The sequence below is a fragment of the Chelonia mydas genome, chromosome 11 (genome assembly GCF_015237465.2).
Source record: "Chelonia mydas isolate rCheMyd1 chromosome 11, rCheMyd1.pri.v2, whole genome shotgun sequence".
Lineage (NCBI taxonomy): Eukaryota > Metazoa > Chordata > Testudines > Cheloniidae > Chelonia > Chelonia mydas.
Genome location: NC_051251.2, coordinates 4929509 through 5046072, shown reverse-complemented (window position 1 = coordinate 5046072; position 116564 = coordinate 4929509). Strand labels below are relative to the sequence as shown.

The 116564-nt window shown below is 41.3% G+C and overlaps 1 protein-coding gene across 7 annotated transcripts; it reads right to left on the bottom strand.

The window, feature by feature from the left end:
* Window positions 1–4042: 4042 nt before the first annotated feature.
* On the bottom strand, window positions 4043–93924 carry MAP3K2 (mitogen-activated protein kinase kinase kinase 2). 7 transcript variants are annotated; one of them, XM_043524987.1, is made up of 19 exons: window positions 93450–93901; window positions 50867–50936; window positions 43094–43238; window positions 42248–42337; window positions 41210–41349; window positions 37877–37917; window positions 34098–34197; window positions 31756–31869; window positions 30742–30841; window positions 27934–28064; window positions 26352–26431; window positions 21195–21262; window positions 16649–16741; window positions 14406–14612; window positions 13557–13705; window positions 11682–11813; window positions 9710–9839; window positions 7555–7732; window positions 4043–5025 (listed from the first exon to the last, which is right to left on the bottom strand). In XM_043524987.1, exons 4-19 carry the CDS (start codon window positions 42252–42254, stop codon window positions 4800–4802), a joined length of 1896 nt encoding a protein of 631 aa, XP_043380922.1. In that variant the 5' UTR covers window positions 42255–42337; window positions 43094–43238; window positions 50867–50936; window positions 93450–93901; the 3' UTR covers window positions 4043–4799. The 7 variants fall into 7 exon arrangements, with proteins under 7 accessions (XP_043380922.1, XP_043380924.1, XP_043380926.1 ...); XM_043524989.1 differs by having other exon boundaries at window positions 42248–42332; XM_043524991.1 differs by lacking the exon at window positions 42248–42337.
* Between the last annotated feature and the right edge of the window lie 22640 nt (window positions 93925–116564).

The window sequence follows — 116564 nt, the reverse complement described above, 5'->3', positions numbered from 1 at the left end:
AATTATTTTTCAATATTATAACCAAAAGGACAGTTTAACTCAATTCGAAACGTACCCTGAACTATTACACAAAAATTTTGCCTAAAAAAATTGGAAGGAATTATGTATGTATAAAGTATAGTTTGTGGTTTAGATTTAACTGAAATTCTACTCACAATTCTTTTTTTGTAAAGTAAGCATTTTCTTAAAATCATCACTGCACATCATTCTCCCCTTAGACAGGACTGAACTTGTACCAAAGCACATTGTTTGTTTTTACAAACAGAGTCTGTGCCAGCCAGCAGTTATTCATATTTTTCTCCACTTCAATCAGATAGAAACCAGCTTATTAAAAAATACACAGAAAACTGTAGTTTAATTAATAAGCTTATTTCTGACTGGCTGAAGTACAAACCTACTGGTTATATAAGCCAATAAGAATGCAGCATATCAGAATTATGCAGCGACTAGCTCACTATTAAAACCAATTTACAGACAAGTGGTTAAATATTTATTACTAAACAGATGTAACAGAAATAAAGTCAGTGTAATAAAAAATAGTTGCCAGATCAACAGCTCCTGATTTGAAAATAAGCATTTCTCCTCTCCCAATAAATCTTGACACTTCTGTAAGTCCAGTTCTGCTTTGGTATTGACATAGGAGGAGACCAAAACCCTGTGACAACATTCTGTCCCACTGACATTTTCTCATAATTGGACGTAGTACTCACAAGTTAACGATTCTAAAATACTCTAATGTTAGTTGGTAGGTTATTCAAAGTGGCGCAGAGAAATCTTGCTTCATGACCCTCATCTTCAATGGGATTTTAATCATGCAGCTCCATGCACCTTCAGAATTATAGACATAAATTGTATTGGTTATAGTGCCAGTGATGTGCTAGATGCCTTATGGACATGTAGGGATCTGCTGCACCATCATTAAAAGCAGATAACGCAAAAACCATTTTACCTCAACATGATCTTACCAAGTTTCCAAAAATGCAACAGGCAAGGGAATGAATGTACTGCCTGTTTCTCAAAAGGCAGAATTTGACTAGCTTCAATAGTTCCTATTTCTAGCTCAAAATATAGTTTTATTTTATACAGTAATTGTTTAAAGGGTTATACATAAGTAGCTTAGATCGGTTGGGAGGTTCTCCCAAGGGTAAAAAAAATAGTTCAGTCCTTCTTGTGATTCATATGACAAGATCTTAATCATGAACAACAAAACTGGTGAAATTAGTCATAATTAAAGAAGTACTATATTGCCTCAGTAGCTTTCTGATATGTCCAACAATTTACAATCCAGATGGAATTATATTTTAAGGGGAAACTATGCCTAAAAGTTTTTAAAACTTTGTATTATTCTGCATGTTCTCTCTTTTCCCAATCTCAAACAAGTTTACCATTGTCAAGACAGAAAGCAATCTTTTAAAAAGGCACAAAAGCAGCCATCTTGGTTTTTTTTGTTTTGTTTTCCAGTCACAGCTAAGAAATGACACTGCAGCATAGAGAAGCCAACTCTGCCTTGCAAACAGGGTATATTTTTAAAAAAACTTCAAGCTTCAGAGAGTAGTTTCTTTTATTGATCCAAGAGTATCTTTAAAATTTCTGAGTGCTGCAGTTAAACCTGGTTACATTTTCCCTTTAAAGTTCATTTTTTTGTACTTTTTGGTAATATAAATAACTTTCTTACCCTTTCAGATACCACTGTCTATATATGTACATTTTCAGCTTGGCTTTTGATACCTTCTTAATTCGTTTGAAATCAATTTCAGATATATGGTTTGTACATTATGTAAACTATTAGTCTACAGTAGAACCTCAGAGTTTCAAACATCTCAGGAAAGGAGGTTGTTCATAAGTCTGAACAAAATGTTACGGTGATTCTTTCAAAAGTTTACAATTGAACATTGACTTAATACAGCTTTGAACCTTTATTGTGCAGAAGAAAAATGCGGCTTTAACCATCTTAATTTAAATGAAATAAGCACAGACAGTTTCCTTACCCTGTCAAACCTTTTTTTAAAACTTTCCCTTTACTTTTTTAGTAGTTTACATTTAACACTGTACTGTGCTGTATAGTCTTTGCTGCCTTTTTGTCCTTGCTGCCTGATTACGTACTTCTGGTTACAAATGAGGTGTGTAGTTGACCAGTCAGTTCGTAACTCTAGTGTTCATAACTCTGAGGTTCTACTGTATTTTAAAGACAGTCTCTACATAACTCTCCATACTGTCCCCACTGCCACTAAATTTTGCTTATGAAGCAAAGGTCCTTTACAGCACAAAGGTTCATGCAGATTCTTTTCATAGACTGCTTCCATAGAGTGACAAAGAAGCCAAAGAAAGTGAACACAAGTTTACTTTAATTTTGGCTCATGGGTTTTCCCTGACTGAACTCTCATCTCATGCATGTAAACCCTGCACTGCTGCTTACCATGACCAACAAAATGACCAACCAGATAAAAGTCACAATAATCACAGAAAACAGACAACTAGAATAGGCCACCTGTCCAAAATATTGTGATCGTGGCCCCAGTAGAAGAATAATTGTTCACCTACTACAGGTAAATGGATTAGGATAGATCCAGACTCCTAGTTATGCTGCTGATACACAATTTAGCAGCTAAATTAGCAAAATAAAAATTCAGAAACCTCAAGAGTCTCTGTCTCGTGAGCCAACACTTCAATTTCTCATTGTAGCCCCAATACATTCATTTCTTAATTTTCATGTACCTCAAGCTTTTGATAGTCCTAATAAGGACATAAAGCACAGTGGACTCTTGGAACCATTACACAAAGTCTTGCCAGAATGGTTTGATGTCCAAAGCATCAGCACATTCTGTCTTTACATAACTGTGAGGGTAAGATAGTACGATTGATTCACTGGTTGCCTATCAAGAATCAAACTTAAGTTATATAGGTCAAAGAACTTATTTCCAAACTCTCTCTCAAATTCTGTATATTGTATACTTTTATAAAGATGGGAGGGTTTGACTTCTCTCTCTAAAGTGAAATCAGTTAGTAAATGCTTCTCATCAGTATTTTTCAGTGGAGCTGTTCAAGGACTGTGAGATTGTGTCTCAGAATTTTACTCTTTTACTGCCCTGTTCTAGAGATGGAAAAGATAAATAAACAGTTTATGACTGTCTGAGATCTAGCACAGTTTGATCCTTCTGGATTGCGAAATTGCAGACTCATACTATTTAGTTTCTTTGTTCCTTTTACATCTTTGGTCATTTTTAATGCAAAACTCAGCAGGACATATTGTGCTGCTGCTCTTTGTTTAGTTAGACTTCATTTTCAAAATTTATGTACAATTGCTACGTCACACAAGCAGCTTTAAAAATATTCCACTTTTTCTGTATGGTCTGTCCCTGATGTTTCTATTTTGACTGCTTTTAATGCTTTCCCTAGGAAAGAGGCATTTTAAAGTTTTTTTTATCATCATTGCTGCTTGAAAAATATGACATAAGAAGTCTTGAAGTGCCTTGTTGTCATTTGACACTAATGGAATTAGACACAAGGAATTAGAATTCATTTTATTTCAGGGACTTTTTCTAACATCCTAATAACTGGATTGTGTTATTAAAACAATCGCATTTAAAACAATTTGAGAAGGATTATTATATTCAGAAAAAAGAAAAGGAGTACTTGTGGCACCATAGAGACTAACAAAGCCACAAGTACTCCTTTTCTTTTTGCGAATACAGACTAACACGGCTGCTACCCTAAAACCTGTTGTTATATTCAGGTGCATGACCTTCAAAATACATTCCTTCTCAGTCTCTGACAATTGTTCTGAATGTCTTATTCCTTGCTGTTCATTTGGATAGTCAGATAATGCATACAGTAAATAAGGATTAATTTTTTTCTTTGACATTCATTGGATGGTGAAGGACTTTATCTCACACCGTTTTGTGTCTTACAATCACCTAAGGGAAGTGACTCCTCCCACCCCCTTAACTTATATAGTAAGTGTATCTTTGGCAGCTGCAGGGCGTAGGGATTCTCCTGACTTATTTCTATTTATCTGTTGATCTTTTTGGTTATTTTTTGTTTCTTCATTATGGAGACTACCCCCTGAGCTTTGCAGTCTCTAGGAGTTTGGATCTATAATAATTGATTTACCTGTAATTCTTGATCTATGAAGGTAATAGAATAACTTTATACCAGCTCCCACCAACTACTTATTTAGGGTTATGCTCCTGCCTTATTTTCTTTTGGTCACAAAGGAAGTGTCAGGCAGGTGCTCTATTATGCAGAGCATTCTCTACTGAGGGTTCTAAGTTCTTTAAGCTTTCTAATTAATTTCCAGAACTGTGGGTTCATGCCTCAAGTGTGATATTCAGAAACTGATTAACAAGCTAAAATATAACTTAAAACCCTCAGCAGCAACTACCTACAGTACAAAGAACAAATCACAGATAATGATTTTATTCTCCCTGCATGCTAGCTGCTTATGTATTTTTCCCTGCATCCTGAGACAGTCAGCGGTGTTAGAAAATGTTACAGTTCTTGACAGTCCAAGTCACATGTCTGTTTTCCCCTTAGTTAAGGAATGAATATGTACTAAAGTGCTTTATCTGTGAACCACATCAGTACATTACAGAAACAAAAGGTTCTAGGTCGGGAGGGGGGACCCTCATTCTAAATACAAAAATTTAGATTCTTGCTTATAATCTAAGTGAAACAAAGAATCAAGAGAAATATGTTTTCTCTCTTGTCTTTTTTCTCCTTTTTTTGTACAAAAATAAAAATAAAAGTGCAGTCAAATAGAAAATAAATGCAGTAGATGCAAGCTGAGTTGAGGCAGGCTGTTAGTGATAATGTGCAAATGTGTGTCTTAGCAGTTCATCTGCAGATGGTCGCAACTTGGCCTCGATAAAAATCCGCTTGAGGAAATCCCGACCATGGTCCGAGACATGAGGTGGCAGCTGTGGATTGGTTGGCTGCGTGGCAATTTTAAAGATGGCAGCCATTGCTTCATACTCTGCCCAAGGGGGTTTCTCAGTGAGCATTTCTACAACCGTACAACCTACGCTCCTGAAACAGAGGTGAAAGTAAAAGAGCAGGTTACAAACAGAATGATGTTCTCCCCCGTGGAACCAAAAACTACAACATGGAAGCTTACTGAAATGCCACAAATGGAAGACTGTTGCCCACACAACATTGCAACTCAATTCAATTGAAAAAACAGACTTTTATCACGTTTATAATTACGCACTTGATTTGAAGGTCATGCTAGCTACTGCAAATCACAACTTATGTCCTGCTCCACATGTCAGCTAACCTGAATGCAATTATTTCAGTGGCAGATGTTTATGTGACTTGCTCATGTGACCCTGGAATCCACCTTGTGCCTATAATTTTCCACAAACTGAGACTGAGAACTTTGTTTGGACAGTAACATTCCACCCACATGGGAGAAGGTATAAAAGACCCTTGGAAACATCTCCATTTTGTCTTCATGTCCTGCTTCATTTTTCTGGACTGAATTTCTAACAAGGAAGCTCTAAACAAGGACTCAATCCCCAAGCTATTTGGGTAACTTCCAGATAGACTTTTTCAAACTAGCAGTTTATTCCATCATTGTTTATTCCATCACTGATATAAGAATTTATGCATATAATCATTGCAATGAATTCCTCAACCATTTTAAACTACTTTTCTCTTAAAAATAAATCTTTAGATTTTAGCCACTAAAGGACTGGCAACAGCGTGATTAGTAGGTAAGATCTGAGTTATATATTGATCTGGCAATATGGCTGATCTTGAGAGACCAGAAGAACCCTGTTTGATGAAATTGGTTTTCAATAACCACTCATCATAAAGTATAGTGTCTAAGTGGTAAAATAAGTGCTGGAATGCCTAAAGAGACTGCATTTTTTACTTCCTGTCAACCAGTGTGGTGAGACAGAAGTTTACTTTTGTTGCTGGCTTGGTATATTTTATGATAGAATAACCATCAGTTCAGGGGTAAGTCTGCCCTATTTCTCAGCAGTTTGTCCTGAATCTGGCATCCTCAGCTGTGACCCACTGACACATGGTGAGTTTATCTAGACAGCACGTTAATTTCTTACTTGAAAAATAAGATATACAAATGCTAGAGCCAGCAATCTGAATTTCTGGGCCAACTCCACAGTTTAGTGGCAGTGCTATCAGACAGTGGTGTTAAAATTATTCTTATGGAGAAATCCCTGTCCCTCCTCGCTCTGGCTTTAAGGCTGCTGCAATGGGAACATTTTAGAGAAATGTGCTCCTTCCATAAGCAGCAGACACACTGAGTATCCATCAGAGACAGGCATTGTGTCCTTACACGAAGTGCATCTTTTAAATTCAGGAGAGCTTGGCATTTTCAGAGTCCAACTTAAGTCACAGGACAATAAAAGAAAAAGGGGGAAAGGGAACTCCCGAGTGGGTTTTGTTTTTTTTTTAAAAGGGAAAGTCTAAATGGTTAAAAAGGAAACCTAAGACTAACAATGAACTAACTACTGGGGACTAAACTGAACTAATAACTATTTCGAATTCTTTTCTAGGTAATTTTGTGACACTGCCGTTGGAGCTCTGTCTGCAGCCGAGGACGGCTGAGAAGGAACTGAGGGGGGTTGGGACATGCGAGCACTAAATGAAGTGCCAACGACATCGCGAAACAGCTACTGTGCACGGGCATCCCGACCAGGCACTGCTATCAAAAAATCTCTGATCGGCGGCACCAGGATGCACTGGCACCTGAAGTGGGGCACCCACAGGGACAGCACTCAAAGAAGAATTATTCTCATTCTTGTAAGACGGTGATATTTCACTGTGTGTCCTGCGTCCCGAGCATTTTGATGGGGAATGGGACACTATATAAATAAAATTATTAATTTTGAGACCTTTTGAGTATCAACCATCCAGAGTACAATGCACTTGCAAATAGCTGTGTCCTTTCACTCAAAGAGCTCTTCAAATCACAACGCTCCCTTAGTTCTACTGCTCTGAATGTTGCAGTTTTTTTTTTTAAATAAAATCTTCAGGATAAAATATGTTGGTGTTATATTTTGCGTGATAGCTAAGTAAACTCAACACGTAATCCATCCTCTTAACATATGGTAGAGACCTTCAGGTATATAAGGGAGCAGAAGGAAGAAATAAAACTAAAACAAATTAGCCTCTTCCCCTCTCAACATGGTAGTACTCATGATATGGTTTGGGCAAATGCTACTTAGGTAACTTTCATTAATCACTGAACTGAATTAATGGTGACATTTTCCTATGTTAGTGCCCCTCTAGTATTTACAAGTATGCCAGATGGGCCTAACTGCATGTGAGCTTGGTCCACAGTGTTCTCTTGTGGTCCTAAGTCAGTCAGCACAGTCGCTGATATACAAAAACCAATCTGTTCAGTGTTAACTGATCTCCTGCCCCAATATATTCTTCATTGTCTACATAGCTTGTTTTCACCTTGGGCAACCAGAAACACATAATGAGTGCGCTCATGCTTCAAATAATGAAAATTTATATTTTGCAGTGAAACCATCTCCTCTGGGGTAGTATGTAGCTGTCTTTCATTAGAATAGCTCTTTGACCTACCAGATATCTGCTTTTCTCCCATACCCTTCTCCACTGATAACTTCAGGACTCATCCAGTATGGAGTCCCCATGACAGACTTCATTCCCGTGCCAGAGAGACAGATAGTCTGAAGTCGCTTGCTGGCACCAAAATCACCTAGCTTCACATTGCCTGCTGAATCCCGCAGAATATTTGCTCCTGGAAGAAAAAGAAAAATCTCTGCTTTATATTCAGTAAAAGCCAAACAACTGCATGAGAGTGAATCAACACACATTTGGTTTAACTGATGCATTATAACAACAGCCCAGTATATTACATGGCACAGAACTTGCCCCTTGCTCAGAACTGTTCTCTAGAATCTGAGCTTTCATTTTAAAAATTATTTCTAGCCCCTATGGTTGGAGAAAAAAACCTCTGAAATGTGAACCAAGTGTAACTGATGCAGTGTCATCTACCTGCATCTGCAGAGTCTGAAAATTATAGTCCTGAGGCATAACCTGCCCTATTTGTCTCACTCAGGTCTCTGTGGATGCCACAATTCCACAGCTGCATAATTTGGCATATTTCCAAAATGCCATGGAATTCATCATTTTGCTGCAGCCCGGCAACCAACATTTTTGTGTGTCCCCCTGGGCTGCCTGCACTACCTCTTGCTCTGCAGCTTTGCTCATAAGGGGAAGTTAATTGAATTACAGTGCATGATCCCTGCAGAGTTCGCTGGAGCCAGGTAACAGGAAGTTGGGGAGCCAGAGCTAGAATCCAGCTTGCATCTAAGGACCAGAGGAGATGGACGCATAGTTTGATAAGCTAGGAAGCAAGAGACTAGGTCAGCTAAGGAGGTAAACTGCTAAAGCTAGCTGCTTTCAACTTTCCTGACTCTTATGAGAAAAAGGAAGATCTGAGCTGAGTTCTCTGGGCAAGACCCTGGGAGCTGAGGCCCAGGTAGCGGAACTGGGCCACCCGGAGAACATAATAAAATCCCACCACTGACAATCATGAATGAATTTTACATTAATGACTATTTTCCACTCTGAGCCATAGCTGTGTGTGTACTGGCGGTCGTGATGGGGATGGGGGCAAGAGACTATTTCATGGCCTTAGAATAAAGTGATGTTGCTGCAGAATTTAAGAGTTCTTGCTGTGGAATATATGGGGCCTGATTCTAATCTTAAATGAAGTTATATTTGAATTAATTTAATAAACAAAAATAAAGTCAAAATCCGGAGGGCAGAATATTAGGGGCACCTCTGTCATCTAAGAGTTTGCAGGTTGTTTCTATATCCTTCAAAAATTGACCAATTTGGAAAAAAAAAGTGCTGGATTAACTCAGAGCTTCTCAACCTTTTCCATTATCAGAGTGCTCTAGGGGTCTCCATTCCCCTAACCAGGACTACCTATCCCCCCCGATTTAGCAATGTAAAAATGGCAGGGTGGCCACAACTCCCTGACACTGATTTGCAACCCCCTGGGAATTATGGAGGTCCTTTTTATGAACTTTCTGAGAAAGTTATTGACTTGCCAAATCTATCTTATATTAAGAATAAATAAAAGGGAACTGGGTGGGTAAGAAAGAAGTGAAGTAAGGAAGGAAAGTGCCTAGAGCACTCAGAAAATCTGCATCTTCATATCATGTTCAAAGTGAATGACATACTTTTAGGTTTACAAATTTATTTAACTTGGTATAAGCATGATAGACTAAATCTGTCACCTTGAAATTTACAAAAAAATTATATTGACACATAAACAGGAAAATAATGTAGCAATTTTAGCAGCTATGATATGGTTATGTCCACCAGATTTAATCACGCTCGCTAAGGGTTTCAACATTGTGTTCGCTGGATTGTTGTTCATAAATAAATGTTTTGAAAAGTCCTGATATTAAAACAGTCATATATACCCCTATTAGTATCCCATTACTCACTAAAACATTTTTTTTCTCAGTTTGCAACACTGGCAATTTTCAAGTTTGAAAAACATTACAAAGACTGGACTATTGAAGTAAATCCTGATGGAATTACTTGAAGTTAAGCCAATATTCTGGCATCACAAATTTAGCAGTGACCCTTTAATTTTATTGCAATCATTTCCCTTTGGTTTATGAAGCTTCAAATGTTTCAAGGTCATGTTGCTTATTTGGAGTAGAGAAAGCAGAACTCACATCTCTTCTTTAATTACCTTTAATATCTCTATGTACAATCATATTACTGTGCAAATAGTAAACTCCCTCCAAAATCTGCCGTGTGTATTTTCGGGTCACATTCTCTGTGAGTGCTCCATATGCTTTTAACTGGTCCTTAATGGAACCCTGTGGCCAAAAAGAAAAAGTATTAATAATTACAGCACTTTTAAGAATGATAGAATAATTTATCTTTTAACCATTATTAAAAAATAACTGGATTGTATGAAGTTTGTACCAGAAATTTAGAGATGCAAGGCTCTACGACTTCTCTGGATCAGCTTAATTCACATTAGCAGTTATATCTCCAGCTAAACTAAATAATTCAGCCTTTAACAGGAGCATAATGATACACAGAAATGTTATCAAGACAATGAATTTTAAAAATACCAAATAGTTTAAATGTTGCTGAGCTGCTGTACAGGTAATACAGTAGAGTATTTTCCTTCTAAGCATGATTTTTCAGAGATTTACTAGTTACAGGATGATGCTGTGTTTGGCACTGTACATGACACAGCCATTGACCGTACCCAATCCATCTTACACTCTGAGAGACAACAAACGGAGAAAACGATCTGGACAACCCAGAGCATGACATTTAAAAAATGTTATTTAATAAGTTTTAGGTCTCAATAAAACAACAGGCAGAAACTTGGCATAAAAAAAAAAGTCTCAGCCTACATCTGATGTTTTTCTAAATATCTTAATACAATTTGGGTTGGCCATTTTAAATTACACACGTTTAATGGTTTAAAAGGAACAGTATCAAGACAAAAACCCAAAACTATACAGGTCTTTAAAACTGCATATTTTGATACTCTGTCCTCCAGATCTCAGAAAATCTTACAAGTCTCTAAAATGAGATCCTCATCTCATCTAAAATCCTAATTTTTCTTCTGTGCAGCCTTATAACAACAAACTAGTATGCAGCAATTACTTATGAACATTTAGGGATACATGAAACAACTGCATCTTACTATACTCAGGTCTGCTTGTTCTATTTTGTGAATAAGTGAAAATCTGCAGTTTTCAGAAAGCAAAATATTTCCATAAAGGAGTAGGCAGACAGGAGGGACAGTACAACACATGCCTCTGTGCCAACAAAAAGACAGCTGCAAGATCTAATTTTCAACTTACCTCTGGCTATTATTAACTAGTTTTTGCCCTCACAACATCTTTGATTGGCTGACGCAGTGACCTAGTAATAGTGCCCAATGCACTAAGAGAGAGACCTAAATCTTAGAACTCGAGCTTGATCTCTCTCTCTCCCCCCAAGTCAACAGGAGTCCTATGTATGGCTACTGTGATACTCCCTTCATAGGCTTGCTAATTGGTTCAAGAGGCAGCTGTGTATATTCCTCATCTGTTAGAAGCATCTCTAGAACACAGTCAAGCTGGAGGTGGATGCAAACTTAAAAAGGAATGTTAAACTTGAGATACATGATTAAAAGTTGTTAAAAAAAAGCTCACAAAACTGTTTTTAAAAGACATTTGTTGCAAGTAGTCAGCCAGAAGCACACAAATATTGTGCTCTCTAAATTAATTCTAATTCTGAATTAATAAGCAATTAATACAGTAGGCAAAACTCAAATATAATGTTATAATGCAGTTGTGTCTGTTTTTGGTTAACCATTTATCATCAGACATTTCCTTAACATCTGTGTGTGCTCCTGCAAATCTTATCCATTTAGATCATTGGTTCTCAAACTTTTGCACTGGTGACCCCTTTCACACAGTAAGCCTCTGAGGGCGACCCCCCCTTATAAATTAAAAACACATTTAACACTATTATAAATGCTGAAGGTGAAGCGGGGGTTGGGGGTGGAGGCTGACAGCTCGCAACCCTCCCTCTCCCCGTAATAACCTTGTGACCCCCTGAGGGGTCATGACCGTCTGTTTGAGAACCCCTGATTTAGATTGTCGGCACACATTCTGTAGAAATGATTGCCTGCAATGAGCTCTCTTGCTTACCCCTGGCATGTATTCCATGAATATAGAGAGTGTTCTTTCGGGGGGATCCCTCAAGCAGCCATAATACTGAACAATTCTTTCATGCAGCAGGTTTTTCAACAGCTGAATCTCACATTCAAGTGCATTTACCTCCTGAAAAGAAAATATTCAGTAAAACTTACTATAGTTGGGACAAATGATCTCACACAACTTTTAGATTTCTGTTAATAAGACTGACTTTATGAGGGTTTACTCTGCAGTTTGTGTAAAGTTAACACATTTTCTTGTTAGAAAACATCAGCAGTAGAAGAGGGAGAGCAGATCTACAGCATAATCTGAGAAATGTTTGACTTCTATAAATTCTTTAGGGATATTTTCCCGTTATTTCAGTTTCTTTTGATTTCAAGAATCATTCTCAATCTCATATACTCAGAAACTAGAACCTGTCAGGTACTTTATTTTAAAATGTCAATGAATTCAAGAGCTGTACTGTAATATTATGTTACAAATTTTCAGTTGGATGAAAAATTCTCAAATTAAGTCTTTCTTCGGGTATCACTAGAATTAGTTCATAAAAGCTTATCTCAGGTTAAGCAACACATTTATAAATCTAAACTATAGTTCACAATTAATTAGATATTTTAATTTTGTTTTTCCTCCCAGATATATATTTTATTTTATTATTTATTTTTATAGCATGGAAGTGGTTAAGGGTGGAAAAGCCATTTATTCCCTGCTGTAAATTTCCCTATACAAGTTCATTAAAAAATAGGTATGATTTAGAATTTTAAGCATTCCAGAGATTCCATATGGAAGCCCTTCATCAAAACTTGGTATTTATCCATCACAGACCACTTGATGTTGCCACGGGTGTGTTACAAGAAGTAATGGCAAGTTTGGGTATCTTCTGAAAGGTAACTACTGCAAAAATGGCATCACGTGGTTCCACGTTTACTGTCTCTATGATTTCCAGAGCAAATTGGTTATTTTTACAATAATTTGTTTTTAAAGCACCAGCACTAAAAACTACAGCTGCAAGTCAATCTTTGTTCTGTCTAGCTCCTATGCCACCAGCAGTAACACAGTCTACAGCTGGAAGTCAGCCAGTTAATTCTGCAGATGATGCATGAGCCGGAATGGAATCCAGCCCACTCTCCCCACAACTGTACTGACTATGGAATCCTAATGAATGAAAAGAAGAATTTATTTTTGTCAGTAAAATTGGCAGCTACAACTTGGAATACAAACAAGGAGCAGATCTGGGCAGTAACATGGTGCCGTTTTTACATTTCTGACTGTAACTGTATTTAAAGAAGGACAAGTTGAGATTAGACATATGGAAATACTACTTGTCAACAAAAACACTAAAACAATGCTCTTGGGAGAGCAATATAGGGGACCAATTACAGTAGGTTCATTGGCATTGGACTTTACCTATAATGTCAATTTGTACATAACTGCAGTCGTATCCATTAAACAGTGTTCTTCATCAAAACATTCTCTATTGGTTTCATTATCAAATAAAGCTAATGTATGCTAGGTTCCTATATTTTTCACTTTATTACTTAAAGTAATATTTCTGTAGAACGTACCTTCCATGTTAGATTATGGTTTAGCTTTATAGCCTCAGGCTGTGTTGAATTTGATAATACATGTTAGTTTCAGAGAGATATATCTGAAGATGAAATCATGTGTTACATACCACTATAATCATTCAACCGAGTTATGAAGATTTTAATGAAACGGGATGTCTCTCTGTCGTACAGACTCATAGAAGTATATGTCCTCAAACATTCATAAAATTACGTGAAAGCAAAAAGCAACATCAGTTTAGACCACACAGAAAACCACTCTTAAAGTGATCCCTTTACAAATATTTCTTTCAGGGTCTCTTACCTTGCTTGTCTCTGGACTGTCAGGGTCAAATTGAACCTGTTTAACAGCCAATTCTCTTCCGGTGTCAGCATCATAACATAGATATACTCTGCCAAAAGCACCCTGACCCAGCAGCTTGCCAAGTCTCCAGTTAGTTGGCGCTCGTGGTGCTGAAAATAGAAGTATGTTTTGTTTTTAGAATGAGTTTGTTATTCAGTTGTTCAAGAAAAACTGGAACACAAAAATAAAACTCTTGAAAAAATACATTAATTTTAAATCTCCATGTAAAAAGCATGGATTTATAAAATTTCCTCTAAATAGAAAATGTGATCCTGTCAGCTACCTAATAATCTATATTTTATCCATAAAAATACATCCAAACACATAAGTACAAGATACGCACATCTGAGGTACTTACTAAAGTACCTGAAAAGGAGACTAAAATACATTTCATCACCGAAGTATTTTAAGAGTACCCTTTAAAAACAAGACACGATCTACAGCAACTACAAAGCATACATAGCTAGTATAAACACACACACCCAACCACCATACTAATTAAGTCCCCTGTTTATCAAAACAAAAAAATTAAGCCCATAGCAGCAGGAGCAAATAAAGTTATCATTTGACTGGTAAGCATCTTACTACTTCAGGTCCAGATGTATAACAACATTATTAAATGTTAAGAAAATTAGTGATTAGTTATAATATAATGTAAGTTATAATTATAATGTAATACTGTAATAATATTATGGATATGCCTTTAATAACATGTATTTTAGTAATTTTGTCGGTTCTGATGTATTATATATTTAACGAGATTTTTTTTAAATTTTCCTTTGAAGACTGTAATGTGCCTTTTTAACTTACAGCGGCTAGGTGGGCTGATGTCCATTACTGACAGGGTAGGATTGTCTATGTCACTTCCCCTTCTTCTCATTCGGTTCTCCTCATACTCTGGAGTAAAGGTGCTGCTCCCACTGCTTGTACTCAGGGAGTGATCGGTGGGGCTGAAACTGACTGGAGACCGGAAGCTGTTCCCCTGGGTCCTTCTAGCCCTTGGAAAGGTTTTACGACCTGTAATGATGCACAAAGACTACCTAGAATACTGTACCATGAAGAATAAGTACTAAACAATACATGTCTGTATACTGCATGAAGTGTGCACTGAAAACATAACAATTCAAATCTTCCATAGAATATGATGAAATGATAATGAAAGTTACTGGTTTAGCCTGCTGAGAGGGAAAGTATGCAGAATGCCTACATGTAGAGCTCAGACTTAAACTAGCTTAATGACTTAGTCCAAGACTGGCTAGCTGGGAGCAGTGTGTAAGTAACATCTGCAATTCCTGCAAACAGTTTCATAATTAAGTGACTCTTTCTACTGGTGGTTTGAAGAAAATGGAGACAAGTTCCAAAGTCAACAATACTTCTATCTTCACTGCTATGAGAGGCTATATGTATTCCTGGAAAACAGGCCAAAGATACACTAGAGTTCTAATGGCCCATCTAGTGAGGAATCCTCACACAGAGGGTGTTTAAGTTCAGATGAAGATGAAAGATAGTCCATAATGGACACTATGGGAATTACGTGCCTGTAGAAGTTTCTTCCTGTCAACCACTAACTGATGGGAGCTAGGAAGAAACTTCTACAGGCATGGAAGCATGGATTCCCTCCCCTCTTTTTTCTCTATCTAATGTAACTCATTATCCAAATGTCTAATCTTGTTTTGAAATACAATACCTTCCAGCAATTAGTTCCACAGGTTAATTATGCATTAAGTTAACAAGTATTTTTGAGTTTTAAATTTATTGCTTTTCAATTTCATGACCTATCCTTCTCTTTTATTATGAGAATCAGTAAATAGGAGCAACAATTTAGCTACTCTATGCTATTCCAGATTGAGTAACAGCGAAGTCTATTCTGGGTAGTAAAGTATCACAATTACTCATGGCATTCATTATATGTTCTGTATAGTTTGTGCATAGGCTTTTGGCAGAGATGGTTTCCATGTACAGCTGCTCCCATGATTCCCTAATACTCTAATCTACATCTTCACAGGAGCTGGGGTAGCTCAGCATCTTTGAAAAATCAGGCTACTTTAATTTAGGTGCCTTGTGGTAGGGTGGTGCTCTACCCCCAGGCAAGATTGGGCTACAACAGGCCAGAGCGGCTGTGCGGAACGGCAGCCAAACAGAGAGGGCCTGTGGGGGAGCCAATCAGTGCAGAGCAGAGGGCAGCCAAACGGGGCCAGGCTAGACTCCTCTATATAAAGGCTGCCCAGGAGAGGAGCAGGGAGTTTCTCCCAGACCTTCAGAGGGGAAGGTCTGTCTCCTGAGCTAAGGAGACCAGCACCTCGGACAGCGCAGTGCTGGGCAGGCTCGGGGCATGCCCAGAGGAGAGCTCCAGCCCAATACCTGTCAGACTGCAGGCCCTGACCAGAAGGGCCTAGAGGGTGCAAGGGGTCAGAGGGGAAGTGACCCAGGGAGGACGGACAGATGAGGGGAGAGAAGGAGGATGGAGAGGCTGCCACTAGAGGGTCCCTGGGTTGGGACCCAGAGCAGTGGGAGGGCCTGGGTGTCTCTCTCTCCTCCCCCCCCTACTGCACCTGGCTGTGGAGGAGTGGCCATGACAGACTGCAACTGGCCCTTGAGCAGAGGGACTAGACTTTGGGGGTTGTGGTTGGCCACTGCGGCAGAGGCGAGCTGGAAGACTGCTGTTAAACCCCCCCGGCCCGGAAGTGGGTAAGGATGGACTAAGGGGCACTGTCGGAGGGCAGTGACCAGAAGCGGATGTCGCCCATCAGGGAGCAACGTGGCTCTGGATATGAACAGGGGAGCAGATGATGAACGGGACACCACTGGCAGAGGGCGCCCTGCAGAGGACAGAGCTAATTCCCAGACGTGCCAGCGGGAAGCGCTGCAGTGGTGAGTCCCAACCCCGTCACATGCCTAAACACAGATTTGTGACTAACTTTAAGCATGCTTTACATTTATTTCAGAGAGAACACCTGTTTGCTTCTCCAACATTTTCAGATTATATTTGTTAACTCTCAACTTCTTTTTTGAAAAAAGAATAAATATTGAAAATGTTAGTGTCCCATACTCACCATCATTGTAATCTTGGTGATGATATGAAATATGATACCTTCGGGGATAAGTCCCGCCTTTTCCAAATTTCTCAAATATTGGGATATCATAGTCTATGGGGAACAGAGAATATATTACCATACATTGCAAAATTAAACACACGAGGAAAAATTCATAAAACAAACCAAATTTTAATTGGTCTTGCATCACAAGTTTTTTAAAAAGCAACCCTACGCTTAACCCTGAAGTGGACTCTTGTATAAAGAGACTTGTAAACTGGAAGGCTGTGCATATAAAGATCAGCAAATTAACATTCAGCCTACTAATCATGTTTTAGTCCCTATAAATGATAAAACAGCAAAACAATAAAAAAATAAATTTAATTAGATATCACATCCACTCAAACATGCTACCATCTGTTTCTAAGCAGGCACAAGATTACAATACCAATAGAACAAAAAATTATGTTTTAATAGATTTTTTTCCTTCAATTGGCAAGTAAGCTTTTTATATAAAAACCTTAGTTAGTAAACTATCTGGAGCGGCAGCATTGTGTTTGGGAATTTTCTGCCTGAAATGTTAAAAGCAATCTCCTGTTTATGCTGAATGGAAAAAAGATTCATGGCACTTTCTGTAAAAATATCTAAGGCATCTACAGACTTCATGTGTATGGAAACACTGCATCTCTATTCATTTAACGTTCAACACATAAGAAGGGTTTGTCCTAGCATCTGTGGCTAGACCCCTCCCTCACTGGCGTATCCAGTTGTCTGCCACCCACTACCCCATAGGTCACTGCATGATTCCTATCATAAGCAGGGCTGGTTGCACCACCTATTAAGGTTGTCCAACACTTCTCCTTATAAGACCCTGTTTTTCAGTTTTGTACCTTGCCAAACTTTAACTATTTGGGCTGACATTTTCTATGCTGGTTGTCTGCCTCAGGCTCAATTTGTCTGGAAAATTTCTGCCAAAAGGGTTTAGATGTTTCTGAGAATGAGGCTCGGAAAATATATATATTTTGACCATGTTAAAAAATTCTGGTGACTTTCTTTGAAATGCTCGAACACCTGTATGCTTTGGAGCAGGTTCCTGAAATTTGGCAAGAAGTAGGAGTGGCCTTTGTTTCAAGGATGTGTTTTTTGCCATCTGGTAAAAAGGCCACTCAAATCTGGCTAAATTATAAACCTTTACAAAAAATTGTTTTCACATACTCAGTTTAGACTTGCTAGCTAAAATCTCCAAAGATTCCATCCTCCTGAGCATGCTCCAGCCTCTCAGCTCCTAGCACTGGCCAGACTACACATGTATCACCCCCCCCCCCCCCCCCCCCCCCCCCACAGATTGACTGAGCATGCTCCAACCCAGAGCTACAAAGGCTGGGTACGGAAACAGAGAGCAAGTAGCTGGTCTCTCCTGTGCTCTCAACTCTCCTGCTGGCACTCAGGCAGTGTGAAGGAGTAAGCTGTCTCATTCGAATGCAGAAGGGACAAAAACCGGACCATGAGGGAGAGATAGGAGTAGATTGGAACAAGTGGCCTGGTGAGACAGGGATTGGCGGTGGAGAAACTGTGATTGGGAGTTGGGGAGGGGACAGACTGGGAATTGGGAGCTGGGACAGAGTTGGTGAGGGAAACGGGAGAGGGGTAGAAGGAGGAGCTGGTAGCCAGTTACCTGAGTAGGGAACACCGAGATTAGACGAGGAGCTGGGGAGACTGGGACCTGGAGCCAAAGAGGAGGTGGGGGTGGGGATGGAAGGCTGAAATTGGATGAGGAGCCCAGGGAGAGAGACTGAGCCATAGGTGGGGCAGGAGAAAGATATAGGCTGTATGAGGAACCAGGGAAGGACGATGATGAGGGCTGTCTGGGCAATAAGACTGACGACAAGGAGCTGGGACAGGAAAGGAGGAACTGGAGCTGACTGAGCAAGGAGGCTGGAATCAGAAGCCAGGAGTGTGGAAGAGTCAGCACTGGGACAGGTTGGAAGGAATGGGGCAGAAGAGGTCAAGCTTTGAAGTAGGCCAACAGAGGACATTCTCTTCTATAGCCTGAAATGGAACCCAAGATTCTCGAGTTTCTCAGTTTCTGCTGTCAGCAAATACTTGTCAACCCCACTGCCAAAGTATGTGTCATCTTCCATTAGTGCTGCTCCACATAGAGGATGACAACCTAATACTGCAATCATTTACTCTGTTAGCTCAAGTGGCAGAGATGTGGTGATCTGAAGGTTCAATATGATGCCACCTGATGGAATTAGTGTGTAAGTGTAATTTCATAAGTTTTTAAAAAAACAATCTTTAAAAATTCAGATTGCAGAGTCAAGCACACAAGTTAAGAAATGCCAGAATTCAGGTTGCCTGTGCAACCTTAATTAAGCCCCCTTATGTGTATGCATTATGACAGTCTTTAATGATCAGATCCTATTTTTTCCATAGGACGCCTGCCTCATTCACTACACCTGACAGACCTACTCTGGGGACAAATTAGGGATGTGCAATGAAGCAGGCTGTTGGCTATAGGATTACTGCCTCATTTGTTGTAGAAGTTGGAAGGTATGCAGTGACCGAGATAGGAAATAGCAGGAAGAGAAAGGAAGATCCCATGGTTAAACCAGTTGAATGCTGCCCCAGAAAATTTGATTCCATTCTCTGTGGAACTCTACCACAGAGTTCCTGTCTGATGCTAACCAAGTCACTTGAACCAAGCTTTTCACAGGTGGCCACTGATTGTGTCATTTTCCAGGTGTCTGCCTTCAGACTCTGGGGTCTGATTTGCAGAAGTTCCAAACACTCACAACTGCAACTGAAGTCAACTGGAGTTGTGCTTCAATATAAAAACTACTACATAATACTAGCTACTCTGAAAAATCAGGTCCAGGCACCTCAAATTAGGCACCCAAAATTAGAGAATACTTTTAATCTTAATCTGTGCTTCAGCTCCCCATGTGTAAAATGGGGATAATATCTTGTCACCTCACAGCAGTTTTGTGAAGATTAATTAATAGATGTTTGTGAAGCACTTGGATACTATCGTGATCAGTGCCAATGAAAAACCTCTGACAAAATAAATAATCCTGCCTTTACAGAAGGGTTCGAATAGTGTACACTAAGTAAGATCTAGGACCATATACTGAACAAAAAGGATCAAACAAAATATTGAATAGCTGCCCATTAATTGAGCACCGTCTATTCTGTGCATTGAATGAGGCATGGGACATGTGGAAAAAATAGTGAAATAAAGGCTCAGACAGGTTAAATAAATCACCCAAGGTTACACAACTATTCACTGGCAAACCGGAACTATGGTCCTGGTCTGACTCCTAGTCCTGCGCCACCAGACAAAGGTGTGTCTCTTGCTTTTGGATGAGAGGCAAAATTATCTTATCCTGTGACCCAGAAATCCCTTGGTGCCAACTGGCAGACAGTGCAGAGGGTTTCACAGGGATCCCTTGGGTATTTGTAGCATAGTTCACCAAAGGGTGGTATGTGAGGTCTCTATTGAGAGCCAGTAGCCACTGGTCATTATAATCAATGCAAAATGTCTGTACTAATTGGATAATACTTTAGGAGTTCTATCTCTATACTGAAAATTATGTTCTTAAGGTCTTGGAATTAAGGCAGGTCACCAGGTGGTGACACACCACAGAAATGCTCCTTTCAGATAGGAGGTAACAGACACCTATCTCCCCATTTGGCCGTTTGTGTATTATATGCCTGAGATGTATGCCTGTATGTATGTATATGTATACCGAGCCAGGTGCCAGTTAAAAGATTGCAAAATCTACAAGAGAAGAAATCTATAGGAAGGAACAAACAGAAGGGGGATATTCTTGTTTATGAATAAAGACAAAAGATTGGTCTGGCCTATCTTGGAAGTCCAAAGGGACAAACTGAATTCTTCACCTAGGAAACAAACTGACAGCATGCTTGTCTCATGAAAAGAGGGGCATAGCCAGCCAGGCTGTAAAGCTCTGCAAAGATTCTGGGTGAGCAATACTCTACAAGACATGAGTATCTTAAGTTTAGGCTCTACAATGTGTGTTATGATTTTATTTCGTTTGTAATTTGTTTTCAATACTTCTACTTGCTACTACTTGATTCTCTATGCTTTGTTAAATAAACTTATACTTGATTTCACTATAAACAAATCTAAGTGTTATGTGTTAAGCACAGCACTGATCTGAGGTGAAACTGGTAAGCTGAGGTGTTTTGAGTCTTTGGAAGCAGCGAATCTGTGAATACGGAGAGTGTTCAGCGGATGAGAGGATGTACTGTAGAGATGCTTGAAAGGTTGAGGTGTGCCAACCACTGACCTGTAGAGGGACAGCGGGGCCTGTGAAGTTTAGAGGCAAGAGCTTGTATGGCCATGGCTGGTAGAGTTGGGGAGCTGAGCCATGGCAAACACAAACAAGGTTTCCTCACACTAAGGGAAGGTGGTAGTGAGGTGCCTCAAAACCCTGGGTACCCCAAGGAAGCATCACATATACTATGTACATGCATCCTGAGATATGTTACTTACAGCTGGATGTATCTGGTAAGATTAAATAGCCCCAACAGATTTACCTACCTGAAAACTCCTGGTGGTTATCTGGATAGCTCTGGGCTCGTGGCATCCGAGATTTGGGGTAGCTATCACTAGAAGCGTAAGACAACATTTTAGATGCTCTGTTACTGGAGAGTCAGAGTAGTCAGGCAAGCACTTAAGTTTTACTGTTTTATAATTGTTGAATTATACAGTACAGTGTGTGCTATCGTAGACATGAATGGGACTCAACTTTGAAATACCAAAGCAATTACAATGGATGGATCTTGCTTGGGATAGGGAGGAAACGAATGGCACTGCTCACTAGTACAGTCTCTTAGTAGACACAGCAGTGCCAAAGAAGCCACACAGGAGCTCGTGCTTTGCACCTTCATGGATAAACAAACCCAAACATCAGTTACAGGATATTAATTTAGCAAGAATTTTTGTAGCCTTTTTAAATATTTTTTGCCAAAGAAATGCAGAGTCTTGCAACTCTCGGATTTCCTTTTTCCTTCTGTGAAGCTCAAGTGTTTTCATAAAAAACTTTAAAAAGCAATTTTATTGAATTAAGGGGTTTTTCATGGGGTCAAATTTCTTACCTAGAAATTTGTCTTTATGTAACTCCCAGCCACCAAACAGGAATGGATGGGATTCCAGTCAGACAGAACAACCAATTGCAGTAGAACACCTTCATAACCATACCACCCCAGCATCTTCCTTTGCCAGATAAGAATTTCTCTAGTAGGCAACAGAAGCAGAAATGGAGACACAAGCCTAAACCCCTGTTAGGAGTCCTTGAACAAAGTAAGAGGCAAACTAAATGAGGATGACAAGAGAGTCTCTGGATTGGTTGAGGCAAGTCAAAAAATTTCTATGCAAGAAACGTTTTCATAGGATACTTTCAGTCTACCAATCAAGGTTAATTGGTTTTCTTAGAAAAAATCAAAAATTAGGCAAAAAATGAAGGCTGTTAATCAATCGCAGTTAAGTCATGTGATTAACTCAAAAAAATTAATCACACTGTTAAACAGAATACCAACTGAAATTTATTAAATATTTTGGGTGTTTAACTACATTTTCAAATATCTTTCAATTACAACACAGAATACGAAGTGTACAGTGCTCACTTTATTTTTTATTACAAATATTTGCAGTGTAAAATATTTTTTTCAATTAACCTCATACCAGTATTGACGTGCAACCTCTTTATCATGAAACTGCAACTTACAAATGTAGTTTTGTTACATAACTGCACTCAAACAAAAGAATGTAAAATTTTAGCGCCTACAAGTCCACTCAGTCCTACTTCTTATTCAACCAATCGTTAAGAGAAAAGTTTGTTTAAATTTACAGTAGATAATGCTGCCCACTTCTTGTTTACAATATCACCTGAAAGTGAGAACAGACATTCACATGGTACTTTTGTAGCTGGCACTGCATGGTATTTACGTGGTAGATATGCTAAACATTTGTATGCCCCTTCATGCTTCAGCCACCATTCCGGAGGACATGCTTCTGTGCTGATGAGGCTCGTTAAAAAAATAATGCGTTAATTAAATTTGTGACTGAACTCCCTGGGGGAGAATTGTATGTCTCTTGCTCTGTTTTACCCACATTCTGCCATATATTTCTTGTTATAGCAGTCTCGGATGACGACCCCGCACATGTTCGTTTTTAAGAATACTTTCACTGCAAATCTGACAAAATGTAAAGATACCAATGTGAAATTTCTAAAGATAGCTACAGCACTCAATCCAAGAATCTGAAGCGCCTTCCAAAATCAGAGGGATGAGGGGGTGGAGCATGCTTTCAGAAGTCTTAAAAGAACAAACACTCTGATGCGGAAACTACAGAACCCAAACCACCAAAAAAGAAAATCAACCTTCTGCTAGTGGCATCTGGCTCAGATGATGATAATGAACCTGCGTCGCTTCGCACAGCTTTGGATAGTTATTGAGCAGAACCCATCATTAGCATGGATGCATGTCTTCTGGAATGGTGGTTGAAACATGAAGGGACATATGAATCTTTAGCGCATCTGGCATGTAAATATCTTGTGACACTGGCTACCACAGTGCCATGCAAATGCCTGTTCTCACTTTCAGGTGATATTGTAAACAAAAAGCAGGCAGCATCATCTTCTGCAAATGTAAACAAACTTGTTTGTCTGAGTGATTGGCTGACCAAGAAGTAGGACTGATTGGACTTGTAGGCTCTAAAGTTTTACACTGTTTTATTTTTGAATGCAGGGGTTTTTTGTACATAATTCTACATTTGTAAGTTCAACTTTCATGATAAAGCGATTGAAACCTCATACTGATATAACTGAAAAATACTATTTCTTTTGTTTGTTTTCAGTGTAAATATTTGTAATCAAAAGTGAGCACTGTATACTTTGTATTCTGTTGTAATTGAAATCAATATATTTGAAATTTTTTTTAATTGTGCGATTAATCGTGATTTTTTTAATCACTTGACAGCCCAATAAAAACCCTAACTACCTAAAATCGAGTGCATAACCTTTAACACACCAGCTACAAAGTGGATATTTCAAGCATTGATGCAATCTCTCTGTACCATACATAAGTTTTCTTATCTGTAAAATGGGGATAACAATTATCTCAAAGGGGTATTTGAGAGACTAAAATAATTGTGAAGCACTGATTCTCAAATGAAGAGTTGCTATAGAAGTGCAGATTATTCAGGAGTAGAAAGCTTTCTTTCCTACAGAAATGGAGTACTCTTATTAGAAAACAAATGCTATGAGGGTACGTTTTTGAGGAATGGAGATCTATGATTCAAGTTTTTCTTGAGAAGTCTGTGAAGCTTCTTGAAACAACTTCTTAAACATGGAATAAATAGCTATAGAACAACTAATCTTTCCTTCCACTGGAAAGAATAGTAATTTCTCTCTCCTTCTCTAATTGGATAAGCATAACTAAATGAATTCATCCAGTAAGCAATCTTTTGCCCCTAAGTATTTCCAAGCTTCTGGAAAGTTCAAATCTCAAAAGTTTTCAAAGACCCCTTTGTGATACTTTGTCATGAAATTGTAAGCTAATTGTCTTTCCCAAAAAATGGACATGAAGAGATACATGCCTTAACTCTGAAGGCTATAACTACTTAAAGTTTAAACTATGTGGAGTCCTTGTGGCACCTTAGACTAACCAATTTATTTGGGTATACATGGGCTATAATCCACTTCATCATATGCATCCAATGAAGTAGGTTATAGCCCACGAAAGCTTATGCCCAAATAAATTTGTTAGTCTTTAAGGTGCCACAAGGACTCCTCATTGTTTTTGCTGATACAGGCTAACAAGGCTACCCCTCTGAAACTTAAAGTTTGCAGTCTAAGATGTATCCGACCTTCAACTCCAAGATAACCATATTCAGTATGCCACTGATATCAAGCTAGATTTCAGAGTGACTCACATACCCCATTGCTGTGCTAATATTTTGACTCATGGGACTCCAGTCTAGTTCTGAGTCCACTTAGCATGTGTTCCTGGACACAGCAGTTTTTCCCTACTGGTATAAACATTTGAGAAGCGGAGATAGATCAGAAGCCCCTGTTGTTGTCACTCTGTCCTATGCTCCATAAGCACAAAACAAGCTGGGAGTGAATCTCTCCCCACACTTTTTACCCTCTTCTAGCCCTGCATTGCTAGTACAGGAAAGGAGTGCTGTTGATGTTTTGACAGTAAGAACAGATTAGAGGAAGAAGTTCCTGCGATGCTTTGGACATGGGAGGCTAGTCTTTTGGCTCTTGTCAGAGTGGAACAGGAAGAGAGCAAGATTTTTGAATGGATATTTATAACTCCATGAGCGCTTCAATCATCAACAGTTAATTACTGGCATCATCACAAAATTTTACAGCAAATTAAATTACAAGACAACACAAAGGGAAAGCATGGACATGTTTCAGTTCTGATGACAATGCAGAAATTTTGCACCATGTGCTGGGTTGAAGAATTTTATTTATTTGAGTTATGATGTCTACCCACACCTTTAACCATCACCCAAAATTTAAGTATATTTTAAGGTTTTTTTTCATGTATCATTATAAAGTTTTGATTCAAACTTCCAATTTCAAAGATTAATTTTTACTTTCCCACAAAAGAAAATAAATGCCCTCTCCACAACCACATGGTGAGACCCTCTCAGATCATCCTTCAGTTTCCAGCACCCCGATTATTTTAAATGCTGGAAAAAATGGACTTTGCAGCATGCGTGGAAGATAAATCCTTCCACAATGATGTCTTCATCAAATAAGGAAAGGAGGCACAAGGAATTTACCTCAACTATGACTGGCTGTTCTGCTAGTCTGACTGGTTCAACATGGGAACAACCATCCATTTCAGGTTGGTGGATCTGTCGTTCATAAATGTGTACTAATAATTTTAATTACGTATTTAACTCCACACCTCCAAATATTAGACAAGAGTGGCACAAAATGACAAAACCTAAAGCAAATTTAAAACCAAACCAAGATAAGTTGACTGTATCTGCTTGTTTCTCCTGTACAATGATTTCTTTCAGAACAGAAAATATTCAACTTAGCAAATAAGAAGTCAGTTAGTTCATCTGGGAAATGTTCAAATTTTGTTTTATTTATAATATTTGGGCATGTAGGTGGAACTGAAATGTTCAGTAAAATGTGCCAACAATATAATCTTATGTTTTGAATGGATCTTTATCTGCAATGACTATACACAACTATCACTCACCTTCCCGTTTACGTTTGACTGTTTGCACTGATTTATCATCTGTGCAGTAATATTAAGCACAATGCTGGGTAACCTATTAGTAGAATGGAAGTTTCTTGCAGATTATGCCAAATTCTAAAGTGGATGTTTAATGGAGCTGTTCAGGGCTGTGGAATACACTCAATTTACAAACAAGACAACGATGTCCAGATTTACAATAAATCTCTGTGTGCAACAAAAAGCAGCAAGTCCAGAAACTGATGTATTAAATTTCATGCATCTTCAAAAATAACAGGCTGATATGGCACTCTTCTCTTCTGTGCATCAGTAAGCAGTTAAATCCCAATAAGTTATATTGTTTTTGCTTTTCTGTGTGTGTTTGAAAAAAGTACACCTAGAAATTGTTTCTGAAGGTTGACTTACTGTGTTCTGTGGTCAGTACTTTCAAGCAATCTAGCAGAAAGAAGTGCTGAATGTAAGTAGTTCTTACCCATCTAAAGGACTGTCAAGTGAGGGGCAGCTTCCTGAGCCAGAGTTTTCAGGACTGCTCAAGGACAATGGATCCAGCATCTAGTAAGTAACCATAAGAGAGGGACTGAAATTTTTTTTATTGTTGATGGTTCTTTGCATCACATTTTATAGCTCAAAACCTTAACATACTGATCATAAAAATCAGCAGTTATAACTGATGTGGCCGAAGTCATATTGTATGGAGTCCTGCTTGTTGAAAAGCACTCTGGTGCTCTTCTCCCACCTAATACAAACACAGTGTTTGTATTTAATTTACAGTGTTTAGGAAATAGTAAATTAGAGCAATTATGTTAAAAGAAATGTATGTAGTACACACACAAAGAGAGGAAGTATTTGCAACACCTATATTAGATTAACAAAATTGCTTGGTCTCTATCTCAGGCTGAAATTTTTTGGAAAATATGAGCAAAAAAATTAAGCTACTAAAGGTAGTTAGCTGTGGCAATGTTTCAAAAAATTTTGTTTTTAAAGAAACGGCTCCAGGAGAAGGAACTTGAAATTTGGAAAAGAGATGGTTATGGGGTCAGAGGTGTGTCTTTTGCTGTGTCTGTGACAATCCAGGTTACATGCCCTTTTGAGTGGCTGGTCCAGAGAGGATAACAGTCTACTACTTCTACCAGCTAAGTGAGTTATTCCTATAGATTAAATGGTAGAGGCATATGTTATAGAGCTGAAGGTCCTAGGTTTAAACACTGATGACTCATGCAGGTGGTTGTTACAGTTGCATGTGCTATAAATATTTTACGTTTTGGAGTGTCCATACATGCAATCCTTGGTCTCTAATTCCCTGTGAGCATTTCTGTACTTGAAATGTCTGAGAGGCATCAACTGACTTTATGCAGGCCAATGGTAATGATTATTATGTACAGAAATGGGCTGGATCTGATCAGAGGATTGGTAGGCAGCGTTGTTCAGAGGACAGGGCCTGGCGCTGAGGGTCTGGAGATGTAAGTTCTACTCCCAGTTCAGACACTGACTTGCTGTGCAACTGACAAGTCACTTTCACACTATGCCTCTGTTTTCTCTTCCACCCTCTCTCATCTCATCTCATTGTAAATGCTTCATTGTAAGTACTGACTCTTACTACTTGCGAGTACAAAGTCTTCCTGTAGGGGGTCCTGATCTCAAATGGGGCAATGAGACACCACTGTAATAAGGATAAATAATAATGGCCCAGATGTGAAAAGTACTACATATCCCATTTTCAATCCTCTGAGCTATTCAGACCCCACCACCTTTTCCATCAGTATCCAGATAGGATATGGATATTGAGAGAGAGAGCAGGAATTCTGGTAGATTCTAATAGCTTCATTCTGGTGGAATAGTTGAGTAACAGACAGATCAGAGGAACAGAATGACACGCCCCTGTGCACCTGCTAGAGGAAGGTGGTAATGCTTACTAGGTTTATAGTACTTTACTTTACTTAAACCATTATAGAAACATTAACTGAAAAGCTGATAGGTGGTAATTGGTAGGTCAGTCAGTCATCATGCCCACAGTGACATTTAATCAAGTGGAAATGGAAAAAAAAAATATTTACTTGATCCATGCTTTCTGGAATGAACTCGCCTTCACTATTGATACTAGTGAATGATCCATTTCGTACCACCTGGTGCAGCTCATCTGGAATGTATCCCGGGGGAGGTGAACTCCTATCACGTGTATTAGATCCTTTTAATAAAAAAAAAAAGGCAATATTGGAGAACAGTTTTCTTGGACTGGAGATTAAAAACAATCCTCTCCTGCAAAAAAGCTTACTATGGTATTTTTTCTTTTTGTAAAGCACAAAGTTTGCTTCTACATCTACCATGATTTATTTCATAGTTTTTAAAAGCTGACTGTTGCTCTCATGGAGCCTGATACTGCAAGGTGCTGATTTTCCAATGGCCAAGGATTCAAAAAAACAACCGCTCCCCTCCCCCCCCCACCACTAGGCACCATCAACTAAAACTTTAATGTCATCTCCTAAAATTTAATACTTTAAATGTATTAAGTGACAAAATAAAGCCCCAATCCTGCTCAATGGATGTGGACTCTGCTCATGCGGAGCAGCTTCCAGGATTAGGTCTGAAGACGACAAATTAAGGACTACTACACATCATAGGTAGGATTGCTTAAGAAAGTCAATCTACGTATTGAAGGACTGGAAAAGTGTATTGGGGTACTTGAGTTTTCCAAGATTAAAATTTCCATTGTTTCTTATAGCAGAGAACAAGAACAATTCAGTTTACTAAAGAGGGTTTAAAGGAGACTGCAAAGAATCCACTACCATCACATCACTATGCCCTTTGTATTCTGGAGAGGGTTCCAAAATGATTCTTTGGGATAAACCCCCAAATTATTGACTCATATTATATGAAAGTGTGTGAAAGGAATGAATCTTAAGGTGCGCTTCAGACATCTTCCTTTGTCCCCACAGATTAGTATATATTTGTTTGTTTTCAGTGTTAGCTTTAAAATATATATATATATTCTCCTTTACATTCCTCAATAACCCAAAATTAAGGGCAGTCATAAGCTTCATGGGGCCCAGAGCAAGCTATGATCACTTTCTCCTTTACAAACATTCCTAGACCTGTAGTCAACATTCTGCGTTTCTCCTGGCGTTTTTGGTGCCCTTAACTTCATTAGAAGAGATAATATAATTCTAAACCTATAATCTGGGAATTGTGTCCATCTACATATCCGTCTCTGGATAAAAATTTGCCTCTGCCAACGTGCAAGCTAATCTGGTGCATTCTAAATCTTGCATTTAGAATGCACCAGATTGAATGTACTTTTCCACTGTACAGCACAGGCATATAATTCATTAATTCCCAGCACACCAGACGACTGGATCTAGATTTCATAAGAGAGGAGTATTTACTGATGCCAACTCTCATGATTTTTATTGAGAACCTCATGAAGTTTTACTTAAAACCCCAGCTCCTGGAGTCTTATGAGGATGAGAGAATTTCAGCTTTCACTAAACACACAACAAAAAATGTTTATAACCATCATCAGTGCAGAGAAGAGCTTGAAAACAAACCCTAAAGACTTAAAATCCAGAAGGCAAATAAAAATAATCCAAAATGTAAAAAAACAAGGAGTATTTGTGGCACCTTCGAGACTTACAAATTTATTTGAGGTTCACGAAAGCTTATGCTCACATAAATTTGTTAGTCTCTAAGGTGCCACAAGTACTCCTTTTCTTTTTGCGAATACAGACTAACACGGCTGCTACTCAAACAAATCCAAAATGTATTATTTATTTTAAAAAAACACTCATTTTTTGTGGCCTGACTCATTATTTTAAACCTCGCAGCAGGCACTACTGGGTGTTGTAAATAAAAAGCACATTTCAACTGTATCAAACCAGGTGTGACAAATTGTTACCTAAATACAAAGGTCCTTATATTACATTAACATCTGTATTTAATAGGGTCATATTTAAAATTTTAAAGAAAAGATGTCTGAATATCCAATCCCAAAATAAAGTAAGCAAAATTTAATTAAGCATCCAACTATCTCCTTAACACAGATGAGTTACAGTGCCACACTATTTTCTTTTGTTTGTAACAGTGCAATATATACACTGCAAAAATATGCTTACATGATGTGCAAAATCAGAACGTAATTGACAATTAAACTGACAAACAAATGTTACTTGTTCAATTAATTCTTTAGTCACAGAAGACGTGAAACCAAGGAATCCACATAATTAAATTTCACAAGTTAACCTCACACTTCAAACTGTGCATAGGAGAAAAGGTTAATTAGCCCAATGCTAACACAGCTGCTTCTCTTAGAGGTACTTGAAAAGCAGCCTGAACAATCTAAATCACCAAACATCATTTTTAAGAATGGAATCTTGCAGTCAGGAAAATGCATTGCCATTTAAATAAATATGGCTTTGTTCAGAAGCTCAATCCTGCATGTAATGAAGTCAAAGAGTACTGACACTGAGTTTAATGGACAGAAGGGATGAGTCTGCAAATGAACAATAAAAAAGAAAATCTATAGGCTAACATTGGGGAACAAAGAATTAACCCATTTGCTAATATCCCAAATCTAATTCTATTACAGGGTTCTTTCAACTATGGATCAATTCTTTTTTTTGGTCAGTCTTTTCTGCACTAAACATTTAGGCAAATTAAAAAAAATATTTACCTTTATTTATTTTTTCTTTGATTTTTACAACTAAAAATTATCACCCAACTCATCAGCATGAAGAAACCTCAGTAAAAGAAACATGACATCAACCAGTCAATCAGGATTAACGGAGATACTCTCTCAAAAGTATGAGTTTGCAGACAATTTAAAATGAAAGCTCATACACTTAAAGTCACAGGAATATTAATTGCTTTACCTATTACAGACAGCCTGTTTTTCCTCTCTGCCACTCCAAATACTGTATTATCCAAATCTTCCAGTGATGGCAAGGGTTCCATGTTACTCAGGACAGGAGCCTAAAAATGAAAAAAATATAAAATAACAAATATGTTTAATTCTGTAGTCCCAAAAGGAGAAGAAATAAAGAAAAACACACTACAGATTTCCAAAAGCTCTTTATGTTACGAGAAACGTTTCCATGCGATATCCTTTTTTTGCATAAGGAAAAGAAGCCAATTTGCTTCAAAGTCCATGTATTTCATATCATTTCAGTAGTTTATTCAAGCATTTCTACAACCATGTCTTAAATTTCACTTAAATAGCAAGTTACGTTTTTGTTATAATTAGAATTTTTTTCAAACTTGCAATTTTCAGTTTGTGTCAAGAAAAATACACACTCTCTTTTAGCTCACAGAATCTGATGTTTGGATTTCAGCTTCAAAGAATCACTATACAAAATAATAATAATTACTTATAATGTGGTATAACTCAAATGACCAAAGTATTATTGTGCTAGTAATGTCCACATAAAGTGGTACTGTGGGACATGACAAAAACCTATTATATCTTCACTGTTACCATTTGTTGTGACAGATACATTTGAACACCTCTTTTTATTTAAAGAAAATTTGAAATTATTATTTTAAAAAAGTTAAATGCATTAGCCTCTGAAATTGCATGCCAATGTTGGCAATTTTACACATTTTCCTATTTTAAAAAATATCTTTTGCTGCTGTATGAAAAACCCACACAAAGAGGGTAACTCAAATAATTTAACTCTCCAGGGAAACACAGTGAAAATGACCAAACATGAAATGTTACATGCATAAAGTAAACAAACTCAAAAAACAGAAAAAACATTCTCTCTAATCTCTTAGATGTTACTTGTAACAATAATAGATAAATATTTCACAGAGAAGTGTAATTTTTAAGTAGGCAGTGTCCCGTTGAACTCTTTAATCTAGACATAAATAAATATACTAATTCATACCTGTGAATTTCCATGTATTACAAGCAATATCTTGAGGCTCTTCATGTGAACACTACGATCTAGCAGTTCAACAGCTTTGTCCAAATCATCCTGTGTGGTTAATGGAATCACCAGCTACAGGGAGAGAGAGGAAAAAAGTTGTCTTAGTAAGGGACAAAAAGAGTAGTGTTGGTATAAACCTGATACTGTATGTGACTAAGAACCCCCCAAAAAATGTTTTTAAAATCAATTAATATAAAATACTATAATAATGCAGCATTGAGACACCTCAGTCAGGCACTGAAGAGAATTAGGAAATAATGTTAAATTTGAATCACAACTTTAACTTTGCCTTCTAGTCTGTAAAGCATTATGAAGCAGGCATTCATAACAAAGTAACAACCATTTCAAAATATACAATGTAACATTTTCTGCAACTTTAGATACATGTAGCATCTTATAGTATATTTTCTTCCTTCTCCTACATAGAAGTATCATAATAAATCACTGTACCTTCCCCCCACAGAGCTCATATATAATTTCTTTTCTACATCATTATGTACAGTATTTTGTCACCTCACATTCAAAATACATTTTTTAAAAAGAGTAATGTTGTTTATACACATTCCCCAATGACTTATCTATTAAGTAATTACATTATTCAAGGAAGGTGCTAGACATGAACATTCCTACATGGGATAAATACAGGCCTCACTAGGAAGGCATGAATTGAATTAATTCTTTGCCTAGGCCAGGGTCACAAATTGCCAACTGAAATCCATTTAAATTATAATTAACATTTTTTAAACCATAACCAGATTTTAAATCAAATTAGAATTGAAATATCTCCTGTTTATAAAAAGAAACTGCACAATACTGGTCTATATCAACGGATTTTCCCTGCCCACAAGTAACTATTGTAATGAAATTTGAGGAATGAAACATTTTGCAAATTTGGTTCTCTAGCAATCCATTAACCTCCATGTTACTCAAAGAAAAACACAATCAAACGGGTGAGTGTGGGGGTGCGGGGTGGTGTACGTTTTAGAATAAAACCAGAAACTAAGCTATTAATTAGTATTTGTATTATGTTAGTACCTAAAACCCATAATCAGGGATTGGGACATCACCATAACAGTCACTGTAGAGATATAAAGTACAGTAAAGACTGTCCTATCATACAATTCTAGAAGATTAGGGTTGGAAAAGACCTCAGGAGGTCACCTAGTCCAACCCACTGCTCAAAGCAGGACCAATCCCAACTAAATCATCCCAGCCAGGGCTTTGTCAAGCCGGGCCTTAAAAACCTCTACGGATGGAGATTCCACCACCTCCCTCGGTAACCCATTCCAGTGCTTCACCGCCCTCCTAGTGAAATACCTAGTCCTACCTCAAAGATCTTAATTACAATACAACAAGTGGACAACCCCAAACAAATGGTCAGGGGAGAAAAGAGGGGAGACAAGGTAAACAGTAGTTTCTAATATTTATTAGCTTAACAGTGGCAGGTTGTTTCTAACACACTTCTGACTATACCTTCTCCTTTCTCATTTTAACTCAAAAGGGGACAAGAAGAGCAGAAAATTCATTCACATGCCCAGAGGCAGATTACCCTTTTGTGGGGCCCTGGGCCAGAGCAAGTGGGTGCCCTCCCACCCCTTCCGCCTGCAGTAGCTCCCTCTGCTGCTCCCCCTTCCCTCATGCTCCTACCAACAGGAGAGCCAGGCGGGTAGGCAGAGCGGGTCATGATGCAGGGGCACCCATTTTTCTGGGGCCCCTCAGTTGGCTGTGCTGCCCAGAAGAACTAGGGGGAAGAAAACAATTAAGTCCAGAAATGGGACAGAAGGTCTGGCTCTTTACTCAAATGTCCCAATACTAATAATAGTATTTAACACTTACATAATATTAATCTTTAAATCTCCAAGCACTTTACTGTGAGGGTAAATATCATCCACATTTTACAAAAAGGAAGGGAGGCACAAGGAGAGATTAAATGAGTTGTCCAAAGTCACACAGCAGGTCAGTGGCAAAGCTGGGAATAAAAATCAAATTCACAACCCCCATCCCCAGTCTGGTGTCCCATCCATCAGGGCATGCTGCCTCCCTACAACATTTTGGGCTGCGCCCTCTTCCGTATCCCTGTTTAGACAAATCCCAGTCACCTGAGGGAATGGTGCACTGGAGAACCCTGCAAACTCATGGCAGAAGTGACTAACCTTGGCCATTCTGCAACTTTTTACGCAGGAGGCCATCAGGTGGCCTTCAGTCATTATGAAAATACATTGGATTTCAGTCTTGAAATGTTCAGCTGTCAAAACCATTAATACATTAGAAACTGAGGATTTAGGAAGGCAGAATATTACCTCATTATTGCTGTAATGCAAGTCCATAGGCTGTCCAAAAGCAACTTTAGCTTTAGATGCAAGATCTTCTAGTTTGACAGGCCTGGGAAATTGTAGAATCCTGTAACACAAACAATAATTTTTGGAGAATTTTTTCACTAATCTGAAAGGATCATTGTTTATTAATGAATTACCCATGAATAATCTTATAACAGGAAAAAGAAAAAACAGTTTACAAAATGTTTGCTGCCTTTTTGGAACATTAATATGCAGAATAAATTTAAAAAGCATCTTCTGCAGTAAAAATTAAAGGAACGCTCACAGTTTTTCATATTTTACTAGGCATAAAATTAGGTCCTGCTAGCTGTGCTTTAGTAATTTGCATATTGCTCCATTCTGGTGAGCACTCACAGCATTAAGTATTCCAGAATCCTGCTCCAACTATTCCAGAATGGAGGATTCTTGTAAATTTCAATAACTTCTGTTTAACAGAACTAAGCAGAACACAGGAGGCAGCTATCACTGAGGCTTGATCTGTTCAACATACTTACTTCGGTATAATTACGCCACTTGGGTGTGAAAAATCCACACCCCGAACGAAGTAGTTACACCGACCTTAACACACACACACACACACACACGTACGTAGACAGAGCTACGATGGCGGGAGAACTTCTCCCACTGACATAGCTACCACTTCTCGCAGAGGTGGAGTTAAGCCAATGAGAGAGTTCTCGCCCATTGGCTTTAAGCATCTTCACCAGATGTGCTGCAGCTGTGCCGATGTAAATTTGTAGTGTAGACCTGCCCTAAGAAAAACAGGATGTAGGCTAGTAATGGACTGACCAGCAGAAGAGTTAGAATTACATCAATATTACCGCCTTCATTTTAACTGGCTAACAAATTTTCTAGAATCAGGAGGAGAGTTTAAAAATACGGTCCAGCCACCCTCCTTTTTGAAAGATATGATGTAGTTAAATTGTTGAGACTAACAACATTGACAGTGTTTCTTTAAGTAAAATTCCCTTAAATTTCTAAAATGTGGGTTATAAACTTAAAGATTTCCTATTAGCTGAATGCCACCAAAACGAAAAGATCCTAAATGTGTGTCACTCTCAGAGCTTCCATTACGTACAAATATCTCTCAAAAAGAAGCTATTAAATTATTTCAGCAGAAGGCCATATAACAGACTTTTGCTTCATCGCTATTCTAAGTGACCGAGGCAGATATGAACCACAAATCCTGAAGAGAAATTCCACTTGAATTTTATGGATATTATGCTGGAAAATTAACAATGGCTAATGGTCCCTTTTATCTGTATCTTCATTAACCAACATACCAGTAAGAACGTTGTTTCCTCGGGGAAAGGAGGAGAGAAGCTAGGTCATCGTCTCTTTCCTTTCTCACCTTAGTTAATTGTGCATTCAGCAAGCTTGGAACTTTGCTTACTAGAAGACTTTGGCTATCAGTTTAGAATGCCATATATATTATCTTAGGAACTCATGAATAGCTCTGACTCCTCCTTTCTGCCTCCTATTTTACAACAATGTAGAAGCACCATTCAAAACATTTATTTATTGCATAACCCTATGTCCATTGTGCCACCCCATCCTGGTATCTTTGGAACTGCATGTTCTTACACAGAACAGAGCTCAACCTGCATATTGGACTTGGTTTGTCCAGTATCACCTGTTTGCAGTTGTAGCTATGTTGGTCCCAGGATACTAGAGGCACAAGGTGGGTGAGGTAACATCTTTTATTGTCTCCACTGCTGTTGGCGAAAAAGACATGCTTTTACCAACAGAAGTGGGTCCAATAAAAGAATGTTACCTCACCCACCTTCCTTCTCCAGTATCACCTGGGCATTAGCTCCAAATCACTTCTATCTGGCCTGAATAGTCTTAATTTTAAAGGAAGCTACAAGGATGTCTTTTGCATTACATAAAACATTCTTCCACAAATGATGTGCTAATACATTTCAATTACAATTCTAGACACAGACAGTGAAGTCTGTTAATGGCCAGTAAGAGTACTTCTATTTTTCTAGCCATTTTAAAAGGTGGCCACACTGCATTCTGATTAGCATGGAAGAACTTGCATTGATAGATTTTACAGGCCACTAACAACTGGTGACCAGTAGCACAGGCTTCAGTGTAATCTGGTTTTTTAAAAAGGAAAAGAGAACTGTTGCATTTGCTATTGTTAAAAATGGGGTTCTCTATCATCATTATTACTGGTTACATAGTACTGAGTGTGCTTGGTGTTTCACCAATATAAGGATAAAGGTCCTTGCTCTGAAGAGTTTACAATTTACACAATGAATATGACCAGAATTTTTGAGGTTGTTTTTTTATTTTGAGTTAATTTTCAATAGTTTCATTTGTGACCACTACTCACAGGAAGGTCTAGGGATTTACTGGAAGAAGCATATTGGCAGGAAGTACTTGGAGAAGAGAAATGAGGCATGGCAAACCTGTTCAGGAACAGAGTTCCAAGCAAAGGAGATGCATGAAGGAGGAATGGCAGTGAAGGAGGAGAGTGGGAGACCTCCACAAAGGGGAGATTGAGTCATACATCTTAGCTTTAATTATGCATTTTAAGCTTTTGAATATCTCACTCTTTGCCCACAACATGAAGTTATATTTGAACTGAATTTTCAGTGGAAACCAATCAGAACAGCCCAGTTACAAATCTCAGAAGACTTTCCTATAGAAGAATTGCCAGTTAGGATTTTCCCACAAAATCAGTCAGTACAGAAAGATCAAATCAAAATGTTTCCTTTTCTTACTAATGTAGGGCTTGATCCTGCAACCACTTATTCATATGAGCATAAGTCCCAGTAACTTCACTCGTGAATAAAGTTATTCATGAGAGAGCATTTAAAGAATCAGGTCCATTCTTTGGAATTTACATCTAAGTAAATCATATTTGACAATTCCTTGACTAATCGAAAGGGTATAAAGCTAACTATGCAATGAAAAAAGTTTTCTAAATCCCACTTTTCACTCTTACAAATATATCAACTTAATAAAGCTTAGGGCTGGAAGAAGTTTCCAGATTAGTCTGCCCTTCTGCAGAAGTGCATGAATTGCTCAACTCATTTCTCTGGAAGTTACATTGAGAGTTTGTCTACACATTTCTGGTAATGGTGTCAAAACCGCTCTGGGTCAGGTATTCCTCTGACCTCATGATCAACATTTTTTTTCTTAACATTTAAACTAGACTTTTATAGATCATTTTATAGATCATTGCTGCTAGTGACTACAACACACAGCATCAGACCCCAGCTAGGATGGCAGGCAAATATGGTAGTCTCAGTAATCACTATAAATTCTTTGTACTGATAACAAAATAGCTCTGGTGATCCAGTTTAGATTTTGCATTCTCACTTCATGTACCATGACCATACTGCTTCAACAATTCCTGACCACATATACAAATCTACTTATATTTGAGGTGTACACTCCTGGTTTGTGTAATTAATCTATGCTAGAAAGTTCTATTTTAAAAGCTACCGTATGAAGATTTGGTAAGACATTTGCTAATAAGATACCTTTTTAGTTTTAAGAACAGTTTGGGGTCTACATTTAACAGCTTTTAATTAATTTTGTTTAAATTATACATTTCTATTTTCTGCTTATTTGTGCTGACTGTTCTATTTCTCTTAAGCCATGTGTGTACATCAATTTCTATCAAGCACTTTTAATGGTTTCTTTGGGACACTAGCAGAGAAACAGCAATAAAACCCATAAACTAGCAACAGAAATGCATTAAAAAAGTTTACCTTTTCCTGCCTTACCTTTTTTCACCTCGGTGTTCGAATTTGACTCTAACATCATTCTGTAATGAAAGAGAGAAATTATACATTTTTTTAAAAAGCCATAATAGAAACCACTATAAATTATTAGTTGGTGACAAATTCTTACTCAGAAAACCATAAAAATACATTTAATATTCTCAGACATTTTGTTTAATCTTTAGAGGGGCCATAAGGTTTATTTATACTCTTTTCTGGCTTACTGAACATTTTGGCAGAAACTAACACAGACAAGTGGAAGACTATTTCTTCTGGTAAGGTATCAGATATGATAAGTCCAGAAATCCATGAGGATCAAAAGGATGGTTTTGAAGTAAACTAAACATTTGTGTGAGAAAAAACACACATTGGCCAGGAACGGCGAACCGCGGCCACTGGGAGCTGCAGGGGGCAATACCTGCCAACGTAAACAAAATGTCTCACAGCCCCCCAGCGGATTACTCTGATGGGCCACGTGCCAAAGATTTCCGACCCCTGATTTACCTTTAGCTGTATTAAAACGCATGTAGTTTGCTTGTGCCCACTTTACCAAACGATCCAGATCGCTCTGAATCAGTGACCTTTGCTCTTCATTATTTACTGCTCCCCAATTTTTGTGTCATCTGTAAACTTTATCAGCAATGATTTTTAGGTTGTCTTCCAGATAATTAATAAAAATATTAAAATAACTGAACGGAACCCTGCGGGACCCCACGAAAAACACACCAGTTCAATGATTCTCAATTCACAGTTACTTTTTCAGACTCATCAGTTAGCTAGTTTTTTAATTCATTTAACATGTGCCATTTTTCTTTTAGATCTTTCTAGTTTTTTAATCAAAATGTCATGCGGTACCAAGTCAAACACCTTACAGAACTCTAAGGATATTATACCAACACTATTACCTGTATCAACCATAATTGATTTTTTAAATGAGATTAAAAGTTAGTTTAATGGGATCTATTTTCCCTAAACCCATGCGATTTGCATTAATTATATTATCCTCCTTTAATTATTTATTAATTGAGTCCCATATCAGCCACTCCATTATCTTTCCAAGGATCAATGTCAGTCAGACAAGCCTATAATTTACCTGGGTCATCCCATTTATTCTTTTTAAAATTTGGCACAACATTAGCTTTCTTCCAGTCTTCTGGAACTTCCCCAGTGCTCCAAGACTTATTGAAATTCAGCATTAATGGTCTGGTCAGCTCCTCAGCAAGCTCTTTTAAAATTCTTGGATGGGCAGTTATTTGGGCATGTTGATTTAAAAATGGTCAACTTTCCATTCCACTAATATCTCTGAAGGATGTTAAAGAGTGTTATCACCATATGATGAGACCATATCATCTGTTTTCCCCCAAATACGGAACAGAAATATTTATTGAACCACGTCCACTTTTTCTGCATTATTATTGATAATTCTACCATTTCCATGTAGTAATGGAGCAATACTACTGTCAGGATACTTTTTGTTCCTAATATATTTTTTAAAACTTGCTTTTTATCTTAATATACCCACATGCTTTACAGCTGCCTTCACTTCCCCTCTAAACCAGGTCAGTTTTTTTTAACCAAGACAGCCTTCTTCCTTGATTATGACTCTCTGGGCAGCTAGCAAGGTGTTAAAGTATTCCCAATTATCATTCAATTTTTTCTGATTAAATTCTTCCTCTCATCTGATTTGGCTCACAGTTGTTTTCAGCTTTGTGAAACTGGCCCTGTTAAAGCACCAAGTACACACATTACTGATTTGGACTTTATTCTGCTTGCATATTATGATACAAGCTTGTATCTAAGCTACCATTAATTTTTAGTTTTGTAATCAGTTCCTCTTTATCGGTTAGGTCAAGGTCTAAGAAAGAATTACCCACACATTGGCTGCAACACTTTTTGAGTTAGGAAACTGTCATCTATAATGTCTAGGAATTCTAAGGCTGTTTTAATACTGGCAGCATGAGAACTCCAGCACGTCACTCAAACTGAAGTTCTCCATGATCTCACAGTTCTTTTCCCTACACATTGTAAATAGGTACATAAGGAGGTTGTCATCCTGTTCCCTAATATGATTGGGAGGTCTATAGCAGACACCAACTAGTACCCCATCTTGTGCTTTATTTGTTAGGATATTGATCCATAAACATTCAAGATCATTTTCTTCCACGTTATCACTGACTCAGAAACAGATTATGCGATTTATGACAGAGTGCCACTCCTCCTCCCCTTCTGCCCGCTCAATCCTTCCTAAATCAGTATTGCCATTTTAACATTCTGATTGTGAGAATCAACCCATCAGGTTTCAGTAATACCAACCTCATCAAATTTATGCTCAAACGGAGAATTCCAATCACAATTCCTTGTTTGTCACAAGTGGAATATCTATGACTTTTAAACCACCAATAAGGAACGACCCCCCCCTTCTTCCAAATACTGAAGATAAAATAGATTAATACACAAATACATGTAAAAATTCAAATGTCTTGATAGACCACCAATTCAGGCCCCAATCCAACAAACATCCATTTAATTCTATGGGATTATTCTCATGAGCAATGCTATTCACATGCCCTTATACAGAATGTACAGAATGTGACCTACTGTACAAAAGGCGAAAAACTGTGGCTTTTTGCTTCTTTATGAAGCTCACAGAAGCCCTGAATATTATTTTTCAAAATAAATATAAAATTTGAACATTCTGACTAAAAACTCCTCCCCCCACCCAATTGTTCAGCTTTATCAATTCTCTTTTGCAATACCACAATCTCCACTAGTTCTCCAGCTGCCCATAGTCTCTGGGAAAAACACAGTTCACAAGAACTAGTATTTCTAATGTCAAACAAATGGAAAAAAAAAATTTCATACCTTCTCTATGTATTTCCCCCACTGCAAACCACCTTTAATATGACAGTTTCAATATCTGGATAGTGCAATTCAGTTGTATATGACTAAATTCAGTCTAAAGAAACAATTCAAAGAAGGGACGGCAGCAAATCTTGCTTTTAAAATAAAAATCCTAAAATAAGTCAGCAAAAAAGACTGTGATCCAAACCAAAGTGTGATCTTGACAATTAGTGTAATTCTCTGTCTTTAAATATTCAATTAGGGAGTAGGAAGGGGATGTTTTACCTTTACCAGATACATTTAGTGTGCATGTGTTTAGAATGTGTCCTGAAACATTACTCTTCATTTTTGTAACTAATTTCAAAAATATGCAGGATCCACAAGGGATTAGAATCACCCATTTAACACTGACTTTGGTCTTGCAATTGGAAAATTATAGAAGTCACAGTAGGATATACATTGTTCATTGTGTTAGACAAGAATGCAGAAAATTACCTGTTTTTTGGGTGAAGATGATTTTGGTTTTCCTGTTTCTTGTACTGGCAATGCAGGACGACTAGCCTTATGAAGGACAGCCAAATCCTGCATGATTGAATTCAAAGCTTGCTGCTCGATAGAATTGAAAGACTGATCATCTGTTTAAAAAAAAACAAAAAAACAAACACACCAACAATAGGACACTTAGAAGTTCAAATTGTTTCACTTGAAAGCTGCATTTAAAAATTGACTAGGAAAATAAACATGTTTCCTAAAAACTTAAGAAAGGACACACACATTCATCACAATTAGCTTAAAAAAAAAAAAAAAAAAAAAAAGAGATCCTGTAGCTAGCATGTTGCAATTACAAACATATTCATTTAATTTGTTTCCAGGAAGTAACATCATAAGCAGGACTTAAGGAACTGAACAACTTTTATTGTTAAATACTTAAATTTTTGAAAAAAAGTAAAAGCAGCTTCCCAACAAATTAGGACTGACAATTCAATTCACCTTGATACAACTGCAGACTATAACTAGGAGAAAGGGTTTCAAAGGCTGTTTCATGTAAAACGCTTAGGAAAATGTAGAAAAAAATTAGATCTTCAATTTGTAAAGATGCACTATTATGGCAGTACTTGTTTGTGGCACAGAAAGACCAAAGTTAACAATTTACTGTGGGTATCATTCTTCCCCAACCTAAACCAGTAGAACTCAGACACACCGAAAAAGCAACACATTGGAACTCTAATTAGAAGAGACTTTTGCTACTTGCTGATTGCTCTCAATGTAGGTTTTACATCAGGTTCACTCTTCCAGCACTGCAACTGCAGCATTCTAGGGCAAAGGGGGGCAAGCAAGGGTTCAAAGACAAAAGGGGTAACCTCAGTACGTTTGAGTGAAGGTACAGTTAGAAGCCAGTCTGGCTGGCAATGGGGCAACTACACAAAATTGGAGGTGTCCAAAAGTCAGAATTAGTCCTACGGCCACATTAAGATGAACAAACATTGAACAGTAAAGTGTTTGGAGGTTTTGTGGGGTGGTTGGGAGACGTACCCTTCATTACTCCAACTCCACATCACAGTGGTTGCTCCTATGTACACTGGCCTGTGGTTTACTCCAGATGTGTCCAAGGATAAATCTACACTTGGAGGTGTAAGGAAAGAAAGAATATCCCACTACTCACGCAAAAAAAAATTAAACAGTGACATAATGAAGAATGCCTCTCTGGATTTTCTTGATGCTGGACTAATTAGCTAGCTTCAGGACAAATTCTGCTGCAAAGTTCATGTAGACAGGTGGTGAAGAGCTCCCACTAGAATCTAGAGAACTGCTTAAATGGATTATGCATGCACATGACTTTATATTCCATACAACTAAAGCCGTTTGCACAGCAGGGAAAGCCTGGGAGAGTGGTAGAAGGGAGAGAACAGTTACATATATTAAAACTTAGTTCCTCTTGGAAACTCACATTTTAAATGTGCATAACCCTCCTTTGAGGACAATACAAAGTCAAACAAATATATGAATGATCCCATCAGTCCTTCAAAAGGTGAAACACCAGAGTCTCTAATGTTTTAACAGAATGCCATTCACTGCAGTCAACCCTGTGGAAGAACTCTATTAGGTTATCAAAGTTAAATATTAATGGCTGCATTGGTCCTATGCATAAATGAATGCCAGGTTCAAAGATTCAATTTTATGATCCTTGACAAGCATTCTTGTGAAATGCAATTTTGTTATAATGTTAATTTTGCAGAAGTAGGAAGCAAGCAAGAATAATGTGCTCTCACTTGAAGAGGTGTCAGGGCTAAGTCAGATGTCACTGACAAATATGAATGGTGACTCCTCAACTACAGTATTTGCAACTGATACTGTTCATTTATGCCAACATCACCTTACACAAGGAAAGGAAGAGCTGGGGATAACAGCGATTCCATGTTCATCTAGCTAACTTCTCTCTTCTTTAAAATAACTTGTACTGGGATTTACAGCAACTCAATATTTCACTGTCACGGTCCTTTTAAGCTGTGGTTTATGCTGAACACTAAAAAGTGGTTGAAAAGAATAAAATACAAACTTGTATAATGTATAAACAACTGTTTAATGTAAATAGTAAATATAATCCAGATTTTAATTTTTTTAAATTATCCGAAGACCTTTGGCCATGAATGCCTAAAAATTAGTTAGACCAGGTAGGTAACATAATATCTTTTATTGGATCAATTTCTGTTGGTGGAAGGGACACATTTTTGAGATTCACAGAGCTCTAAATAATAAATATGAATCTAATAAATATGAATCATCTATTATTGCTCATTGATCAAACTGAACTCAAAAATAAAAATCAAGTTACAGTAAATTCATTTATTTAAAGATAACACCGGCAAGTTCAAAAATACCATTTCCTGTCTTTAGTACCGCAAGAATTGTCATAAAATATTGTAACAGTACCATATGAGTGCAGTAACACCACAATTGTAAATGTCTACACACTACTGAAGATGTTAAAAATGTAGCTATCGTTAGCCAATAGCAGTAATGAGCTACCCAAGAGTTTGTGTGGGATGAAGGTTGATGATTCGATACATTCAAATAATTTAAATCTAGTTTACAATCTTTATTCGTGAGCTACAGAGCTGTAGCTCACGAAAGCTTATGCTCAAATAAATTTGTTAGTCTCTAAGGTGCCACAAGTACTCCTTTTCTTTTTGAGGATACAGACTAACACGGCTGCTACTCTGCAACCTGTCAAAATAGGCAGGTCAAAACTTTTACTTGGAACTAACCAATAGTGAAAATCTGCATTCATAATAATGGTATAAAGCCTCTAAAATTTTCCTACCAAGGGAAAAATTAAAAGCAGATCTGCTTCTTACTGCAATGCTCTCAAGCAAGCCAACTGATGCACACTTGCTCTTTACTATGATTTATGGTGGAGTTTATGATGAGAATCCTGGACCTGGATCAAAGGATTTGAAGCATATCACCGATGTGCTTCATCAGTTGCTGAACTACCTGAAGTCATCTGCCATGGAAGGTGGTGGAGGCAGTACAGCTTCATCAGGCAATGACGACAATACAATTGTGTGAGGTGTCACCTCCTTGTCAGCCCTTGCTTCCTGCTCCTTGAAGGTCTCCTCCAGTGGTTCTGGTTGAGACCGTGGAAGTAGAGGTTGGGGAGAATCTGTCTGCATATGTGCCCTATGACAGCGATTCAGGGCCCTAATGAACTGTGGGTGATAAAGGACCCGGGGTCCCAACAAGGTTACTCTAGGAGCCCAGAGAGCACAGGAGGAGGCATCCACCATTGATATCAGGTGCACAGGGGTCAAGGTAGAAAAATGATGTCCTGGAGGATAAACAGGAGAATGCTGTACTGAAATCTGAGAGTCGGAAGAGTCATCCTCAACATAATCTAGAGTTGGTGATAACTGTTCACTTTGGATGGTTCAAGTCTGTAAACAAGGTGGTCTCAATGAAAAAATGTGGAGTGAGTGACCAAGAGCATCTCTGTGCAGACAGCTGTCCGGTACCAGTAAGTAACAAGGATTCTAGATCACTGTAGACAAGCAGGTTTTTGAGTGTCTAAACTCCTGCGGTACTGGTGGTATGTAGGAGGGAGTTAAATGAGGTCTGGTGGAGAACGGCTTTGGTACCAAGGTAGGTACCTGTGTTGAGTGTATGAATGCTATGGATGTCAAACACTTGATATGAGGGACAGACTCCAATAGTATGATACAGATGTATGAGATGATGGTATAGGGACCAGGTGTGACACTGCACCCCATATTCTTCATAGTGATATTAGTATGATATAATTATATCATGATTATGATGTATTTTATGCAATATAAGGCATGTGAGGTGTCATTGGAAAGGCTATGGTTTGCTGAATACGTATTATTTTTGTATCCAAAGTTACGAATATTGACTATGTATCTATTTCACACATAGCTATTCCTGGGCATCCCCCACTAGGCAAAATGCTCTCAGTCTAGATGGTTGGCTGGGAAGGGCCCATTCAGATTAAATGAGCCATTAGGAAGAAACAATAGGCCTTAGGAGAAGCTTATCTCCCATCCGGTGCGCCCTCCTGTGAAGGCTCCCAACAGCCTGTGGGAGATGGCTGCTGTGACTCTACAGGGACACATGACCAGGTAACCTGGTGCTGGATTCCATCTTGGAATGTCAGTATTTTTCCACTGACTGGCATGGGAAGCAAGCTTTGAAACAAAGGGTTCCAACCATATGCAAAAGCTATATAAGGCAGGGGAATGACATCATCTGGGTTCTTCACTCCCCACCCAAGAAGACTCCTGGAAACACCTGAGGAATGAAGACTGAACTGGAGGAAGTGCTGGACCCAGGCTAAAGGGATTTTTAGCCTGTGAATGGAACACCTGGGGGTTCCAAATTGGAAGCAAGTGCAGCTTGCCCCTTAAGAATCTGCAGCCTGCTTATATCATCACTTAGGGTGAGAATCTGTTATTCATATCCAACCTATTTAGTATATTAAACTTAGACTGCATTTTTTATTTGCTAGGTAATCTGCTTTGATCTGCTTGCTTTATAATCACTTAAACTCTATCTTTTGTAGTTAATAAATTTGTTTTTGCATTATCGAAACTAGTGTATGGGAATCCTAACTCGGGGGGGAGGAAGGCTGTTGCATATTCCTCTCCACACTGAGGGAGGGGGTGAATTTTATGAGCTTAGGCTGTAGTCCTCTGTGCAGTGCAAGATGGTATAATTTTGGGTTTATATTCTGGGGGAGGGGTTACGTGCTTAAGGAGCTGGGAGGTACCCTAGTGGAGCCTTTCCATGCAGGGGCTGGTCAGAGAACCTAACTGCATGTAACCGCAGCTTAGTGTGTCCCTACCTGTATGTATGCTGGTGAAAGTGCAGGCTAGAGGGGGTTTTGCAGCTTGTCACAGCAGTACAGTGTAAAGGGAGCCCAGTCTGGTGGGTCAGGGTGGGCTCAGTGGTACCCCAGTTCTAGGTGGCACCCCAGGGGGAACCCATCACACCGGGGATATGGAAAGGTACAATGGTGTAGACCTTTCTGACATAAAATTTCTAGACTGGGTATGGCCATCTGCAGTTGAAGTCCTCAGTACAGAGTCCCATTTCATAGTATGGCTCTTAAGGGACATTTTAGATGTTCTCAGGGTACTGGAGTGACTGGGAGCTTCAATGGAACTGAGGTCTCTGGAGCCTTCTTAAGAACATAAGAACAGCCATACTGGGTCAGACCATCTAGCCCAGTATCCTGTCTTCCGACAGTGGCCAATGCCAGCTGCCCCAGAGGGAACGAACAGAACAGGTAATCATCAAGTGATCCATCCCCTGTCGCTCATTCTCAACTTCTGGTATTGATGGACCTATCCTCCATGAATGTATCTAGTTCTTTTTTGAAGCCTGTTATAGTCTTGGCCTTCACAACATCCTCTGGCAAGGAGTTCCACAGGTTGACTGTGCATTGTGTGGAAAAAATACTTCCTTTTGTTTGTTTTAAACCTGCTGCCTATTAATTTCATTTGGTGGCCCCTAGGTCTTGTGTTATGAGAAGGAGTAAATAACACTTCCCTATTTACTTTCTCCACACCAGTCATGATTTTATAAACCTCTAGCTTATCCCCTCTTAGTCGTCTCTTTTCAAAGCTGAAAAGTCCCAGTCTTATTAATCTTTTCTCATATGGCAGCTGTTCCATACCCCTAATAATTTTTGTTGCCCTTTTCTGAACCTTTTCCAATTCCGATGTATCTTTTTTGAGATTTGGCGATCACGTCTGCATGGAGTATTCAAGATGTGGGAGTACCATGGAATTATATAGAGGCAATATGATATTTGCGGTCTTATTATCTATCCCTTTCTTAATGATGCCCAACGTTCTGTTAGTTTTTTTGACTGCCGCTGCACATTGAGTGGATGTTTTCAGAGAACTATCCACAATGACTCCAAGATCTCCTTCAGTGGTAACAGCCAATTTAGACCCCATCATTTTATATGTATAGTTGGGATTACGTTTTCCAATGTGCATTACTTTGCATTTATCAACACTGGGCAACAATACGGCAGATGAAATTCAATCACCCAGTTTTGAGAGATCCTTTTGTAGCTCTTCACAGTCTGCTTGGGACTTAACTATCTTGAGTAGTTTTGTATCATCTGCAAATTTTGCCACCTCCCTGTTTACCCCTTTTTCCAGATCATTCATGAATATGTTGAAAAGGACTGGGCCTAGAACAGACCCCAGGGGGACACCACTATTTACTTCTCTCCATTCTGAAAACTGACCATTTATTCCTACCCTTTGTTTTCTTTTAATCAGTTACCAATCCATGACAGGACCTTCCCTCTTTATCCCATGACAGCTTACTTTGCTTAAGTGGCTTCGGCGTGGGACCTTGCCAAAGGCTTTCTGAAAATCTAAGTACAATATACCCACCGGATCCCTTCGTTCACATGCTTGTTGACCCCCTCAAAGAATTCTAGTAGACTGGTGAGGCATGACTTCCCATTACAAAAAGCATGTTGACTATTCCCCAACAAACTGTGTTCATCTGTGTCTGACAGTTTTGTTCTTTACTTATCAGGTGATGACCAAGATTTCTTAAGACATCTAGTATTCCTACTTTCCTTGTTGGTACCCTGAGATTTAGAAATGAAGCTCTTTTTACTGCAGACATCAGTACAGGTGCTGCCTCTCCTGAGCTGGTCACCAAGACTCGGAGGCAGACAGGGTAGCAACCCTTGGATCCTTCGAGACTCCTGGTGACAGGGATCCTGAATTCTACGAGGCATAAAGAGTACTCAGAGGCCTGTGTGCAGAAGGGTTCTCAGAGCCTGGGTCAGAAGCTAGTCTTAGGGCTTACTCCCTCATCAATAATTTGATCTCCCTGTTTTCCCAAGATCTGGTTTTGAAGGAGCAGCAGATTTTACACTTCTTGGGGCAGATGGGTGTCTCCCAAATAGCAGAGGAACCAAGAATAGCGGTCATTGATTTGGGATAGCTTGCTGGCAGGAGACACTCTGCTTAAACCCTGGGGATCCTGCCATACCCCAAAGCAGAAGTTCAGAATCAACCCTCAATCGGGGAAATTGAACAAAAGGGGAAAGAAACTATTAAACTAAAACTATACTAGAAATTAAGTCTGAGTAAAGTGGGCATGGTTGATGTTCTGCCTCAAGCCGAAGGTGGTTGAGAAGGAACTGAGGGCAGTTTGCCTGGGCAGCCCTATATGACCTTGGCATGGGACACAAGGATGAGAAGTGTGCATGCATGGGCCGAACAGGCACTGTTCCCAAAAATCTCCCATCAAAAGCACATGGATGGGCACACAGTCAGATGGACACACAATCCTGAAGTGGAGCACTACTCAAAGAAGAATACCAAGTGTGATGCGGTTCCCCCCCAACAAAGCCTGAAAATAGACCAATTAACCTTAGGCTGCACCTGGAGGAAACATAGGGACTGCTAGGGCCTAACTGCAGATGAAGTCCAGGTCGGGGGAGGAGCTCAGCAGGTCTATAGAGAGAGGAAGTTTGTAGGTTGCAGGAGAGGAAACCTGCAGTTGTACTCCCTGATATAAGGGGGAAGAGCAGGAAGCAGTCCAGGGAAGGAGCAGTAAGGGCTGGGAGAGTAAAAGCCCAGAGCTGCTGGGTTGAGGGTCCCTGGACTGGAAAACAGTGGAGAGAGTGCGTCCGGTTCCCCTACCAGCTACTGAGAGAGTAGCGCACACCAGGCATGAGGAGAGGACTGCCTAGGACAGGTGGAAGGTCTGCTGTGGCCCCCAACAGCTGCCTCTTGCTGTGGCCGGGCTGTGGCTCCGAGCCACCGCCCCCCTCCCCCACCTGGAGCCACGTTGGGGAGAGCTGAACTGGCAGCTGTGGGGAACCTAAGTCTCTCCACCTGCCTGGGTCAGAGGCCTGGAGGGCAGGGACACAGGCCTGGGGCTGCTCGGGCCCCCCACCCAGGGCAGGTGGAGGGACACAGGCTCCCCATAGCACATCTCTCCCTGATCCGGCTATGCAGGGGAGAGGGAGGTAGCTTGGAGCTGCAGCCCGGCCATGGTAAGAGCCAGGCAGGCAGCTGTGGGAAGCCAAGGCGGACCCTCCACCTGCCCTGGACAGGGGGCCCAAGCAGCCCCCTGTCTGTGTCCCTGCCCCTCAAGCCCCCAGCCAAGGGCAGGTGGAGGGTCTGCACTGTGGTTCCTCACAGCTGCCCACCCAGCTCTTACCATCAGAGCCCTGCACGGATACATAATTTGTATCTGCATGTACGCTGCTATCTGCAAAAATGGTCCAGGGATATCCACATCTGTGGATACCCGCAGCTATAAAGCGGATACCCACGGATTTTCAGTGCTCCATGGGTACGATCTCCCCTTGAGAGCGGCCGTGCAGAGGAAGAAGTAATCCCATCCCTTGCCAACCCAGAAGACTAGCAGCTGGAGCAAGGTGAATGGTGGGGGCACTCCCAGAAGCACAGGGGAGATCAGACCCACCTCCAGGAATCTCCCCCGGCTGCAGGAAGCTCTGTGGCTGCTGCCTGCAAAGCCCAGTTCTTAAGGCAATGCAGAAGTGAGGGTGGCAATCCCGCAACCACCCTGTATCAGTTTTGCAACCTCCCATAACTCTCTTTTGGATCAGGAACCTCATGGTTACAATACCATGAAATTTCCAGATGTAAATATCTGAAAACATGAAATTGACCAATTTAAAAACCATCTGGCCATGAAATTGATCAAAATGGACTTTGAATTTGGTAGGGGCCCTACTTATAATGAAGAAGCATCCTAGACCACTGTATTTGATAAAAATAAGAAATTAAGTTTTAGCTTGAGGACACTAAATGCAATTTAACATCTAATACATGTTATAATTTGACAAAATCCCTGTACTTAAAAATTTCAGTGTGTGCAGAAACATTAGCAGCATGAAAAGCACTATATTCTTAAACAATCCTGGCTCATTGTTTTTTGTTTTTTTTTAAAGTATCAGATTAGGACCAACACTTGCACAAAAATCAGTTATATCATAATACCCAGACAAAGAATACACTAAAATAGAGTTACGGTTGAGAGTATATATCAGTATTTTAGGTTAAAATTGGGATGGTGTAATCATTCCAAAAACTAATCATCCATCATAAACCCCAAAAATTCAGGTTAAATGTAACAAAAAATCCAAACATTTTAAGGTACAGAAATGCATAGTTAGGACATCTAGACAGCCTTTACGCCATCTTGTAGTGAAACTAGGCATCAAATGTGCTTATGATTAAGGCATTTGAGTGTCTGTAGTCTCAGATTAGATTAAAATCATTTTTAAAGAAAGATTTTGCCCCCCTCATGGTGTCATTAAAGAGTGAGTGTTGTGTATCCTAACAGCACATTTCCATACTTTAACTTATTTCAATTTCTTTTAAATTTATTGTATATCCACAGAGGAAGTGCTGTAATTTTGTCAACAATTTGCAATTTTTTTCATATTCAAACTGGTTGAATGTCTGCTTTAAGTGCAAGCCTCAATTCAAATTTCACTATCAAAGCCATGACATGCACTTCCATCACAAAAAATAATGTTAATTACGTAAGTGGTCTTGTTCTTTTCACTAGGAATTAAGCCAAGGTAACAGTTTAATTGGATTCCACTTATAGGTAACTTACCCATCATGGCAGCCAGCCAGAAAACCTGAACCTCAGGGAAATGGCTGTCCCATTAGCATTCATTTATTTTCTAAAGAGAAAAACAATTAAAAAACATGTAAGCTCTGAAAACTTAAGAGTAAAGGTTTAAAGTGTAAAAAAATTTACATATGAAGTATAACTGTTTTCACTAACTCCTACATTTCTTGAGAGTTTTAAACCACATGTCTGAAATGCTGAAAGTTTTAATCTAACATAACATCTACAACTACAATTTAAAGACCAAATTATGAATCTTCATTTCAGTTGTTATTTCTACCTCAACATATGGATGTGAAAGCTGAAAATCCACTAGAGCAATGGTTCCCAAACTTTTCACGTTGTGACACCCCCCTCACACCCCCCGGTCCACATCCATAGCTGGGAGCAAGGCTGTGATGGGGGGAGAGAAAGAGGCTTAAGCCGCAGACAGGAGTAAGGGGGCCAAGGCTGGGGATGGGAGTGGGGCCATGGCTCAGAGAGAAGCTGCAGCCGGGGGTTGAGGCACGGCCAGGAGTTGAGGCGGGGGGCTGAGTAGGGTTGGGGGCGCTCCCTCCTCATCCCGCATGGGGGCTGGCCCAGGCCCTGCCACACACCCCTGAATCTTCCTCTGTGCCCACCTTGGGGGGCATGCCCTACAGTTTGGGGACCACTGCACTGGAGGTATAGACAGCTGTATAAATGCCTATAACAGCGAATGCCTTAGGAAAATACTAGGTATTAAATGGAGTGAATTGATAACAAATACCAAGATTTGGCAGAAGGTTCAACAACTCATTATCTCCAAGTTTCTCCAAAAAAGAATTCTTCTGCTGCATTTTCTTCCTCCTGGATCCTCTCCCACAAGAGGGAACAATGCGTTCCTCCACACAGTATTATAATCAAGACTTTCGACAAAAAAAGAGTCAGGAAATTCAGATTTATGGTTCACCTTAATTTGGTCCCCACTGAACAAATAAAATATTTTCAGAACTAATTTCTTAGTATATGCAATGTGCTAACTTGCACAGATATTATGTGACTATACAGCCACAAGTTAAAGTCACAGCCATAATAAAGTATTTGTATTTACATTTCTCAATTTCTTTTAAAGATGTTTACACACAATTTATAAAGGAAAAAATGCAAATGATCACTGAATAAAGACACATCAAGTCAAAGCACCCAGACAAATGAAGTATGATGGCACTAGAACTCAGAGCCAAACCCTAATCATTGTCACACATGAAGACGAAATCATCCTAAAAACATAAAGGACTACCTTTGACTCTCAATAGTTGGAAAAGTTCCAGGTCAACTGTTTACATACACTATATGTTCATACATTCAGAATCCCCCAGTCACCTTACAGCCCAAGAGAAAGGCTGTAGAGAAAGCCAAGATAGGATAATAGCAATAATGTAAACAATTCAAAAAAGAGTTGAGGCAAAGTATGCAGCTTCTGTTTAAAAGTATAATTATCACCATATCTTAAACCACGATAGGATCATGAGAAAAATCAGAAAAGCACATTTCCTAATTGATCTGCCAGAGTACCATCTCATGCAACATAGGCAAAGACAGTCTTTTTGATCTGTGGCTGTATATCACTTAGCACAACAGTGTCCCATTCTTAGGTGCTACAGTAGTACAAATAAAAACCAACAACAGACTTCGACCCTGCAAACAGAACTGGCAAGCACAGACACGCTTCCACTAGTGGCCTCCCACTGACTTCAATGATGTCATGCACATGTGCAGTGCTTTATGTTACAGGACCAAGTCCATAAAAACACATCCACACATTTTTCCTTTTAATTTACTAAAGCATCTGGCAACACTGAAGGTACAAAATTTTATTTTCTTTAAACGAAAAGAAAAAGTTGTTTAACTAGGAAGTTTCTACACAAACTGAAAATAGCTTGCTTTCATATAACTGCTTACTTTTAAATCACTCAGCTTGATGGGATCAGAGTTCAGACGCCAAGAAGAGACTTTGAAACATAGAGGGACTGTGTACTTTAGGCAAAGGGGAAAGTAATTACTCTCTAGGTGCCTTTCTGCCTAGCAGCAAAAGACTATGGTCACTGCAAAGAGCCAGAAGAGTTCCCAGAAGTCATCTACTACAGGACAGGCCTAACAAAGAAAATAACAGAACGCCACTAGCCGTCACCTTCAGCCCCCAACTAAAACCCCTCCAAAGCATTATCAAGGATCTACAACCTATCCTGAAGAATGACCCAACACTCTCACAAATCTTGGGAGACAGGCCAGTCCTTGCCTACAGACAGCCCCCCAACCTGAAGCAAATACTCACCAGCAACCACATACCACACAACAGAACCACTAACCCAGGAACCTATCCTTGCAACAAAGCCCGCTGACAACTGTGCCCACATATCTACTCAGGGGACACCATCACAGGGCCTAATAACATCGGCCACATTATCAGAGGCTCGTTCACCCTGCACATCCACCAATGTGATATATGCCATCATGTGCCAGCAATGCCCCTCTGCCATGTACATTGGTCAAACTGGACAGTCTCTACGTAAAAGAGTAAATGGACACAAATCAGATGTCAAGAATTATAACATTCATAAACCAGTTGGAGAACACTTCAATCTCTCTGGTCACACGATTACAGACATGAAAGTCGCTATCTTACAACAAAAAAACTTCAAATCCAGACTCCAGCGAGAAACTGCTGAATTGGAATTCATTTGCAAACTGGATACAATTAACTTAGGCTTGAATAGAGACTGGGAGTGGCTTAGTCATTATGCAAGGTAGCCTATTTCCCCTTGTTTTTTCCTACCCCCCCTTCCCCCCCAGACATTCTTGTTAAACCCTGGATTTGTGCTGGAAATGGCCCACCTTGATTATCATACACAATGTAAGGAGAGTGGTCACTTTGGATAAGCTATTACCAGCAGGAGTGAGTTTGTGTGTGTGTGTGTGGGGGGGGGGGGGGTGAGAAAACCTGCATTCGTGCTGGAAATGGCCCAACTTGATTATCGTACACATTGTAAGGAGAGTGATCACTTTAGATAAGCTATTACCAGCAGGAGAGTGGGGTGGGAGGAGGTATTTTTTCATGCTTTGTGTGTATATAATAAGATCTTCTAAACTTTCCACAGAAAGCATCCGATGAAGTGAGCTGTAGCTCACGAAAGCTTATGCTCAAATAAATTGGTTAGTCTCTAAGGTGCCACAAGCACTCCTTTTCTTTTTACTGCAAAGAGTGGTGTTAAGGAGTTCTGAAGGGAATAGCCCCTTGATCCTTTCTGCTAGAGCAAGTATCACAACAGCATAGGCTCTAGAAGGAGAGTGGGGAGTGTAAGTGAGGATCTTTATGAACTATAGAGCTACTGAAAGGGGGTGGGAAGAAGAGGCTATGATCTTGTAACTATTTATAGCCATTAAAACTTGCCCTCCTAATTTAGAGATTAAAACATGCAGCTCAGCAAAATCTGCTAAAAATCCTTAAAATTATAACAGTAAGCATGTTTGTCTCTTCTTTGAGCATTTGTCCACATATATTACACTTTTGGTACATATGAACTCGAGATCAGAATCATTTGACCAGCAGCATGCATTGGTGTCCACCCTCCCCAAGAGCACAAAGGGCACAGAGAAGGTAACCAACCTCACAGTTCCTTCACCAATACAGAATCCAGATGTTATAAAACTCTGTAGAAGTAGGCATGGACGGTGGGTTGTGGAATATACATATGGAAAACACATCTTTAAAAAAGTGTTATTTAAAGTAAGCAACTTTTCTTCTTTGAATGCTTGCCCATACATATATCACTCTTTATGGCCCACAAGCAGTAAACCTGTAAAACAGCTCTGCCAAAGGAGACATTCAGTCTAGAAGCTCCTATCAGCGAATGGTGTTTTGAGAAAGTATGAACTGATCCCCAAGTACACCTCTACCCCGATATAACATGACCCGATATAACACGAATTCAGATAGAACGCGGTAAACCAGCGCTCCAGGAGGGTGCTGCGCGCTCCAGTGGATCAAAGCAAGTTCGATATAATGCGGTTTCACCTATAACGCGGTATGATCTTTTGGCTCCCGAGGATAGCGTTATATCGGGGTAGAGGTGTAGCTGCTATACATATTTCTGAGACTGAACAATTCTGAAAAACTGCCTGAGCTCAAGTGAAATAAACCCTGACTTGATCTGGTGGATCTAAACTAGCTAACTGATAACATATCTTAATATACCCTGAGACCGACTTACACAACTTTTGAGATGAAATGGCTTGGCCCTTCATTCTCCCCACAAAGGCAACAAACAATATAAGTGAAATACGAAATGACTTTAATTCTATCCAGGTAAAGATAAAGGGGTTTGTGTATATCTGAAGAGTGTAGTCTAGACTGCCCTTGGTTGGAGTGGGGCTTGGGTAATAACACTGGTAGATGAATCATGTGGTTTAGGTGGAAGTCAAAAACCGCTTTGGGTAGAAATTTTGGATGGGGCCTACGCATAGCCTCCCTATATGCACAAAAAAAAGGTTACCATGCGTGCAGGCAATTCCCCGATCCTACCGGCTGGTGACTGCCACTAAGAAGTCCGACAGATAGTGTAAGGAACATGATGCTACAACTCAAAGGGAGGACCCATCAACCCACCTAAGTCCACACTGAGATCCCAGTAGAGTGAAGGCTCCCACACTGGGGGGAATACATGTATTAGTCCCTTAAGAAATCCCCCCAAATTGGGATGAAATCCTGAACAGGAGGATGGTGCCCTGATAGAGCTGCCAGGTGCACCTTATAGAACTGATAAAAAACCCTGATCTTTTTATCAACATTAAATAGTCCAGATATTTAGGAATGTTTGCTGCTGTTGGAGAAATATGATGTTGCTCTGCCAATAAGGAGAACTTTTCCACTTTGCAGCGTATGTGAACCTTGTAACATCCTTTCTATTTTGTAGGATAATGTTTTGGAAATCTCTAGAACAAGCTCTTTTGATGATTGTCAACATCCAGAATGTGAGAAGTAGAGGCCAAATCTGGATACTAGACATTCTCATTGTTCAGGAAGACAATGTTTGGACTCACTGGCAATGTTACTGGAGGCTAAATTGAAAGTCTCATGAAGGCTGGGTACCAGAATTGCCTGGGCCAAGCTGGTGCTATCAAGATCATTAGTCTTGTTTGAGTTTCCAGGAATGGAATCTATATATGGACAACACATTTTAAAGAACCACAATTACAGTACGATAAATAACCATATTTTTTACATGTAACAACTGCACTCAAAATTTGTCACCTTTTTTTGTATTAAGATTCTCAGCACTTACAGCAGATGGTGTTAAACATGGTCTCTGAATGCAGATATAGCAGCATCCAACAAATGCCGCAACAGCAGAACATGCTCATACTCATTTTAAAAGCTTATGCTACAGAAGGGGAAAATATATTCAAAGTTCAACCTGACACTCCTAAAATACAGACCCAGATGAGTCTCTGAGCACATAATCTTGTACTTTATCACACTCCCGCCCACTATGGAGGTGCAAGAAATTAAACCAAAGATAGAGGGGCACCATCAACTTTAAAAACACATTTGTATCTGAACATTTACCTGCCCCCTATCCTCCCAAGCACAACTATGATTATTGTAGCAAAGATTAGAGAAAACACCTTTAATTTCAGTTTAATTGTGCATTTGTTGATATTTAGTTTCATTATTTCCCTTGTGGCCTTAGTTTCCCTTGTTTATGTGGCTGGTGTTTTGTACACCAAAGGAGGAAAAAGACATTTTTACAAACATGAAAATTGTTATAGTAAACCTAAAAAAGTTGGCATGTTGATTTAAGAGTACGTAGACTATTTTAACAAAAATTTAAAGTGGTTTCTAATTGCCAATGTCCCTTTAACAAGAGCCTATCAACCTGAAGCAATGATTAGTTCTATTCTGTTCAGGTTTTGACACCATGCCCATCACCAGGACAAGATTCCCTTTGTTTGACCCTTTGACCACCTTCCTATTCCTGTTATTTTATTAGTTGTCCCCCGGAATTACTTGGCTTCCAGGTCCTGTTGATCCCCCCCATAGGCTGGGGGTGGGGACCCTTTAGCAGTGGGCGGGCGTCCGCCCATTTCCTGGGTCCCAGTAGGAGCAGGACAATATTAAGACATAGCCACTATAGGCCCACACCTAGCATTCCAGTGTTATCAAAATCTCAGCTTTCATTTTCTAAAAAAAATAAGTTTATAGTCCTGATGGTTGTGAAGAAAAGCTTGAAAACATGACTCAAATGTAACAAACACAATCATGTCTTACATCTACTGACAGCCTAAAACAATAGCTCAGAATTGTGTGAACTTCCCCATGCACCTCAATGGGGTGTTACCTCCAAGACCTACTGTTCTGGGGGGCCCAGACAACACCATTCCTGCAGAGGACTGTGTGTGTCTGGCAAGAGGGGGAAAGAGTGCAGCAGGACTGTTCTGATCCACCCACCCAAGCAGATACACCCTAAATACTGGGTGGAGCACCCTGCTGGCACTTTGCCTCTCCATGGTAGGAGAGCATGGTAGGACACCTTCCTCACTCCTTGTTTCCAAGGGGAGGAAGCTCCTGATACTGCTCCTGGAAGGAAAAGGAGTTCATGCTTCTGCCTCTCTGGGAGATTAAATGGACCATCCCCGTCCCCCCCAGTCCACGTGGGGAAAGGAACACAGTGACATAAATACTGGGGCCTCCTGTCGCAGGTTGCCAAGGGGGCCTGGATTGCCTTTATCCAGCTCTAACCATCGGTATCTGATCACCTTCCAGGAGTTCATTAAGTGACATGACTACCATGTATGGTTCTGTCCTTCTCACCACTCAGATGGAAAGTTACATTTGAATGTTTTTCAGAAATAATTTTTATGTCTGATATACAATGTGATGTTTGTAGTAGTGCTCAGATACCACAGGATTTTGTTCCACAGTCTTGGAGGAGTCCCATAAAAGTTTTATTGCTCTATCAATTTGTTATATTGTTCTTAAAAGAAACATTTTATTCGCTATTTGTTTCAACTTCCCTGAAATGGAAACTGGGTCCTTTAATTAAATGTTATCTATTTTAATTAATTGTCTAATTGTATATTAAAGCACCAAAAATATGTTCTATATTCTCTGCTGAAATGCTGTATTTCCCTGACAACTGAGCTGCCAAATTAACCCCTCCATACACTTTTAAAAAAAGATTATATCCCATTTCTTCAAAAATGAAAGCGTCAAAGGCATTAGCAGGATCTGAAATAGGAAAACTGGGAGTAAAGAGTCATAGGACTGGAAGGAGCATAGGGAGCAAGAGAGAAAGAAAGACGACAAAACCACAGATGAAGCTGAGATGAGATTATAGCAAAGACTTGAAGACAAGGACAGGCAGCATGAGTTGAGACAGAGGATACCCAGGAAGGTATTTCAAGGAGAGGACGTTGTGGTAAGAATGGCAGACAAAGAAGAAAACTAACAACTACATTTTGGTTATATTGGAAAACGGTAGAGTATTCATGAGGCCAGAACAGAAGGTTACACTGGCCAAGCAAGAGGTGGATAACTAAGGTTTGGAGAAGGATTGTGGCCAGAGTGGTATAAAACAGCTTTAATTTAAATGAGAATCAGCTGTTTTATCTACAGCCCATTATTAAATATTTGTTCCCAATGCAGATACTTACAGATTGCAATCAAGTCACCCCTTAACTTCCTCTTTGCTAAACTAAATAGCTAGAGCTCCTTGAGTCTATCACTATAAGGCATGTTTTCTAATTCTTTAATCATTCTCAGAGCTCAACTCTGAATCCTCTCCAGTTGATCAACATTCTGCTTGAATTGCGAACAGACTAGAACACAGTATTCCGGCAGCAGTCACACCAGTGACACATCTAGAGGTAAAATAACCTCTCTACTCCTAGTCAAGTCTTCCTTATGTATCCATCCAAAGATTACATTAGCCCTTTTGGCCACATCACCACATTAGGAGCTCATGTTCAGTTGCTTACTCATCATGGCTCCCAACTCTTTTTCAGAATCACTAGTTCCCAGGATAGAGTGGCTCATTAAGTAAGTATGAGCTTCACCAGGGAGGGGCAAATTTTTTGGCCTGAAGGCCATATCTGGGTATGGAAATTGTACGCTGGGCCATGAATGCTCACGAAATTGGGGGTTAAGGTGCGGGAGGGGGTGAGGGCTCCGGCTGGGGGTGTGGGCTCTGGGGTGGGGCCAGAAATGAGGAGTTCAGGGTGCGGATTCCCAGCCAATGGGAGCTGCAGAGCCAGTGCTTAGGGAAAGGGCACCGTGCAGAGCCCCCTGGCTCCCAGGCCCCTACGCGTAGGAGCTGGAGGGGGGGGCATGCTGTTGCTTTTGGGAGCCGCGTGGAGTGGGGCAAGCATCCGACCCCGCTCCCCAGCGGGAGCTCGAGGACTGAATTAAAAGGTCAGACGGTCTGGATGCGGCCCGTGAGCTATAGTCTGCCCACCCCTGGCCTACACTCTTTGTTCCTAGCTGTATATAGTTATATTTGGCCATATTAAAATGCATATTCTTTACCTACGCCCAGTTTACCAGATCACACTGCCTCTGTGATCTGTCCTCTTCATTACTTACAACTCCCCCAATGTGTGTGTTTGACAAACTTTATCAGTTATTTTATGTTTTCTTCCAGGTCATTAATAAAAATGTTAAATAGCAGAGGGCCAAGAACTGATCTATATGGGACCCCACTGGAAATACCCGTTTGATGATGATTTTCCCATTTACAATTATGTTTTGAGACCTATCTGTATGCCAGCTTTTAATCCATTTAATGTGTGCCATGTTAATTTTATACCATTCTAGTTTTTTTAATCAAAGGTATTCAATACCAAGTCAAATGTCTAAGTCTATTACACAAACACTATTGCCTTCATCAACCACACTTGGTATCTGTTTTTGATGACATTACAAGCTAGACAGGATCTATTTTCCGTAAGCATAAGAATATAGGAACATAAGAATGGCCATACTGGGTCAGACCAAAGGTCCATCCAGCCCAGTATCCTGTCTACCAACAGTGGCCAATGCAAGGTGCCCCAGAGGAAGTGAACCTAACAGGTAATGATCAAGTGATCTCTCTCCTGCAATCCATCTCCACCCTCTGACAAACAGAGGCTAGGGACACCATTCCTTACCCATCCTAACAGCCATTAATGGACTTAACCTCTGTGAACTTATCTAGTTCTCTTTTAAACCCTGTTATAGTCCTAGCATTCACAACCTCCTCAGGCAAGGAGTTCCACAGGTTGACTGTGGGCTGAGTGAAGAAGAACCTCCTTTTATTTGTTTTAAACCTGCTGCCCATTAATTTCATTTGGTGGTCCCTAGTTCTTATATTATGGGAACAAGTAAACAACGTTTCCTTATTCACTTTCTCCACATCACTCATGATTTTATATACCAGTCACATCCCCCCTTAGTCTCCTCTTTTCCAAGCTGAAAAGTCCTAGCCTTTTTAATCTCTCCTCATATCCAAACCCCTAATCATTTTAGTTGCCCTTCTCTGAACCTTTTCTAATGCCAGTATATCTTTTTTGAGATGAGGAGACCACATCTATACGCAGTATTCAAGATGTGGGCGTACAATGGATTTATATAAGGGCAATAAGATATTCTCTGTCTTATTCTCTGTCCCTTTTTTAATGATTCCTAACATTCCGTTTGCTTTTTTGAGAGCCGCTGCACACTGTGTGGACGTCTTCAGAGAACTATCCACGATGACTCCAAGATCTCTTTCCTGATTAGTTGTAGTTAAATTAGCCCCAATCATATTGTATGTATCGTTGGCGTTATTTTTTCCAGTGTGCATTACTTCACATTTATCCACATTAAAGTTCATTTGCCATTTTGTGGCCCAATCACTTAGTTTTGTGAGTTTTTTTGAAGTTCTTCACAGTCTGCTTTGGTCTTAACTATCTTGAGCAGTTTAGTATTATCTGCAAACTTTGCCACCTCACTCTTTACCCCTTTCTCCAGATCATTTATGAAAAAGTTGAATAGGATTGGTCCTAGGACTGAGCCTTAGGGAACACCACTAGTTACCCCTCTCCATTCTGAAAATTTACCGTTTATTCCTACCCTTTATTCCCTGTCTTTTAACCAGTTCTCAATCCACGAAAGGATCTTCCCTCTTATCACATGACAACTTAATTTATTAAGAGCCTTTCGTGAGGGACCTTGTCAAAGCCTTTCTGGAAATCTAAGTACATTATGTCCACTGGATCCCCCTTGTCCACATGTTTGTTGACCCCTTCAAAGAACTCCAATAGATTAGTAAGACATGATTTCCCTTTACAGAAACCTTTTTACCCAACAATTTATGTTCTTCTATGTGTCTAACAATTTTATTCTTTATTATTGTTTTGACTAACTTGCCCGGTACTGACATTAGACTTACTGGTCTATAATTGCTGGGATCACCTCTAGAGCCATTTTTAAATATTGGTGTTACATTAGCTATCTTCCAGTCATTGGGTACAGTAGCTGATTTAAAGGACAGGTTACAAACCATAGTTACTACTTCGCAATCTCACATTTGAGTTCTTTCAGAACTCTTGGGTGAATGCCATCTGGTCCCGGTGACTTGTTACTGTTAAGTTTATCAATTAATTCCAAAACCTCCTCTAGCGACACTTCAGTGTGTAACAATTCCTCAGATTTGTCACCTACAAAAGATAGTCTAGGGGCCCCACTGGTTGTTTAGCAGGCTTCCTGCTTCTGATGTACTTAAAAAATATTTTGTTATTACCTTTTGAGGTTTTGGCTAGCTGTTCTTCAAACTCCTTTTTGGCTTTTCTTATTACATTTTTACACTTAATTTGGCAGCGTTTATGCGCTTTTCTATTTACCTCATTAGGGTTTGACTTCCACTTTTTAAAAGATGCCTTTTTATCTCTCTTACTGCTTCTTTTACATGGTTGTAGAGCCACGGTGGCTCTTTTTTAGTTCTTTTATTGTGTTTTTTAATTTGGGGTATACATTTAAGTTGGGCCTCTATTATGGTGTCTTTGAAAAGTGTCCATGCAGCTTGCAGGGATTTCACTCTCGTCACTGTACCTTTTAATTTCTGTTTAACTAACCTCCTCATTTTTGCATAGTTCCCCTTTCTGAAATTAAATGCCACAGTGTTGGGCTGTTGAGGTGATCTTCCCACCACAGGAATATTAAATGTTGTTATATTATGGTCACTATTTCCAAGCAGTCCTGTTATAGTTACCTCTCGGATCAGATCCAGCCACTCCAGACTAAATCGAGAATTGCCTCTCCTCTTGTGGGTTCCTGTACCAGCTGCTCCAAGAAGCAGTCATTTAAAGTATCGAGACATTGTGTCTCTGCATTTCGTCCTGAGGTGACACTTCGTCCTGAGGAGTCAATATGGGGATAACTGAAATCCCGCACTATTATTGAGTTCTTTATTTTGGTAGTCTCCCTAATCTCCCTCGTTACTCTCACTGTCCTGGTCAGGTGGTCAATAATCGATCCCTAATGTTATATTCTTATTAGAGCATGGAATTAGTATCCATCCAGATTCTATGGAACATGTGGCTTCATTTAAGATTTTTACTTCATTTGATTCTACATTTTCTTTCACATATAATGCCACTCTTCTCCCCTCCCGTTCGTCCCCCGCCCCCAACGACCTGTTCTGTCCTTCAGTTATATTTTGTACCCCGGAATGATTATGTCCCATTGATTGTCCTCACTCCACCAGGTTTCTGTGATGCCTATTATATCAATATCCTCCTTTAACACGAGGCACTCTAGTTCACCCATCTTATTATTTAGACTTCTAGCATTTGTGTACAAGCACTTAAACTTGTCACTGTTTATTTGTCTGCCCTTTTCTGATGTGTCAGATTCTTTTTTATGTGAATGTTTCTCGTCTGATCTGGCCCGTACTTTATCCTCTTCCATCCTCTCCTCCTGACTAAAACCTAGAGAATCTCTATCAATAGACTCTCCTCTAAGAGAAGTCTCTGTCTGATCCACGTGCTCCTCTGCAGCAATCGACTTTCCCCCATCTCTTAGTTTAAAACCTGCTCTGCAACCTTTTTAATGTTAAGTGCCAGCAGTCTGGATCCACTTTCGTTTAGATGGAGCCCATCCTTCCTGTATAGACTCTCCCCCATCCCAAAAGTTTCGCCAGTTCCTAATAGATCTAAACCCCTTCTCTCTACATCATCGTCTCATCCACGCATTGAGACTCTGAAGCGCTGCCTGCCTACGTGGCCCTGAGCGTGGAACTGGAAGCCCATGTTGGTATACATAAGTTATGTTACTCTCCTTTCATTCTTTATTAAGTCCCGTATCACCCACTCCAGTCTCTTGATTGGGATGAATGTCAGACCGAAAGGCCTATAACATTAGCTTTCTTACAGTCTTCTGGAACTTCCCTTATCAACTGTCTGATTCCTAGCTTCTGATTTATATTCATTACTATCTACTTCCCCTTTCTTTCATTTGTTATATTTATGTAGATAGATATAGCTATATCTGCCTTAACTTCCCCTCAAAATCAGTGTTGTTTTTTTTAACCCATACAGCCTTCCTCCTCGACTGTAGCTTTTTGCGCATCTAATAATGTATTCTTAAACAATTCCCAATTATCATTCACATTTTTCTGATTAAGCACTTCATCCTAGCTGATTTGGCTCATAACTGTTTTCAGCTTTGTGAAATTGGCCCTTTTAAGGCACTACGTTTATATATCACTGGCCTGGACTTTATTTTGTTTCCACATTATAAATGTGATCAATTATGACAAAGTTTGAACTCTAACATTTGTGGCAGAGGTGAGAATGTTTTCATTTACTCTTTATGTTGTTTGTACTTGATAAAGTTATAAATTCAATCTAGTTCCAACATTGTTCTTGGCTCTGATTTACAAGCAAGATCATTACATTTCTGTATAAGTACTGCCAGATCTCAGAATACTCTACAGAAAGGAATTCTTACTGTATATCCAAGTATGACATGATTTATTTGTCTGTGTCCTCCATTGTCTACAAAACAGACATGTTTCCCATTCAGTTTCTGCAGATGGACAACATACTTTATTTTCTTAGTTTGGATTTTTGCTTTCTTAATTTCTGCTGCATTTATAAGTCACCCAACAGCATGCTGATGTCATATTACAGGGCCTTAAAGGAAATATTTAATGGGTTTATCTTTATCTTCACTAAAATCATGCTTGATTACTATGCTAAGAGCCATACCCACATATTAAAAGGGTTTTCTGGTTTGTTTGCTCTTTGTTAGTTTTTTCTGGTTTTGGGGGGCTGGGGGTGTTTTTCTGCATTGCTGCTTGGTTTTTGTTTTTAAAGGCAGTCTAAGCTAAGGTACCATTAGCTTCTGGTGATCTTGGAAGGTCTTCTGCTGAAACTTTCACTGGGTGGCACTACTGCCAGTTCTAACTCAATCTTATGGCCTAAGAGTCAAACTATTTTCTTTGGTTTGGTAAACATGATATAATGAAAGCTCAGTATTTCTGTTACAGAAGCTTCAATGCATTAATTTTATTTCTTCAAGAAGCCATAGCTAAGGCCTTTTTAAAAACAAACATCCTAAGAATTGTAAGCCATACTCCCTGAAGTGTATGTATGTACAGGATATTTCTGTTATTTATATTACAGAAGAACTCAGACACCAGTCAGAACTGAGGTCTAATTACACTATGCTGTACAAACAAAGTGAAATACACTTCAACAGTTGTTTCCGGTTTTAGAAGTATTACTGATTGCAGCATATTCCCCATTCTTAAAATGAGGCATAGCACTAAAAGTGGTAACATCTCTAAAGTTAGAATGAACTAAGTTCACCTACTTATTGAAAAGGCAATTCCTGCCCTCACGGAGCTTATAATCTATTAACATTAATTTTAAGTAATAAGAATATAAATTAAAATTGAGATCTGACTCCCTATATACATTTAGCGCTACATACAATTAGGACAAAAGTGTTTCACTACCATAATTTAAGTATGAATAGCTACATTTTGCTCATGGATTGAGATACACTTTTGACAGCTCACCTCCATATGCACCCGAGTCTCAAGTACAGGGTACACACTTTAATATCCAGTATCTAGAACTTTACAAATTATTCTTTTACAGGTTTATGCTTAAGTTCTATGACCCACAATGGGCTGAAAGTCTACCATTTTGGGGGAGCAAGAAAGCCAGAAATATGAATTCCTTGTACATGCTACCTGTAAAGAATACTTATTGTAGACTATATATTGATTACTGTACGCTATATTTATTATTCTGACTTTTTAAAAAACAAACAATTACATGCAGAACAAAGAGGGAAAATTCAACATAAGTAATTTTTATAACTATACTAAAGATGGCAGTATTAGCTTTTTCAGGACATTGTGGTAAGACAAGACAATCTTTCATAAAGCATTTAATCAAGTCTCCAGGAAAAATAACATTTTCTATGCCTTGCAATACAACTAGTTATTAGACCGATACATTATTCTAAACTTGCTTGTGCATTCACACAAAAATCTGATGTAGCAACAGAACTGTATATTTCCAGTTTTGCTGAATGTGTTTTTGGAATGGGAAGTGTTCTCAAAATAAACTTTGTAAGCTATAGATGTGCCACTCTAATAGCTATCACATCCAAATAAGTTATGTTAAAAGAGTGTTAAGGTTGCAGAAGTACATACTCAAGTTAGGAAATGTCAAAATTAAGGTTGCCTACGAAACTTTAATCCCTCCTGTATTTGTGATATGATCTTTAAATATATTATCACTTACTATTTTTTCCACAGTACTTCTGCCTCAATCAGTGCACAGGATGGATGATGCTAAATGAATGGGTAGTTATTCAATATTTATTTTTATCCTCTTTCAGAATGTGGCCCCATGCATCATTTACTGTACATCCTTAAGAGCCTGCTCTGAATACAAAATTAATTGTCCTTATAAGCTTTTCTATGGTGATCTTATTTTAGTATCTTAGTTCTTTACAAACCTTAATTTATCACCACAACACATCTATGAAGTGATATGGTATTATCCCCATTTTACATGAGGAACTGCGGCAAAGAGACGCCCAATTTGAGAAGCCATGGGAAGGCCTGATTTTTCATATTACCTAGCTCTTTTCAGGTTCAGAGCACAGCTCCTACTGTGTAAATCAGATCCCAAGTGTCTCAAGTTCCCTAACATTCTAAGAAACACCTGGATCATTTTAGCTGAAACTTTCCAAAACAAATTCAGCTTGAGGCAAACACTTGGCATGGAAAATTCCAGCCTTAAAGGTTAAAGTTTGGCAAAGTTATAAGCGCAACTCAAAACAGGGTCTTAATAATGGGAAGCACTGGACAACTTTTACTATTGGCATCACTACCAGCATCATCAATAATATGGTAATGCACGACTTCCATGGCCTTTACACTTACATTAAAAGTGATGTTTATCCTAGATATGTTGTCACACAATATTTTACCATTTAACCTAGTTGAAAATTCCAACTTTCACCATCCATCTAGGTTACTAATACAACACTGAAATTTACTGAATCAGTCTCAGTCAGATGCAAGATTAGAAATGGTACTTATTATTTTTCTTATCCGTATTACCGTAGTGCCTACAAGCCCGTGTCATGGACCAGAACCCCATTGTGCTAGGCACTGCACAAACAGACCACAAACACTGTCCCCGACCCCAAAGAGCTTACAACTTAAGTAAAAAACAAGCATCAACAGCTGGATACAGACAAAATACTCTCCTAAACAATCAATCAATCGACTGAGTATTGAGATGAAGGTGGCCTAGATGAAAAAAATTCTTCCAAGTATATGTTTTTTAGAGCATCAGCCTTTTAGGTGGGACCTGATATTTTTAGTCAGCATGTTCTGGAATTGCAGAGATAGATGCTGGCATAGCACACAAGTCTTTTGCAGGTTTAAGAATGCCCTCGTCGACAGGTAGGGCTACTCTATTTTGTGTAGATGGTTGAAGAATGTTGAAAAGTTAGTCTTCTTCTAAACCACCTCCAAAGGAATCTCAAATCACATCAACCATCCTCTAAGGGCTCCTGGAAAGTCTTAAAACCATTTATAAACACTAATACTGACAACACTAGTGTCTTATCTGGAGATGAAGATGAAAAACATCTCTTTGGAGATGATTCTACCTGGTGTGCCTCTTCTTCCTCTTCGCTCAACTGTAGTGTTTCTGAAGTAATTTATCTTGAAGGAAAGAGCCTAGATACTTGAAGACACACCATGTCTTGAGAGAAGAGCAGATGGATGACTTGATGTTCTGGAATGTTTAAGATAAAGCATATTGGGCAAGGTGGTGGCATCTAGGGAGCAAAGGGGGTTTCTCATATGGGATTTCTAAATGTAGTTCAAAATGAGCCTTTCTTGAGCTGTCCACTACTCCAGGGTGGAACTTGTGTAAGCAATGGCTATTCTGGTGATAGGTCTGTACTGGAGACAGCAAACGAAAGAAGAAAACTCCAATAAAGGAGCTGTCCTTGGATGCATTATAATTTGTTTAGTAAAAGAATCACTGCAGTCATTTATAGACAGTCACAGCAACCACCAGGACCCTGGATTCATGCTCCAGGGGAGATTTAGGTGTGCCAGATATTGGAGACACGTCCAACAGGGGAGATTCTAGCTACAAGTTATTGATATCAGCTGAGTGGTAAAAGGGACTGCCCATTGAGTCCTATCACCAGCACATTCAGCACCAAAGTACCTGATACCGGTTCAGACAGCACCAATGCAATAAGCATCACCATTTTCACAGCTGGAACTGAATGCACTAGTGCCACATGCATCAAGAGTGATCCACTGACAAAAACGATTGTTATGGTGGTACACTGAGTTAAGCAGTGCCAGAGTTTGCTGTTTTGGTGTCACGTTTAAAATGTGGTACCAACTGGAACAATGCCATTTAGCTAAATTTCTTGGTGACTGCTTCTCTGTGCCAAGAGATGACCTGTGCAATGCTTCTTTCTCCCGTGGGAAGCTAGAGTGTCTGACTGCTCTGACAGTGCTTGATGCCAAGATTTAGAGCTTTTGATAAAGAGTGAGGTCTTTATGATGCTCTGGCACCCACAGCCACCTCTCTCCTCGATGGAGCATTAAAAGTCTGACTTGACCTGGAAAGGGCTCAGATCTCCTGCCCTTGAGGTACCGCTGAGTCAGATACTGCTCTGAGAGATTTCTCCATGAGAAAATTTCAGTCTTGACTCCTGTACTTTGTGTGTGTGTTTTTTTAAAAAGATTTACAAACTGCATACACAGGTGATATGGCTCTCACCTAAACAAAGGCATATGTCATGTCCACCATTTAGGGCAATTACCCCTCCTCTAGATGGACAAGATTTCAATCCCAGTGACCAAGACTCAGCCAGACGGCCAAATATCAGTTCTGAGCAACTAACTCACTAAAACTAAATCTATATATAATTAGTTTTTCAACAGGTTAACTGAAGCTCTAAATACCTACAGTAACTATAATAAAAACAGTATCAACACTTTAACTATCGGAAAAAGGAACACTTGTTCCATTTCTCAGTCAAGAGGTACTCAGAACAAACTGACCCCAGCCGCCACTCATTCTGCCCTTTATGACTTCAGAAGGGGAAACATAAGGGCATTTAGGGTGCACATGCAACCCGTAACAGGCACGACTATAGAAAATTTTCAGAAACGCTGGTGCAGAGAGCATATGTGGACCATGAATGGGATACACACATACAGAAACTTGAAGAAATTGGCATTTCTTTAAACAAGCCAGGAGCATAACAATGTTTAGCACAAAATTAATGGATAGGTTGGTGAGTGCCAGGGCACAGTCAGTGGCACAGGCCTATGTGAAGCATCTAGCACCGCTGATCAATTTATTGATTCTACTACTATCATCTCTGGCTGCCAGCTAGCCTCATTTACGTGAAGAGGAGGCAGAGGGTACAAGTCTTCCCTGCTGGTACACGGCCTTTCTAAAGGAAAGACCCTTGCAGTACCTCCTTAGTGGTACCAACTGGTAACTGGATCCTTGCATGCCGTGGCAAATTCTGCAAGGGAACTCAGAGCAGCACCAGGCCCCATACGTGTCATGAACAGGACCACTAGTGTGCAGAACATGCCTTGACCCTCACTATCATGCCCCTAGTTACGGTTAGTAGCGAAGAGCTCAGTGGTTTCTCTGGCAGATGAGAGCGTTACACTCTACAACAGCGCAGCACACAGATGCAAGCATAGCAGTTGTCTATTACTATAGAGAGCGCATGGAACAATTCCACACTGACAGCCATAGAATACACACTAATCCCTGTCAGCCATCCTGTGACTGCATGCCACTAGAGAAACGGTTCTCAACCTGTGGTTTATGGACCCCTGGGGAACCACAGACTATATCTAAGATTTCCAAAGGGGTCAACACCTCCATTTGAAATTTTTTAGGGGTCTACAAATGAAAAAAAGATTGAAAAACACTGCACAAGAGCACAGGTAAACAGAGCGTGGATGGTGCAATGCAAGCCATCGCCCCTGGGAACAACTCTCACGTGTGTTCACATGACAGAGGAAAGTTTTATAGTCATTTGCGAGTGGTGAAGCGACAGGTGTGGTGATGCTGGTGGTCATAGTCACAAATCTGCATATCAGCAGCTTATGACACCAATTATAATAGCTTTGTGGAACATTAGAACTCTATGCAACAACCCTACCACCAACCAAGCTGAGAGAGGCTCAGGACTTGATGCAACAGAACTGACCAGGTATTGGGTTAACACTGCCAGTGAAACCAGATTCACTGACAAAGAGCAACTCACAGAGATCAATGCAGGGTACACATTCTTCTGCTGAGGTTGTCCATGCTCAGAGCCATGACAATCAAGTAATGGCTTTGCGATTAGCAACTCCACTGCTTTCAAGCTTGAAAGTCTACCTAACGGCATAAGTGATCGGCTTATGGTTCTACAGTTGCCATTGAAACATAAGTGGTATGTTACCATTGTCAGCACTTTTGCTCCTTCCATGACAAATGCATATGATGAGAAAGAAAAGTTCTACAGTAACTTAGAAAAAAACTCATGTCTTCATCAGTGTCAAATAATCTGATTACCATGGGGAATTCTAATGCCACAGTTGAAAGAAATGTGCTAACCTGGCAGCAGACAGCATGGGACTGGGAAGGAGACTTGCAATTTTATTTAGTGTGTCAAGCAGCGATTAGCTATCAGGAATACCTTTTTCCAGATACCAGACAAAAACCAAAACATCCTGGATGCACCCAAGATCCAAACAATGGCATCTTATCGACTACATTATCGTCTGGCAATGAGATCTACAGGACTGTTATTTCATCAGCGGGAAAATTCCATTGTAAATTTATTCATGACGAAAGAGAACACAGAATATCCAGTCTTTTGTTTTAGAGGAGGTACGAGCTTGGGATGTTTACAAGATGTCTTTCTCATACAGTACCATGGAATCAAGACCTCATATATGCACTTTCCCTATTCCTCCGATACCCAGGGTGATATGGAAAAAAAAACAACATAGAATGAAAGACCATTCATGATTGATGACAGATGGTCTGCTGACAAAATCTGTCAAGTTATTATGGGCTCCTGGGAGATGAAGAGCAATTCAGGTTATCCCATAAGTTGATACCACATCCATAATTTGATTGTCTTTTGGAACATAGGCGACAAACATTCACCTCTCTTGCTCTCCCCCTGCCCCCGTCACACACTAACTACACTGGGGATGTGTTGTCTGTGAGGATGTGTATGCTGGAATTCGTTTAGCCTGCAAAGCATTTCTGATTACCTTATCTTATTGCCCCAAGTTGCAAGACACTGAAATGGAGTCTCATCTCTTCCTGGGACCACATTCTCTATGTCTGGAAACGGTAAAGGTGAGCACTCCAACCTGTTCTGTATGCATCTGCGATCAGTGTCTTTAGAGGTGCAGGGGTGGAGGAAGAGTACCCTTATCCAAACATTCAGGGAGTCTGTCCACTAGTTTTGCGATGAAAGGATACAAGCTGGGACCATAATATGCATGTCCATATGAGGTGTCTCAGGGCAATACACGGACCTCAGCTAGCCCTGTAATGGGTGTAGGTGAAGTCTAGCTAGTAAATGCAAGCCTGCATATGACCTGTTTGAGATAGAGTCTCAATGTGATGGATTTATCTCGAAGCTAGAGATGATTATCTGGCTCTGTAACTGAAATCTCTCCTCTGGAAGGTATGCCTTTGCTAATTTGAAGTCAATTATAGCTCCTATGACCTCTATCCTCTGCGAATGGTTGAGCAATAACTTTCTGTAGCTCACTATCAGGCTCAACTCCCTGAACAGGTTGCAGATGGTCTCATGAGGCCTGTCTGATCAGCCAATTATCTAGATATAGACAGACATTAATTACTTGCCTCTACGTGTGTGGCCACCAAGGCTAGGCATTGTGTGAAGACTCTTGGAGCCACAGAGAGCACAAATGGCAGTATCTTGTACTGCTAATGATTGGACCCTACTACAAAATGCAGATGCTTCCTGTGGGCTTGACGGATCACAATATGGAAGTATGCATCCTTGAGGCCTAGAGCCACTAACCAGTCTTGTCTCATGCCTATAAAGAAGGGATGGTGGAGGCTAGCATTATTAATTATCCTTTGTATTATCGTAGTGCCTAGGAGCCGCAGTCATGGACCAGGACTCCACTGTGGTAGGTGCTGTACAAACAGAACATATCTGAGACTGTGTGTATAATTCTTTAGTCCTTTCAGATCAAGGATAGGAGAAACACCCCATCTCTTTTTGGAGTAAGAAAATATCACAAGTAGAAACCTTTTGCCTGACTTCCAGAGATGGCAAAGCAGGGCAGCCACTTTTCAGTTGATTTTTGTGAGACGGTTCCCTGAAGAATGATGGGGAAGCTGGTGGGTAGGATGCAGGGACTGGAATTGTTGAAAATAGTCTACTCTGAGACTGGAGTCTGAAGCGTTTCCATCTCAAGACCACGGTATTGTTACCTAGTGATATCAGAGTGGCTCTGGAGTCCTATATTGAATGCAAAGCCTCATCAGTTCAGTTGCTGAATAGGTCTGTGCGCTCAAGAGCAAGTCCTCTACGGTGTTCTGTACTACTTTTGGTACACTGGATGGTTGGTGCCACAAAGCCTTCCTCATTGTAACTGCCACAGCCATGGACCAAGATATGGTGTCAATGTAGAGATTTTTAAGATAACAGTTGATGTTCAGAGATTATGGCTTTAATTCCTCCCTGGTTTCTTGAGGAAGTCTGTTGAAAAAAAGGGGGACCCCTTGCTCCATGTAAAGAAATCATACTTCGTGACTATAACTTGGTATTTTGCTGTTCATAATTGGAGAGCAGCAGAGAAGTAAGCCTTTCCCCTCGCCCCCTTCCCACTATCTGGAGAAATTTAGCTTTTTCAGATCTTCTGGAATGGCTCTTGGAAGGTCAGGTTGTCTAGCTTTCCCTTAGACTACAGAGATTCCAGGGGCAGTTAGGTATAAAACGGTCTGAAGTCCCTCTGGAACACTAGATAACATTTTTTCCACTCTTTTTGCAGTTGGGGCAAGGTAGATGGCGTTTGCCAGAGCTTTTGCTGGCTCCAAAATGCCCTTCTTAACAGTCATTACTATCCTGCCCAGAATACAGAAGTGCAAGATATCAAATAATTTGTGCACCTTTTCTTTGATTACTGAAGTCTCAATTTCTAAGGCGTCAGCAATCCAAGAGAGCAAGTTTTGAAGGCTCTGAAACAGTTAGGTGCTGGTATCAGGGATGATGAAACTCCATCAAGAGATGATTGTGGATATTTAGAAGAGACTGATGGACACTGGTCTGGTGGTTCAGGATCAGTTTCTTTTTTGTCTTTCAGTAAATCATGATTTGAGAACTTCAGTAACTCAGCCAGAGGTTATCTGTCTATTACAGGAGTGGAAGAGTGAGGTTCTCTGGCATGAAATGTTCAGGAGGACAGACTAGACGATCATGATGGTCCCTTCTGGCCTTAAAGTCTATGAATGTAATTCATAGTCCTTCTTATGCTGTTTAATAGGCACTGGCAGAGGCGCAGAAGGATGTCTTGAAATAAGCCTGTAGGAAGTCATGGATTCCGTGACTTTCCGGGACCTCTGTGACTTTTGCAGCAGCTGTTGCAACTGATCTCCGGGCCACTTGAGCAGCTTGGGTAGCCCCCAGGCCAGCCACACCGGCCACAGCTGGGGCAGTCCCGGGCCACCCCCTGCCCCAGAGCACCCAAGCAATATGTCTTCATTATTTTTATTCTTGCACACTATATGCAGAAATTCAACAGATTCAGTTTAAAAAAAACTTAAAGGAAAGTTGTTTGCTCACTCAAGAAAACACATGCCTCACATTTTGCACACTTAACAGGGTAGTAGTGACTTCCTTTGAATGTGGAAACAGGAAGTGCTTGGGACAGTAGCAAGAAGCATGGGACAAAATGTTTCTCAGTTTCTGCAGGGAAAGAAGCACAGAAGATATACATATATCAACTTTCTTTTAAATTTTACAAGGCTAACAAAGTTCTGCTTCGTAAACATTCAACAGCAAAAATATTTTAAAGGTAATTTAGAGGGGCCATCAACTTGAAATGTTTACATTTTTAATTAAAGTAGTTTTAAGGACTCTCTCTCTGCAAGTCTTCCTGCCAATTTATTATTTTACAAACAAGTTTTCCTATTTTTTTAAAAAACACTTTTGTCTCCCTATTGCTGTCTGAAAAATCCACACAAACAGGGAAGACTGACTTTTGAAAAGTAGTTGAATTGCATGTCTGTGAAGTGTTCTCCAATGTGAAAAGTCAAGTTGAAAAAGAAAAACGTTTAACTAATCTTTCAATACTAGTAATCTTAGGGGATACCTGTAACATAAGATTTAAAAAATAAAGGAGGCCAACGGTTATCTTTCAGTTAGATGACACTCAAATATTAACACATGATTATACTTTAAAAATTACACCAGTTCCAAGTTTGTTTCCCCAATGATTCAGTACCAAATTGCTTTCATTTTCCAAACTGTTAATGCTGCAAACTTATCCTGTGATCTGAAAGACAAGTTTTGTTTTGCTTTTCTTACTGTATACATCATCAGAAGAAACAATCTGCAAGTCAAATTCTGCCCTTAGTTACATGGCTTGGATCAGTTTAATAAAGCAGGATTTGACTTTGTAAATGTAACTTTCTGTCGGTGTGAACCAGAAGAAGAATCCATCTCTCTCAGCTATATTGGATCTGCAGTGCTAAGAGAAGTTAAAAGCAGTAAAAGTTTACTTTGTCAGAGAACCAAGAACCAAATACAAGTAGGAAGACAACATATCCTCACTTTGCTTCTTTCACACATTTCCCACACTCCATCATCGAAAGTCCTAGGGACAGGATCCTTGTTTTGGTATTTAGAGACATGTATAAAACACTTTCTGGTATTGTTTTAGATACACTTTTTTTTTTCTTCAATTGATAAAATACAAGAACACCAGATAGGATTAGGAAGAAACCTATGGGAAGTTGTTCTATAACTATGCAGTTAAGGGATTATCTGATGCTCTGAAGCAAGAATGTTTAAATCCCTATTCATTTTTATCAATTCTAGTAAAATGTAACCATTCTGGCTACTATTCCGATTCCTCACACTGATTCACTATTCCAACATGATTTTAGCAGCCAATATTCTCATAAAGCCCTGAAGTTAGAAATTCACGCTGTAGTATGCTTTTAGAAGGCATACAATAGTGTTCTAGTTCTAACTTATGGAGTCCACTAGAGTGGAAGCTTAGAGTCAAGAAAGAAATGCGATATACAATCAGAACACTGGCTTCTCAAATTTCCAATGATGCACAGTATTAGTTTTTCTAGTTCTTGTGGTTCCTGAGATCTCTGGAATGGTCTCTTGGCCCAGAAGTATTATTTTGGCACTGGTCCACTACTTCAAGGAAATCCTGGACCAGTGTCATTTTCAATCCATACTGTGTTTAGAGTTGCATCAGCAATTGTGTGATGCATCCATTTTTACAGAGTTATAAAACCAAGTGAAGCAGCATGCAATGGATTAAAACTCTGCAATACATATTTTAAACATTTGCAAATTGGGATTTAAATTTAATTTCTCATTTGAAAGTTTTATTTGGTGCTCATGAATGGTGCCAAACTGACAGTTTTGGAGTCTCAAGACTTTTATTCACAGAACAGTTACAACACAGACCACAGCAGTGAATAAAACAGCCTTAACCCTGATGTGAAGGGAGTTCTTGTAAGGGAGATAGGGTAGTTCATAGAGTTCAAACCTTCACCTCAAAAAAATATTAACTAGGATGCCAAACGTGGAAATGGTTTGTGAACTGAACATCAGTCCACTAGGAAGTGGGCCAAGACCATGAACCCATTTTATGCAGGCCAACATACATCCACCACTACTGCACAACAGATTGGGCTAGACTTTAACCAGGATAAAAGCTTAAATATTCTACACCTGGTTACAAATTACTTAAGTATTCAGTGCTGCTTTTTTTTTTTTTAAATGTAGTATTTATATATTAGCAAATAAAATAAACTTAGGGATAGTGCACCCAACCCCTCAAAAGCGTGGAAAGAATAAGTTATGGGAAAAGACTTGTGCATTCCTTTCCACCTTCACATTGCTTACAAAACAGTCACCAACACTCCAATGCTCCATAAGGCTTTAAGGTATGTGTTGGGAAAGCAATACGTACCCCAACTTCAAACTTACATTCCAATGCAAAATCTTAAGGGCCCACATTTGCTTTCATATCAGTTATATCAACAGATCAGCATGTATGAATGACTGTCACAATTTCTATGTATTTGGAAGTTATTTTGCCTTAATGTAGCTGACATTAGCTTGCTGTTCTGGCTAAAAACTAATAAAATACTTTACTGTCCTATACTCCCAATACATTTATGATTCTAGGACTCAGTACGAGGAACAATGTGGCCAAAGGACAGGGTCCCAGAGCATTTTAGATTTCTTGCAAAAGTGGTATAAAGAAAAGTGAGATGCTGCAGTGAAAAAAATACATAAAAGGGATGATGGATGGATTCATGAATTCATCAAGTGCAAGTCATGCCTGACTAATCTAATTGCCTTCGATGATGAGATAACTGGCCCTGTGTATGAGGGGAAAGCAGTGGACGTGTTGTTCCTTGACTTTAGCTAAGCTTTTGACATGGTCTCCCACAGTATTCTTGCCAGCAAGTTAAAGAAGTATGGGCTGGACGAATGGACTATAAAGTGGATAGAATGCTGGCTAGATTGTCGGGCTCAACGGGTAGTGATCAATGGCTCCATGTCTAGTTGGCAGCTGGTATCAAGCGGAGTGCCCCAAGGGTCGGTCCTCGGGCTGGTTTTGTTCAATATCTTCCTTAATGATCTGGAGGATGGTGTGGATTGCAGAGGACACTAAACTAAGGAGAGGTAGATATGCTGGAGGGTAGGGATAGGATACAGAGGACCCTAGATAATTTGGAGGATTGGGCCAAAAGAAATCTGATGAGGTTCAGCAAGGACAAGTGCAGAGTCCTGCACTTAGGATAGAAGAATCCCATGCACCACTACAGACGAGGGACCGAATGGCTAGGCAGCAGTTCTGCAGGAAAGGACCTAGGGGTTATAGTAGATGAGAAGCTGGATATGAGTCAACAGTGTGCCCTTGTTGCCAAGGCGGCCAATGGCATTTTGGGATGTATAAGTAGGGGCATTACCAGCAGATCGAGGGACGTGATCATTCCCCTTTATTCGACATTGGTGAGGCCTCATCTGGAGTACTGTGTCCAGTTTTGGGCCCCACACTACAAGAAGGATGTGGAAAAATTGGAAAATGTCCAGTGGAGGGCAACAAAAATGATTAGGGGACTGGAACACATGACTTATGAGGAGAGGCTGAGGGAACTGGGATTGTTTAGTCTGCAGAAGAGAAGAATGAGGGGGGATTTGATCACTGCTTTCAACTACTTGAAAAGGGGTTCTGAAGAGGATGGATGTAGACTGTTCTCAGTGGTAGTGGATGACAGAACGAGGAGTAATGGTCTCAAGCTGCAGTGGGGGAGGTTTAGGTTGGATATAGGAAAAACTTTTTCACTAGGAGAGTGGTGAAACACTGGAAGTTTTTAAGGTGAGGCTTAACAAAGCCCTGGCTGGGATGATTTAGTTGGGGATTGGTCCTGCTTTGAGCGGGGGTTGGACTAGATGATCTCCTGAGGTCCCTTCCCACCCTGATATTCTATGATTTTTAAATTCTTATTCTCTGTATCGATTCATTTTTCACTGAACCATGAAAAATTCAAATAGTGATCAGTTTATTCTATGTTTTGGTTTTTGCCATTTCAATTAGATTTTTACAAAACAGAGAACTCTACCACTACTACTGCAACATAACAATTGCGACACAGTGACATTAATCTGTCAGTAATTGGACAATGAATATAGAGTGACTTTTTAAAATCAACCATATTCAAGCAGTCAGAACCTGCTTTTCAAAAATGTGTAGGGTACGAATTCCCCACCACTCTGCAATAAAACACGTCTGCTGCTTTCTTTAGTTCCCTGAAGAAGTTGGTAGGGATGTCAACATTTTAATTTCCTTTGTTACTGTGGTTGTCAGCAGAGTCAGATGTTCTAATTTTATATTCATTATCTGAGTGTTTGCTACTCTCCAGCTGCTCTGCTGTAATGTAAAATCTTCACTCCAAGGTGAAATTCTGGTTCCCATTTGCATAGATTTGCCTCCATAGTGCTGAAAACTGTCAGCATTTAGATGGTTTAAACTTTCTTAAATTCTTTCTGCACCAGCAGCCCGTCCAATAGTTTCAGCTTAATCACCATCTACACTGAGTTAACTTATCATTTGTACCCAAGATGACAAACCCCCTCCCATGCTTTCCTTAATGACCACCGTTGGTATTTGTTTTGTTCTTGGACACGATTCTCTATCGGTACTGCCCTCAATCTGCCCCATAAGGACAATTGTCTGGCTCCCTATCCCTTCCACTAAGGCCAGGTCTACCCTAGAAACTTTTGTTGATATAATGTCAGATCAGAGTGTGATTTTTATGATGTTTTATAATGGCAAAAGCCCTATTTTAGGCACCAACTACAGGGAAACAAGTGTTTTGCCACTATAGCTTGTTTGGAAAACCATTATAAGCTATACCAGCAAAAGCACATTTTTCCTCAAGAGAACCTGTTTCTACACTGGGAGGGTTTGTCAGTACACCTATATCAGCACACCTTTACTAGTGTAAACTAGACCCAAGTTTAGAAGTCCCAGGGATAGGGTGTGTTTGGAAAGGGTTGTGGAATAGTAGGAACTGTGTTTTCCCACATCATCATCCATTTGTTAACTCATCCAAGTGAGGGGATCCAACGCCTATTGCACCTGTGCTCCTGCAAAGAAGTGGTCCCTTCATAAGCATCAACAGTTCAAAACAGATTTGAATGTCATTATTCAAACCATAGGGGCTATCTAACTATTGTTACTGTACTTAGCAGGGGAGCATTTCTTTGGTGTCCTTTGCTGCTGTGCATACTCGATAGAGATGCAAACTATGAAGGGGGTGCTGGGAAAGAAACAAGCGACAAAAGAGACATAAAAACCAAGGTCTGCCGGAAGCAAGGCAGTGACAAGGAGAGAAACAGATCCCCATGTAACTGGACATTAGCATACATAAAATGATTTCACACTCAGCTGACACCAGGAACTAAACAACTTAATCTCTTGGCAAGTACACCTATTTTATAAGCATACAATATTTGACAAATGTGAACATGCAATAAGAGACTTCCAACTAATATGCACAAGAGATGAATTAAGGGTGTATATGCCATCTTAATTTTGTCATTTTGTGACTTCAGCGCTCAACTCGTGTATGTGTGTGTTTTGCATTTTCTATCTTTACTGCACTTATATAACACTTGTTCATCTTGAGGTCTAGGAGGACTTTACAAAGATAAGAAAGAATACTTTAAAGCACCATCAAACTCAGGAGAGAGAGTTGTGTGTGTAGACAGGAGGGAGGTTAGAAGTGACACCTGATTAAGAGCCCAAGTTAACTGCACAGTGAAGACGTACTCTCACAGGCCAAAGATCTAGGTTCTGTTCCAGGCAGCAAGTCACTTAAACCATGATGTTTCAGTTTCCCCAACTGTGAAAAGGGGTAATATTTAATAGTTGAGACAACCTGCTTGGTCCTGCACAAGTCATAACAAGAGCATTCTTGCCCCAGAGATCTACTTCCAGTTTGCAAGCTGACTTCGAAAAACAAGATGTATAAGGAGATCCAGGGGAGGGTTCTTGGGCAAATAGCAAAATAAAAAGATAAGAATATTTACTTAAGTGAGGTGTTAGGCCTCACTAAAGTAAGTTCACAATAAGCAAAAAGTATTAAGGCCAATTAGTGGAAGAAGTGAACAGAATTCAAGTCCTCTGGACTCTCAAGCCCTAAAGCCAGTGCTTCTCAATGACCAGCCCATGGACTGGCACCAGTACCTGAGATCTCCCTGACACAGTTTAGGAAGGCAGCAAGCTAATCCCTGATAATCAAAAAGGTTGAGATACTATGCCCTAGGCTATGCAGGATGTTTTAGTGAGAAGAACAGCAATAGACAACTGATCATCAGGCAGTGGGATTTTCAAAAGCACTCCCTATTGTTCTAACCATTGAAGTCAATGGAAGTTTTAAGATTGACTTCAGAGACCAGAGTTAGTCCAACGCTAAATGCTTTTGAAAATCCCACCATAGATTCCTGAAACATCTGTAATGTCTTTATTCATAAGTTGAATTTAAAATCAGAAATATAGGGCTGGACAGAAACTCAAGTAGTCACCTAGGCTATGGCTGCACTACAGCTTATGTCAGCACAATTTATGCCACCCCCCCAACTGACATAAATGAATCACCCCCAAGTGACATAAATTACACCGACATAAGTGCCAGTGTGGACAGCGCTACTGCTCCTCGCAGAGGCTGGGGTAATTAAGCAGGCAGGAAAGCTCTCTCCCATCGGCTTAGAGTGGCTAATTCGGGAATTTATAGTGGCAAAGCTGTGCCCCTAGTCCAGCCCCCTGCACCGTGGCAGGCCCAAGTAGACCATCCCTGACAGGCGTTTGTCTAACCTATTCTTAAAAACCCCAAATGATGGGGATTCCACAACCTCCCCTGGTAACATATTCCAGAGCTTAAATATTCTCGTAGTTATAAAGTTATTTCTAATATCTAACCTAAATCTCTCTTGCTGCAGATTAAGCCCATTAGCTCTTGTCTTATCTTCAGTGGACACGGGGACCAACCGATCGGTGTCCTCTTTGTAACAGCCCTTTAAGACTTATCAGGTCCCGTCTGTCTTCTTTCCTGAAGACTAAATAGTTTTTTTTAAACCTCTCCTTACATCATTTTTGTTGCTCTTCTCTGGACTCTTTCCAATACGGCCAGATCTTTCTTTAACTCACAGCAGTTCAAGTTAAAATAAATGTCAATGATCACAACTATCAAATCGAAACCAATTTCCTCTGGAATAAGGTGATGAACTACTCTTCAAAGGCGAGCTATAACAGTCAAATCATCACCATTTTTACTATAATCATACTCAGAAAAAGAACGTTAAAGGTTTTTCTTTCCTCTCAGAAGTTGCTGAACCATTTTATCCTCAGAATTAAAAAAAGAAAAAGAAAATGTTCACCTTAGGGCACAGATGAAGCATGGAAAATTTAAGCCTCAAAGGTGATTACAATGACTAGTTGATGACAAATTTATAACAAACTGTTTTGCAACTAGAATTATAGACAAAAAGGCATTCTTTAAAAGTGAAAGTTAAATACTAGTGAGGAAAATAGAAAGGAGCATAAATTCTGGCAAATGAAGTGTAAAAATGTAATTAGGGAGTCCAAAAGAGAATTTGAAGACCAGCTAGCCAAAAAGAAATAGCCCCCGCCCCCCCAAATTTAAGTACATCAGAAGCAGGAAGCCTGCTAAACAACCAGTAGGGCCACTGGACGATTGAGATGCTAAAGGAGCACTCAAGGACGATAAGGACATTGCTGAGAAACTAAATGAATTCTTTGCTTCGGTCTTCACGGCTGAGGGTGTGAAGGAGATTCCCAAAACTGAGCCATTCTTTTTAGGTGACAAATCTGAGGAAATGTCGCAGATTGAGGTGTCAGAGGAAGTTTTGGAACAAACTCATAAACTAAACAGTACTAAGTCACCAGGATCAGATGGCATTCACCCAAGAGTTCTGAAGGAACTCAAATGTGAAACTACAGGACTACTAACTGTAGTTTGTAACCTATCATTTAAATCAGCTTCTGTACCAAATGACTGGAGGATAACTAATGTGATGCCAATTTTTTTAAAAGGGCTCTAGAGGTGATCCTGACAATTACAGGCTGGTAAGCCTGACTTCAGTACTGGGCAAACTCACTGAAACTATAGTAAAAAGTAAAATTGTCAGATACATAGATGAACACAGTTTGTTGAAGAATAGTCAACATGCTTTTTGTAATGGGAAATCATGCCTCACCAATCTACTAGAATTCTTTGAGAGGGTCAACAAGCATGTGAACAAAGGGGACCAAGTGGATATAGTGTACTTAGATTTTCAGAAAGCCTTTGGCAAGGTCCCCCACCGAAGGCTCTTAAGCAAAGTAAGCTGTCATGGGATAAAGAGGGAAGATCCTCTCATGGATTGGTAACTGGTTAAAAGAAAACAAAGGGTAGGAATAAATGGTCAGTTTTCAGAATGGAGAGAAGCAAATAGTGGTGTCCCCCTGGGGTCTGTTCTAGGCCCAGTCCTTTTCAACATATTCATGAATGATCTGGAAAAAGGGGTAAACAGGGAGGTGGCAAAATTTGCAGATGATACAAAACTACTCAAGATAGTTAAGTCCCAAGCAGACTGTGAAGAGCTACAAAAGGATCTCTCAAAACTGGGTGATTGAATTTCATCTGCCGTATTGTTGCCCAATGTTGATAAATGTAAAGTAATGCACATTGGAAAACATAATCCCAACTATACATATAAAATGATGGGGTCTAAACTGGCTGTTACCACTGAAGGAGATCTTGGAGTCATTGTGGATAGTTCTCTGAAAACATCCACTCAATGTGCAGCGGCAGTCAAAAAAACTAACAGAACGTTGGGCATCATTAAGAAAGGGATAGATAATAAGACCGCAAATATCATATTGCCTCTATATAATTCCATGGTACTCCCACATCTTGAATACTCCATGCAGATGTGATCGTCAAATCTCAAAAAAGATACATCGGAATTGGAAAAGGTTCAGAAAAGGGCAACAAAAATTATTAGGGGTATGGAACGGCTGCCATATGAGAAAAGATTAATAAGACTGGGACTTTTCAGCTTTGAAAAGAGACGACTAAGAGGGGATAAGCTAGAGGTTTATAAAATCATGACTGGTGTGGAGAAAGTAAATAAGGAAGTGTTGTTTACTCCTTCTCATAACACAAGACCTAGGGGCCACCAAATGAAATTAATAGGCAGCAGGTTTAAAACAAACAAATGGAAGTATTTTTTCCTCACAATGCACAGTCAACCTGTGGAACTCCTTGCCAGAAGATGTTGTGACCCTCCCCAGCCCAGTGCAAATGAGCAAGTGAGGGTGGGGGAGAGGGAGCTACAGAGGATGGAGTGAGTGGGGTGCGGTCTCAGAGAAGGCGTAGGGCAAGGGCGTTCGGTTTTGTGCGACTAGAAAGTTGGCAATCCTATGTGAAGGCCAAGACTATACATAACACAGTTCAAAAAAAGAACTAGATAAGTTTGTGGAAGATAGGTCGATCAATAGCTATTAGCCAGGATGGGCAGGGATGGGGTCTTTAGCCTTTGTTTGCCAGAAGCTGGGAATGGGCGACAGGGGCTGGATCACTTGATGATTACCTGTTCTGTTCACTCCCCCTGGGGCACCTGGCATTGGCCACTGTCGGAAGACAGGATACTGGGCTAGATGGACCTTTGGTCTGACCCAGTATGGCCATTCTTATGTTTTTATTCACCATTGCTATAATAAAGTCCAATTGCTTTTGCCCAATTTTTCCAAATTTTAGATATCTAGCACTGAGTGTTAAATATAGTCTATTTAACATAATATAAATATAGTCTATTTAACACACACACAGTAAATATACCCCTTTTATTTGCCCTCCATAAAATAATCTTTTGTTGTGGTGGTTTTGGGTTTTTTTGTGTGGGAGAAGTTAGAAAAAAGTTACTCTGTTCACATTTTATTATATTTTCAATTTAAGAAGATAAGAACAGCTATACTGGGTCAGATCAAAGGTCCATCTAGCCCAGTAATTTGCCTTCCGACATATATTACACTTTACAAACAATAATCTTCACCTTCATGATACTGTGTTGAAATGTGATATCACAAATATTACCATTTTGAGTCCAGAGGATGTTCAGTAGTTTTGACATATCGTGTCTGTAAACAAGTCCCATCAAAACACACTGTTACACTCAATTCATAACTGAAAATGTAATCCTATAATTTATAAAAAAGTCAGCCTGTAGTCAAATTTACATAAAATATAACACAGATGAAGATGGTTAACAAATACCACTTGAAACTACTAAATACATGGAACCTCCCTCAAGAGGGTTTCTCCAAGCGTATGTATCAATACTACAAAATTTTCATACCACATCTGACTTGAACCAATTATTTATAAACAGTAGCTGAGGAAAGGTTAACAGAAGAAAAACCCAAGAACAGTACTGGCAACATGCGTGAAGGAAATTTACAGAGTGACTGATTTTCTAGCCCTCTAAAGCACAAACTTTATGTTTACAATAAAACAAAGCATGTTTCTGTATCTAGCTACAGTCATTTTTAAAGATTCACAGCTCTAGACTCTGAATAACTTTCCTAGGGACCACGTGAAAGAAGCAGAGATGGAATTATAACCAAATTATAAAGTCTATTTACCTCACATTTTTACTTTAACTACACATCTACATTTTTGTACAAATATTATATTAAACTGTGTATATATAAATTCAATGTGTGTTTATGCAAGGTTTTTTTTACTCCACAAGAGCATTAAAATATCTTAAACGAAAACAGCATTATTGCAACATTATATGGTGACAAATTTTAAGAATTGAGGAAGTTCTCTCAAACCTCAGTTGTCTCCAAAATATGCACATTTACATGTAAGCAGTGTTGTTGTAGCCATGTCAGTCCAAGGATATTAGAGGGAAAAGATAGATGAGGTACATTAGCATCTCAGAGTTATGACGAACACCAGAGTTACGAACTCACCGGTCAAACACACACCTCATTTGGAACCAGAAATACACAGACAGCAGCAGAGACAAAAAAATAATAATACAGTACAGTACTGTGTTAAATGTAAACTACTACAAAAATCAAGGGAAAGTTTAAAAAAAGATTTGACAAGGTAAAGAAACTGTTTCTGTGCTCGTTTTATTTAAATTAAGATGGTTAAAAGCAGTATTTTTCTTCTGCATAGTAAAGTTTCAAAGCTGTATTAAGTCAATGTTCAGTTGTAAACTTTTGAAAGAACCATAACATTTTGTTCAAAGTTACAAACATTTCCAAGTTACGAACAACCTCTATTGCTGAGGTGCTCATAACTCTGAGGTTCTACTGTGATATCTTTATTGGACCAACTTCTGTTGGAGAGAGAGAGAAAAGCTTTCGAGCTTACACAGAGCTTTTCTTCAAGCCTGGAAAATTAACTCAGGTATGTCTACATGGCAAAGAAAAACCCGTGGCTCGCCTGTGCCAGCCAACTCAGGCTCACAGGGCTCTGGGCTGTTTCACTGCTGTGTAGACCCTGTGAGGGTCCTACAGCCAGGGCTTCAGCCTGAGCCTGGAAGTCTACACAGCACTGAAACAGCTCCCCAGACCAAGCCCTGTGAGCCGGAGTCAGCTGGCATGGGCCAGTCAGGGATTTTCTTTAGCAGTGACACTCTGAGTCAATGTCTGTACAGCAAATACAAGGTGGAACAGACTGTTTAGCATAAAGAAAAGGAGGACCTGTGGCACCTTAGAGACTAACAAATTTATTTGAGCATAAGCTTTCGTGAGCTACAGCTCACTTCATCGGATGTATCCGATGAAGTGAGCTGTAGCTCACGAAAGCTTATGCTCAAATAAATTTGTTAGTCTCTAAGGTGCCACAGGTCCTCCTTTTCTTTTTGCAGATACAGTCTGCTACTCTGAAACCTGTTTAGCATAAGTAGTTAACATATTTCAAGGGACCATTCAAGGTTAAGTGGCCCATTAGCACCCCTCCAGTCAGGGATGAAAGGAAGGAGTGTGGGGGAAAGCAGCTGGGCAGTGGTTGTTAGTGGGTTACATATTGTTGTAATAAGCCATAAATCCAGTAAGTCTACGCAGTCCAGGGCCGTAACTAGGGAGGAGTGAGCGGGGCAGTCGCCCAGGGTGCAAAGCCACAGGGGGGTAGTTCCACAGACACAGGATCACCGCACAGACACTTCTAGTCTCTGTATCTACGCAGCCTGGCAGGCCAGAGGCTGATCACGTGCCTGGCTCTACAGCCCCGCCACAAGCATTTCTTTCCCCCCCTGGACCCTCAAGCCATGTCCCCTCCTGTACAGATCCTGCTTGGCTCTGCCCCTTCCCCCTCATGTAAATTCTGGTCCCACTGCTGGACAAGAAGCCCCAACTCCTCCCCACTGCCCCACCCCTCTATCTGCTCCTCCTCAGGTAGGTGCTGGCCTCCCCTTACCACAACCTCCTCCCCCTGATCCTCCTCAGGTAAGTGCCAGCCCCACCTCCTCCTCTCCCCCCGCCCAAGACCACAGCCTCAGCCCGTTTGGAGGCCAGAAGCCAAAGCTGGGCAGTGCAGGTCAGCTGCTACACTGGCTAGTGTCATGGTCTGGATGGCCACAGCGCTCCCCCATCTCCTCCTCCTGCTGAGTCTGCTAGTGCCCGGAGCTGTGGCTGCACCTGAGCACCGCATCACTCTTTGACTGCTTGCAGCCAGTATGAGCGGCCCAGGCAGGGAGACCCGGCTCCAGGGCCAGCAGAGCCCTTGGGGAGCAGTTACCACAGGGTGCAGGGCCCAGAAGCCCAGGGCAGAGTGAATCAGTCTGGGCTGCTGTGGGAACCTCTGGACCCTCCACCTGCCCTGGGCAGCGTGCCACAGCAGAGACACGGGCGGGGGGCTGCTCTCCGGCCTCCCTCTGCCCCTCAGCTGCTGAAATGAAAGGACCTCCCCTGCTTCAAGCGAGACCCGGGGTGTTACCAGCTGAAGGGCTCGCCCACTCCCTGTTACAAACCCCCTTCTCAGCAGACCCCACCTGGCCGTGGGACAGGTGGCAGCTGCCTGGCCATGGCGGGGTTGGTCCCAGCCTTTCACCCCACATCACAATTCCGCCTTGAACCTGACCTCTGACTAGGAGCAGCAATGGCCCAGTAGCCTGAGCACAGGACGGGAATAGCCTTGGTGCTGTGCCTAGCTCTCCCATTATTTGCTCATGACCTTCTGATTACTCAATTTTAATCAAAGTGGACACTGATTTGGAGGCGATCACCCATAAATGCCACTTTTGGAAGATGTTGGCGTTCAGTGCAGTGCCTCTGGAAATCAGGCATAAAAGTGTCCCCAGTTAGGCATCCAAAATTACTGACAGCACATTAAAAGTTTTGCTCTGAAACTCCACCTCAGTTACTCCATCTGTAAAAGGGGAACAATGCTTGAAACTTCTGTCAAAACCTCTGACACCTACTGATGAAAAGTTCTATTTAAGTGCAAGTAATAGTATTAAAATTAGAATCTATACACACAGTGGTTCTTTTATTAACGGTCTTCCAAGGGTCCAGGGAAAAAATAAATTTTCCTACTACAAGCGGTAGTAGATAATAGTTAAATTGTTTTCAAACATATCCTGTTACAAACACTTCCCATCCCAGACCTCTCACCTCCCATTCCCTACAGAAACTCAGGGCTTGTCTACACTGGTAATTTACAGCGCTGCAACTTTTTCGCTTAGCGGTGTGAAAAAACACCCCCGAGCGCAGCAAGTTTAAGCGCTGTGAAGCAACAGTGTGGACAACTGGGAGCTACACCCCTTGTGGAGGTGGTTTTTTTAGAGCGCCAGGAGAGCTCTCTCCCAGCACTGTGCCGCAACTACACAAGGTGCAGCAACACTTTAGCATTGCCAGCTTAGACTAGCCCTTAGTAATGTTTGGTTAACTGAAGAAGTAATGTAAAGGCATTATTAAAGATACAGGATCAAAATAAGCTTGCTTTAATTCGGTAGGCAGGTATGCATGGTTTCTTCCAGTCTGCTGTTTAATTTTAAACTATTCCTAGCCATTACAGTTGTGAAGAGTGTTCTGAATACAAACGTGATGCAGTGGTGTCATGCTGTGTTTGCAAAAAGCAGCTCCACTGCCCCAGCTGCTGCTCAGAACTTTCCCAAGCAGCAGCACAATGAAACTTGGGAAATTCTGGCTACTGTCAGTGATGCTGTATAGAACTCTGTGGGTAGTAAAGAAAATGAGCTGCAAAGGAAAGCTATGTGAAGCCCTAGTTTTGTGTTTGTTAGTACCATATCTTTCCACACAAACCACTTTGATTCAAGACCACAAAACGGCACGGAGAGATTAGTCTTCTTGTGTGTTAGAAAACACAAACTCTTCTTTGAAAATTGTCCATACGGATCCCCATTCTGAGAAAAATATGCTCCCAGAAACCTCTAGTAAGCAGCAGCTATGGAGGGTCACTAATGCTGGTTAATCTTCTAAGAAGAGGGATTCACAGGGTAACTATGGGAAGAACAACTCCTCACTCATATGGATCCACCCTCTTTGACCACCTTCCCCATTTTTTAAGTCTCCAGTTAAGGATTCAAGAACTAACAGAGTGAACTAAAACACAAATCGGACCCCTCTTGCTCTCAAAACCAGAGTGAGCGAGAAGGATGAGAAAGCACAGGGACATAACCAGGGTGGGGCAAGTGGGGCAGCCGCCCAGGGCACAGAGCAACGGGATGCAAAAATGACAAAAAAATGGTAGCGGGGCTGATACACTCCCTCACCCTTTGGAAGCAGGGCAGAGGTGCGTTACAGCCCCACCGTTGAGTCAGTAGTACAGCCCTGGCTATCGGGGCAGTGCAGCCTAGCGGCCAGAGTCAGTAGTGGTGGTGGCCAGGATAGGAGGACCTGGGCCTGCCCTCTCCACCGGACTGCTTGGCGGGGATCCTACCAAAACACGATGAGCCCGTCTATGGTTCTACAACCGCTTCCCTGCAACATTTCCCTGAGTCACTTCCTAACCGATTCTCTGCAGTTTGCTGTCTCCAAGTCTCCACAGTCTCTCCCCTCTCTGCGGGATCCCGAGCCTGTGTGTCGGGGTCCATCTGCGTCTTGCTGGCCTCCTGTTCCTGGAGTGCAGGCGGTCCTACCACAGGAGTCAGTTGTGCACCTCCTTCCTCATCGGCGGTCAGTCCCAACTGAGCTGCTCTGCTGCCTTTTATATCCTGTCTCCAGCTGGAGCATAGCCAGCAGAGCCATGGGGGCGTGGCCTCCTTGGCCCAGAGAGGAGGATTAATCCCTGCTGCATGCAGGGCTGATGAACTCAGTCACACACCCTCTCCTTAAGATGGTATCTGGGAGCTGTCTTCCTTGCCCTTCTTCCCCTCCCTCACGGGAGAAGTCATCTGCATTTGCATTGGCCTTCCCTGGCCAGTGCAGCACACGGAAGGCATAAGGTTGGAGGGAGAGGTACTACCGCATGATTCACACATTGGTTTCCTTCATACTATGGATCCGTCGGAGGGGTGCGTGGTCAGTTACCAAAAGAAAGGGGTTCTCTAAGAGGTAATACCTTAAGGTGTCGACCGCACACTTAACGGCAAGGGCCTCTTGTTCTACCGTGGAGTAGTGGGTCTCCCGGGGCAACAACTTGTGGCTGAGGTACAGGATTGGGTGCTCCTCCCCCTCTAGTTCTTGTGACAACACTGCTCCCCGTCCTGCCTCCGAAGTATCTGTTTGAAGGATGAAAGGTTTTGGGAAGTCAGGCTGGGACAACACTGGCTCTCGTAGGGCTTGGAAGATGGCCTCACAGTCCTCTGACCACTGGACTTTCCGTAGTTGGGAGTTTTTTGTCAAGTCCATCAGTGGAGTGGCAAGTGTGGTGAAGCTGAGCACAGATGGTAGTAGTACGCAGCCAGCCCTAAGAATTTCCGTACTTGTCCCTTTGTCCTGGGGGTGGGGTAGTCCCATAAGGCCTGCACCTTTTCTATTAAGGAGCATAGCTTTCCCTTACCCACAGTGTAGCCCAGTTAAGTCACCTCCCGCTGGCCTAAATTACACTTGGCCAGGTTTGCGGTGAGGCCCGTGATTCCCAGGGCTTACAGTACGCTGATGAGATGTTTCTTTCAGCCCATGCTATAGTCAACAATATCATCGACGTACACAGCAGCATACGAATTATGGAGGCTCAGTATTTGGTTCATAAGCCGTTGGAAGGTGGCTGCAGCCCCATGCAACCCAAAAGGCATCATGGGGGACTGGTATCTTCTTGGGGAGCGGACGGTGTTTATTTCTCACTTTCTGTCCAGGGATGGTGGCGATGTGATGGCTTCTCACATTCGTTCACATTCACACATTCGTTCTCCCTGACCAGGCTGGCAAGACGGACAGGAAGGCTGACATTAGCAGTCATATCTGATCCTGCTATTCGGGGTTGAGCTACTGGATGATTGCCACTTGCCCTGGTTCAGAGGGTTTGTCGGCCAGCAGCCCCAACTAGGGTTCCAGGAGGTATAGTGCAATCATCAGGCCTTCCCAATCCTTCCAGGCCTTGAGGAGGTTCATGTGGTAAAACTGTGCGCCTCTCCTGAGTCCTGGTAGCCGTATCTTGTAGTCAACAGGCCCAACCTATCTAGTTACCTTGCAAGGGCCCTGACACTTGGCCAGCAGCTTAGACTCTGAGGAGGGTAACAACAACAGGACTTGGTCTCCAGGCTCAAAGGTCCTCATCTTCATTCCCCTGTTGTACTGGCTCTCTTAGGCACATTGGGCCCGCAACAGGTTCTACCACGCCAAGGTACCCAAGATAGGGGGACCCAGGTCCACGCTCTCCACCGGGTCCTAACCGCCACCAGCTCGTCAGGGATCCTACCGAAATACGCCGAGCCCATCTATGGTTCTACATCCGCTTCCCTGCACTGTTTCCCTGGGTCGCTTCCTACCGGATTCTTTGCAGTTTCCTGTCTCCGGACCTCCCTGGTCTCTCCCCTCTCTGTGGCATCCCGAGCCTGTGTGTCAGGTTCCGTCTGCGTCTTGCTGGCCTACGCTTCCTGGAGTGCAGGCGGTCCTACATCAGGAGTCAGTAGTTCACCTCCTTTCTTATCGGCGGTCAGCCCTAACTGAGCTGCTCTGCTGCCTTTTATATCATCTCTCCAGCTGGAGCATACCCAGCAGAGCCACGGGGGCATGCCCTCCTTGGCCCAGAAAGAAGGATTAACCCTTGCTGCACCAGTGCTGGTACATCCCATCACAGAGTGCAAACATGTTTACTCACCCTGGGTGCTAAAATGCCTAGTTATGACTCTGATGCAATCCATAATTTTTAGTGTCCACCAAAGTTATGAATTATCCGTATGGTAAGGGACTGAACTTCTGCTCTACCACAGACCTAATATGATGCTAACGTGGAGAACTAAGAGTTTTCCCACCGACTCCACCTCAAAGAATTATTTCACAACAATGACACTCTACTCACAGTTACCATGTCCCCACAGATATCATAAGGAAAAAAGTGATCTAGCTGACCACCACAGAGCAGATGAAACCACACTCTTGATCGTTACATTGATTGCTTCAGGAAAAAAAATCCTAAACAAACATCACATCAACCAAAATCTCTCCAGCTCCGAGAGGACAGCTATACAGTCCCTGAAATCTAACCACCAGACAGAGATCAAACCAGAAGACAAAAGAAGGCACCACTGTAGTCCTCAACTATGATGACTACATTAATGAGGCCAACCAACAAGTCTCCAACACCAGCTTCTATGAAGAACTAAAGGTGACTTCAGACCACGATTTCCCCAGGAATTTAAGGATATCAGATCCTTCCCCAAACAACTCCAAGAGAAACTCTACAAACTCATCTCCCACAAACCTGCTCCGGGGAACTTTTACATGCTTCCTAAGATACACAAACAAGAGAACCCAGGCAGACCCACCAGATCTAACCATGGCACTCTTACTGAAGGAATATCAGCACTGTTAGAAACCATCCTCAAACCTCTCATCACACAAAGGTTCAGCTTCCTCCAAGACACTGACTTCCTCCACAAACAAGACAACATTAACAACCGCAGTCAGAACAGCATTCTTGCCACTATGTATATGTCACCTCCCTATACACTATGCACTGTCGTTATTTCTAAACAAAGTTTCCTTTCACACTTTCATTTAGAACTCTCTTAAACAACTGGAGACAAACTATTTAAAAACGTGGATATTTTCTTCACAATAGCCCTCCATTAATGTCATGTAAACAAATGATACAAAGAATTTCACAAGACAAACAGGATATACATATTTTCTCCAAATATAAGTCGATTTGTAAAATACCAGCTTGTCATTCTGCTTTATGAAAACCTAGATGGCCCTTTTACTCTGTATTTAGTGACACTAACAGCTGACATTACCAGTTTGCTTCAATGTGTCCTATGTCGTGGTTGTTACTGAAACAAATGTCCAGGGAAAAAACCAAGTATTAGTTACAAGATGTTCACATTTTTAAATACTGTGTGTGTGTGTCTGTGTGTGGAGAGAGAGAGAGAAAGTGTATATCAAAGAAAATATCAATTTCCCATATTTCTTACTATGTTGCTGTTAATGAGGGAGTTTTTTTAGTCTCAGAAACATTCTATAAAAAATTTCATCATTGCAATGTAGTGTCCAGAGTCTTTCCTAACAACTTCTTCATTTTCTTCTCCCTCCAATAAAATAAATGAATCACAGATTTTTCTGCTATTTCCCCCCCCTTCCCTAACAAGTGCCACTCCACAAGAGAATCCAAGATGTTTTGCAAGACAAGCATGGAGACCTTCATCTTGCAAATACTAAGCCTTTGCCATATATGTAGCAGTGAATTTCTGAAGGCCTCTTGTACTCAGCAAAATACTGCATTGTTTTAAAGTGAATCTCACAATTTAGAGCTATTTGTGTATACCATAAGCTCCCCTTCTATCAAAGATGCAAGACAGACTTCCCTTATCCTCTTCAACACTCCCCACAAATAGAACTTTAATGATATAATATCCATAATTGCTTAGCACCTTTCATGCTTTGATCTTTAAAGCCAAAAATCTTGTGGCAAACCTTTAAAAAATTGTTTGCCAAGAAAAAGCAGAAGCCAAGGAAATACCTTACATGTATTGCAATGCACTTCACAACTGAGAGGGAAAAAAGAACCTAATGTTCTCTCTTTTCCGACAAAAATACCTGCTGATAGCCAGCCCACATAAACGGCTACAGTGCTGCCACCATCACAGAACTCTTTAAAGGAATGAGACTTAAAGGAAGGAGACTACTTATCTCAATGATGGCATACTGTCAAAAGCCTAAGTGACATTTATAAAAAAAATAAATACATAATATTTTATTATAAACACCCAATTCCATCAAGGCTCTATAATTACAACGTAAACACTACTATTATGTCCGATTAACACACACAAAAGCCACAAACAACTAATTTATTGTGCTATTTTGTTTAAACACCTTTGTTACTTGGTCTGGGGGTTGCCCTGTTACTGTTTGTTTGTAGTAACCCACAAGATACGTTTCAGAGTAGCAGCCGTGTTAGTCTGTATCCGCAAAAAGAAAAGGAGTCCTTGTGGCACCTTAGAGACTAACAAATTTATTTGAGCATAAGCATACTGGTCACTTTCCGGGCATTCAGGAAGGAGCGCTCTGCTGTGAAGAACTCAGCTCATCAAGACCCCCCCATAGTTGGGGACTAGTCCTGCGTTGAGCAGGGGGTTGGAATAGGTGACCTCCTCAGGTCCCTTCCAACCCTGATATTCTGGGATTCTATGATCACCTGACACCAACATGTCATCCCCAAACTGATGTCTCCAGACTCTCTACTCCTCATTGTCTTCTGCACCCCCCTCGACTGCTCGGGTGTCATCCCCCCCAAACCCACCACTGCAATTCAGCAGCTCAGTGGCTCCCCCCCCCCGCCCCACTCCACCTCGGCAGCTCACTTTCCCCCGCCACACACATACTCAGGGTCCCCCTCCCCCACCAGCTCAGGCTCTTCCCCCCCACCCCGGACAGCTAAATGGCTCCCCCTCACCACGGCAACTCAGGGGCCCCTCCCTCTCCCTTCCCCCCAGCTGGGCAGCTCAAGCACCCTCCCCCATACACACATTCAGGCCCCCCCCTCCCCCAGGCAAGCCCCCTCCGGACCTCGGCACCCCCCTCTCCCTCCACACCTGCCACACACCTACCTGGGTCCCAGCCGAGCCCCGAGTGGGGGTGAGGAAGCCGTTGGTGCCCGAGCCCAGGGAGCCCCCCCACAGCTCCCTGCCCGGTGCAGGCCCGGGGGACGCGGGTGAGGAGCAGGCTGGGGGGGGGGGGGGGCGCAGCCAGGTTTCCGGGCACAGGCGGGAGGGGCGCGGGCAGGACCCTGCAGCCCGCCTGCCCCTAGCCCCCCGGGCCGCGGCGGGACTGGGGGGCCTATCGGCGGGGGTGACGGCAGACGAGGCCGCAGCAGGAGACACCCGGGAGAAGGCGGGCAGGCCAGAGGCCGGAGTGGGGGTGGGGGGCCGAAGATGGGGAGCGAGCTGCCACAGGGAGGGCGCCCGCCACCCCTCACGCGGATCGAGGGCAGAAGGGGGAGGGAGGGCGACCCTTCAACGTGAGGCGCCCGCGACCGCCGCTACCGTCCCCGCTGAAAGCTCCACCTCCTCCACCCAGAAACTCGTGACGTAAACCGCAGGGGCCGTCAAAGCCGGGGCCTACGGGGCGGGGAGCGCTTGAGGAGAACGTCATCCCGCCAAACAAGACCTGTAGACGCACGCACAGCACACTAGCCCTCTCGCGCTCCTCACAACGCGACCTGAGAACGCGGGGGGGGGGGAAGTAACGCGGCCCCCGATGCCGCATGCGCAGTGGGAAAGCCGCCCGTTGTTGCGATTCCGGCGCGTGCGCCTGAAGAGCGGCGCGGGAGGCTTCTGTCAAAGCTTCTTCATAGGCAGGGTCGTTGAAAGAACCTGTCTTCGCACTATCTCGCTGTGCGCATGCGCAATTAGACGCTCCTGAGGCGCCAGGATGATGCCCTGTGACCCTTGAGGGCCTGCAGGAGCTGTGGTAGGGCAGCTGGGGGCTGGGTTCTCACTAGCTGCCCTTGGGCCACCATTGGCCTTAGCCTACTGCTGCCAACCCCGTGCCCCTGCCCTAGAGCTATAGGGGAGTCTCCACTCGCTGTATAGGAGCTTTGACACACAATGGGGCAAGAGTGCTGCCAGGCACCAGCACTTAGTTGACATCAGGTTTGGGGGAGGGAGGTGTTCCCCCAAATTGCAGGGACACTCCACAGTGTGGGGGAGAATGGGAGGGTCAGGCAAGAGGAAGAATTTGGGCACCTCTGTTTCTCCACGGGTGTAGGCACTGTTTGCTGGCTATGCACGGTCCTGTCTGCCGCCTTCTGGGCCACCGGCTGAGGGGTGCATTGAAATTAGGCTTGGATGGAGTCGATTTTTAAAGGTAAACATCAATTCTACCATACACACATGCAGCAAGTGATATACAAATATTTCCATCAGTAATTGAAATTTACAGATAAGCAAAATAACTAAAAAGCTACACGAGGACTTGTTAGAGTCAAACTGTACTGATTTAGGCTTTTGAATAAGGCTTGTTCCGAATAGCCTAGCAAATGAATGGTAAAAACAGGTACGGTTTGTTGACTTAAGAATATTTACTTTGTATATTTTGACAATGATGTTAATTTGTTTAAACAGTTTATAAAGCTTTAATTTTTTGACTCTCAACAGTTACTGTCATTAAATTATCTGACCTCCCCAGTTTCTCTCAGCTGTGAAAATCTAAATCTATCAAAATCAGAAAATGCTTAAAGCCCATAATTTCATGCAACTATGAACATTGAAATAGATAAAAGTTTAAAAGAAATGCTTAAACATTGATATCCGTCAAAATTAAAATATAAATTTTTTTGCCAACCCTAAGAATAATGTACCAAAGAGGCTCAAAGAAGGGAGCTTGTAGGGGGAGCAATTTTTTACCACAAAGTGAGACCGTTGCCAATCACACACCAGTACTGTCTCATTGTTTCCTTATACGCCCTATCTGTTTGTATCCATCTGATGTCTTGGACTTTAAGCTCTTTGCGGCAGGGACAGTCTTTTTGTTTGGTGTTTGTACAGTGCCTAGCACAACAGGTTCCTGATCCATGACTGGGGCTCCCAGGTGCTACAGCAATACAAACATAAAAATTAATAAGTGCAAATGCCCCCAAATGCAAGGCAGAATGCACAGACTCTTCCACACAGAGAGCCAGTCAACTTTTCACATTGCTCCTTCACTGTATTTTCTGTGTATCTCACAAAGAGATCATTACCAGTATAGCTGTACTATCAGACAATTCAGGTTTCCCAGTAGAAAAAAAGAAAGTGATTCAGGTTTAAAGTCATATATTTAAGCAGTAATACCAGTGCGTGCCAGTCTATTACACACATCTCACTCTCTTCTTTCAAGTCACGGAGGGTGGGGGCGGGGGAGAATGATTTTGATCAAGAGTAGCATTTAGTGAGCTACCTTTTAACTACCTCAAAGGGGGTTCCAAAGAGGATGGATCTAGACTGTTCTCAGTGGTAGCAGATGAGAGAACGAGGAGTAATGGTCTCAAGTTGCAGTGGGGGAGATTTAGGTTGGATATTAGGTAATACTTTTTCACTAGGAGGGTGGTGAAACACTGGAATGCGTTACCTAGGGAGGTGGTGGAATCTCCTTCCTTTAGAAGTTTTTAAGGTCAGGCTTGACAAAGCCCTGGCTGGGATGATTTAGTTGGGGATTGGTCCTGCTTTGAGCCGGGGGTTGGACTAGATGACCTCCTGAGGTCCCTTCCAACCCTGATATTCTATGATTCTAAGAGGTCAACCATCTCCGTCCTTTTATGACCAAGAGGCAAATTCAGTTACAAGCAACCTAAGGTCATGAGCAAGTTGTTTCTGGACTCCTTGTGTCAAATTGTGCTATCTTGAGAGAGAGGATTGTGACAACTGCACTTGAAATTAGGGGAAGTTTTCAATGACCTCTGAGTAGTGACTTCCTCAAAACCTGTTGTTGAGATTACAAGGCTTCAGATGGTTATTGCATCATTATGTTGATGTTTATGTACTATATCCCCTGGTGCTTCTCACTTTGCTATAGATTTTTGAAAAGGAGATTAGTTTGCCAGCCCATGGCAGAAGGAAAGTTTTAGAGCAATACTGAACTTTACCTTCTGAAGAAATATGGGACCAGATAGTTATTCTCATTAGCAGGATGGTTCTGCAGTTAAGGTGCAGAAATTACCTAAATTAACTGTTCAGCATGCAGGCCAAGACCCGTGAAGGGGGATTGGCATAACGATGCTGAGTCTTGCAGCACCTACCTTTTAGGCACCTAGAAAAATCACAGGAACAACACTTCAGTACATAAAGCCTGAATTAGGTGCCAAACATGTGGCTAATTTACAGTTAAAGTGCAGCTCATAGAGTCCCCCATGTATCCTCCATTCTCTGCCTACCAGACTGGGCAGGGTGGAGCTCAGGCCTTCTGCCCTGCGGCTGGGTGGTGGGACTAGGGGCTTCTGCCCTGTGGCGGGGTCTTTCTCCTGAAGGGAGGAGGTCTAACGGCTTTAGCCCCATGGGAGAGAGTTGGGGCAGAAGCCTCACACCCTGGCAGGCGCCACCCCACGGAGCTGGTTGTGTGTGTCTTGCGGCTCTCGAACTTCTGAAGATTATTGTATGCGATTTGGGGGGATCAGTAATTTTGGCCTTTCCTGTTCTATACAACGAAGCGGGAGAGATAGTTGCCTTACACTGTGATCCACAAAGGCAGCAAGCTACCCAGTGAGACACTGACCAGAGGGATGTGTGCTAAGCCTTGCCCTTTTCTCAGAGGTAGGTGCCAAAGTCCCGCTGTGGGGAGGCGCCTAGCAGTGCTAGCAATCCACGAACTGGCAGAAGATGAGATTTGGCCACCTCAGTTGCGTTCGGGGCCTGAAACAAAATGGCGGGGGAGGGAAGAGGAGGATCTCCCTTATAACCTTTAGCCTCTAGTGAATACGTACTCGGCCTGAATGTGGGAGACCCCCCAATTAAGTCCCTCCTCCTCCTGAGAGGAAGAAGGGATTTGAACAGGGATGTGCCACCTGTCAGGCTAACAGCTAGGTTCTGGAATGTTCTGATGTGGGTCTCCCTCAATCTTGCTGATTGAAGTTGATCCACTTTAATTAATTAATATTAATTGGGCCAGTAAAAATTAGAATGACTATATGGCCTAACGATTAGGGCACTCACATGATAGTTCAAATCCCTTCTTCCCCTTGGCCCTTTTGTGTGAGCTCACTTAAGGGGCCTGCTCCAGTTCGCAGCCTCTGACCACAGCTACCGGATAAGGCCTCCATACATAACTTAGTTGGATAGACACCTGTCTTTCCCAGTTTGGGAATCACTCTGGGGCTTAGGCAAGAGATGGGTGTCTGGATGCCAAGCATGAGGCCATAGTGCGCATGCTCAGGCAGGAGAAGCTGCAGTGTGCATGCCCAGAGGCAGAAGCTCAGTCGCCGAGTTTTAGGCACCTACAGGGTTTGCTAGCAGCCAAGCGGGGATTTTATGAATTGCAGTGGTGCCTAAAAATGGGACTTCAGTGCATAAGTACCTTTGTGGATCGCACGCATCCTTAGATACTATCATGATAGCCATTGTAGAAATCCATGTTTATTTTTCATAAACATTTATGTTACTATAACTCCCGCATGGGGCTCCATTGTATTGGGCATTGTATAGATACACAGATGAGAGACAATTCCTGCCCCAGAGCGTTTACAGTCTAAAAGACAGGAGAAGACAAAGGATTGAGCAGGGACGGGCCAAACAACATATGCACGAACACCAACAACTTTTTTAGTGACGTGTTATTGTCTGGCTTTTTAATTAGGGATAGAGATAGGGGATGAAATCCTGGTCCCGTTGAGGTCAATGGCAAAACTCCCATTGACTGCAGTGAGGCCAAGGTTTCAGTCAGAGCAAGGAACAGCTGGAATGGGGAAATTAGAGAGAGCAAAGGACTGGGAAAAAGGAAAGGGAAGGGGACAGGTAAGAGGGATGTCACACCTCATTACCTGCCTGCTCTTGATTACCAAGCAGGGTACTGTAGGCACCACAGCAGGGAGTATGTCTTACAGTGAGATTTGAAAGAAGATAAGGTAATAACCATATGGATTTTATCAGGGAGTTTTTCCCATGCAGAAGGAGCAATGTGGGAGATATCACAAAAGTGTTTCAGGGAGAAACTGACTGGTGGGCAGAAAGGCTGGGAATGCTCTCAGAGCAATGGTTGCAGTTGTTATTGCAGTAAGTTGTATGCAGTGTTGTTGTAGCCGTGTTGGTCCCAGGATAGTAGAGAGGCAAGGGGGGTGAGGTAATATCTTTTATTAGACCAACCAACTTCTGCTGGTGAGAGAGACAAGCTTTGGAGCAGAGTTCTTCTTCAGATCTGAGAAGGATACTCAGAATGTCACTGTGACAGTCTGTATCCCTATGGTCACCCTTTTTACAAAACTATAATGGATTATGTACAAAGTATACATTGTGAGGTATCATTTTAAAACTCATAATGGGCTGATCATTATTATCCTGGTAAAATATGTGTGGCAACGTTGCATGTAAAGTTATAAGATTCTTCTGTATAACATTACTGAGACATATTTCAAGTTTAGAAAAACAGGCACAAACCAGTTCCTCAAAGACAAAAGGCAAACTGATGTCTCAGGCAGGTGTTAACAAAATCAAATGGACCATCACCTGGTTACATGGCCATTCCTTGGCAGGAAAAGGGGTGTGAGTGAGAAATGTACATCTTGGTAAAGAAACAGCTGTGAGTTTTCGTCGCAGAGATTTTCTGTCTCCTGAACCCCACCTGGAGATGATTCTCAAAGAGGAGGAAAAGATATAAAAATGGGGAACAGATGCCCCAAAGGATCTCTCTCCCTTCATCTCTACTCATGGCATCGACAACACTTGAAAGACAAAAGAAGCATCATTGGACTGGGGATGGATCCTGGCTGAAAGATTCAGCCAGTAAGGCTGTTAGAACATGTGGTGAGAGAGACCTTTTGGTTTGAATTCATTTGAACTTAAGTTAGAATTAATTGTGTTTTACCTTGTATTTTCTTGGAACCAATTCTGACTTTTATGCCTCATTACTTGTAATCACTTCAAATCTATCTTTCTGTAGTTAATAAACTTTCTTTATTGTTTTATCTAAACTAGTGTGTGTTTGGACTGAAGTGTTAGGGAGACTTCATTTGGGATAACAGGGTTTGTGCATATCATTTTCTATTAATGAAATGATGGGCTTTACCTGAGCTTGTATTGTCCAGAAGGGGTGCTGGGCAATACAAGATACACATATCTGGGGGTAAGGCTGGGACTGGGAGTCTGCTGGTGTTGCCCTGCAGTGTAATTCATGGGTGTCTGAATATAGTACTCATACCGGATACCTGGGAGTGATTTACATGCTGAAGGCTGTGTGTGGGCAGACCAGGAGTGGTTGCTCTCACAGCGAAGCAGTGTAAAAGGCACCCTAGGTTAGAGAATTGAGGGGACACAGCTGTCCAGCAGTCCAGATTGTACCCTGGGTAGTGTCGGAATCACAAGTATGAAGTCAAACAGGTAAGTAGTTAGCACACATTCTAACCTATGCTAAGAGACCATTCAAGATGAAATGGCCTGTTAACACCCCTGTAGTCATAGGACAAAGAGGGGGGTTAGCGGATTACAGATTGTTGTAATAAGCCATAAATCCAGTGTCTCTGTTCAATCCATGATTTTTAGTGTCTAGCAAAGTTATGAATTTAACTTCCCAGGCTCATCTTTTGAAAGTGGTGTGCAGGTTTCCTTTGAGGATGAGGACTGATAGGTTAGGTATACAGCAATCCTTTGTGAAAAGTGTTTACCGACAGGTGTTGGGATGGTTTTGACATTTATCAGTTTCCTGTGTGAGTTCATTCAAAAGTGCAGTGATTGTCTTTTTTCACTCCCATAGTTATTGAGGCTTTTAGTGCCCTGGATGAGGTATACCACATGCTGTGATAGGCATGTGTAAGACCCACGTGTTTTGAAAGGTGTGTTGTGGGGCTTGTTTATCATTGTAGCGGTGGAGGTGTGTCTGTAGGTTTTGCATCTGTTCTTCTGGCAGGGTCTGGTGCCACTTAGAGTTGGTGTGTCGTGGTCTGTGTGGAGCTTGCTTCTGATGACAAGGTTGGGGGTTGTTTGAAGGCCAAAAGTAAGTTATTAGACAGATTGATCTAACTAGTAAAGTACAGAAACATTCCTAACAAAGTTTACAAGTTTGAGTGAGCAAAATGTTGTAGGTCTATTATTATTTTTATGCCACTAAGTGTTTTTGGTAGAAACACAAGTACCAAAATAAGAAAAAAAATATTCAGAAAGTATAGTATCTTCTGTTAATGTATATGAATGAAATTACCATAACTTCTGCTAAACTCCTAAAAATATTATTGGTCACACATGATATACATAGCCCCCTGGTTAAAATTAATCCACATAGCCTGATGTAATAATACAATATGCTATTTTACATTTTAGGTCACTTTTTTATATTAAGTGATCTTTAGTCTCATTTGGTATTGTGGGTTTTTTGCTATGCTGGGTGTTTTCAGGTCTTTTTCTGTGTGGATTTTATTGGGAAGAATATAACTAAAAGTCTAGTTTTTGGTGAATGTTTCCTCCAACATTTGCCTTAAAATATGTGTTCATGGCTATTTTAAAAAAAATGGAACTTAATACATGATGTATAAATAGGATGTGCTCCTATTTAAACTAAACTGCTAACAAAGGTTTCCAAAATCTAGGGTGGATAGCTATCCCCACTTCCCCTCCTCACCCCCTGCCCTTAAGTTTGCATTGCTACTAGTTCTGCCTGTTTCTGTGTAGTGTTAAAAATCAGCTCATCTCAAACCCACAGGAGGCTACATGCCAGTGGCAGCGGATCCTGTCTCCCTGCCAGGGGTGCTGTAAGAAAAAGGCTTGTCTTCCTGGGGAAATTTACTAGTATAATTGCTCATGTGGATACTCTTAGGCTATATCTATATTGCACTTTTGTCGGTCGGGGTGTGAAAAAAACAAAAGTTTTATTGACGAAAAGCACGGGTGTGGACAGCGCTTTGTCAGCAGGACACTGACAAAGTTACCACCCCTCGTTGGGGCGGTTTTATTTTGTCGGCAGGAGAGCTCTGCATAGCTAACAGGTGCACTGCTGCAGCAGTATATCTGTGTCACTGTAAGGGATGCAGTGTAGACATAGTCTTATTTTGGAATAAGAGTGTTCTTAGGGGAAGTTATACCTGTTTAACTATAGCAGTATAATTATGCTGGTAAGTTTCCCCGTGTAGACAAGCTCTTTTATAAGGGCCCAATCATTCAAATCCTAAGACGTAGCTAGTAATCTTTCAGTGGGGTTCCTCACATAAGGGCTATGTACATGTCTAAGAGAATTACAGGATAAGCCCATCCTATTTTTATGTGCTTTGAGATCCTTCAAAGGCAAATGCTGTTGTGAAAGATAATTGAAATAGTTCATACAAATGTCTCTTTAAAAGTGCCAAATAAGTACACAATTGATGAGCATCCAAATGAGAGGCATGAGGCTCTGAATCACACTAATGAATAAGGGTCCCATTTAACACTATTTTGTCAGGACCCTGAGAATTAAAGAACAGAGGGTGCACAAGGGTCCTGCCAAGTCAGGCAGCTTCATCCCACAGCAGACAAAGCCTTGCCAGGCATGTTCCTCCTAGCATGCTGAGATGATGACTATCATTGATCAAAGCTCCGTTCAGAACTCTTAACTAGTCAGTAACCAAGGTGACCTTTTGCACTAAGTGACAGGAGAAGAGCCAAGAGAAATGCTGACATTGTGTAATGCTTCTGTATTGTCTAGTACAGTGTTTTTCAACGACCGCTAGCAGATCAATGAGCCACAGCTGCCTACTGTGCTTTGAAAACACATCCAACATTCCCCCCTTTTATTCCTGTTCCAGCCCACAGCCATTTGTCCATTTTAAACATCTTTAGAAAGGAATTTCACTGAAGGGGAAAGAATAGCTCGAGGGTGGGGTATTGAAGGTAGCTTCTACCATCTTAGAGGAACTCTTGCGAGGTTGGAGAGAGCTCATCATTTCACCTTTTTCCCCCCTTATATCTGGCTCAAATCATGCAAACCCTCCTAGCATACAGCTCCCATCCACTGTAATGGTAGTTCAAGGGCTGGGGCACTTTGAAAAGTCAGTGTAGTTCCTTGTGGGTGCCAGTTTTGCTTGTGTCAGAAGAAATAATCCCAGGAGTTCAGAGTCTGTGGTATAAATACCCAGAACACATCTACCTCTTCTTAAATTTAAAAAAAAAAAAGCGCGAGAGAGAGAACACATCACCAGAATGGGCTAGCACTTTTAGAATGACTTCACCTATGCCTTAGCAAGCTGGGTCTATGCCAAGATCTCAGCATTAGGTGTGATTATTACTTGCTAAACAACTTGTTAGCACAGACAAAGTCTCCTGGACTTCCTCCCTTCAGTGCAACTTCCTGATCTTTGATATGGGGAGCCCCTCATTCAACCCAGGTGTGGCTCATCCTGTAATCAGGGCTGGCTTAGCCCCAGGCTCTCCAGCCCATAGGCAAGCCACCCTATTACAGGTATATTAACAGGAGTGTCATATCTAAGACACAGGAAGCAATTGTCCTGCTCTGTTCAACACTGGTGAGGCCCCAGCTGGAGTGCTGTGTCCACTTCTGGGCACCAAACTTTCAGAAAGCTGCAGGGAAACTGGAGAGGGTCCAGAGGAGAGTAACATATGATAAAAGGTTTAGACAATCTGACCTATGAGGAAAGGTTAAAAAACTGGGCATGTTTAGTCTTGAGAAAAGAAGACTGAGGGAGGACCTGATAGGAGTTTTCAGATATGTTAAGGACTGTTATAAAGAGGAGAGTGATCAGTTGTTCTCCACATACTTTGAAGGTAGCACAAGAAGTCTTCTTAGCGTATACGCAACATGTCTCAGGTGGCACGTGACCAGGATTCATCACCGAATTTTAGTCTGCTGGCTGGATCATTAGCTTCCCCAGCCTGGGCCTGGTACTGATGGCGAGTGCAATGTGAATGCTGATCCATGCCCCCAAGGATAAGGAGTAATAGGCTTAATCTGCAACAAGGGAAATTAGGTTTAGATATTAGAAAAACTTTCTAACTACAATGATATTTAAGCACTGGAATAGGTTTCCAAGGAGGGTTATAGAATCCTCATCACTGGAGGTTTTAACTAACAGGTTAGACAAACACGTGTTAGGGATGGTCCAGGTATACTTGGTCCTGCCTCTGTACAGGGGACTGGACTAGATGACCTTTTGAGGTCTCTTCCATCCCTAAATTTCTTTGATTCTGTGCTGGTGCAGTGAACTGGAAAGTCTGTGACAGCTTAATTATATTAAGCTGCTGAAGATTTGAATTCATTGAATATGAAAATGAATAATACAATGGACACAAGAAAGCCTGTTATTTAGGTATTAAATTCAACACCTGCAGAGGCATAGGAAGCATTAGGTTAGGAGACTGTAGAATAAGTACTAGCCATTTCTACAAAAGTAACTGACAGTGAAATAGTCAGTTTGGCATAAAGCCGGGGTAAGAAGTTGGGCGGTGGGGTTTGCCCCTGTGTAAACTTATGCACACAGGGATTGGGCTGGAGGCAAGAACAGGACCTGGAGGGACTTAAGTTGCTGCCACGGAGCTGAGGATTTGGCCTCAGAGTAGGTAAGAACTGCTGGGATCCTCCTTTCCAGCCTGGAGCCGACTGCCCATCCCTGCCCCACCAGGTCTGAGTAGCTCCTTTCTCTCCTCCTCCTCCTCCTATCTCTCTGTCCCCCCATTCACAGTGTTTCCTTGTACCAGTTGGTTTCCATTCATATGGGAGTCTGTGTTGAGATCAGGAGTATGCGACCCTGCCACAGCCAGCACTTCCTTCTGATTCTGGTGGAAACAAACTGCTGATTCATGATCTCTTTGTTGGTACTGAAGTATTTCCAACCAGTTCCTGGAATCTCTCGTAGGCACTTAGTTTCATTTTAGTCGAGCTCCAGCTCTCACCGTGGTACGTTAGCACTGAGATTACATTTGAATGGAAAATTCTCAGTTTTGTTCTGATGCTATCCACAACCTCACCTGCTGCACTTTGTTGTGCTGCACTGGTCCCAAGCCCGGATAAAATAGGGAAGACTGAGTGCGAAGTTAACCAGCTAACCTTGTAAAAAAAGGCTTCACTGGCTTCAGAAATTGAACCAGGCTACCATTCTGGTAAAGACGGTTGCTCAGCATAGAGCACTGCTGACCCCTTGTGCTGCATGAAGGTTCCTGGTGAAAGCCAGTCTTTGGAAGCCAGGGCCCTGTAAAGTTTGATTCTGGCCACAGGAAAACACTTTGAAGTGGCCTCTACTGCATTGTTCTCCATCTTCCACCACAGGACATGTTATTTCTGTACTGTATGACAGTCTGTACTGTATGTTCACCCCTTTTTCAAGACTATGATACATTTTGTACAAACTCTGCCTTCTAAGGTATCATTTGAAAACACATAATTTGCTGATCATTATAGTCCTGGTAAAATATGTGGGGCTACATTGTATGTAAAGTTATAAGATTCTACTGCATGATGTTACTAAGACATATGCCAAATCTGGGGAAGCAGCCACAAACCAGTTCCTCAAAGACAAAAAGCAAACTGACTCCTCAGGCAGGTGTTGACAAAATCAAATGGACCATTACCTGCTTAAGTGACCATTCTTTGGCAGGAAAAAAGGTGTGATCGAGAAATTCACATCTTGGCAAAGCAACAGCTGGAGATTCATGTACCCACAGACTCTGTCTCCTGAACCCCAGCTGGAGAGGATTCTCAAAGAAGAGGAAAAAGTATAAGAATGGGGAACAGATACCCCAAGTTATTCCTCCTTTTCTCTCTATCCACAGAAGCCAGACCTAAGGAACAGACACAGCTTTGGACTGACAGAGGGAGGGAACCTGTCTGAAGGGAATTCAGCCAGTAAGACTGCTGCCTGAAGCATGCAGAGAGAGAGAGACTTTTGCTTTGAATTAATTTAGGCTTGTTAAATTAAGCTGCATTTTACCTTTTATTTCTTTGTAAGCAATTCTGACTTTATGCCCCATTATTTGTGATCACTTAAAGTGTATCTTTCTGTAGTTAATAAACTTGTTTTATCTAAACCAGTGCTTGGATTGAAGTGTTTGGGAAACTCCATTTGAGAGACTAGAAAAATGATATGCACAAATCCTGTTAATAAAATGACAGACTTTATATGAGCTTGTGTTGTCCAGAAGGTGGGCAGTACAAGACACACATTTCTGGGGGAAAGTCTAGGACTGGGAGTTTGCTAGTGGTGCTCTACAGTGCAATTTAAGAGTGGCTGGCCATAGCATTCATATTGTTAAGCCTGGCCAGGGACTTACATCGGTTTACACCCCTGCATCCATCATCAGGTGCTTTTACCCCAACAGAGGACCTGACAGAACATAAGGTGCAAAACAGATAAAATTTATTAACAAGGTGGGACTCTGGACACCCAACTTAAACAGATAGACCTAGAACAATACCTCACCTGTTAACTCCCCAACCAGGGCTTAAAGCCCAGGGCCAAAAATATTTACAATAGGTAGGAATAAGATATGACAAGCTGACACTGTACCATCTCTTGTTGACAAGTAGGGCACATCTCACCAGCAGGACAGGAGCACTGGCCACATAGATGGAGAACCAGATCCTGGAATTGGGCGCACGAGGACTTCTTCAGGTAAGTAGCTCTTCTTCTTGGTCTTCTCCCCAGCGCTGTCCTGGGTGCAAGTATGAGTTGAAGGTGGATAGCTGATGGACTGCTATCCTGAGTGGAAGTAAGAAACCCTCCTCAATATGCTGCAGATGTTACACCAATGGTACAGATACCTGGAGGTAATCCCACCTATGGACTGGCTACCCCCCATGGGCTCTGAATGCCGCTAGAGCAAACAGAATCTGCTGCTACCTCCAGTACAAACCGCTTTCACTGCTGCTTCTAGGATGGACAGCCCTGAGTGACTGGATTGTTGGCCTTATATAATCTCCTGTTGCTGAGCAGATTAGCCAGTCACATGACCCCCCTACCTGTTCCCACTATGGCATGAAAAGAGCACCCAAATGAAAAAGGGTGTCAAAGCCTGGATGAAGAAAGGGAACCAAGATGTATGCCAAACAACGACATAGGGAATCCAAGATGGCCTGATAGGGAATAAAATCAAAAGTTCCCTTACAATATAGTGTAGCTGGGAGTAATTTACACGTTGGAGGCTGGGCGTGAGCATGGTTGCTCTCACAGCGAAGCACCTATTGAATTCCAGGGGTGGGTGGGTGGAAGCCTGCCCACATCTGAAAGCTCTCCCCCAGCCTAAGGGGAGGAGCTACTAGACCCAGGGTTCAAATGAAAGCAGAGGACAACAAATGATAAAACGTGAATGAGCATGAGGGTCACAGGTTAAAAATCAGGGATCTGGAAGGGGCCCCTGAGCAGAGAACCCTGGACAGTGCCCACTGGTCCTCAAAGGAGTTAAGGGAGCCAGCAGAAGCAGCCCAGAGGAACTCTTCCCGGATATGTGAGCTAAGGGAGGAGTGGAAATAGGTCCCACAGTCACAGAGCACCTCCCCGTCCAGCATCCTCCTCCTGGGGTGGTGAACGGCCACTTTGGCCAGCACCAGGAGGAGACTGACGAGGAGGTCTCGCAACTTCATGGGGCCACCGACAGGGTGTACGTAGATCAGGCGGTGCGGGGAGAAGTGCAGCCAGAACCTCAGCAGGAGGTTCTGGAGGAGCCAGAAAAGGGACTGCAACCTGGTGCACTCCAGAGAGATGTGTGTCGGGGTCTCCCGCACACTGAAAAAAGGACAGGTGTCAAAAATGGGGTTGAACCAGAGACAGACGCATCCCCTTCAGCTTCCTGACCCACATGCCACCCTTCTCCATTCCGTATTCACCTACTGAGATCACTGCCCTTGCCCGTTGCTCTGACCACATCAAATACGTATTCCCAGGGCTGGCCTTAGGGAAAATGGCACCATGGGTGAACATGTATTTTGGTGCCTTTCCTTTGAATGCAGATGCACAGGGATTGGGTGGACAGGAGGGCAGCTCGTTGCATGGTGACTCCTCCCACAGCAGCAGGGGAACGATTGGGGCAGGAAGTGGGTGGGGGAGAGTGCGGAACTTCTTGCAGCCAGGGGAGATTTTCAGAGGTGGATTGGACCCAGAATTGGGAGCGACCCATGCAGGGGAAGAGGAAGTCCTATTCCTACCCAGCCTGGCAGGGACTAGCAGCTGGAGTCTGGCACATGGTAAAAGGTCCCCGGCCAGAACACCCCGAGCCCTGACCCTCCCCGGCTCTGGGCCAGCACTCAGGTGTTAAAGGGGGCTTGAATTGGCTTTGTGTGTGTGGTGGCGGTTGACCACTGTGCCCCCATGCCCACAGCACCCTGGGTGGTCACCCACAGCAGTCGCCCACCTGTAAGGCTGGCCCTGCATATCCCTTCTTTGAATCCTTCCATTGGCTCCCCATTTTTCACTGCATCAATTCCTTGTCCTTATGTCCCTTCACGAGTCTCTTCCTTAACAGTTATCTGCTCTAGTCTCATCACTGTCACCTCCTGCTGTTATACCAATAAAATAAAAACCAGCAGGATCTTATTAAAGGGGAAAAGGCAAAATGCCACATTTATTGTGAATACAGAAAGAATCATAGTAAACAGTTAGTTATAGCTATAACATTCCACTCAATTTCATATTTATTCTCACACACACAGGTTCTGCAAGGTTGTTATCATAATTACCAGCCTTAGAGTTGCTCATGCCAAGCCACTGGCCAGATGGCCTGGACATGAGGAGGGAGCAGGGCCTCGTTAGATGCGCATCTGATGCTCCTGGAAGTTGGTCTGCAGAATCAGACCCCAAAGTTCTCACTTTCTAGAGTCCATTTTTATAGGAATTTCTTCCTATGCCAGTCTATGGGAATTGCTTCATCATGCTGTTGCTGAATCAATCACCAGATGGCACATTCCTGACGGCTCCGTGCTATCTTGTTATCTTGTTCTTTGGTTCTCCTGTCCTTGAGGCTGTTGGGTGGATTCCAGTCTGCCCTCCGGGGGTCCTCTGGTTGTTTCCACTTGACACCTTCTTCAGCCAATGGACACTGGATTCTTAGGCTGGCACCTCCCTGATCATTCAGTTATTATCCACACCAAGCATCCATCCACATACATCCTCTATCTCTATTTTAATCACAATTGTTAACAAAGCGAGATGAATACAACAAAAGGGAGGGGAGTCTGTGGGTGCTGTTTCTGTTGTTACAGAGTATTGCTTTGGGTCTCTCTCTGTGTGAGTAGTTGTTGTTACAAAGAATTGCTTTGAGAACAGACTCTGTCTTAGAATGTACTAACACAATTAGCAGCTTGCAAGTTTCACACAGAGAGGGAGAGAAACAGTACCAAAAACCAAGAGACCTCTTAATTAGTAATACCCTGGAATTTAAACTATGGGGAATCAAACTCATTTGTGATTTTAATACAGAACTTCTTTAATATGATCCAACACTGCCCCTTCCACCAGCGATAGCAGCCTGTTTATCTCGTCCTTCAATTACCACCTTTGGATTTTCTTCCACACCAGAACGCCTTCCTTGCACTAGTCCATAAAGGCACTACTCTTTCCTTCAGATGCCACTCTCAGAACCCTCTTGTACCCTGACGCCTCCAAGAAACTGACTAGCATATAATGGCTGGAGTGGAGGGCAGCTGCACAAGTTTGTTTAAATCCTCCCCAAAAAACCCTAACAAGCCATGGTCAGGCATCTCCCTGACCATTGTGCATGTACATTGTATCCTCTTATCCTTCCCTTCATTCCTTTTCGTCATCTTAGATTGTAACCTCTGACACATGGATCATCCATCTGTATACTTACACAAACTTATCATGGTAGTATCTGAGCACGCTCCTGAGGCACAAAGAGGCTAAAGGTCACAGGAAAACTACCATACTTGTCTTCTGAGGGTCAGTCTAGTGCTTTAACCACAAGAACATCCTTCCACCTCGTCTATAAGTTTATACCAACAACATAGAACCCACATCCTCACTGGAGGCTTTGGACACTATCCCAGCATAGATAAATAATAATGACCCCTGATTTTCTCATTGGCCTAAGATGCTCCCCAGTTATCTGCTGCTCCCATGGGACCATCTCCCTTACAGACAGTTTTCCCCCCCACTCCTCTGCCTTTTCCTGCTAAGGCTTAATAAAGTTAACAGGCACTTGTTTAGACAATTGCTCGAGTGAGCTATACAATGTGGGGATGGGAGGGGAAAGAATCTAGATCCTTACATTACAATGGGAGGCATGGGAGTTACATTAGAAAATCAAGAGCATGATCGTTCCTTTTAAAAAAAATAAGTTGGGTCAACAACTTCAGTAAGTGACTAGTGATTTTGGGCACCCAAATTGAGGGGTCTCAACTTCCAACAGGGCCGAGCACCCATCCTGTGAAAGTCAGATCCCTTTAAAAGGTGTCTTAAGTTGGGCACCCAAGAATGGAGGCATACAAAAATAATTTTAAAATACTTTTGAAAGCATTGGCCAACGATATTACACCAAATGTTTGAACAAGCAAGGCCAAGAAAGGAGGGAGGTGTGATGGAGATAAATGTAGCAATGGCAGGGCAAGAGATATTTGAAAAAAGAGAGAGATCAAAGCTTCAAGGCAGCGGAGAAGGAGTTACAAGTTGCTAACTGACTGTTTATTACTGTGGTAATCATTACAACTTATATTTATGGAGCATCCTGCAATACCATGGCTCTGGGAACTGTATAGTTAACCGTGGAAATAGAACCATGACAACTTAAGACAGTTGAAAGTTAGTGAACCTATTTCTTTAGCCTAGGCACGAAGAAAGAAACTCTGCATCTCTAATTGCAACAGGCCGCAAGCACAAGAGCTTGGGGGCACAGGTACAAGAGACCCTATATAACACTGAAGCTTAGGAGTAGAGGAAAAAATAACAATGAATGGCTGATTTAGATTGTAATATTTGGGAGGGAAATAAAGTGATGGGAAATAATGTCATCATTTAGGACCTTGGAAGGGATTTCTTGAGCTATTTCTATGGGGGAAAAACACATTGTAAATCAGATCAGGGAGAGGCATCTAAGCTGACAGGTTTGTTTGCTCAAGCCCCATAAATGTAAGTTTATGAAGCAGCTCATCTGTCTTCAGACAGAGACTCAACCATTCTCAGCAATCCGGAACACTGGCAATGTTGATTTTTTAAAACAAGATTATTTTCCTTAATGTCAGCCTGCAGCAAGCTGGCCCAGCTACCTGAGACAGTGCAAGAGTGGATGGTCGTTAGAAGGGGATGAAATTATTCCATTATGGCACACGCTATGCTCCGCTTCCTTTGAGATTATACAGGATGTCCTACTTGTCCATTCAAAGACTAAACACAGCTATAAATTTGGTCCCAGGCAGCTTTTGCCTCATCATACTCGTTAAAAATTACATACACTGAGGCAGACACTTCATAGAATCATAGAATATCAGGGCTGGAAGGGACCTCAGGAGGTCATCTAGTCCAACCACCTGCTCAAAGCAGGACCAATCCCCAACTAAATCATCCCAGCCAGGACTTTGTCAAGACTGACCTTAAAAACTTCTAAGGAAGGAGATTTCACCTTACTGCTGACTTGCATTGAGAACCAGAACATACTCCCTGCAACAACCACAATGATAATCATTAACCTCTAAAGAATGAGGTTTTTAGAACTGGTTCTTCCTTATTGTCTAAATAAGTATGCAAAATGCTGATAATTCAGGCTGGTAGAAAGGTAACTGTATCTACAGTGTAGGTCAAGTATGATTAAAAGATAGCCATTCATGGAACCATATCAGTTTTGGGGTTGGGTGAAGCACTCCTGTATATTCACACACAATAATAAGAAAGATCAGCAAGGAAGTAGTTTATCAGTTTGGTGAAAAGACACTAACTGAATAAATGGATGCTTAACTGGTGTCATGAGGCGGTACTTAGAATACCAAAGAAGGGGGGGAAAAATCACTTTTGTAGTGGTAATGAGGCCAATGTAAACAGGGTGGCCCATTTCAAACAATTGAGAAGAAGGTGTGAGTAACGATAGGGGGAAATTAGTATGGGGAAATTAGTTTTTGTAGTGACCCATCAAAAGTCACTACAAAAACTAATTTCCCCCTATTGTTACTCACACCTTCTTCTCAATCCTAGAATATCAGGGTTGGAAGGGACCCTCAGGAGGTCATATAGTCCAAACCCCTGCTCAAAGCAGGACCAATCCCCAATTTTTTGCCCCAGATCCCTAAATGGCCCCCTCAAGGATTGAACTCACAACCCTAGGTTTAGGGGGCTAATGCTCAGACCACTGAGCTATCCCTCCCCTCCATCAATTGTTTGAAATGGGCCACCCTGTTTACATTGGCCTCATTACCACCACAAAAGTGATTTTTCCCCCCTTCTTTGGTATTCTACTGTTGAGAATAGTCCACTTCCACTTTAATTGAATTGTCTCATTAGCACTGACCGCCCTCCCCCACTTGGTAAGGCAACTCCCATCTTTTCATGTACTGTGTATATATACCTGCCTACTGTTTTTTCCCCCACTCCATGCATCTGATGAAGTGGGTTTTAGCCCACGAAAGCTTATGCCCAAATAAATGTGTTAGTCTCTAAGATGCCACAAGGACTCCTCGTTGTTTTTATTCCAGAATGGCATAGCAGCAGATCTGCAGACTGATTTTTAATCTCAGTTTCCACATCTACAGCTGGCAATACAGCCAGCAGGCCACTTCAGCATCCCACTTTTGTAACATGTTTCAAGACCCCCCCATATAAAGTTACATTTTTTCTATCCCAGTTGGTAAAGGGAGAGAAATGGCCAAAACGTTCAGGTGTGAAGCTACGTGACTGATATGTGAACTATGCATGTGCATATGTGTTCATGACACTACAAGCTTCAGCATATATCAGATGTAAGGCCTAACACTGTTTCTCAAGTACAAAATTGCAAAGGGAATCAATGTTCCCCCTATTTGAGGATGCATTATAAGTGATGCTAATGCTGTATTCCACCATAATCACACATAATATCCCGCTCCTCTATATGCAGATTCATACTACAGTACAGTAAAAAAAACAAAACAAAAAAAAAAACCAGCAGATACTTTTAGTATAGAGGATAAGGAGTCATTTTGTATTATGCAAATTAAGTTACTCTTTTCTTTTTAGTTTATGGTTCACTCTCTCTGTAGATCAGCGGTTTTCAAACTTCATTGCACCGTGACCCCCTTCTGACAAGAAAAATTACTACATGACCCCAGGAGGGGGGACCGAAGCCGGTGTGCGTCTGAGCCCTGCCACCTCAAGTGTGTGTGTGGGTGGGGGGGCAAAGCACTGAGTCCCACTACCCTTCACGGTGGGGGGGAGGAGCCAAAGGGCTTCAGCCCCAGGTGAGGGGCTGTAACCTGAGCTCTATCACCCAGGGCTGAAGCCCTCAGGCTTCGGCTTCAACCCCAGGCGGTGGGGCTCGGGCTTCGGCTTCAGCCCCAGCAAGTCTAACACCAGCTCTGGGTGACCCCATTAAACAGGGTCCCGACCTAGTTTGAGAACTGGTGCTGTAGGGTGCTCTGGGATACTATATAGGCAAGTGTTTTAGGTTCCTAAAACAAGCTTCAGTTCACTTCCAATCAGCATTCTTTTGTGGATCCTAGAAGTTCAGAAGCCAAACATATGCGGAGGGGAAGTTGCATGAACTCGATACAGGGATCTTGTGTTTAGTTTTAATTTCTTACACAGGAACAAATGAAACATGTAGAAATATGGTTATCTTGGCAAGCTAAGAATTGCACTTAAGCAAATGCAGATGATCACGTCACTGGGTTTTAGTCAATTTAATAACTGGATTTTCTTCCAGGAATGTTCTCTAATTGTTTACCTTATCTAATACTTACTGTAGGAAGGACATGCCCACACTGGCAGGTTTGAAGGAGCTGATTTCATCTCTTTACAGGTCCTTCCTTACTACTAGCTCAATGAGTAATGACTTACTCAGACAAACAGCTATCAGTATGAGATTAAATCTAATACAAAAGCTTCTTGGCTTTATACGCTCAAACTCCTCCTCCCACTCAGAACCAGTATTCATGTTTTTTATAACATTAAGGAACTCAGGAAGTTGTTATATTTTATTACCAAAACCAAGCAGCTTCACTGTGTTGGAGGTGGACAACCGGCAACCAAGTCTTACACAGAATCCAAGATTAAATGTTAATGAAGGCCCTTTTGCTTCCATTTTGCACCAACCGCCTGCCTCCAGTTGTGGATTTCTGCTGTCACAAACCAAACAGAACAATCCATCACTTATTTTAGTTTTGGCCATTATGGCAAATGGTAATAGAGGTCTATCTGGGGACATTTGTTTTAAACTGAATGCTAACATCACACATATATACCACGTTAGTGTGGTATACATGCTAAACAGTACTAAAAGTTATGAAATTTTAGATGAAAGTTATCCACTTTACTAATCACACAAAAATGTGCATTTTTGTGGCATTATAACCCAAATGTCTTTATCCCAGCTGAGTTAAGACACCGCTGGAATTATGAAAATGCAGAAAGTGACACTTAAAAGCCTTTCAGTTGATCTTTAACTGGCTAAGAAAATGAGTGCAGACATCAAGAGTTTCTCCTGCAACAACTGAAGACATCTCAAGCACCTACACGACAGAACCATTTCTTAAGCTACCTTATATGCCTGAAGTTACATGTTCTTGCAGGTGAAGACGCAGTCCTGAACTCTGGTCACTGCCAGTAAGAACAGGAAGCAATGCATTTATAAAATAGTTTTAAATACAGTTACACACTGCAAAACATACAAGGTTAAGGATTAAAGTGACAAGAGAGGAGATTCAGGTTTAGAGATGCACTTCTCTTTAACCAACCCTATAGCGCACATTGGTTAGTGCTCCCAGACTCTGTGTGCTAAGCCACTGTGCATAGTGAAGTTTTCTCCCCGTAAGTTTCAAAGCTTGGGAAAACTTTATTGTGACGCATGGCTAGAAAGGGTTAAACATTGTCTGAATGACCCAAAGCCCTCCTTTAAAGTCATGTTAGAAAGGTATGTGAATGATAATTAGGGCAATTCATGCTAAATAGGCTAGAACTTTGAAATGCAAACCTATATTGTTAGAAGTGATACTAATTATGTGTATCTTAGATGCTACCCATAAACAGACAGTTCCTGTCTGTCACTATAACTATTGATTCAGAGATCAAAAGGGAATATTAACATTTGGATGAATCTTGGGTAAAATAATGTCATTGTCTATATGTCTCTTTGGAGTTTGTAATAGACTGCCTAATGGATAAATTGCCCTATGTTAATTTGTGTAACTAATTACTGGTGGTGTTTAGAAAGCAAAAGGGTACATCAAAAGCCTATTGTTTAACCAGGACTGTGTGGTCAAGTAGATGCTAGAACACTGTGTAAAAAGGCCTTTGGGTCCTGATCCTGTTAATCTCAGATCTGCTTTAGCTTCATCAGGGGACATTTGAGTCACAAGACTGAGGTCCCAGTTATGCTGGTATGCCCTGAATATGATATTTGGACATTGGACTATAAACTATTTCTGAAAGAACTCTTTGCAACTACAAAGCTCACCATCTCTGCTATGAATCTGAATCTCAATGAATTGAACTCATGTCTGTATGTATACTGATCTTTTAACCATATTCTCTCTTTTGTTTTTTAATACATTTTAGTTTAGTTAATAAGAATTGGCTGTAGCGTGTATTTGGGTAAGTTCTGAAACATTCATTAACCTGGAAGGCAATGTGTCCAATCCTTTGGGATTGATAGAACCCTTTATTTTATATGATGAAATAAGATTTTCAGAAATCATCATATTTGACTTAGGTACCTCGATGGAGGCCTGAGGATGGATCACTTTAAGGGAACTGTGTTGTTTGGACTTTTGAGTAACCGGTAAGGTAATATAGAAGCTGTTTTGGTGAATCTAAGTATTGGAATATCCACCAGCTTTATGGGGTTTGTCTGCCCATTATTTGCAGTTCACCCTAATTGAGTGACCATAGTTGGCCCCCACTAGGACCCCGGTCACATTTATAATTAATTTATGCTATTGTATGGAACTCAACATACAGAAATAATTCACATTCTGCAATGGTCTTCAACAGCACTTTCAACTTCTAAGGAGAGCGTGACACACAGGTGCCAACTGGCAAAGAATTTACTGTTCTGTAACAGCAAGTCTTAGAAGGCCTGACAAACTCGCTACACCTAACACACTGCTTTCATCATATTTATCCATAAAGAATATAATGGAAGGTATAATGGGGTCATCACCTGCCTCTTGCAAGTGCCCCCTTCCCTGGCTGATAGTGCCTGCAATCTTTTGAGTGGGTCTTAAGCAACTCAACACTCTGAGCCGCATTCACTGTCCGCTCCCCCTTCTGGGGTATGCAGTCTTGGGTTCTTTTCCTGGCCCTGGTATGGGGCTGTAGATCTACGGCTTCTTCCTAGAGGCCCTGCCTTCTTCAACAACCTAACCAAGCCCATCTCAGCAGTCTTCCTTGGGGTCAGTCTGAAACCAGACCAGCTGGGCTCACCTCAGTGCCCTTGCCTGGTCAGGCCAGGTTCTGGGCTCAGTTCGCCTGCACTGACGTGCCCATGATCCTGATGCTTATCCATCCAGCTAGGTACCTAGTCCTCTCTCTTCAAGCTCCAGGCAGGAACTGAATTCTTTGCTCTGCTGCTTGCCTTTTATATGGCCCTTCTGGCCCTGATTACTTGCTCCAGCAGGCCCTCCGATTGGTTGCTTCTGTGCAGTCATTCTAGGCTGCCTGGAGGACTTCTCTGCTACTCTATTCTGGGGTGGGGGGTAGGGAGGGATGATACATGGCTGTAAGGCCTCCAGCAGGGGGCCTCTGGACCTTCTGCGCCATCACAGAAGGTCTCTAATAAAACCTTATGTCATACTGATCCTTATAATCACTGCATGATGTATGTACGGCTGATATTTAAGGAGTTGTGTATATGTAATAAAAGTATGTTTTTAAGTCTGTCACCAACCAAAGAGAAAACAGTTTTCCCTCAAACAGGGGTTAGGAGGTCTATTCACCTATC

Bases quoted from the DNA above. Each gene is read 5' to 3' on its own strand.
- MAP3K2 (XM_037911929.2), bottom strand. The intron at 21,263-26,351 runs GTAAGAACTACT...TTACGCTTCTAG, and splicing joins CTTGACAGTCCTTTAGATGG to TGATAGCTACCCCAAATCTC. The intron at 9,840-11,681 runs GTAAGCAAGAGA...TTTTGGCCACAG, and splicing joins TCATGGAATACATGCCAGGG to GGTTCCATTAAGGACCAGTT.